The sequence below is a fragment of the Nicotiana sylvestris genome, chromosome 1, assembly GCF_000393655.2.
Source record: "Nicotiana sylvestris chromosome 1, ASM39365v2, whole genome shotgun sequence".
Lineage (NCBI taxonomy): Eukaryota > Viridiplantae > Streptophyta > Magnoliopsida > Solanales > Solanaceae > Nicotiana > Nicotiana sylvestris.
Genome location: NC_091057.1, coordinates 68,488,477 through 68,632,655, shown reverse-complemented (window position 1 = coordinate 68,632,655; position 144,179 = coordinate 68,488,477). Strand labels below are relative to the sequence as shown.

The following is a 144,179-nucleotide window of genomic DNA, read 5'->3' as shown; positions in this document are numbered from 1 at the left end:
CTCAATTATAACCATTTCTCAATCATAAGTATCTTCCATGAAAATAAACTTAAGTCTTTACACATTAGCAAGAATTTACTCACTATAGCATTCGTAGTATCATTTAAGAATACAACAAGTATCAATTTAGGACTCACGGTCATGTTTGACACCAACGTATAGATACTCGTCACCATGCCTATATGTCGTACTCAACAAGAAGCAATTAGCAGATAGGACTCAACACCTAATCCCTCAAGCTAAGGTTAGACCGAACACTTACCTCGATGCCTCGATCACAACTCAAGTTTCAATTATAGCTTTACCCCTTGATTCCTCCGCCAATTCGCTCGTATATAGCCACAAGTTACTTAATCACATCAATAAACACTAAATGAATCAATTTGAATGCACGAAAATGAGTTTTCCAAAGTTTTACCCAAAAAGTCAAAATTGCCCTCAAGCCCACGTGGTCAAAACCCAATGTTCGAACCAAATCTCGATTACCCATTCCCCCACGAACTCAAATATATAATTTGTTTTGAAATCGGACCTTAAATCGAGGTCCAAATCCCCAATTTTGAAAATCCTAGGTTCTACCCAAAACACCCAATTTCTCCCATGAAAATCATTGATTTGAAGTTGAAATCATGTTAAAATATGTTAATGATTGAAGAAAACTAGTTAAAAATGATTTAAAATTTATTTGGAGAAGAAATGTTGTTTGAAAAATCGCCTCTTATGTTTTTGAGGTTTTGAAAAATGAAAAATGACTGAAAATCCCATCTATTTATACCCCTCTCAGACCCCCTGTGTAGACCGCACAAAATGGATTGCGGCCGCATAAGCCTTCCAAAGGGTACTGGGCTCCAGTGCATTGTGCGGACCGCACGAAATGGACTGCGGCCGCACCAGCCTTCCCCTCGCACGGCACAAAGCTGATCGCGGACCTCACTGGCCCCCTTCCACGGTCGCACACATTTTTGTGTGGACCGCACTGGCGGGTTCAGTGACCTGCTACTTCTCTAAACCTACAAACCTGTGTTTTTAGGCCTAAGGCATCCTGGAACCTACTCGAAACTCACCCGAGCCCTCGGGGCCCCAAACTCAATATACACAAAATCCTCAAAACTATCCTACGGACTTATTCGTGTAATCAAATCGTCAAAATAACATCATGAACATCAAATTAAATCTCGAGATCAATGAAATTTTCTCAAAACTTCTTTAAACATCAACTTTGCGATTTAAGTCCGAATCACGTCGTATAATATTCGTTTTTCACCAAATTCCACAGAAACGTCTTAAATCATATATAAGACCTATACCGGGAACCGGAACCAAAATACGGGCCGGATACCATCATGTTCTAAGCAAATTTCATTTCAATTTTCCTTAAACAAATTTCAGAAAATAATTTCCTTTAAAAATTTATTTCTCGAGCTTGAGACCTCGGAATTCAATTCCGGGTATACGGCCAAGTCCCATATTTTCCTACGGACCCTCCGGGACCGTCAAATCAATGGTCCGGGTCTGTTTACCCAAAATGTTGACCGAAGTCAAATTTATTCATTTTACAGTCAAAACTTATCATTTTTTACAGATTTTTCACATTTAAGCTTTCCGGCTATGCGCTCGGACTGCATACGCAAATTGAGGTAACTCTAAATGAGGTTTTCAAGGCCTCCGAAATACAGAATTTAATTTAAAGCAAGTGATGACCTTTTGGGTTATCACAGTGAAATAGAAATTTCACCTACACTATGTCAGTATTATTGTTATAGCTAGGAAAAGTGACCATATTTTTGCGTAAAAGAATTAAAGGGTATTTGTTTTGGTTCAATAATAACATTAAAATAAGAATCAAAAAGTATATGAAACAGAATAAATACTAAATAAGCATTTTTATTGATTAATTGATAATTTCAACATATTCCAAATAATATTTGGAAAATACTTTTAGCATACCATGCTAATAACATGGTATGCATCACAAAACAATAAGAAAAAACACAAACTATTACTCTTTACTCTTCTGGTTAACAGACTTTGAAACCATGGAAGCGGCTTTAGTATCACTACTTATCACAATCACAGGAGTATTGGGTTCTTCATCTTGCTCGGCTAGAAGTTTCTCAAGCATGTCGTAGCAGGAAGTGAGCAGGTAAGAATCAAGTAGAAGACGTTTAACATAATCTACACCGATTTCCCTTGTCAGACGTAGCATCAACAGGTTTGTCTCCGTCTTCAAGTTCTTCAACTTGTTCCTAACATCCTAGTACAGGATGTTATGGTTGATGGACGAACCATGCAAAAGTTCATCGATAATTTTCTTAGAAGGGGTTCTTTCCATTGTTATTCAGAGAAATTTGAATTCTAAAAGATAATTTGGATGAATGAGATTAGTTATGTATAGAGTTGTATTTATAGTATAATATTTGAATATTAGGGTTAGGGTTTGTCTCTTAAAATTTGAATCACAATCTTCAATAAACCCTTTACAATCCTCAAAAAAGACTTTACATTCTTCAATGCATCCATTTAGTTTACCCAAAATTCATTTCATGAGCTCTTCATCCAACCATGAGAATAACCAGTTGGATAATGCTTTCCAGTACCTTTTTTTCCTCTAATTATTTTACTAAATTTCAATTAGAATATTTTTTCCAGTAAATATTTTTATTAATTTTCTCTTATAGAACTTATTAGCATTCAAAATTTGCTTTAAGATCCAACTAATATTTGAACTATGGTGGATTAAGGTACTACAAACAATAAAGGAAAATAAAATATTGGAGAGCAGGATTTAGATTTGTAGAAATTAAAAATTGCCAAATGATTCTTTTTTTCATTTGCTAAGTTTTTATAAATAAAATTATGTGATGACCCAAAAGTTCATCACTTGTGTTGCAAGTGCATTCAATTTTACGAGGCCTAAAAACCTCCCTTTTACCCCACCTTGATTTGGGTGCGTGGTCCGGACCTATATCCGAAAAGCCTTCTATGTGAAAATAAGAGAAATAGAAATTCTAGAGTTAAAATTTGGTATGGTTGACTTTGGTCAACATTTTGAGCAAACGGACCCGGATCCATGTTTCGACAATCCTGGGACGTCTGGAATAAAATATAGGACTTGAGCGTATTCCCGAAAATAAATTCCGAGGTCCCAAGCCTTAGAAATTAATTTTTGAAAGAAATTATTTTACTGAATTATCTAAGAAATAAAGAAAAGAATTAATGGTGGAAACTATTGTTATCGGGCCCGTATTTTAGTTCCAGAGCCCGGTACAAACTTGTTATAGTATTTGAAAGATAACTGTAAAATTTGGTGAAAACAGAGTTTATTTGACATGAGTTGGACTTCCGGTTGAAGAGTTATGAACTTTTGGAGTTCTTGATGAAAATGTTGAGTTTTGAGGTTTAATTCATGATTTTTCATGTTATTTTGATGATGTGATCGCACGAGTAGGTCCATATGATATTTTTGAGTTAGTATGCATACTTGGTTTGGAGTTCCGAGGGCTCGGGTGAGTTTCGGGTAGGTTCCGGGATGTCTTAGGCTTAAAAACATAGATCTTGCAGGTTCAGAGAAGTGGAAGACCTCTGAACAGACCAGTGCGGTCTGCACAAAAAGGAATGCTCCCGTGGAGGGGCTTTTGCGGTCGCACTGGATTTTGTGCGGACCGCGGTGAGGGATTTGCGGCGGCACTAGATTCTGTGCGGTCCGCGGTGAAGAACATTTCACTAGTCCGACTTCAGAAGCCTATATCTTTTTATCTACAAGGAATTTTGAGATGATTCAAAAATAAAAGTTGTAGCCCTTTGTGTCTAGTTTCTAGATGAGCAAAGAAATCACAATTTGGATTATCTGTAGAGAAAGTTATGGCCAAAATACTAGAACATGTCATTGCAATCAACCTGGTGAGCTGTGCGGCCGCACTCCATTTTGTGCGGTCTGCACAGGGGTCTAAGAGGGGTATATTAAAACGGGGTTTTCAGTTATTTTTTATTTTTTAAAACCCCAAAAACATAAGAAGCGATTTTTCAAACAACCTTTCTTCTCCAAAACATTGGTAAGTGATTTCTAACATGATAATTAAACATTCAACTCTATATAGACAGTAAAGTAGACATGGATGTAAAGGCTATAAGTGAACACATTGGGATGATACTGAAGCTAAAACTAGAGCATACCAGTCTCAATGAAACAAGTGAAAGAAAGCAGTAGTCTTGCAAAGCCAAAGTGCAGACAGGCAGTCAGAATGCTATGATCTTAGAAAAGAATCATCAGGTTGTAAGGGTGAAGTATGAAGTGTAAAAGTGTTTAGCTGAAGGTCTGTTAAAGTGCAGAAGGGTCGTGCTCTTTTATAGTGTATAAAGCAAGCAAAAATAGGTAAGAAAATAGTTTGAAAATCAATTACACAAGGTTTCCCCCTAATTAAGGGATTCTGATTTCAAACGGGCAAAACTAATTAAGGGAATGGATTCATCAAACACTTTTTCAAATCAGCAAAAAAAGGGTAAATGCATAAAGGTCTATTTAAGGATAGGGGCTTGACAGCACACTGTTTGTGCAAATAAGGAAACGAAATAAGTTAACAGCCAAGAAAATCAAAAATTGAAGATTTTGTATGAATGAACCAAGTCAAAAAGATGGGAAAGATTTCAACTTAAGGAAAATCAGTGCCAATCAATTAGACTTATTAAAAGGAATTCTGAATCAATCACAAGTTGGAAAACCATTCTGAAGAAAGATTCCTCATATATAAAAGCATACAGACACGTTAAACATGAAGAAATTTGTCATGCTATTCAGAAGAGTCTAGTGTAGGAGAATCAGAATTGTGTGCAAACAAAAGAAGTTCACACTTAGTTTATAGACCCAGAAATAAGTTTGAAAGAGCCAAGGGTCCTCAAACAGGGACCTAGTATGATCATATGACCAAACTCGGAGGGAACCCCCAAATTCTAGGGTTTCCGACTTGAGTCAAATACAGAGATGAGGAGGCAACAAGCTTAGAGATTTCCTTTCAGAATTTCATGAGAAGATAAGTAGATACAAATAATATTCGAAGTAGACAGAGCGTATGAGCATAATGAGAGAATAGTCACGACAGTAGAAGAAACATGTTTAAGAAAACCTTTTAGAAGGGACTTAAACAGAGTTCAGTAGAAGGCAAACAAAACTTAAGAACTCAGTAGGAAATACATACAGTAAAAGAACACAAAAATACCGGAAAAGCATAGTAAAAGATCATATAGGAAGATACAACAAGATAAACATGCGAGCATGTTACAAAACACAGTAGAAAAACAAAGCAACAGAAGAACATGCATGATGAAGGAAAACATAAGAACACAGTAGAAGAACATGCGTGGTAGAAAAGAAAACATCAGAACATAGCATAGACGAATACACACAAAGAAAAGAAGAAGAAAAGTCAGAGAAACATTTTAAGCTTTTCAAAAAAACCCTAAATCGGAAAGAAGTGATTTTTGAAAGAAAAATTAGGAAAACGTTTAAAAACTCAAGTAGAGCACAGATATAGAACAGATTTAAAAAAACAATTAAAGAAAATCTCGAATAGCTAAGGTTTCAGAGGAGCCCTAAAGCGAGAAAGGCTTGGAAAAGGTCCGATCTAAGTCGGATAAGTCAGAAATAAGCTCATAATGCTTGGATATGCCGGAGCAAGGATGGAGAGGCCATAGAACCTCGAATCGTAGAGGATCTGAACGGACATCACTGAGGTCAGACCTCGAAACTTCGAATACCAAGTGTTTAAGAGCAGAGGGAGATGAGTTTAAGCCATCCATGGCCTGAGAGGCCATGGATACTGGTGAGCTGAAGGTAGAAGAATGTTGGAGATGATTAGGGTTTCAAGAACCTTCGAGAGAGTTTGGGAGCTGAGAGGATTTAGAGGCGGCGGTTGGTGTTTGGGAATTAAAAAAGAAAAGGGAAATCCTGGTCGTTGATCGAAATGATCAACGGCATGGATCAAAAGGGAAACTGGGTGGGTTGGATAAACGAGTTAGGGGAGGGTCATTTTAGGAATTGGGATGGCCCATTTGAATTTGAAATTGGGGTTAATTGGGGCTGATTTTAGGCTATAATTGAAATGAAATAGGGCTAGTATTTAAATAACCACTTGTCCCTTTTATTTTTATAAAAATAGTAAAATAAATTTTGAAAACAAATTAAAAGTACTAAATTAATTAATAATGTACAAATATTTAACTAAAAATACTAGGATTAATTTTTTAATTATAAACGTAATTAAATCTTAAGATAGGCTAAAATTGCAATCATATGCAATTTAGCTTTAAAATACTAAATAAATTTTTAAAAATGCATAAATATTACCTTAGCTATATTTTGGTATAAATATAAGAATAAAATAAGTTATTCACCAGAATGATGATTTTGGGAATAACTATTAGTTTGTACTGCTAAAATGGGCAATAAATTGATTTAAAAAATCTTTTAAAAATTAGGAAAAATACTAAAACACTTGGGCATACTTATATATGCATATATATGCTATTTTGAAAGTATTTTGCATATATAAAATGCATAGGGAAAAATTGGGTATCAACACGTACTCGTATGTGTCATCTTATTTTGCACCATATCTGGTTATGCCTAGTGATTCTTTGAGTGATCATGTTTATGTGTCTACGCTGATGGGTGATTTTATTGTGGTAGATTGATTCCATCGTTTATGTATAGTTATGATTGGGGGTTTTGAGACTCGTGTAGATTTGTTGCTTCTAGACATGGTTGATTTCGATGTTATATTGGGAATGGACTGGTTATTACCTTACCACGCTATCTTGGAATGTCATGCCAAGACTGTGACCTTAGCTTTATCGGGTTTTCCTTATTTAAAGTGGAGAGGGACTCCTGGTCATTCTACCCGTAGTGTTATCTCTTTTGTGAAGGCTTGGCGCATGGTCGAGACAGGGCGTTTGGCCTATTTGGCATATATTTGTGATTCTAGTGCTGAGGTTCCTTCTATAGATTCTATGCCCGTTCTTCGTGAGTTTCCTGAGGTATTCCCTTCAGACCTGTTGGGTATGCTGCCCGACAGGGATATTGACTTTTACATTGATTTAGCTCCGGGCACACAGCCCATTTCTATCACGCCATATCGTATGGCCCCGCCTGAGATGAAAGAGTTGAAGGAGCAGTTGCAAGACTTGCTTGAGAAGGGTTTCATTAGGCCGAGTGTTTCGCCTTGGGGTGTGCCGGTGTTGTTTGTTAAGAAGAAGGACGGATCGATGAAAATGTGTATTGATTACCGGTAGTTGAACAAGGTTACAATCAAGAATAAGTATCCATTATCGAGGATTGATGATTTGTTTGATCAGCTTTAGGGTATCAATGTATTTTCGAAGATTGACTTGAGATATGGCTACCATCAGTTGAGGATTAGGGCATCTGATGTCCCTAAGACAGCTTTCCGCACTCAGTACGGGCATTATAAGTTCTTGGTTATGTCATTCGGGTTGACAAATGCCCCAGCAACTTTCATGGATTTGATGAACCGAGTGTTCAGGCCTTATTTGGATTCGTTGGTGATAGTCTTCATTGATGATATTTTGATATATTCCCGCAACCGGGAGGAGCACGAGCAGCATCTTAGAGTGGTTCTTCAGACCTTGAGGGATAGTCAGTTATATACTAAGTTCTCGAAGTGTGACTTCTGGTTAAATTCAGTTGCATTCCTAGGTCATGTTGTATCAACAGAGGGTATTCAGGTCGATCCGAAGAAGATTGACGCAGTCAAGAACTAGCGTAGACAAGCATCAGCTACAAAGATTCGGAGTTTCTTTTGATTGCCACGCTACTATCGCTGGTTCGTGGAGGGGTTTTTATCTATCACAGCCCCGATGACTAGGTTAACCCAGAAGGGTGCCCCGTTCAGGTGGTCGGATGAGTGTGAGGCGAGCTTTCAGAAGCTCAAGACAGCTCTAACTACAGCACCAGTGTTGGTTTTGCCCACAGGTTCAGGGCCTTATTTAGTTTATTATGATGCAACTCGTATTGGACATGGTGCAGTGTTGATGTAGGATGGCAAGGTTATTGCCTACACTTCCCAACAGTTGAAGATTTATCCGTTTCATGATTTGGAGTTGGCAGCCATTGTTCATGCGTTAAAGATTTGGAGGCACTATCTGTATGGCGTGGCATGTGAGGTGTTCACGGATCACAAGAGTCTTCAGTATTTGTTCAAACAAAAGGAGTTGAATTTGAGGTAGAGGAGGTGGTTGGAGTTGTTAAAAGATTATGATATCACCATCTTATATCATCCGGGAAAGGCCAATGTGGTGGCCGATGCTTTGAGTAGGAAGTCTGCCAGTATGGGCAGTCTTGCTTATATTCCGGTCGGTGAGAGACTGCTTGCTTTGGATGTTCAGTCTTTGGCCAATCAGTTCGTGAGGTTGGATGTTTCTGAGCCCATTCGTGTGTTAGATTACATGGTCGCTCATTCTTCTTTATTGGAGTGTATCCGTGTTCGGCAGTATGATGATACCCATTTGTGTGTCCTTAGAGACACGGTGCAGCACGGAGGTGCCAAGCAAGTTACCTTAGGTGATGATGGAGTTTTGAGATTGCAGGGTCGAGTTTGTGTGCCTAATGTGGATGGACTCCGAGAGTTGATTTTAGAGGAGGCCCATAGTTCCAGGTACTCTATTTATCCGGGCCCCACTAATATGTATCAGGATTTGCGGTAGCATTATTGGTGGCCAATAATGATGAAGGTTATCATCGCATATGTGGCTCGGTGTTTGAATTGTCAACAGGTTAAGTACGAGCATCAGAGGCATGGTGGTTTATTTCAGAGGATTGAGCTTCCAGAATAGAAGTGGGAGCGGATCACTATGGACTTTGTTGTTGGACTCCAGCAGACTCGGAGGAAGTTCGACGCAGTATGGGTCATTGTTGATAGGCTGACTAAGCCAGCACATTTCATTCTTGTGGCAGTCTCCTATTCTTCTGATAGGTTAGCTGAGATCTATATCCGGGAGATTGTTTGTCTTCATGGTGTGCTCGAGTCTATCATTTAGGACCGAGGTACGCAGTTTACCTCACGTTTCTGGAGAGCAGTTCAGTGAGAGTTGGGCACGTGGGTTCAGTTGAGCATAGTGTTTCATCCTTAGACGGAAGTACAGTCCGAGCAGACTATTCACATTTTGGAGGATATGCTTTGAGCTTGTGTCATTGACTTTGGAGGCTCGTGGGATCAGTTTTTTCCCTTAGTAGAGTTTGCATACAACAATAGCTACCAGTCGAGTATTCAGATGGCTCCGTATGAGGTTTTATATGGTAGGCGGTGTCAGTCTCCGGTTGGATGCTCTGAGCCAGGAGAGGCTCGGTTGTTGGGTGTGGATCTGGTTCAGGATGCCTTGGACAAGGTCAGGATTATTCAGGATAGGCTTCGTACAGCTCAGTCCAGGCAAAAGAGTTATGCCGATCGCAAGGTTCGAGATTTGGCATTCATGGTCGGTAAGCGGGTATTGCTTCGAGTGTCGCCTATGAAGGGCATGATGAGATTTGGGAAGAAGGGCAAGCTTAGACCTAGGTTCATTGGCCCGTTTGAGATTCTTGATCGAGTGGGAGAGGTGGCTTATAGACTTGTATTGCCGCCGAGCTTATCAGCCGTGCATCAAGTATTTCATGTGTCCATGCTTCGGAAGTATCACGGCGATCCATCCCACGTGTTAGATTTCAGCACTTTCCAGTTGGACAAGGACTTATCTTTTGAGGAGGAGCCGGTAGCTATTCTAGACTGGCAGGTTCGTCAATTGAGATCGAAGAGCTTTTCTTCTGTTCGTGTTCAGTAGAGAGGTCAGCCTGCTGAGGCATCGACCTGGGAGTCCGAGTCCGATATGCGGAGCCGTTATCCCCATCTTTTTCCCGACTACGGTACTTCCTTCTTATGTCCATTCGAGGACGAACAGTTGTTTTAGAGGTGGAGAATATGATGACCCAAAAGGTCATCACTTATGTTGCAAGTCCATTCAGTGTTCCGAGGCCTAAAAACATCCCTTTTACCCCACCTTGATTTGCGTGTGTGGCCCGGATCTATATCCGGAAAGTCTTTTATGTGAAAATAAGAGAAATAGAAATTCTAGAGTTAAATTTGATTATGGTTGACTTTAGTCAACATTTTGAGCAAACGGACCCGGATTCGTGTTCCGATGATCCCGGGAGGTCCGTAGTAAAATATGGGACTTGGGCGTATGCCCGGAAATGAATTCCGAGGTCCCAAGCCTTATAAATCAATTTTTGAAAGAAATTGTTCTACTAAATTATCTAAGAAATAAAGAAAAGAATTAATGTTTGAAACCATTGTTACCGGGCTCGTATTTTGGTTCTGGAGCCCGGTACAAACTTGTTATAGTATTTGAAAGATAATTGTGAAATTTGGTGAAAACGGAGTTTATTTGACGTGAGTTGGACTTCCGGTTGAAGAGTTATGAACCTTGAGAGTTCTTGATGAAAATGTTGAGTTTTGAGGTTTAATTCATGATTTACATGTTATTTTGATGATGTGCTCGCACGAGTAGGTCTATATGATGTTTTTGAGTTAGTATGCACACTTGGTTTGGAGTTCCGAGGGCTCGGGTGAGTTTCGGGTAGGTTCTGGATGTCTTAGGCTTAAAAACATAGTTGTTGTAGGTTCAGAGAAGTGGAAGACCTTTAAACAGACCAGTGTGGTCCGCACAAAAAGGAATGCTGCCGCAGAGGGGCTTGTGCGGCCGCACTGGATTTTGTGCGGACCGCGGTGAGGGCTTTGCGGCCGCACTAGATTCTGCGCGGTCTGCGGTGAAGAACATTTCACTGGTCAGAGTTCGGAAGCCTATATCTTTTGATCTACAAGGAATTCTGAGATGATTCAAAACTGAAAGTTGTAGCACTTCGTGTCTAGTTTCCAGAAAGGTAAATAAATCATAAGTGTGATATCTGTAGAGAAAGTTATGGACAAAATACTTGAACATGTCACTGCAATCAACCTGGTGAGCTATGCGGCCGCACTCCATTTTGTGTGGTCCGCACAGGGGGTCTAAGAGGGATTTATTAAAATGGGATTTTCAGTTATTTTTCATTTTTCAAAACCCCAAAAACATAAGAGGCGATTTTTCAAACAACCTTTCTTCTCCAAAACATTGGTAAGTGATTTCTAACTCGTTTTCTTCAATCATTAACATCTTTTAACATGATTTCAACTCAAAATCAATGATTTTCATAGGAGAAATTGGGTGTTTTGGGTAGAACCTTAGTTTTCACAAAATTGGGGATTTGGACCTCGATTTGAGGTCCAATTTCATAACAAATTATATATTTGGGTTCATGGGGGAATGGGTAATCGGGTTTTGGTTCGAACCTCAGGTTTTGACCATGTGGGCCCGGGGGCGATTGTTTTTGACTTTTTGGGTAAAACTTTGGGAAATTCATTTTCATGTATTCATTTGATTCTCTTAGCGTTTATTAATGTAATTAAGTAACTTATGACTAGATACGAGCGAGTTGGTGGTGGAATCAAGGGGTAAAGCTATAGTTGAATCATGAATTATGTTTGTGGCATCGAGGTAAGTGTTTGGTCTAAGCTTAGCTTGAGGGATTAGGAGTTGTGTCTTATTTTCTACATGTTAATTGTGGAGTACGACATATAGGCATGGTGACGAGTATCTATATGATGGTGTCAAGCATGCCCGTGAGTCTTGTATTGTAATTGTTATGACTCCGTTGTGGTTTATTGCGCTTCATATGTTATTATCACCATTTTTCCCTTGTTGAGATATTTGTTTGATAGTATTGTTCCCTTGCTGGGATGTTTGTTTTGATAGTATTGTTCCCTTGCCGGGATGTTGTTGAAATATCATTATTTCCTTGTCGGGAAGTTGTTATATTACTCTTGTTCCCTTGACGGGATTCCTTGTGATTATTGTTGGCTTGTAAATGGGAGCGGATGGTACGCCTACCATAAGATATAATAAAATGGGAGCGGGTGGTACGCATACCACAAGATAACTGAAAAGGAAGTGGATGGTACGCCTACCATGAGATAAATGATATGAGAGTTGGTGGCATGCCTTCCACGAGATAAATGAAATGGGAGCGGGTGGCACGCCTTCCACGAGATAAATGAAATGGGAGCGGGTGGCACGCCTGCCACGAGATACAGCAAATGGGATCAGGTTGCACGCCTGCAACAAGATGTTAAAAGAAAGTGAAATCTGCCTTTATTTTCCTTATTCTTGTTAGTGGTTGGATTTTGATTCCTTTATAGTTCTCTTGATATTCTGTTTTAGCTATTTTCCTCGAGCATGTTTCCCCTTCCCACCTTTTTTTGTTTATTCCTTCTTTACTTTCCGCTATATATTATATAACTGCACAGGTTATTTGGTAGTCTGGTCCTAGCATCGTCACTATTTCGCCGAGGTTAGGCTAGACATTTACCAGCCCATGAGGTCGGTTGTGTTGTTGCTACATTCTGCACTATGTGCAGATTCCGGAGCAGCTTTTGGACCGTCGTGTGGAAGCTACCTTCAGTCCACCCGGAGATCTAAGGTAGACCTGCAGGCATCCGCAAGCCCTGGCATCTCCCTCTATCCCTATTTCATGTTTCATCTTCCTTCTATTCAAAAATAGTGTACTGTTATTTCTTCAAACTTTGTATGTAGCAATCTTAGACAGTATGTGACACTGTGACACCAGGTTTTAGGTTGTTAAGGCTTAAGTAGTTGTAATAGATATAGATTTTATATATTTTATTGTTGTCTTCCGCTTAAATTTGAATTTTCGTTGTTATCACGTTATCACCTTATACTTGTTATAAAGAAATAATCGGTTAATGAAGTAATTAAATTAAAGGTTTGGCTTGCCTAGCTCACATTAGTAGGTGCCATCACGACTCCTGAGGGTGAAAAATTCGGGTCGTGGCAAATTATCCTATATTACATTAGGTGTGACATCCTAATATATATGTTTTTTGAATCCTTTTTTATGAATCCCTGGTTCTTTACCTTTTAATTTCCTTCATTTTATATGACAATGTTTGCTTATCTGATACAAATTTAAGAAAATATTTAATTTATAAATTATCTTGTAAAATATCCTGATGAAAAATTCCAGTAAAATCACAAAAAAAAATTATCTTCTCCATTCCAAAAAAATCTGATTGATAGGTTACCATTGAGCTTCTCATGCCTACTATTTAGCTTGTCAATGTGGCATTTATTAGTCTCAAATATTTAGCTTCTCAATGAAGCATTTATTATTCTCAACCGTTTTAGTAGTGTGTAGGTAGAATTAGGTTGAATTTTAAGTCCAAGATTTTATTCTCAACCGGTTGGAAATATGTTGTTACATTAGGTAGAATATTTCTAGGATTAGGGTTAGGGTTTATTCCCAACCGGTGGGAAATATGTTGTTACATTATACTATAAAAATAGTCTTTGAAGTTGATTTCAAACGTAAGAAATGAAAACTGTTATAGCAAATCTAAAGCACAAGTAGCATAACTAAATCAACAATAAAAGGTTAAAGATAATAAAGGGATTGAAAAATACAAAACACAACCTAAAAACTAATCAATTTCAACCGGATTACGATCATGAGTTTTTTCTCCCTTCACTTTGACATTGAAGTAAATATATAGTGATGAAACATCCACCAACGTAAATTTGACGACGAAACCTCGCTTAGCATAATTATCCAAAATAAAAAGTTTTCATTCTTCTTTGAACCTTCTTCGATCACCAACGCTCATAGATACAAACCACTCTTTGCCACGATAATGAAGAAGCGCGGTTTCAACTTTTGGAGGAAGATGCTTGTAGATTTTTTGTGGAATATACTGGAAAAAAATAATTTTAGTAATTTTTTGGAAAATATAAAGCTTAATATATATATATATACACACAACACTAATGCATAACCAGATAGTCATAGTTGATGTATGAATCAGTCATAACAACTTCAAAAGTTGGGGGATTCTCTTTTTCATCCTCACTAGTAGAAGAGTAAGTTAGGCATCGTTTGGTAGAGTAAGAGGCGTCCATAGTTAGTGTTTGTAGTATAGTGTGTTTTTAGGTCTTTAATGTTTGAGTATATGAGAGTATGAGACTATACATTAATAACACACCAACCCATTTAACTTCCCCATGGTACATTTAATGATAAATAATTAAAAAATTTAATTATTCTATTTTGAATGATAAATAATTAAAAAAAATACATCGTTTAATATGAAGATTGAAATTTTATAACATAACATTTCAACACAAAAAGTACAACAACCATAACTAAAGGTTTGAATTTAACACAAACACATCCTAGTACCAAATAAAAAAATGGATTAGTACAAACAGGATATCCGTCTCCCTTCACATCCACATTGAAGATAGCACGCAGTGGTGAAACATCGACCAACGAAAATTTGACAACAAAACCTCGCCTGATAAAATTCTCTAACACAAAAAGTCTCCAGCCTACCTTGAACCTTTTTTGATCACCAACGCTCATAATTACAATCTACTCTTTGCCACGATGGTGAAAATACGTGTGTTCTAATGTTGGAGGAAGATGCTTGCATATTTTTCTTGGAATATGCTGAAAAAAAAGGAGAAAAAACAATACTATTAAGCTTTTGGAAAATAGAAAGCTTAAACACACAAAAAAAATATGCAATATTGATGCATAACTAGATCGTCGTAGTCAATGCATGAATCAGTCATAATCACTTCAAAAGTTGGAGGAATCTCTTTTTCAGTATTATTGGTAGTAAAAGAGTAAAATATGTCATCACTGCTAGTAAAAGAGTAAACTAGGGCTTGTTTGGTTGAGGGAGAGGCATCCATAGTTTAGGGTTTGAGTATGTGAGTGTTTTAGGTCTTTAGGGTTTGCGTATGTGACCATATTTATAGGGGCCAAGCCAGTCCAAAAATATATATCAAACACCCTCCTGATCAAAAAGGGTGTATTGAATGCTAATTTTCCTGTTAGTGAAAAAAAACAACCTATTTTTGGCCAGTCTATCTGGTTTTGTTTGAAGGGTGTATTGAATGCTAATTTTCCTGTCAGTGGAAAAAATAACCTATTTTTGGACACACTATTTGGTTTTGTTTGAAGGGTGTATTGTTCCTGTCAGTGAAAAAAATAACCTATTATCTGGGTTTTTTTAATTGTCATAATTAATGGTGTTAGTTGAATTGCATTTATTATTTCAGGGAAATATGTGAATAGTCTTCTGGTGTTAGTTGAATTGCATTTATTATTTCGGTTACCAACCCTTTTTTGAACTAAAGACTATTCACATTCTAACCATATAGTTAGGGTAGTAGAATAATATATTGAATAAAGACTATATTCCAACCATATAGTTAAGGTTTGTAGTTAGGGTAGTAGAATGATACCAAAGAGATAACTGGAAAATACCAAAATAGAAATTTAATAACTGAAAAATAAAAGTACACATTACATAACTAGTCCGATAAAATTAAACAAAAGTTAAAAACAACACAAAATGGGAAGACAAACATAAATTTAAACGGATACTAGTTAATTTTAACTAGATCTTCGAGAGTTCCTTGGCCTTTCACGTGCACTTGGAAGACAACATATAATTGTGTAATTTCAAGCAACTCAAATCTAATTACACAACCCCGCTGATGTTATTATTCATCACAAAATATTTCCAACGTCTTTGAACCATCTCCGTTTACCCATATTAATTTCCATAAATCAAGGCTCGTCATCATATCGAAGAACCGCTGCGCTATGTGATTCAGTAATGTGGTCGTAAAAATGTTTTGGAATATGTTACAAACAAAAAGAAAACAAAATTGTTCAACCACGGGTGATTTGTAGACAGATACAACCAAGAAAATATATACTTGGTTAGTTGAGAGATTAGTAATATTTTTCTTTACACCAAAAAAAAAAGTGATACAACACACCCAGTCTATGGGAAATTTGAGAAATAAAAAAAAATTAAAAACTCTATTTGTTTGAAACTGAAAGATTAATAATATTTTTCTTTATACCAAAAAAAAAAGTAATACAATACTCCCAGTCTATGGAAAATTTCAGAAATAAAAAAAATTAAAAAATCTATTTGTTTGATGTTTTATTACAGCCAGATCTGTTTGTTTGAAGTTGAAATTTTTTTTGGTTGAAACCAGATCTACCCCTCTTCAAAAACCAAATCGAAACATCACCTATTTCGTTTCTGATTCTTTTGCAAAACCAAGTCAAAAAATACAAGAATTTAAAAAAATAGAACTTGAAAAAAAACAATCTCATTTACCATATAATCTTGCTTGATGTATGAATCCTTCATGAGCACTTCAAATGATGGATTGTTGTTCACGTCGTTTTCATCAGAGGAGTAGCCAGATGGGGATTGTTTGGTAGCACTGGGAAAGGGGTCCACGGTTGGGTTCTAGGGTTTGTGAAAGAGTTAGGGTATTAAACTTTGTGTGTGTGTGTGTGAATGGGTATAACTATATATATACACACATTTAAATATATAAATAAAATAATTTATTTAAGGTAAATAGCATTTCACCACCTCACTCAGACGAACTTCAGTAGATATTTTTTAAGGTAATATAAATCTTACCTTACACACATATATATATATATATATGTAAAGATATATATAATGAAATTAACCTTAAAAAATAGATTTTATATATATTTATTTATATATAATATTGAATGTCTCTCTCTCTCTCTCTCTATATATATATATATATTTAATTTAGTAGCCGATACGTATGATCATTCATTACGATCATACGTATCGGCCACTAATTCTTCGTAGCAACTATATAATTCAATTGTTTCAAGGTTAATTTCATTATATATATATATATATAATTATATTTAGTAGCCGATACGTATGATCATAACATTACGATCATACGTATCGGCCACTAATTCTTCATAGCAACTATATAATTCAATTGTTTCAAGGTTAATTTCATTATATATATATATATATATATATATATATATATATATATATATATATATATATATATATATATTTAATATAGTAGCCTATACGTATGATCATAACATTACGATCATACGTATCGGCCACTAATTCTTCGTAGCAACTATATAATTCAATTGTTTCAAGGTTAATTTCATTATATATATATATATAAACATAAACGACCCGAATTTTCCACCCTCGGGAGTTGTGATGGCGCCTACTCGTAGAAGCTAGGCAAGCCACTAAACATAGAACATTTTTAACTCTTTCATTTTTAACCCTTTTTAATAATCTGAATTAACAGGCATCCAACATTTAGATATTAACGATAAATGAAATCAAGCGGAAGAATTAATCTAATATAATAACCAAGAACAGTACGATAGTGACAATACACATCTCTACCCGGAATTCGGTGTCACAATATCACGGTCGGACTAAGATTACTATAACAAATGTCTCAAAGAAATACAATCTGTCTCAAAATCTAATGAAAACAGAGTACAAAATAAAGTAAAAGAGAACGCCGAGCATGCGGAAGCCTGCAGGACTACCTCGGGTTCTCTGACTGGACTGAAGGTAGGATCCCCAAGTGCTACTGTCCAAAAGCTGCTCCGGAATCTGCACATAGTGCAGAGTGTAGCATCAGCACAACCGACCCCATGTGCTGGTAAGTGCCTGGCCTAACCCCGGCGAGGTAGTGACGAGGCTAGGACCAGACTCCAGATAAACCTATGCAGTTATATAATATACAGTGGAAAATTAACAGGAATAAACAATTAAAATGGGAGAGGGTACATGCTACGCGGGAAATATCGAATCCAGCAGAAACTTAAGAGAAATATGAGAGAACAATTCAAGATTTACAACAAAACCATAATAACACTGTTGCGGCGTGCAACCCGATCCATTTATATCACTGTTGCGGCATGCAACCCGATCCAATATGACATTGTTGCGGCGTGCAATCCGATTCAACATAACATTATTGCGGCGTGCAACCCATTCCAACATAACATTGTTGCGGCGTGCAACCCGTTCCTTATATAGTATTTTTGTGGTCTGCAACCCGATCCAACATAACATTTATATACCTTTAGCAACAAGCATACCAAAAGTCCCGGCAAGGGACCAACAATAAGCTACACTATCCAGGCAAGGGATTCGACAGTAAAAGTAAATACATTCCAGCATGGGAGAAACAACAATCACCAATCTTAACCCAACTTCTACTCATCTCAACTAACACCAATACTCAATCATAAGTAATTTCCACGAAAACAAACTTAATCATTGCTCAATATCGAGAATCATCAATTAAAGCATCTGTAGTACTATTTAAGAACACAAAATAAATTGCAATTTAAGACTCACGGTCATGCTCGACACTAACGTATAGATACTCTTCACCACGCCTATGCGTCGTACTCAACAAGAAGCAAATAGCAAATAGGACACCACTCCTAATCCCTCAATCTAAGGTTAGACCGAACACTTACCTCGAACTTCCACGACCAACTCAAGCCTCAAACACCGCTTTTCCCTTTGAATTCGGCTCCAAATCAATTGTATCTAGACATAATCGACTTAATAACATCAATAAACACTAAACAATCCAATTTTAATTCTTAATTATAGCTTTCCAATCATTCTTTCCAAAAAGCCAAAAATTGACCCCGGGCCTGCTTGGTCAAAATACGAGGTTCGGACCAAAACCCGATCACCCATTCACCGACTAGCCCGAATATATAATTAGTTCCAAAATTCGACCCCAAAATGAGGTCTAAATCACAATTATACAAAAAACCGTAACTCTACCCAAATCCCTAATTTTCCACCCTTATGAACATGAATCCTAGAAATCTAATGGGTGTTAATGGAAATTGAAGAAAATGAATCTAAGATTACATACCTATAAATTGGTGGTAAAATCCTCTTTCAAAAATCGCCCAATTTGGAGTTTGGAAGAAGAAGTTATGAAATTTTGATTAAATCCCGATTTGGCTTCTGTTATAAAATCACTGGACAGGCCTTCATCACGTTCGCGATAGGCCTGTCACATTCGCGAAGAGTTGGGCCTAAGTGACCTTCGCGTTCACGACATTGGGCTCCCGTTCGTGGATCTTTGACTCCTCAAGCCTTTGCATTCGCGGTCCAGTGGCCGCATTCGCGTAGCACAAAATTCTCTTCCCCATCCCCAGGCCCAAAGGCCTTCGCGATCGCAATAGAAGATCCGTGTTCGCGAAGGGAAACACCCCCAAGGCTTCGCGTTCACGTTGTGTGTCTCGCGTTTGCGTAGAAGGAGATTTCCTTCAGCCTGACTAACCCTTCGTGTTCGCGAGAGTCCTTCCGCGAACGCGAAGAAGCACACACCAGCACACCAGAAAACTTAAAACCTGCAATCTTTTCCAAGTTCAAAACCTTCTGAAACCCATCCGAAACTCACCCGAGCCCTCGGAGCACCAAACCAATCATGCGTACTAACTCAAAAATATCATATGAACTTATCCATGCGATCAAATCGCCAAATTAACCCCTTAAACAACGAATTAAACCTCAAAATCAATGAAATATTTCAAAACTTTTAAAAACATCAAATGTTGCATTTAAGGTACGAATCACGTCAACCGGATTCCGTTTCTTACCAAACTTCACAGAATTGTCTTAAATCACATATAAGACCTGTACCGGGCATCGGAACCAAAATACGGGCCGAATACCAAGATGTTCTAATCAAAATTCATTTCCAAATCCTTTAAACAATTTCAAAAAATAATTTTCTTTAAAAATTCATTTCTCGGGCTTGGGACCTTAGAATTCGATTCTGGGCATATGCCCAAGTCCCATATTTTCCTACTAACCCTCCAGGACCATCAAATCACGGGTCCAGGTCCGTTTACCCAAAACATTGACCAAAGTCAAATTAATTCATTTTATAGTCAAAATTTATCATTTTTCACAAATTTTCACATATAAGCTTTCCGGCTACGTGCCCGGACTCGCACGCAAATTGAGGTGATGCTAAAAGAGATTTTTAAGGCCTCGGAACACATAATTCAATTTAAAAACAAGTGATGACCCAAAAGGTCATCTCACACATACACACACACACACACACACACACACACACACACACATATATATATATATATATATATATATATATAGTTATAGAATGTCTATATATGTAATGACCCGACCTGTCGTTTCTAGCATTTCCATTCCATTTGGCTATTTGAAGTCTTGAGTAGCGTTGTTTTGTGTATTATGACTTGTGAGAGTGGTCAAGTTTTATTTTCAGATGATTCAAAATTTAATTGAAATAATAATTCATGTTTTGGAAGCTTAAGTTGAATAAATGGACCGGATGGTAAAATATGTGTAAATTATCCTGAAATGGATTTTTGATGATTCCAATAGCTCCGTATGGTGATTTTGGACTTAGGAGCATGTCCAGAATTCTTTTTGGAAGTTTATATTTAAATTAGGCTTGAAATGGCGAAAATAGGAAATTTGAGTTTGGAAGTTTGACCGGGGAGTTAACGTTTTGATATCGGGATAGAAATATGATTCTGAAAATTGGAACAGCTCCATTATATCATTTATGACTTGTGTGCAAAATTTGAGGTCAAAGGGAATTGATTTGATAGGTTTCGGCATCGAATGTAGAAATTGGAATTTGTTACTTTTGAATAGGCTTGAATTGGGGTGTGATTCATGTTTTAGTTTTGTTCAATATAATTTGAGATATCGACTAAGTTTGTGTCATATTATGCGACTTGTTAGTATATTTGGTTGGGGTCCTATGGGGCTCGGATGAGTTTTTGAAGAGTTTTTGGAAGAAATTGGTATTTTGAGCATGAACATGTAATGATCCAAAGGTCCATTTTTAGTTCTAGAGATCCAAATTTGATTTCGAGACTTCCAAATTTTTTATAATGAATTATAGGAGCGATCTGTAAAGTTTGGTCTAATTTTGTCAAGACGCGATTGAGTTTTTAACGTGAAACATGAGTTAATTGTTTAATGAGCGAAATGGGTATCGCACTAAGAAAATGAACTCCAATTTCAGTTTTGATTGAAGGAATAGGTCCGTATTATTATTTGTGACTCGTAGGAACAAGAATCGTCGAATTTCGAGTTCGTATGATGGAGTTAGAGCATTTTTAGTGAAATTAAAGACTACTGGTGCAGTAGGATCTGGTGCGCACCTTTGGCGACCAGATTTGACACTTTTAGCAACGGGAATTGTGCCTTTGGTGACCAGAATCGTGTTTTGAATGTTGTTCTGGTTTTTATTAGCTCATTTTGACATTTTTGGGCAAAAAAACAAGGCCCGGGGCGATTTTTGAGCAAGAAATCATGGGAAATCTTGAGGTAAGTCACTTGTGATCATTTCTACTCCATAATATTGAATTATCATCGAATAATCCGTCTAGATTACATGTTTTTGAGGTGTAAATTGAGGATTTGGACCTAGGAATTTGAAAATAAGATTTGAAGATTTGGAGGCCGAGTTGTTGTCGGAATTTAGTAATTTTGATATGGTTGGACTCGTGGTTGAATGGGTTGTCGAATTTTGTGAGTTTCATCAGATTCTGAGATGTGGGCCCCATGGGCAATTTTTAGTTAAATTTCGGATTTTTGTGAAAAATTAATATTTTACATGAAATTAATTTATATAAATTGTATTGACTGAATCACTTTAATTGTGGATAGATTCAAGGCGTCCGGATGCCGATTTACGAGGCAAGGGCATAGCGGAGTATAGAACTTCACGGTTTGAGATAAGTAACTCTTTTAAACTTAGTGTTGAGGGTATACCCCGAATTATGTGTTAAGTGATTGATGTTAAGGTGACGCAGATGCTAGGTGACGGGCGTGTGGGCGTGCACCCTCTGAATGATGACTCTGTTGTTTCCAGGACACTGTGTAGTGGTCCTACTTTGTTGATATCAGTGTTTTCACCATGTGATAAGTAAATTGAGTTGTACATTATGCTAGGTATCATGTCTAGGCTTTATGCCAATAGTGTTGAGACCCATAGTGGTCATTTTTTGTTGTCATCTCACTGATTTTATTGATATTTCGTACTCAGTCATATTCATGTATTCATATAATATCTCAGTCTCAGTTATTATTATTGATACATTATATCATTATTTTTGAGCTGATTTTCATGACATTGTGAGCCCCTAAGCGAGACTAGAGAGATTGATGACTGAGTGAGGCCGAGGGCCAGATTGTGAGATATTAATACCATAGCACGTGAGTTATCCGTGAAGCACATGAGTTGTCTGTGCAGATACTGATATTGATACTATAACACGTGAGTTGTCCGTGCAGCACGTGAGTTGTTCGTGCAGATACTGATATTGATACTATAGCACATGAGTTGTCCGTGCAGATACTGATATTAATACTATAGCACGTGAGTTGTCCGTGCAGATTGTAGCGCTTGGGCTGTAGGAGCCCCTCCGGAGTCTGTACACCCTCAGTGAGCGCAGTCGACTATAAATAAATGAATCGGATTGCACGCCGCAATGAGCCTTATGGCTATATGTGTATGGATCGGGTTGCACGCCGCAACGAGTATAGTACAATGCTGAGTGATTGAGAGTGCTGAGTATTGAGCATGGTAAAAGATAATGCGAGGCAGTGAGATTGAGTACTCTGAGAGTGTGAGTAAATGGGTTCATTACTGAGAGGCATTGTATTTGGCATGTGTACTTGAGATATATGCATAGAGTTGCATTTCTTTCTGCTGCCTGGTTTTGGTGACATTCATGATTTTACATGTATCTTGACATGTAGGCATAGAGATGTACTTTCCTCATGCCATTTGAAAAATTAAATCTCCTATTTTGAAAGAAAGTTTATGGAAAAATCACAGTTTTCAGACTTGCTCATATTTTGGTGATTTCAGTGAAAAGAATTGAGTTTTATTGTTATACTTGAAAAGAAAATGCTTATTTTTCCTGATTTGTGAACGAGCTGAACATTTTATTATTAATTTATTCTTTGTGCTGCCTATGAATATTGTTGTGAAGTATTACTGGATGTGGCTATGGACCCTAACCTTGGTACAATCTCGTCACTGCTTTCAACCTGAGTTTAGGTTTGTTACTTATTGAGTACATGGGGTCGGTTGTACTCATACTACACTTCCTGCACATTGCGTGCAAATTTCAGATGTCGATGCCACCGTGTTCGATGAGAGTTGACTTGGAAGATGCTCTGGCGTCCCTGTTGTAGCTACCTCTTGTTCAGGATAGCCTTAGAATCATTAAACTCTATTTAAAATTAGTCATCATATCTTTACCCGACAACTCTTTCATCCTTCCCGGGTAAAGAGAGGCAGCTGTTGATACCAATTTTTCCATGTATTTTTTATATGCAAAACACCTTTCAAAATAGTATGTATATGCATATATAAGTATATTCCAAGGTTACATTTTTCTTAATATTTCAAAGATTTTCAAAACAATTTACTGCCTTATTTTATAAAGATAAACCCAGTAATTATCCCCAAATTATCATTTTGGTGATTTATTTATTGGATTCTCATGCTTATATTAAAATATAGCTAAGACATTTTTCACACATTTTTTTAAAAATTTATTTGGTTTTTTTAAGGATAAAATTGCATAATTGCAATATTAGCCATTTATATGTTTAAATCTGTCTCATGTTTATAAAATGGGATTCTGTATTTTTAAATTGATAATTATACATTATAAGTCATTTTAGTTCTTTTAATTTTTTTTCAAATTTTTTTTTATTATTTTGTTTTTATAAATTAAATGGGGAAAAAGGGGCTATTTAACTTATAGCCATATTTGGCCTTTTAATTTTGCCTGATTAAACCCAATACCCAACCCAAATTAAACCAACCCAAGACCCAATCCCAATCTTAAATCTTCCCGACCCAACCCGGACTAAAATCTGGCCGTTGATCATTTTTATCAACGGTCCAGATCCGCCCTTACCAAATTAAACCAAACAACCCCCAAGTCCCCTCTCATTCTTCACTCAACCTACTCTCTCTCTCTCTATCTCTCTATCTCTGGTTCTCTCTAGCACCTTCCCCCTTCCCCTCCTCTCCGATGAGTTCCATCCATCTTTCACGGCCACCTCCTGGCCTGAATCCATGGTGGTTTCACCACCCACCAGCCTTCTATGGCTCCTCACGCTTGGTTACTGAAGTTTCATGACTTGAACACGAAGAGCTGGGTCCAAACCCTTGTTGATTCAAGTTTCACGGCCATCTCCAGCCTTGCTCTGGCAAGTCATGCCTGTTTCGAGTCTGGCCTCGACTCCTCCTGCTTAGATCCAAGTCTTTCTCACCGTTTGGGTTTCTCTAAAACCCTAGCTTTTGAGGTTTTTCTGATCTCTGTAGATTTGTTCTAGATCCATGTTTTCCCTAAGCTTTTAAACGTTTTTCTGATATTTCATTCGATTATGCTTTCAAAGCCTTTATTTTCCGATCTAGGGTTTTTAGATGTTTCTCTGATTTTTCTTTTTCTTTTATGTGCTTCTTCTACTATGTTTCTTCTACTGTGTTCTTTGTGTTTCTTCGGCTACGTTTCTTCTACTGTGTTATCGTTAAGTTTCTGCTACCATGTTCTTATCAGTTTCCTCTACTGTGTTTTTAAGTTTCTACTACTGTGTTCGTAATCAGTTACTTCTACTATGTTTCTCATTAGCTTCTTCTATTATGTTTCTTTTACTGTGTCTCGCATGTTGTTCTTTTACTATGCTTCTCATAAGTTTCTACAACTGAAAGAGCATGCTAAGGGTCTCAGTTCCTTTCTGAGACCTCTGAACTTGTTTCGATTAATATCTTTTCCTTGATTGCTTGTCCTCTCACCTCTGCACTCGATTGATGGTAAACCCCTAGAATTTGGGGGTTCATCTGAGTTTTGAGACCATTAGCTATGTGATTTGCTTGTGCTTCATATCTGAACTTGCTTGATTTCAAAAACCCTAATCTTTTTGAGCTATTTGAGTTCCTGGAGTTGTTTCATCTACTGCTTCATTAAGTTTCAAAATCATTGTTTCAATTTTGTTTCTTCATATGATTCTGACTTTTGCTAAACACTATAAGACCTTTTACTTGACCCCTTTTCGCATGTTTGATACATGTGTGCTCTTTATATGTGCTGAACTTCCCTCTAAAAGTGCTTTTAATTTTTGATTAATTTCAGACTTCCTTTGTACAAGTTTGATTGATTTCTTTCCTTGTTTGTTGACTGCCCTGTCACTCGACTTAAGTTAAAAAACTTTTCTCAGCTTTTCTGGCTTTGTTAATTCATGGACCAGTGATTACAAAATCTCTGATCCTTGATTTACTGGCTACTAATTGATTTCTCTTACCTTATTTATGCAACCGTGTATTTCAAAGCTCTGCCACTAAAATAAACTTCTATGTATTTATCCCTAATTGCCTACTTTACACAAGATGTTTATTTGATTTCTTTCCTTAAATAGTTTTACCTTTTGAGTCTGAATTCCTTAATTAAAGGAAGTCTTGTGTTGATTGATTCTTAATTGACATCCAGTTCCTTAAATATTTTCTTACCTTATTTCTACATGTTTTTCACACTATAAATACACGATCTTTCATTAGCACACCCATCACTCATAGTCTTTCTGAACTTACACTTACGCAATAGTATTCTCTCTTATTGTCTGCACTATGGCCTGTTTACAAGACCTTCTGCTTTCTCTATTTGTTTCTTTGAAACTGGTATGTCCTGATTTAAACTTTAGCACCACAATTAAGTGTTTATTTACTACTTTCGTATCTATGTCTACTCACTGTTTCTGTATAGTTCAACACTTTCTTTAGCATGCTGATTTCTTTCTGCCTTTTCTATTATGAATCCCAAACCCCTGCCCCCTATGTTATTGAGCTATGGTTTAAGGCTTGGCAATATACAAATTATTGTCCATGAATTAAATTTGATCCTTTGGGATCCTAGCCTCTAAATAGTGTGTTCTAACAGGCTTATGGGTATGCTGACATTCTCCATTGCTGGGCATACCCACAGCCTGCCCTTGCCTCTTTCAATTTCCCTATTCCCCCTGAACCCCTTATGTGTACTTATCTATAGCCCTTTCCCTCTCCTTTCCCCTTTTTAGAATTCTATTTCTGCACTTACACACTCTCTTAGTCTTTAAGTTCTGCCCCTCTCTTGTGAGCCTTGCCTTTGGACCCTTTGAGCTCCCTTTGAACTTGGACACTTGAGGGTTGGACCTTCCACACTGCACTTGTCCTAATCTGATAATACATTTGGGTGTGAGCATTGCCCGGAGTCCTTTTTGAGGTTCTTAGGCAACTTTGACACACTCGAATGGGAAAAAGGCTTTGGTTCTTGATCTTATGGAGTTAGTTTACCTCATATTTCAGACATGAAGTCTGAATCAGGATCTCCTTTGGTTGTACTTTTATTTACATTTTTTGGATATATTTTACTTTATTCTGGGCTGTAATAATTGTAATAAACTCTTGGGGATGGCTAGTGAAAAGAGCGGGTAACTATGTATGCAAAGGGTAGATACCATGCCTATTGGTCATTCTAAATTCTGCAACACTCATATAGAAATTATGCCTATAAGTCATTCTGAAATCTGTATGCATATAGAAATCATGCTTATAGGAATATCCATAAGTATGGTAATCTGAATTCTGCATATGCATATAGAAAATATGCCTATAGGTTCTTTTGAATCTTGTATATCCATTTTCATCTAGAAATCATGTTCATGGGTCTTAAACAATCAACTGCATATAGATACCATGTTCATGTCTTAAAACAAATTTTGCCTATTAGATACCATGCTTAGAGGTTAAAACACATCTTCAACACCTAGATATCATGCCAATAAGGTTTCTGCACTTTTACCATGTCTATAAGGCTTCTGACCAACTACGCGTAAAAAATATGTCTATAGGAATTATTAATCGAATCTGAATCGATTCATTCACGTCTAGAGCTAAACTAGTAATAACAAGGATGATCATTTGCAGAACTCATGGCCTTCATAAAAAAACTTGCTTTCTTTAATAATCTGACAACCTTTTTAACCAGTACGTATTCAGTTTACTATTATTGCTTTCTGAATTCAGTAGATACCATGCCTATAGGATCTTTGTCCAACACTTAGGTAAGCCTTAGGGAGAAGTTATAAACTAAATCTGTGTTATTAACTATAACCAGTAGGCAGGCCTAATTCAGGATTCATATATGAATTATGTAATAAATCAGTCTGCCTCAACCGTTAAGTTCTTAATTAGACCATAAACAATATGTGAAAGTCATGCTAATTATGTGCTTTCTTTGTTCAAGGAGGTATATCTGAGCCTTTTACTTGTTATGTGCTTTCCCCCAACTTGTTATACATGTTTTTTGTATGTCGCCTTAGAATTTTGCCTTTGAAACTACAAATAAGCCTAATATCCCTCCCTCTTAGGATTAGTATTCCTAAATGCCTCCGGGACTGATAGGATTGGTACGGGTAATAGCATGCAATAAGTAAACGAGACCATTCCATGCTTTAATACCTTAATGGGGTAGGAAAGGGTAGATATGGATATGATGACCACGCGATAACGTCTCGTGTAGCCCCTCACTGAAGAGTGATTACCGGATGTTGTGTGGGATGATCCATATTAATAAACCTAGGACCCCCCTTTTTCCCTTTGTTTCTTTGTTTCTTCTAAAGATTTCAAACTATTTCTTTTAAGAAAATTAGCTTCCTTTTAATTCTTTCCAATTTTGTTTGTAACTATTATGTGAAAATCCCCTCTTATTTGAAGTTTTATTTGCCTACATGTTATTTGAACCTAAATTCACAACAATAGTCTGGCCGGAAACCACACTAGTGGATCCTGAGGGGTGCCTAACACCTTCCCCTTGGGATAATTTCAAGCTCTTACTCAATCTCTGGTTACTCAAATCAAACCTTCTTGGTGTACTAATGCACCTTAATCATTAGGTGGCAACTCTTCAATTCAAACCCAAATTCCCAAAAAGGGAACGAATTGTCCTCCCAAATGTCATAAACCCAATTTCACGAGAAAAAGGGGGCGTGACAGCGTGGCGACTCTGCTGCGGATCTTTTAGGCTTTTACCATTTCAGACTATTATTGTGGCTTGACATTTTCTTTATATGCTTTATTTGTTTAATACCTTTAAGCATTCAATTCCCCTTTTCAACTACAAAACTGATTTATCTTTTTGTTTCTTTCATTTATTTCTTTTACTGCTTTCCTTTATTACTGCTTTAAATTATGAAGAATTGTTGTATTTACTACTTTCTCAATGTGCAAATACGTGACAACCTGCTTTAGTTATTGCACAAATATGTTTTCAACATCATATTCCACTCATGCCAAACAAAATACCATAGCAACGCTTATAAAGAGTGGTTGCGCTCTTCCGATATTATCACCCCTCTAAATCCGGCAAAGGCATATTTGCGGTAAAACCAGTCGGTCAATGGTGTAGTCGACGGTTCCGCGCCTTTCCCTCTTGAGTTGTCCGCTCAAGGGTACCAGTATAATACCCTATAAAAACCTTACTTTGTTTAGTTGTGCATGCATCATGGTCAAACCTAGCCGAGTCAGTTATGTTGTCCGCATAATGACTCTTTAAGATAGCCTTGTCCAAAGTCCACTGGGTTTCCTTAAAACCCAAACGGACACTACCAAGTTTTGTGCATTTATTTGGAGAAATAAATGTTTTTATGCCAATTATTGATATTTAATAGTCGAGTTTGGTGGGGGTAATGGCCTAACCCTTTTTTCTTGCAGAAATATGAGGCATGACGTCCCCAGATTCGGCATAGTCACCAACATCCACCCAAAATTGCTAAGCTGGTGGGAGGATCTTCATTCCAGTGATCAGACTCTTCTCCGAAAATACCTAGGAAATCTACCTTCTCTCCTGGAAATCCAACCTAACAACAAGATCATAGAAGCTGCTATTTTGTTCTGGGATTGTGATAGGTCTGTGTTCCGCTTCAGAGACATTGAGATGACACCCCTGCTGGAGGAAATAGAAGGATTAGCTGGTATACCATAGGTAACTTTGGGTTTGTTAATGCCGAAAAACCACAAGGATAGAGGTTTCCTCAAAATGATGGGTCTAAAGAAGAATCCAGACTTGACATTCTTGAAAGATTCGTATATTCCCTTTGATTATTTTTACGAGAGGTACGGTCACAACAAACCTTACCGTACTTATCCTGATTAGTTTGCCCTCACATCATTAGGGCATATTCACTGAAGGGTCTTTGTCTTCATGTTTTGCTTCCTGGGGATGATAGTGTTTCCAATGAAGAAAACAAGGATCCACACCATGCTAGCTATGGTAATCAAAACTCTAATGGAGGGAATTGGTGGGAGACCATTCAGCATAGTGCCCATGATCATTGCAGAGATATACCGAGCCTTGGAGAAGTGTCAGCAAGGAGCCAAACATTTCGAGGGCTGCAATTTGCTACTCCACCTCTGGCTTATGGAGCATCTCCAAAGGGGTGAATATTAGCAAGAGATTCAGCAAAGGGATTGGGATGATCACATAGCCTTCCATCATCCAAGACGAATGAACTATATGCCCAACATGTTCGCCCAGCCAGAAGACCCCAAGGGATGGTTAGAGCTGTTTGAAAATCTAACTGAGGATCAAGTACAATGGATGTTCGAGTGGTTCCCTACTGAGGAATTCATCGCCCAATCCAGGGATGCACCGTTTCTGATACTAATCGGTTTGAGAGGAACCTACCCTTACGTCCCTCTTAGAGTTATGAGACAGGATGGTAGGAAGCAGGTTATACCAAGGGTCAACAAGATGAGTCACTTCCGGGTTGAATTTCAGGATGATGATAGCCCTTACAAGTGCCAAGCTCAGCATATGTGGCACTGCAAAATCGTCATGGGAAGGGATACCATCGAGCTAGACAGATACCATATTGGTTGTACTCCATACTATTCAGGCTGGTTGGAGGATAATCATAATGGTCTGGGTCAACCCGGGTTTGTTCGAGGTCACAGAATCATGGATGAAAAGGTCGAGGCACAGGTCAAATACAATCAACTGTGCAAGAGGATTCGGGAATGTGAAAGCGAGCACCGTGAGATACAAGAAGCCCACCAAAAGCTGATTGAAAAGTGGAAAGACATGGTTGTCAGTGCCAACAAGCGACTGGGATACTTGGAGCGGGGTTTAGTAGAGCTGAAAAGGAAATTTCTTAAAAGAATCAAGGATTGCTAGAATGCTGAAGGAAACAAGGGCGGACACCAAGCCAGAGCCTACCTGTTGCTGGGACTTCGTGAGTTGGTAAAGCTGTTCGATGGAGCCAAAGATGCCGAGTCTGGGGAAGGTCCTTCTAGGACCAAATAGATAGGAGCTTGTGTAATAAGGTCAATGGCCACTAGTGACATTTTATTTCCTATTATTTAGTGTCGTTTTGGGATTCGTCTACTTTTTATCAATATAATGAGGCATTAAGCACTCTAAGTTCTTTAAATCAATTTGTCGTTAGGCCTACCTCAGGCACAAAGAAGTTCCCTAAGTTAGGACACGATTTACATTCTTGCACTATGTGTTTAAATATCGCAACATTTTTCTTATAATCCTCACTAACTTGTTACCTTTTTTGTTTTTACTTTTGTTTTATCCCTCTCCCCAAAGGTTAGTTCTTGCACTCTGGCATCATCATCCTATTCCACGAGATCCAGGGTCCCTCCACCCACTCCTCCGCTTGGTCCTATTAGAAACAAGAACAAAGGGAAGATGGAAGATTCGAACAACACCAGAAAGGAAAACTCATCTGAACGGGTAGAGGTCACCCATGGTACTTAGGTTTCCAACGAAAGTGTGTCGCAACTCGAGCAAAAACTGTTGAAGTTTCAGGAGAAACTTGATCAAGTTCGGAATCTGGCTAATTTATCATTTTCCCTCACCACTCCAGACGTTAATTTCACAAACACTCAGAACCCCACACCTCTACAAAATATCCCAAAAACTCAAAACCATCTCGCTCCTCACCACCATGGTTCCCAAAGGTACACCATTGGGGAAATCAACCTGTGTTTGCAAATGAGGCCTACTTGGTTCGATGTTGATTTTCAAGTGATAGACGTGCCGACATCTTACAATTTGTTGTTAGGACGACTGTGGATTCATGCCACTGGGGCCGTGGCATCAACACAACATCAGGCGGTGAAATTTAAGTGGAACCACCAAGAGGTGATCATTCACGGCGACGGTAGCAATCCCATATACAGTCGCCAGAGCATCCAAGCAATCGGAGGCAGAAGAAAGATAGGCAGGGAGACTTATCACCACATCGAGCGAGTCAATGTTGTCGACAAAGACAAATGGTCGGACAATAAAATTGAAAGCATATTGAACTGGAGTGGATACGAACCTGGCAGGGGACTTGACAAGAACCTCCAAGGAATTGCTAAGCCTATCAAACTAAAGAAACATGGCACCACCTTCGGTCCGGGATATGAGTACACCTAGGAAGAATTCAACAACCGGTCGCCACTATGGCGCGGTCCTTACTATCAGCTGGAGTAGCCAATACCACATTTGGAGCAGTCTTTCCAGCCAGCCGATGTTATCTATGGGTCAGAAGAAGAGGAAGCACTAGTAGCAGTGAGGAATTTGTTCCTAGAAGACGATGATATGGATTGTTGTATTGTTTTCGAGGAGGAGGGGGAGGAAGCCCCTTCCATACAGGCAGTCAGTAGAGTAGCATGCCTCAATAACTGGACCATCAGAACCACCAGAACCCGAAAAGCCTCGAGGTAGCAAGGCTGAACAAGCATCATGCACTATCTTTTATTTTTACTAGTTGACTTTCCTTCCGCATTTTAAAATTTCGCAATAAGATCTTCAATGTTCAAAACACTTATGGAATTTATCAAAGCATTTCGATTTTCCCTATAAATCTTACTCTTATTATTTTCTCTCATTACTTTACTTATACAGCATTACTATTACTTATCTTGATGAACCAATGACTGTGACATACAACGAGACAACGCAACAAACGGATATAGATTCAGAGGAAGATGACATACCCGAAGAGATTGTTAAAGAAGTTGAGAATTTTGAGAACACACCTAAGTCCAACCTGGATGAGACTGAGATTGTTAGCCTTGGAGATGCAGAAAACGTCAAAGAAACACGAATCATCGTTCATTTGTCACCGTCAGAAAAGGAAGAGTACACAGAATTTCTAAGGGAATATGAGGACATATTCACCTAGTCATATGATGACATGACTGGTTTGAGTACATCTATTGTGGCACACAAATTTCTAACTGATCCGACATGTCCGCCGGTAAAGCAAAAACTCAGAAACTTCAAGCCTGATATGAGTTTGAAAATCAAAGAAGAAGTCACTAAGCAGGTCAAAGCCAAGGTTCTCAGGGTAGTAGAATATCCGACGTGTTTAGCCAACATTGTGCCGGTACCAAAGAAGGACGGGAAGGTCAGAGTTTGTGTCGACTATCGGGATCTCAACCGGTCCAGTCCAAAAGACGACTTCCCCTTGCCGAACATACGCATCCTGATCGACAATTGCGCCAAGCATGAGTTATAGTCATTTGTAGATTATTTTTTGGGTTATCATCAGATCTGGATGGATGAAGAAGATGCTGAGAAAACGGCTTTCATTACGCCGTGGGGGATGTACTGTTACAAGATGATGCTGTTAGGATTAAAGAATGTTGGGGACACCTACATGAGGGCCATGACCACCATTTTCCACGATATGATACACAAGGAGATTGAAGTATATGTAGACGATGTTATCATCACAATGAAGATTTGAGGAAGTTCTTCAATAGACTGAGAAGGTACAAACTAAAATTGAATCCCGCGAAGTGCGCATTTGGGGTTATTGCCAAAACCTACTTGGGTTCATTGTAAGTCATCGAGGAATAGAATTGGATCTATCAAAGGTCAAAGCTATTCAAGAGTTGCCACCGCCAAAGAACAAGAAGGACGTGATGAGTTTCTTGGGGAGACTTAACTATATCAGTCGGTTCATAGCACGATCTACAGTTATCTATGAACCAATCTTTAAGATGTTGAAGAAGGATGCCGCTACCAAATGGACCGATGACTGCCAAAAGGCCTTCGATAGAATCAAGGAGTACCTGTCAAAACCACCAGTTTTGGTCCTGCCCGAGCCAGGTAGACCTCTATTACTCTACCTCGCAGTATTGGATGGAGAATTCGGTTGTGTTCTGGGGCAACATGATGAAATGGGGAGGAAGGAGCAGACCATCTATTACCTCAGTAAGAAGTTCACCCCGTACAAGGCTAGGTATTCTCTGTTAAAGCGCACATGTTGTGCTTTAACTTGGGTAGCTCAGAAGTTGAGGCACTACTTTTGTTCCTACACTACATATCTCATATCAAGGATGGATCCTTTGAAGTATATCTTTCAGAAGCTCATGCCTACAGGCAAGCTAGCCAAGTGTCAAATCCTGTTGAGTGAATTTGACATTGTCTACGTAACTCAGAAAGCGATCAAAGGACAGGCACTAGCATATCACCTTGCCGAGAATCCCATGGACGGAGAATACGAACCCCTACAAACGTATTTCTTGACAAAGAGGTATCATTCATAGGAGAAGATATTGCAGAATCCAATGAAGGTTGGAGAATATTTTTCGATGGAGCAGCAAATTTCAAAGGAGTCGGCATAGGAGCAGTCCTAGTATCAGAAACCGGCCAGCATTATCCGGTGTCTGCCAAACTCAGGTTTTCTTGCACCAATAACATGGCCGAGTACGAAGCATGCATCTCAGGGCTCAAGATGGTCATTGACATAAACATTCAAGAGTTACTAGTAATTGGGGATTCAGACTTGCTTATACATCAGGTTTGAGAAGAATGGGCAACCAAGAATCCAAGATACTCTCTTATCTGCATCATGTACAGGAGTTGAGAAAGAGGTTCACAAAGACAGAGTTCCAGCATGTTGCCAGAGTCCAGAATGAGTTTGTCGATGCATTGGATACCCTATCATCCATGATACAGCATCCAGACAAGAACTTCATTGATCCAATTTCGGTAAAGATATATGATCAACCAGTTTACTGTGCTCATGTCGAAGAAGAAGCAGATGGAAAGCCTTGGTTTCATGATATCAAAGAATATTTGGCAAAAGGAGAATACCCAGAACTTGCGAACACTACTCAGAAGCGCACACTTCAAAGGTTGTCTAACAATTTCTTTCACAGTGGAGGAATCCTGTATAGGAGGACTCCGAATTTGGGATTACTAAGGTGTGTCGATGCGAAGGAAGCATCTAAACTACTAGAAGAAATCCATGCTGGGACCTGTGGTCCATATATGAACGATTTTGTTTTAGCCAAGAAAATACTCTGGGCTGGTTGCTTTTGGATGACTATGGAGACAGACTGCATCCAGTATGTCTGAAAATGCCACCGCTGCCAGATACATGCAGACATGATCAAGGTACCCCCAAATGAGCTTACTGCAACAAGCTCACTATGGTCGTTCGCTGCCTAGGGAATGGATGTTATTGGATCAATTGAGCCTGCTGCCTCCAACGGCCACAGGTTTATCCTAGTAGCAATCGACTATTTCACCAAATGGGTCGAGGCAGCATCGTACGGAGCAGTGACTAAGAAAGTCGTGGCAGACTTCTTCCATGACCGTATCGTTTGTCGGTTCGGGATTCCGGAGTCAATCATCACTGATAATGGTTCCAATCTCAACAGTGACCTGATGAAAGCCATGTGTGAAACCTTCAAGATCAAACACAAGAATTCTATAGCCTATAGACCTCAGATGAACGGAGCCGTAGAAGCTGCCAATAAGAATATCAAGAAGATACTAAGGAAAATGATAGAGAAGCATACGCAGTGGTAGGAGAAGCTATTACTTGCTTTATTGGTATATCGTACCACAGTCCGCACATCAACCGGGGCAACCCCCTATATGCTAGTTTACGGTACAGAGGTCGCCATTCCCGCTGAGGTAGAAATTCCCTCTCTAAGGATTATACAGTAAGTTGGGCTCGACAATGCAGAGTGGGTGAAGAGTCGTTACAAGCAGCTGACTCTTATTCATGGAAAGAGAATGAATTCAGTTTGCCATGGTCAACTTTATCAGAACAGAATGTCTAGAGCCTTCAACAAAAGAGTCAAGCCGAGACAGTTCACACCGGGGCAGCTAGTGTTAAAGAAAAATTTTTTGCATCAAGATGAAGCCAAGGGGAAATTCTCTCCCAACTGGCAGGGTCCATATATGGTTCACCAGGTTCTGACAAGAGGAGCCCTCATACTTGCAGAAATGGATGGAGATGTCTGCCGAAGCCGATCAATTCAGATGTAGTCAAGCGTTACTATGTGTAATCTTTATGCTTTCCTCATATGATGTAATTTGAACTTTGCCTGACCTGATTCCTATTTAAGAGGGGATACGTAGGCAGCCCTATGGTTTCGGTCACAATTCAATAAAAGTTTCCTTCCCCCTCCCCCCCCCCCCCCCGTAATTGGAAATTGGGGCAGAATTTTTAGGGTTAGTCATCGCAAGCAGTCGGCAGAAGCATCAACCCGGTAAACTGGGGCAGAATTTTGAGGAGGACCCTCAAAATTCTGTAACAAGAAAGGTCACAATGTCTTGAGCCACGTCGCAGTCGTCGGTTCATCTAAAGAAAACTATTCTCGATTATGTATTTATGTTATATTTTCTACTAAATCATGCTTGTTTGTTACCAAAATTGCTCTATTTAGAAATGCTACACCAATGATACGTACAATATCACCATATTAGAGTCGAGAAGGTCAAGCAAAGCCAACAGGGATACGAACTAACCTCCCCTATACAAAACTCACAATTTTTCTTTGGATGCAGACATTTGGATTGCGAAAGTATCCGACATTCTGTACATTCACGAGATAAACGGTGTTCAGGAATACAACTCTCAGAATTGTTCACGTTTACCAGCATTTGCTATCCACGCACGCCGACGATATTCCCTATATTGCAAAGTCCCCAACAGTCACAATATCGCAACCTGCTATCAGCTAAGAAACTCTATTACTATTTACCCTTTTATTTTTATTTCTGCATTGCATAATGCTACCATTATGCCTTCCGAGACTAAGCACTGTCTCCATCTGCATTTCCTACATTGCATAAGGCTACCATTCTGCCTTCCGAGACTAATCACTGTCTCTATCCACATTTACTGGATTGCATAAGGCTACCATTCTGCCTTCCGAGACTAAGCACTATCTCCATTTGAATTTCCTACATTTCATAAGGCTACCATTCTGCCTTCTAAGGTTAAGCTCTACCTTCATCTGCACTTGCATGGCTGAAATATCGCCGCTTTATTTTACACTTGCATGGCTGAAAGATCGCCGCTTTATTTTACACTTGCATGGTTGAAAGATCGCCGCTTTATTTTACACTGGCATGGCGGAAAGATCGCCGCTTTTTACATTACATGGGCTGAAAGATCACAAAATACTGCATCTCATGGGATAAAAGACTCGCCAAATTATCCAAAGGCGTCATTGTTTGCAGGCACCATTTTCATAGCCCGAGAACGCCATGTCATGGCCTGAGGATCTCCTTTAATCTTTTGCATATCATTATTCAAAGGTGTCATAGTTCGGAGGCATCATTCTCATAGCCCGAGAGCATCATTTAATGGCCTGCGAATCCTTTAATATATGCTTCATGGCCCATGACATCATGGTCTGAGGACGTCATCCTAACCGCCCAAAGGCAACATTCATGGTCCGACGGGAACTTGCATCATATTTAAATTTACGCACAATATATGCTTGTATTTCTTATTTGCAGGTAAACCGGCGAGCAATGTCTATCTCAGCAGGAGCAATGTCGCTCCAGTTCCCGCAGCCCTATTAGACCTTAACCATTCATCCCGACCTGAATATTACGCCCGTTCTTGAAAAGGTCTCCATCGGCATACTCCGCCGACGGATCCTGAACTACATGTGGCCTGATTCCTATAATACCAGAGATATGTAGGCAGCTCAGGATCCAGAGCACGGCCAAGCTCTTCAAATCATTTCGTTTGGTCAAAAATTGGCCATCATATCTTTACCTGACAACTCTTTCATCCTACTCGGGGAAAGAGGGGCAGCTGTTGATACCCAATTTTTTCCTGTATATTTTATATGCAAAACACCTTTCAAAATAGCATGTATATGCATATATAAGTATATCCCAAGGTTACATTATTTTTTCTTAATTTTTCAAAGATTTTCAAATCAATTTACTGCCTTATTTTATCAAGAAAAACCCAATAATTATCAACAAAATGATTATTGGATTCTCATGTTTATATTAAAATATAGCTAAGATATTTTTCACACATTTTTTTACAAATTTATTTGTTTTTTTAAGGATAATATTGCATAATTGCAATATTAGCCATTTTTATGTTTAAATCTGTCTCATGTTTATAAAATAGAATTCTGTATTTTTAAATTGATAATTATACGTTATAAGTCATTTTAGTGCTTTTAATTTGTTTTCAGAAATTTGTTTATTATTCTTTTTTATAAATTAAATGGGGGAAAAGGGGTTATTTAACTTATAGCCACATTTGGCCTGATTAAACCCAATACCCAACCCAAATTAAACCAACCCAAGACCCAAGCCCAATCATAAATCTACCCGACCCAACCTGGACTAAATCCTAACCGTTGATCATTTTTTATCAACGGTCCAGATCTGCCCTTACCAAATTAAACCAAACGACCCCCAAGACCCCTCTCATTCTTCACTCAACCGACTCTCTCTCTATCTATCTATCTCTGGTTCTCTCTAGAACCTTCCCCCTTCCCCTCCTCTCCGATGAGTTCCATCCATCTTTCACGGTCACCTCCTGGCCTGAATCAATGGTGATTTCACCACCCACTAGCCTTCTATGGCTCCTCACGCTTGGTTACTAAAGTTTCATGACTTGATCACGAAGAGCTGGGTCCAGACCCTTGTTGATTTAAGTTTTACGGCCATCTCCGGCCTTACTCTGGCAAGCCATGTCTATTTTGAGCCTGGCCTTGACTCCTCCTACTTAGATCCAAGACTTTCTCACCGTTTAGGTTTCTCTGAAACCCTAGCTTTTGAGGTTTTTCTGATCTATGTAGATCTATTCCAGATCCATGTTTTCCCTAAGCTTTTAAATGATTTTCTAATATTTCTTTCAAAAGCTATGCTTTCAAAGCCTTTATTTTCCGATCTAGGGTTTTTAGATGTTTCTCTGATTTTTCTTTTTCTTTTGTGTGCTTCTTCTACTGTGTTCCTTGTGTTTCTTCTACTATGTTTCTTCTACTGTGTTATCGTTAAGTTTCAGCTACCATGTTCTTATCAATTTCCTCTACTTTTTTTAAGTTTCTGCTACTGTGTTCTTAATCAGTTTCTTCTACTATGTTTGTCATTAGCTTCTTCTACTATGTTTCTTTTACTGTGTCTCGCATGTTGTTCTTTTACTATGCTTCTCATGAGTTTCTACTACTGAAAAATCATGCTAAGGGTCTCAGTTCCTTTCTGAGACCTCTGAACCTGTTTCGATTAGTATCTTTTCCTTGATTGTTTGTCCTCTCACCTCTAAACTCGATTGATGGTAAAAACCCTAGAATTTGGGGGTTCATCTGAGCTTTGAGACCATTAGCTATGTGATTTGTTTGTGCTTCATCTCTGAACTTGCCTGATTTCAAAAACCCTAATCTTTTGGACCTATTTGAGTTCCTGGAGTTGTTTCATCTACTGCTCCATTAAGTTTCAAAATCATTGTTTCAATTTTGTTTCTTCATATGATTCTGACTTTTGCTAAACTCTGTAAGACCTTTTACTTGACCCCTTTTCGCATGCTTGATAATTGTGTGCTCTTTATATGTGTTGAACTTCCCTTTAAAAGGGCTTTCAATTTTTGATTAATTTCAGACTTCCTTTGTACAAGTTTGATTGATTTCTTTCCTTGTTTGTTGACTGTCCTGTTACTCGACTTAAGTTAAAAAACTTTTCTCAGCTTTTCTGGCTTGGTTCATTCATGGACCATTGATTACAAAATCTCTGATCCTTGATTTATTGGTTACTAATTGATTTCTCTTACCTTATTTATGTAACTGTGTATTTCAAAACTCTTCCCCTAAAATAAACTTCTATGTATTTACCCCTAATTGCCTATTTTGCACAAGATGTTTATTTGATTTCTTTCCTTAAATACTTTTACCTTTTGAGTCCAAATTCCTTAATTAAAGGAAGTCTTGTGTTGATTGATTCTTAATTGACATCCAGTTCCTTAATTGTTTTCTTACCTTATTTATGCTTTTTTTTACACTATAAATACACGACTCTTTCATCAGCACACCCATCACCCATAGTCTTTCTGAACTTACACTTACACGCAATAGTATTCTCCCTTATTGTCTGCACTGTGCCTGTTTACAAGACCTACTGCTTTCTCTATTTTTTTCTTTGAAACTGGTATGTCCTGATTTAAGCTTTAGCACCACAACAAAGTGTTTATTTACTGCTTTTGTATCTATGTCTACTCACTATTTTTGTACAGTTCAACACTTACTTTAGCATGCTGATTTCTTTCTGCCTGTTCTATTCTGAATCCCAAACCTCTGCCCCCTATGTATTTCAGCTATGGTTTAAGGCATGGCAATATGCAAATTATTGTCCATGAATTAAATTTGATCCCTTGGGATTCGAGCCTCTAAATAGCGTGTTCTAACAGGCTTATGGGTATGCTGGCATTCTCCATTGCTGGGCATACCCATAGCCTGCCTTTGCCTCTTTCAATTTCCCTATCCCCCCTGAACCCCTTATGTGTACTTATCTATAGCCCTTTCCCTCTCCTTTCCCCTTTTTAGAATTATGTTTGTGCACTTGCACACTCTCTTAGTCTTTAAGTTTTGCCCCTCTCTTGTGAGCCTTGCCTTGGGACCCTTTGAGCTCCCTCTGAACTTGGACACTTGAGGGCTGGCCCTACCACACTGCACTTATCCTAATCTGATAATACATTTGGGTGTGAGCATTGCCTGGAGTCCTTTTTGAGGCTCTTAGGGAACTTTTACACACTTGAATGAGAGAAAGGCTTTAGATCTTGATCTTATGGAGTTGGTTTATCTCATATTTCTAACAAGAAGTCTGAATCGGGCTCTCCTTTGGTTGTACTTTTATTTGCATTTTTTTGATGTATTTTACTTTATTCTGGGATGTAATAATTTGTAATAAACTCTTGGGGATGGCAAGTGAAAAGGGTGGGTAACTATGTATGCAAAGGGTAGATACCATGCCTATAGGTCATTCTAAATTCTGCAACTCTCATATAGAAATCATGCTTATAAGTCATTCTGAAATCTGTATGCATATAGGAATCATTCTTATAGGAATCATGTCCATAAGTATGGAAATCTGAATTCTGCATATACATATAGAAAATATGCCTATAGGTTCTTCTGAATCTTGTATATCCATTTGCATCTAGAAATCATGTACATAGGTCTTAAACAATCAACTGCATATAGATATCATGTTCATGTCTTAAAACAAATTCTGCCAGTTAAATACCATGTTTAGAGGTTAAACCCGTCTTCAGCACCTAGATATATGCCTGTAAGGTTTCTGCACTTTTACCATGTCTATACGGCTTCTAACCAACTACGCGTAGAAAGCATGTCTATAGGAATTATTAATCAAATCTGAATCGCTTCATTCACGTCTAGAGCTAAACCAGTAATAACAAGGATCATCATTTGTAGAACTCATGACCTTCGTAAAAAAAACTTGCTTTCTTTAATAATCTGACAACCTTTTTAACCAGTACGTATTCAGTTTATTATTATTGCTTTCTGAATTCAGTAGATACCATGCATATAGGATCCTTGTGCAACACTTAGGGAAGCCTTATGGCGAAGTTATAAACTGAATCTATGCTATTAACTACAACCAGCAGGCAGGCCTGATTCGGGCTTCTTATCTGAATTAAGTAATAAATCAGTCTTCCTCAACTGTTAAGTTCTTAATCAGACCATAAACAGTATGTGAAAGTCATGCTAATTATGTGCTTTCTTTGTTCAAGGAGGTATATCTGAGCCTTTTACTTGTTATGTGCTTTTCCCCAACTTGCTATACATGTTTTTTGTATGTCGCCTTAGAATTTTGCCTTTGAAACTACAAATAAGACTAATATCCCTCCCCCTTAGGATTAGTAGTCCTAAATGCCTCCGAGACTGATAGGATTGGGATGGGTAATAGCATGCAATAATTAAACGAGACCATTCCGCGCTTTAATACCTTAAATGGGTGGGAAACGGTAGATATGGATATGATGACCATGCGATAACGTCTCGTGTAGCCCCTCATTGAGGAGTGATTACCGGATGTTGTGTGAGGTGATCCATATTATTAATAAACCTAGGACCCCCCCCTTTTTTCCTTTGTTTCTTTGTTTCTTCTAAAGATTTCAAACTATTTCTTTTAAGAAATTCAGCTTCCTTTTAATTCTTTCCAATTTTATTTGTAACCATTATGTGAAAATCCCCTCTTATTTGAAGTTTTATTTGCCTACATGTTATTTGCACCTAAATTCCCAATAATAGTCTGGTCGGGAACCACACTACTGGATCTTGAGGGGTGCCTAACACCTTCCCCTTGGGATAATTTCAAGCCCTTACCCAATCTCTGATTACTCAAATCAAACCTTCTTGGTGTCCTAATGCACCTTAATCATTAGGTGGCTACTCTTCAATTCAAACCCAAATTCCCAAAAAGGGAACGAGTTATCCTCCCAAATGTCATAAACCCGATTTTGCGAGAAAAAGGGGGCTCAACAAGGAGGTGTATAAGAGATCATTTATTTTTCCTCAGTATGTTATATTTTTATTGGACTTGATAAGTTGGCTTACCTAGTGGGATGGGTTAGGTGCCATCACGACTAGTTGGATTTCGGGTTGTGACAGATTGGTATCAAAGCTCTAGATTCATAGGTTCTACAAGTCATGAGCAAGTGTTTAGTAGCGTCTTGCGGATCGGTATGATGATGTCCATACCTATCTTCGAGAGGCTACAGGGCATATGTGTGTGTGTGCATGTGAGCGCTCGGTATTAGTTGTGCATTAAAGGCTTGTAATTCCATGAACAAGATTCGAGATATGTAATTTGTGTTTCAGTAATGGGCCAGTCTGGATGACTTGAGGCCAGGTGTAGACCGCAACTTACACTCGGTAGTTTTAGTTGTAACAGTATGTGTATTGATCTTATATGTCTGGTAGTGTCCTTATGAGTTGAAATATGTGGCTCGATGAGCGGTTGAATGGTGATATGATGAGTACGAAATGACTGCGGGATGTGTTCAGATGGTTTAAAAGTGAAAAAAAGGACTTTTGAGTATATGACTCATGTCTCAATTTTGACGTAGAGTCTCGAGTTATGAACAAGATTGAAGGATATTTCATGTTGTGAAACTGTGGGATAAATTAAATTTTCATGTCTTGTTGAAGAGTCCAAACTCAGAAAGATTAATTGATGGCCTAATAGTTGTGGATGTGAAAGGTCATAGAGAGATACCAGTTTGAAGCTAAACCTATGGGTTATCACCTGCGAGGTAAACTACTGATGTGTGATCCTTACAATATTGTGTGGAGAATTTTTTCATTACTACTGGTAGGGTAGTGGTATTGGGATTTGAATTTGAATTAGTCAAGAAAGTTGACCTAACTGTCACGAGAATGAAGGTGAGCTTTGGGGACGATTTGAGAAACCATATCGGTTGTGTTGCATGAGCTTGTGAAGAATTTAGTCAAATCTCACTAAGTGTTATGGCAGTAACTGGATATGTGTATTGTAAATTATTGAATGTTTTGATCTAAGGCTTTGAGCCAAGTGGGGGAGTCCGCTATCGGCAATTTGATTTCATAGTTATATGTTAAATTTAGGTTTTGGTTTGAAACATACTCGTGGGTTAGTTATGACCTGTAGAGGTTGAGATCGGGGAAGACTAGAATAATGAAATTCTTAAATACGGGTCATATTGCGCTTTATGAGTATATTAAAATCATGGGATGATTAAGTTATTAATTGTGAAGAATGTAATGCGCATGGAACATGAATGCGACTAGTGGTGTTAAGGCAGGGTTACTTCTTTGAGTGTTATTGTGTTAATGGGACATGCATCATTTGGCCTATTTGGGTGGTGCAATTTAGATTTAAGCAGAGTAGATGACTCTTGATAGAGTTCTAATGGATTCAAAAATGTATATGTAGCAATTGAAAACTTTTCGGATTCGTATACCACTGGAATTAATTATTTGCATTGGATGGTATTGAAACTTGCGGTAATTCTGTGTGACTCCAAGTTCTATATTCCAGTGTAAGGGAGGTAAGAGAATGATTTTAAATTCACATAAGGTACTTTCAAAGTGGGCGTTTCAGTTGCGATACTTACGGGGGTGTTTAAGAAGAATACAATGGCTTATGGGCATTAGGTCCGTGTGGTTTTATGCTGGGAACTCTAGTAGTGAGCCTTGGGTAATGTTCATGGTGTACGTCAAGTAAGAGTGTCAACTTGAGGGTAATTCGGAAAGGAATCAAAAAAATAGAAGCTTCGTAGTAAGTTGGATCAACACGATAATGAATATGATCAGTTCTTTTCTATAATAATGATGTGGTGATGCTTTACAGATGTTTTGGTGGCAATATTCTTGGGTTTGGTAACCTCTGTTGCTTGGTCGAGTTAGAGGAATTCATTTTTGATATCTTGATTATGTGCAAACAGATTTCAAAATGTTTGAGCCGGATATTTTCTACCAGTGTGAGGAACACATGGTGTATTGTGATTTTCTTCTGGAAGGGAGCAGATGAATATTTCTAACTAATCAGGTAGGTATTCTACTAGTGACTCAGAGTTGATATGAAATGCTCGTACTTTTCGTACGATTGTCTAATAGAGGTGGTGTGTCTTGTGGGATTGAGAATTTCATGTATAAGGTGCCAGTTTAGTTTTGAAGAAAACACACAAATTTTGGACAGCATGGCCAATTTAAGATATTTAGATCAATGTTATTACAACCTGGTATTTCCCGAGAAAAGGTGTACACATTGTGTTTTGACTTACAAAAGTCTCATTGGTATTGTAGTACTCACTTGGTTGATAGACTATTGATATACAAATTATTGCTATGTGGCACGGGAGAGTTTTGAAAATATTTATCATGGGATGATCGTGCTTGATGGATGTGTTAGTCATTTCAGTGTTGATGTTGTGATTAGTTACGGTGATTTATGTGATTTATGAATTTGGAGACTAGGAGTTCTCAAAAAGTATACTATATCGGGATTGTGGCATGTTTCAGGTGAGTATTTCATTTAAACTCAGTGGAGGCACTAGTTGCACTAATTGATTGTGATAACTATGCACTATGAGTGCGCATATATGCGAGGCTTGAACCTATGAGCGAAGACCAGGGCAATTATTCATGCTCGAGAATGTGCTTAGGCTATGGTATGCCTAGAGTTGACTTTTAAGCGTGAATTTATAATGGTTCTCATAATTTGTCCCTTTGTTGAGAATTATCTGGGCTATACTTGGGGTTACAATGAGGCTAATTTATTGAATAAACTTGGTAATTACTAATTTTGCATTAACTTGCCGATTTTGAGCTATGATAATGCAATTGGCTTACGCCTACAGTGCAGCATGTTATTTATGCTAGTTTAGGAGCATGAGAATCTTATTTAATTTGACATATACGTGTGTACTTGTTGGATTACTCATGTATGATATGCTTGGATTGGAGGCCTGTGACTATGCTAGGTGGATTGTGTTATTGGCAACTGGGTTACTCGTACGGTTGATGTTAATATGAGCTCTAGGAGAGTTGGTTATCGTTATTAGATTCGTGTGTCTTGGTTCTATTATTAATGATAAGCTCATAGCGTTTCGGTTGTGGTGGTGTTTGTTGAACTTGTAAAAGAGTTCCCTTCTTCGAGATATTTTCCCTTTTTAAGGTACCCGGATGGTGCAATATTGAGTTCTATTGGGGTGGCATGTATGTGGAATAGTCGTGTTTGATAATATAAGGTCATCAGACCTAGAATGTGTACGATCGGATTTGATTATGGTATATTTGGGAGGATAATATCAAATGTCGGCCTAGAAGGTGATTATGGTTTTGATCGAAATGAAAAAGCTCCATGAATTGTTGATCTGATTTAGGTAATTCCGTACATTTCTTTCATTTTTGGCGGTGTATGAAGGTTTTAGAATGAGGTCTTGTTTGATATAAGGTTTATCATCAGCATCGGATTAATTTGAGCAACTACTATAATCAGAAAGCATTGCTACGAGCATTGAGATATGTGGTATTTGAGTTGGAGTATTTGAGTTATAGTTACGACTTGGTACAACTTGTTCAGAATCATACAGTGTATAGATGTGAGGTTCAGATCTTATAGGAATGTTTGGAGGTTGGGAATTTGGATTCTAAGGCTTATATGGTTGGTTGAAATAAGAAATTTCAGTTATGTGGAGTTATCAGACCTAGATAGGATAGGGTGACGTGGGATCACCCCCGAGTATGTACAATGTAAGGCTACACGTCGGTTTGATGGCATTGGGAACAACTCTTGGCACGTTCGAGGACGAACGTGTGTTTAAGTGGGGGAGGATGTAATTACCCGACCTGTCATTTTTAGTATTTCCATCCCGTTTAGCTATTTGAAGTCTTGAGTAGCGTTGTTTTGTGTATTATGACTTGCGAGAGTGGTCAAGTTTTATTTTCAGATGATTCAAAATTTAATTGAAAGAATAATTCATGTTTTGGAAGCTTAAGTTGAATAAATGGATCGGATGGTAAAATATGAGTAAATGATCCCAAAATGGATTTTTGATGATTCCAATAGCTCTGTATGGTGATTTTGGACTTAGGAGCATTTCCGGAATTCTTTTTGGAAGTCTATAGTTAAATTAGGCTTGAAATGGCGAAAATAGGAAATTTGAGTTTGGAAGTTTGACCTGGGAGTTGACTTTTCGATATAGGGATAGAAATACGATTCTAAAAATTAGAAAATCTCCATTATATCATTTCTGACTTGTGTGCAAAATTTGAGGTCAATCGAAATTGATTTGATAGGTTTCGGCATCGAATGTAGAAATTGGAATTTGTTAGTTTTGAATAGGCTTGAATTGTGGTGTGATTCATGTTTTATTATTGGTCAATGTAATTTGAGATATCGACTAAGTTTGTGTCATATTATGTTACTTGTTAGTATATTTGGTTGGGGTCCTATGGGGATCGGATGAGTTTTGGAAGAGTTTTTGGAAGAAATTGGTATTTTGAGCATAAACATGTAATGATCCAAAAGTCCATTTTTAGTTCTAGAGATCGAAATTTGATTTCGAGACTTCCAGAATTTTTATAATGAATTATAGGAACGATTTGGAAAGTTTGGTCTAATTTCGGCAAGTCACGATTGGGTTTTAAACGTGAAACATGAGTTAATTGTTTAACGAGCGAAATGGGCATCGCACTAAGCAAATGAACTCCAAATTGAGTTTCGATTGAAGGACTAGGTCCGTATTATTATTTGGGACTCATAGGAACAAGAATCGTCGAATTCCGAGTTCGTATGATGGAGTTAGAGCATTTTTAGTAAAATTAAAGACTACTGGTGCAGCAGGATCTGGTGTGTACCTTTAGCGACCACATTTGACACTTTTAGCAACAGGAATTGGGCCTTTAGCGACCAGAATCGTGTTTTTAATGATGTTCTAGTTTTTTAGCCCATTTTGACATTTTGGGCGAAAGAACACGGCCTGAGGCAATTTTTGAGCAAGAAATCATGGGAAATCTTGAGGTAAGTCACTTGTGATCATTTCTACTCCATAATATTGAATTATCATCGTATAATCCGACTAGATTACATGTTTTTGAGGTGTAAATTGAGTGTTTGGACCTAGGTATTTGAAAATAAGATTTGAAGATTTGGAGTCCGAGTTGTTATCGGAATTTTGTAATTTTGGTATGGTTGGACTCATGGTTGAATGGGTTGTCGGATTTTATGAGTTTCGTTGGATTCCGAGATGTGGGCACCACGGGCGATTTTTAGTTAAATTTTAGATTTTTGTGAAAAATTAATATTTTTACATGGAATTAATTTATATAAATCGTATTGACTGAATCACTTTAATTGTGGATAGATTCAAGGCGTTTGGATGCCGATTTACGAGGAAAGGGCATAGTGGAGTAAAGAACTTCACGGTTTGAGATACGTAACTCTTTTAAACTTAGTGCTGAGGGTATAGATGTGACAACCCGGCCAGTCGTCTCATGAGTTACCGCTCCGTTTGCCCCATTTCTACTTCTTTATGCTTCGTAATCCATATTTTGTGGTATCGGGTTGGTCGGATCGAGTCCGGAATGATTTTGGTATGGTTTGAGACACTTAGTCTCTTTTAAGGAAGTTTAAGTTGGAAAAGTCAACCAGATGTTGACAAGTGTTAGAGGGCTTGGATGTGAGTTCTGATGGATTGGTTAGCTTCGAGAGGTGATTTGAGACTTAGGAGCGTAATCGGAATGTGTTTTGGAGGTCCGGAAAAGATTTAGCTTGAATTGGCGAAGTTTATATTTTGGCGATTTCCGGTTGGTAGGCGAGATTTTGATATAGGGGTCGGAATGGGTTTCCGAGAGTTGAAATAGTTCCGTTGTGTCATTTGGGATGTGTATGCAAAATTTCAAGTCATTCGGACGTGGTTTGGTTGGGTTTTTGATCAAAAGCGGAATTTGGAAGATTTTAGAAACTTAGGCTTGAATCCGATGTGTTTTGGGCGATTTGATGTTGTTTAAGGTGTTTTGATGATTGGAACAAGTTTGAATAAGGTTTTAGGATATGTTGGTGCCTTTTGTTGAGGTCCCGGGGGCCTCGAGTGAGTTTCGGGTAGTCAACCGGATCATTTTGACGTTTGAAAAATTGCAGATTTTGAGTTCCAGCAGTTGCAGACATTTTGGTCTTCGCATTCGCGAGAGGACCCTCGCATTCGCGAAGAGTTTGCTGAGGGAGGTGGAAGTTTAGCCTTCACATTTGCGAGGCAGTAACGCATTCGCGGAGGGCTGCAAGGTTGTGCATCGCGTTCGTGGGCATGTAGTCGCGTTCGCATAAAAGGAATTGAAAGGCCAAACTTCAGTGTAAATTAACCCATCGCATTCGCGATGGAAGGACCGCGTTCGCGAAGGTTCATCTAAGAAAAGCATCGCGTTCACGTGGGTTGTATCCCTTTCGCGTAAGAGGATTATGGTCAACGTTACTTTTGTGCTTCGCGAACGCGAGGCTTTGACCGCGTTCGCGAAGAAGGAAATTAAGGCCTTGGCAGAATGTTTTTAACTCGTCTTGTCCGCGATTTTGGGGCTCATTTCCTCCATAGTTGGTCGTTTTTGGAGATTTTTGAAAGAGATTGAAGAGGGGTTCGAGGGGAATCACTTGGAGGTAAGATTTTTGGACTAAAAACTTGATTATTATGTGAATTTCACCTAGGAAATCATGGAATCTAAGCCTAAAATTGAAGAACTAGGGCTTGAAATTGGAGACCAAACATTTAGGATTTGAAGGGTAATTTGGGGATGGATTTTGATGTTCTTGGTATGTATGAACTCGTGGGAAGATAAGGAATCTATTGGTCTAAAAAATTTTGAATTTCGAGAAGTGCGGCCCGGGGGTCGGGTTTTGGTAATTTTGGGATTTTTGTCCTTTATTGATTGTTTCCGCTTGGGCTTCGTTCACTTAGCATATTTTGACGTCCTCGTTCTGATTTTGGATAGATTCTACGTGAGTGGAGGCCGATTCGAGGGGCAAAGATGTCGCGAGCTAGAGATTTAGCCAGCTAGAGGTGAGTAATGATTGTAAATGATGTTCTGAGGGTTTGAAACCCCGGATTGCACATCATAATGCTATATTGAGGTGAGGCACATGCTTGATGACGAGCGTGGGGTCGTGCACTATTGGGGATTGTGACTTGGTCCTTCCCGATTGATGATTTTACCGCGTATTTGATTGAAAACTATTTGCTATCATCATTATTTGGGCGGAATGCCATATTTGGGCCTAGTGCCAACTATTTGAACCCTTCAGGTATTTTTATTGATATTTCCTCACTGTTTTGACTTTATACTTGAACTTAGTCATGTTATTTTCCCACTGTTTTACTACTCAGCCATGTTTACTCAGTTTTCATCCTTAAAAGACATTTTAAATGATGTTTGGGCTGAGAGACACTATTTTACTATCGCCTGAGGGGCTTGTGAGGATTTTTGACTGAGTAAGGTCGAGGGCCTATGTTGTGAGGAAACACTGATACTGATTTGAGGCCGAAGGCCTGAGATATGTATGCCACGAGGTGGCTTGATTGATATGAGGCCGGGGGCCTAGTTTTATGCCACGAGATGGTTTGTTATTGCACTTGGGCTGTAAGGGGCCGCTCTAGGAGTCTGCAGACCCCCAGTGAGCGTGGGTACCTATTGTGATATGAAATTGAGCCCGAGGGGCTAGTATTGTTCTGAGAAGTTTCCAGAGGGGCGGATTTGTTGATACTGTGCCCGAAGGGCAAACGTCTAATTGTTTACTTTGCCTTAACTGCCTGTCAATTACCTGTTTACTTGTTGAAAAAGGATTGTTACTTACTTTTCACTGGTTTATTGCTTTTAAATTGTTTTACTGCTTCATTATAGAATGTCTTGTGCCTTACGTGTTTTCGTACTTTTAGTCGTTATTTACATTTGTTACTCATTGAGTTGGAGTACTCACTTTACTCCCTGCACCCTGTGTGCAGATTCAGGCGTAGCTGGTTCCGCTCCTGAGTATTGATTCCTCCAGCTTCAGGCGGGCTTTCGGAGATTACGAGGTAGTTGTTGATGTTCGCAGCCCCGTGTCTCTACTCCTTTATCGCTTTTATTTCCTTACAGACAGTTGTACTATTTATGGATTTAGCATAATTATATTATGACTTATAGATTCTCATGACTAGTGACACCCTGGTTAGGGCTGTGTATGAGTGTTCTTTCGTGTACTTATGTTATTATTGTCATTTTGGAGTTATTTTATCATGTTTAGATTGTTCTTAAATGCTTAACTGCTAATAAATGGAAAATAGGAAGTGTCGGCTGGCCTTGTCTTCGCGAGAGGCGCCATCACGACCGGGTTCGGGTTTTGGGTTGTGACAAGTTGGTATTAGAGCCTAGGTTACATAGGTCTCACGAGTCATAAGCAGGTTTATTAGAGTCTCGGGGATCGGTACGGAGACGTTTGTATTTATCCTCGAGAGGCTACAGAACCTTTAGGAAAAATTTCACATTCTTGAATTCTTATCGTGCGTCCTTGATTCAGCTTGAAAAGTAACTCTTTGAATCCCTTCCATGCGTTAGTATGCACGCATAAGCGTCGGTATCGGATATGCATCGATGGCTTATGATTCCCTGATCGAGGGGCAAGATGTGATCTCTTTGCGTTGATGTTGCACAAGTCTAGAGGACTTGAGGTTGGATTTTTGCCTATAGTTTGAGCCCTGAGCTATTGATTTTGTGAGCGCGTGTTTCTAGATCCATATGTTCTGTTGTGTCCCTATTAAGGGAGGTGATGACTGGATAGTTACGTGATGAGTGTGATGTGATTGCGAGATGTATTCATGTGATTTGGAAGTGACGAGAAGGGTCTGCTGGAGGATAGGAGGACTATTAGGTACTCGATTTTTCATCTTGATTTGAGGTATAGCCCCGAGTTATGGGTGTGTGAAGAATCTTCCCATGTTTCCTAATTGGAAGTGGAGTAAATTTCATGTTGCGGTCTGAGTTCAGACTCAGGAAGTTTAAGTGACTGTGTAATGTTATGACAGCGGAAGGTATACAGAAATGTTAGTTTGAGGCAAAGCATGTGGGGTTATCTCCTGCGGATTGTTCTGAAGGTTGCGTAATCCCTTGTGTCATTTATTAGAAGATCTCTATTACTAGGGAAAAATATGTTTTACAAATTGAATTTGGGTTGCTCAAGAGAGTAGGCTTGACTACTACGAGAGTGAATGCGAGATTTGCAGAAGATATAAAGTACCAGATGGTCTGTGTTTCATGAGCTTATGATGGATTGAGTTTAATCTAACTTTGGTATTGTGGAAGCAATAAAGTATATGTGTTATGAGTTACGGTGTATGTTTTGGTCTATGGCTTCGAGCCAAGTGGGGGAGTCCACTATTAATTAGCTGATTGTACGATTATGTGCTATGTTGGTTCCAGTTTGAGGCATGCGGGTGAATCAGTCATCGGCTCCAGCGTTAGTTAATTCACCACCACCCGCCCAGTCGGCTAGGGGTCACCCCAAAGGGGGAGGTCGATCAGGTGGCGGTCAGGCCCATTTCTATGCACTCCCAGGCAGACTCGATGCTATTGCTTCAGACGCTGTTATTACAGGTATTGTTTCAATCTGCCACAGAGATGCCTCTGTATTATTTGATCATGGTTCCACCTTTTCTTATGTGTCATCATACTTTGTTGGTTATTTGGGTACGCCCCGTGAGTTCCTTGCTTCACTTGTTTACGTATCTACCCTGGTGGACGATACTGTTGTTGTAGACCATGTGTACCGGTCATGTGTGGTGACTATTGGGGGTCTGGAGACCCGTGTGGATCTTTTATTATTGTGTATGGTGGATTTCGATGTCATTTTTGGCATGGATTGGCTATCTCCTCATGCTATTCTGGACTGTCATGCTAAGATAATCACATTGGCTATACCAGGTGTGCCACGTATTGAGTGGTGAGGTGTGACTGATTATATTCCCAGTAGAGTGATTTCATTCTTAAAAGACTAGTGTATGGTTGGGAAGGGTTGTCTTTTGTATCTAGCTTTTGTGAGGGACGTCGGAGTTGAGACTCCCAGTATTGATTCTGTCCCAGTTGTGAGGGAATTTCTTGATGTGTTTCCTGCAGTCCTGTCGGGTATGCCACCGGATAGGGATATTGATTTTGCTATTGACCTGGTGTCGGGCGCTCAGCCCATTTCTATTATGTCGTATCGTATGGAACTAACAGAGTTGAAGGAATTAGAAGAACAACTTTAGGAACTCCTTGATAAAGGGTTCATTCGGCCTAGTATGTCACCTTAGGGTGCATCGGTTCTGTTTGTGAATAAGAAGGATGGCACAATGAGAATGCGCATTGATTATAGGCAATTGAACAAGGTAACAATTAAGAACAAGTATCATTTGCCTCGCATTGATGATTTATTCGACCAGTTTCAGGGAGCGAGGGTGTTCTCCAAGATTGATCTCTGTTCAGGTTATCACCAGTTGAAGATCAAGGACTCGAATATTCTTAAGAGGGCTTTCAGGACCCGATATGGTCATTATGAGTTCTTGGTGATGTCTTTTGGGCTGATCAATGCCCCAGCAGCGTTCATGCATTTGATGAATAGCGTGTTCTGACCTTATCTCGATTCGATTGTCAAGTCTTCATTGACGATATTCTGGTGTATTCGTGTAGTCAGGAGGAGCACGCAGAGCATTTGAGAGTTGTGTTACAGAGTTTGAGAGAGGAGAAGCTTTATGCAATGTTCTCCAAGTGTGAGTTTTGGCTAAGTTCAGTGGCTTTCTTAGGGAACTTGGTGTCCAGCAAGGGTATTTAGGTTGATCCGAAGAAGATAGAGGCAGTTCAGAGTTGGCCCAGACCTTCCTCAGCCACAGAGATTCGCAGCTTTCTTGGTTTGGTGGTTATTATCGTCGGTTTGTTCAAGGATTCTCATCTATCGCATTGCCCTTGACCAAGTTGACTCAGAAGGGTTCTTCATTTGTATGGTCGGACGAGTATGGGGAGAGCTTTCAGAAGCTCAAGACAGCCTTGACCACAGCTCCAGTGTTGGTTTTACCATCAGCTTCAGGTTCACATATCGTGTATTGTGATGCTTCGAGAGTTGGGATTGGTTGTGTATTGATGTAGGAGGGTAGATTTATTGCTTATGCTTCTCATCAGTTGAAGCCCCTTGAGAAGAACTACCCTGTTCATGATCTGGAGTTGGCTGCCATAGTTCACGCATTGAAAATTTGGAGGCATTACTTGTATGGCGTGTCTTGTGAGGTGTTCACTAATCATCGCAGTCTTCAGCATTTGTTCAAGCAAAAGGATCTTAATTTGAGGCAGCAGAGATGGTTGGAGTTGCTTAAGAATTATGATATCATTATATTGTACCATCCGGGAAAGGCCAATGTGGTGGCCGATGCTTTGAGCCGGAAGGCAGTGAGTATGGGGAGTTTGGCATATATCCCAGTTAGGGAGAGACCTCTTACAGTTGATGTTCAGGCCTTAGCCAATCGTTTCGTGAGGTTAGATATTTCGGAGCCCAATCAGGTATTGGCTTGTGTGGTTTCTCGGTCTTTCTTATATGATCGCATCAAGGAGCACCAGTATGATGATCTGCATTTTCTAGTCCTTAGGGACAGAGTTCAGCATGATAATGCTAGATATGTGACCATTGGTGATGATGCGGTGTTGAGGATGCAGGGCCGGATTTGTGTGCCTAATATGAATGGGCTTCAAGAGTTGATTCTGGGGGAGGCCCATAGCTCACGGTATTCCATTTATCCGGGTGCCGCGAAGATGTATCAGGATTTTAGGCAGCATTATTGGTGGAGAAGAATGAAGAAAGACATTGTGGGATTTGTAGCTCGGTGTCTCAATTGTCAGCAGGTGAAATATGAGCATCAGAGACCGGGTGGCTTGCTTCAGCGGGTGGATATTCCTGAGTGGAAGTGGGAGAAGATCACTATGGACTTTGTTGTTGGACTTCCACGAACTTTGAGAAAGTTTGATGCTATTTGGGTGATTGTGGATCGGCTGACCAAGTCCATGCACTTCATTCTTGTGTGTACTACTTATTCTTCAGAGCGGTTGGCAGAGATCTATATCCGGGAGATTTTTCGTTTGCATGGTGTCCCAGTTTACATCATTTTAGATAGCGGCACTCAATTTACATTGTAGTTTTGGAGGTCTGTGCAACGAGAGTTAGGTGCTCAGGTTGAGTTGAGCATAGCTTTCCACCCTCAAATGGACGGGCAGTCCGAGCGCACTATTCAGATATTGGAGGACATGTTGCGTTCTTGTGTCATTGATTTCGGAGGGTCATGGGATCGGTTTTTATCGCTTGCAGAGTTTGCTTATAACAACAGCTACCAGTCGAGTATTCAAATGGCTCCATATGAGGCTTTGTATGGGAGGTGGTGTAGATCTCCAGTTGGTTGGTTTGATCCCGGTGAGGCTAGGCTATTGGGGGTAGACTTGGTGTAGGATGCCTTAGAAAAGGTGAAGGTGATTCAAGAGAGGCTTCGTACAGCGCAGTCGAGGCAAAAGAGTTATGCTGACAGAAAGGTTCGAGATGTGTCCTACATAGTTGGTCAAAAGGTTCTATTGAATATTTCACCCATAAAAGGTGTTATGAGATTAGGAAAGAAAGGGAAATTGAGTCCGCAGTGCATTGGGCCTTTTGAGGTACTTCGGAGGATTGGGGAAGTGGCTTATGAGCTTGCTTTGCCACCCAGCTTGTCGAGTGTGCATCCGGTATTTCATGTTTCTATGCTTCGGAAGTATATTGTGAACCCGTCTCATGTTCTGAATTTCAGCACGGTTCAGTTGGATGATGATTTGACCTATGATGTGGAGCCAGTAGCTATTTTGGGTCATCAGGTTTGAAAGTTGAGGTCAAATGATATAGCTTAAGTGAAAGTGCAGTGGAGAGGTTGGCCCATTGAGGAGGCTACCTAGGAGACCGAGCGGGAGATGCGGAGCAGATATCCTCACCTATTTGAGGCTTCAGGTATGTTTCTTGATTCGTTCGCAGACGAACGTTTGTTTAAGTTAGGGACGATGTGACGACCCGGCCAGTCGTCTTATGAGTTAACGCTTCGATTTCCCCCATTTCTGCTTATTTATGCTTCGTAATCCGTGTTTTGTGGTATCGGGTTGGTCGGATCATGTCCGAAATGATTTTGGTAAGGTTTGAGACACTTAGTCTCTTTTAAGGAAGTTTAAGTTGGAAAAGTCAATAGGATGTTGACTTCTGTGTTATAGGGCTCAGATATGAGTTCCGCTGGTTCGGTTAGCTTCGGGAGGTGATTTGGGACATAGGAGTGTGATTGGAATGAGTTTTGGAGGTCCGGAGAAGATTTAGGCTTGAATTGGCGAAGTTGATATTTTGGCGATTTCCGGTTGGTAGGCGAGATTTTGATATAGGGATCTGAATGGAATTCCAAGAGTTGCAGTAGTTCCATTGTGTAATTTGGGATGTGTGTACAAAATTTTAGGTCATTCGAACATGGTTTGGTTGGATTTTTGATCAAAAGCGAAATTTGGAAGATTTTAGAAACTTAGGTTTGAATCCGATGTGTTTTGGGTGATTTGATGTTGTTTGAGGTGTTTTGATGATTGGATCAAGTTTGAATAAGCTTTTAGGATATGTTGGTGCCTTTGGTTGAGGTCCCGGGGGCCTCGGGTGAGTTTGGGTGGCCAACTGGATCATTTTGAAGTTTGAAAAATTGCAGATTTTGAGTTCCAGCAGTTGCAGACATTTTGGTCTTCGCGTTCGCGAGAGGACCCTCGCATTCGCGAAGAGTCTGCTGAGGGAGGTGGAAAAGCCTATGCATTCGCGAGGCAGGTGACGCATTCGCTAAGGGCTGCGAGGTTGTGCATCGCGTTCGCGGGCGTGTAGTCGCGTTCGCATAGAAGGAATTGAAAGATCAAGCTTCGGTGGAAATTAACCCATCGCATTCACGATGGAAGGACCGCATTCGCGAAGGTTCATCTGGGAAAAGCATCATGTTCGCGTGGGTTGTATCGCGTTCGCGTAAGAGGATTATGGTCAACGTTATTTTTGTGCTTCACGAACGCGAGGCTTTGACCACGTTCGCGAAGAAGGAAATTAAGGCTTGGGCAGAATGTTTTTAACTCGTCCTGTCCGTGATTTTGGGGCTCATTTCCTCCATAGTTGGTCATTTTTGGAGATTTCTGAAGGAGATTGAAGAGGGGTTCAAGGGGAATCACTTCGAGGTAAGATTCTTGGACTAAAAACTCGATTATTATGTGAATTTCACCTAGAAAATTATGGAATCTCAGCCTAAAGTTGAAGAACTAGGGCTTGAAATTGGAGACCAAACATTTGGGATTTGAAGGGTCATGTGTGGATGGATTTTGATGTTCTTGGTATGTATGAACTCGTGGGAAGATAAGTAATCTATTGGTGTAAACAATTTTGAATTTCGAGACGTGGCCCCGGGGGTCGGGTTTTGTTAATTTCGGGATTTGCGCCCTTTATTGTTTGTTTTCGCTTGGGCTTCATACCCTTAGCATATTTTGACATCCTCGTTCTGATTTTGGATAGATTAGACGCGAGTGGAGGCCGATTCGAGGAGAAAAGGCGTCGCAAGCTAGAGATTTAGCCGGTTCGAGGTGAGTAATGATTGTAAATGATGTTCTGAGGGTTTCAAACCCTGGATTGCACATCGTAGTGCTATATTAAGGTGAGACACATGCTTGATGACGAGCGTGGGGTCGTGCACTATTCGGGATTGTGACTTGGTCCGTCGCGATTGATGATTTTACCACGTATTTGATTGAAAATTATTTGCTATCATCATTATTTGGGATGAATTTCATATTTGGGCCTAGTGCCAACCATTTGAACCCTTCGGGGATTTGTATTGATATTTCCTCACTGTTTGACTATATACTTGAACTCAGTCATGTTATTTTTCCACTGTTTTACAACTCAGCCATTTTTACTCAGTTTTCATCCTTAAATGACATTTTAAATGATGTTTGGGCTGAGAGACACTGTTTTACTATTGCCTGAGGGGCTTGTGAGGATTTTTGACTGAGTAAGGACGAGGGCCTATGTTGTGAGGAAACACTGATACTGATTTGAGGCCAAGGCCCTGAGATATGTACGCCACGAGTTGGCTTGATTGATATGAGGCCGAGGGCCTAGTTTGATGCCACGAGATGGCTTGTTATTGTGCTTGGGTCGTAAGGGGCCCCTCCAGGAGTCTGCACACCCCCAGTGAGCGCAGGTACCCATTGTGATGTGAGATTGAGCTCGAGGGGCTGGTATTGTTCTGCGATTTGCCCGAGGGGCGAACTTCTAATTGTTTACTTTGCCTTAACTGCCTGTCAATTACTTGTTTACTTGTTGAAAAAGGATTGTTACTTACTTTTCACTGGTTTACTGCTTTTAAATGGTTTTACTGCCTCATTATAGAATTCCATGTGCCTTACATGTTTTCTTACTTTCAGTCATTATTTACATTTGTTACTCACTGAGTTGGAGTACTCACTTTACTCCCTGCACCCTGTGTGCAAATTCAGGCGTAGCTGGTTCCGCTCTCGAGTGTTGATTCCTCCAGCTTCAAGCGGGCTTTCGGAGATTATGAGGTAGCTGTTGACATCCGCAGCCCCGTGTCTCTACTCTTTTATCGCTTCTATTTCCTTTCAGACAGTTGTACTATTTATGGATTTAGCAGAATTGTATTATGACTTATAGATGCTCATGACTAGTGACACCCCGGTTAGGGTTGTGTATGGGTGTTCTTCATCGTACTTATGTTATTATTGTCATTTCGGAGTTATTTTATCATGTTTAGACTGTTCTTAAATGCCTAACTGCTAATAAATGGAAAATAGGAAGTGTCAGTTGGCCTTGTCTTCACGAGAGGCGCCATCATGACTGGATCCGGGTTTTGGGTCATGACAATAAACCCTGAATTATGTGATATGTGATTGATGTTGAGGTGACGCACATGCTAGGTGACGGGCATGTGGGCGTGCACCATGTGAATGATGACTCTGTTGTTTCCAGGACACTATGTAGCGGTCCTACTTTGTTGATATCTGTGTTTTCACCATGTGATAAGTAAATTAAGTTGTACATTATGCTAGATATCATGTCTAGGCTTTATGCCAATATTGTTGAGACCCATAGTGGTCATTTCTTGCTGTCATCTCACTGATTTTATTGATATTTCGTACTCAGTCATATTCATGTATTCATATAATATCTCAGTCTCAGTTGTTATTATTGATACATTATATCATTATTTTTGGGCTGATTTTCATGACATTGTGAGCCCGTGAGCGAGACTGGAGAGATTGATGACTGAGTGAGGCCGAGGGCCAGATTGTGAGATATTGATATTATAGCACGTGAGTTGTCCATGCAGCATGTGAGTTGTCCGTGCAGCACATGAGTTGTCCGTGCAGATACTGATATTGATACTATAGCACGTGAGTTGTCCGTGCAGCACGTGAGTTATCCGTGTAGATACTGATATGGATACTATAGCACATGAGTTGTTCGTACAGATACTGATATTGATACTATAGCACGTGAGCTGTCCGTGCAGATTTTAGCGCTTGGGCTGTAGGAGCCCCTCCGGAGTCTGCATACCCTAGTGAGCGCAGTCGACTATAAATAAATGGATCGGGTTGCATGTCGCAATGAGCCTTATGGCTATATGTATATGGATCGGGTTACACGCCGCAACGAGCCTTCGGCCTATATATATATAGATCGGGTTGCACGCCGCAACGAGTATAGTACAGTGTTGAGTGATTGAGAGTGCTGAGTATTGAGCATGGTAAAAGATAATGCGAGGCAGTGAGATTGAGTACTCTGAGAGTGTGAGTACACGGGTTCATTACTGAGAGGTATTACATTTGGTATGTGTACTTAAGATATATGCATAGAGCTGGATTTCTTTCTGCTGCCTGGTTTTGGTGACATTCATGATTTTACCTATATCTGATATGTAGGCATAGAGATGTACTTTCCTCATGCCATTTGAAAAATGAAATCTCCTATTTTGAAATAAAGTTTTATGGAAAAATCACAGTTTTCATACTTACTCATATTTTGGTGATTTTAGTGGAAAGAATTGAGTTTTTCTGTTATACTTGAAAAGAAAATGCTTATTTTTTCTGAACTGTGAACGAGCTGAGCATTTTATTATTAATTTATTCTTTGTGCTGCTTATGAATATTGTTGTGAAATATTACTGGATGTGGGTATGGACCCTAACCTTGGTACAAGCTCGTCACTGCTTTCAACCTGAGTTTAGGTTTGTTACTTATTGAGTATATGGGGTCGGTTGTACTCAAACTACACTTCCTGCACATTGCATGCAGACTTCGGATGTCGATACCGCCGTGTTCGATGAGAGCTGACTTGGAAGATGTTCCGGCATCCTTGTTGTAGTTGCCTCTTGTTCATGGTAGCCTTAGAATCATTAAACTATGTTTATGTACTTTTCAAACAGAAGATGTATTTGTTTCATATCAGTTTTGTAAATTCTACTCATAGAAGCTCATGATTTGTACTACCAGTCCTTGGGAGGTATATAAGAGATCATTTATTTTTCCTCAGTATGTTATATTTTTATTGGACTTGATGAGTTGGCTTACCTAGCGGGATGGGTTAGGTGTCATCACGACTAGTTCGATTTCGGGTCGTGATAATATATATATATATATATATATAATATTTAGTAGCCGATACGTATGATCATAACATTACGATCATATTCTTGGAATGGTGTGGCTAATTAGTTAGAGAGTCTAATTTCATTATATATATCTTTATGGTTATATTGAAATTGAACGTCTATATATATATATATATATATATATATATATATATATATATATATATATGCCGATACGTAATTTCATAACATTACGATCATACGTATCGGCCACTAATTCTTCGTAGCAACTATATAATTCAATTGTTTCAAGGTTAATTTCATTATATATATATATATATATATATATATATATATATATATAATTTAGTAGCCGATACGTATGATCATTCATTACGATCATACGTATCGGCCACTAATTCTTCATAGCAACTATATAATTCACTTGCTTTAAGGTTAATTTCATTATATATATCTTTATAGTTATATTGAACGTATATATATATATATATATAATTTAATAGCCGATACATAATTTCATAACATTACTGTCAACTATATAGCTATATTGAACGTCTATATATATTGTAGTTATATGACCTGTGATAATTATATCGTTGCGATTCACAGTTATATAATAGCCGTTATGTTAATTTCATTCATGAAGTTCATACGTATCGGCCAATGGCAACCATAAACGTCCAATGTCTAGTATTAAGCTAATTTTATCGAATGCAGTAAATAGTCTAGTAACAAACACACAGCAAATGATGAATGATTCACAGCACGAAACATAAGAAAATTAAAACACGGCATGCTACAGAATTATCAAAACACTGCATAACAGGATTGTCAAAACACGACATGTTACAAAATTGTCAAAACATGGCATGTACCAGAATTGTCAAAAAAATACGGCATATACTAGTAGTTTAATATAACTTTTGTGTCAGGTGATGCACACCTAAATTCTGAACGCTCAATTATTGATTTGAGAATTTCATAATCTTCATACGTCAATGCCTCTATTATGATTCTCATAAGAGCCGGAGACTTTTCCAAAAGAAGCTTCAACTACTGCATGTGAGGATTTGTCCCTCGAATGCTCTTAATCACAATTATACTGAGGTTGTTCAATGTTGTATCTCCAAAACTTCCTTTCAAATCAATATTATCCAGTGCCATAGGTACACCACTATCATCCACCTAAGAAAGAATTAAAAAAACACCAAATTTAAATGACGATCGGAGGTATAAAGAAGCCACTACGTAATGAGATCTTAAGAAGATAACCAAATGATTAAGTAAGAACCTTAATTTCTATATATTTTAAATATGGGAAGCTTCTGATCAAACACAAAGCACAGGAGACGGAATACAATTCACTCAGATAAAGATCAAAGAGGTAAAGATTTTTCACACAGTCAACACGAAAGGGAAGACTAGTTGGTACTTCTCCTGCACCTGCAGCCAATAACTAGAAAGAACATCCCAAATTAAAAGGATGGCTCATATCCCACAATATATTCAATCTATGAAAATGCACTACAGTGAAGTTTTGAAGCACATTTACCTTGACACTATGGTTATCCAAATGGAGATGTTCCAGTGCACAAAAAGACTCAAATAACCTAGTATAGTGAGATTTTGCGTCCAGGATATAGCCTCCCCTAAGAGCAAGTGATAATTGTGCCAGAAGAGGAACAATTTTTAAACTAATAAACCATACACTACCTTTGTAGTCAAGGGACTTCAATCTGGGGGCATTAATTTCAATGACACCGCTGTAAGTATCTGGGAGATGAAGCACATATTGCTCTAGAAATGAGCAATGAGAGATTAGTCTTCCAAGCAATGTGTACAAGATTGTAACATTGTATAGCTTCAGGCTAATTAGCCTTTCAAAACCTCTGATCAAGGCTGGTGGATGAGATATTAAACATTCTTCAAGAGATAGATGCCTCAAATGCACACAATTGAAAATTGAAGCAGGCAATTTGTATGGTTTCCTCCTTATCGGAAATTTAAGAATAAGATGTTCAATACCATTTTCAGAACCCTATCAACTGTCTAATATAAGTAAAGTCTTCCAAATATGGAATTAAGAGGATAAACTATTTAACTGGTCCTCCATGATGGGTCAAAATGTGGCGGATAATATTTTCAAAGTAAGAATTTTGGTGTATTTTCCAAAGGGGTCGATCAACAGTAAGTTGTGGAATTCTACACCATTTATTTCTCTATTTCCTTGATAAGATGCTTGTTCTAATAGCATCTGGTAAAGGCATACGTATAAGAATATCTCAAGAACATCATCAGGAAGGTTGCTTAGCATATCAAAAGGTAAAGTTCCAATGCAATTTTTTTTTCGACAGGAGGCATCATATTAGGCTTAGGATTATAGGCAAAATGACGAAGATTGGGATAAATGAAAGTTAAGATTAAGATTATGGAAAAAGAAGAAGAGGAAGAAGCAAGAAACCTATTGAAATTTTGAAGATGGAGCGTCAAGGGACCATGGGCGGATCAACTGCAAAACCGAAATTTGGGGTATCGATTAACTTCCCAAGAAAGATATGTATACTTATACAACCCTAATTTAGGATTCCTATGTATATAAATGAAAGTACCAAAGGCATAAAAGTTCTAATCGGTGCATTGGTTGAGTAAGGGAATTTATTGCATTTATTGAGTGAGGCGTCTGGAGATCGAATGTCACCTTTAACAGGGTGGATTTTAATTTTTTCCTATCAACCCAAACAGTTTTTTTTTTAAAAGAAAAATTTAAACCAATAATTCCCTGTAACAATAGCCGTTTATAACCTATGCTAATTATATCGTTGTGATTCATAGTAATATCGACCGTTTATATAATAACCGTTTATATTAAGGTCATACGTATCGGCTCATAGCAAAAATATAAGTCTATTCACTAATATGGTTGTAGTCATACAACCTAAGCTAATTATATCTTTGTGATTCATAGTAATATCGACCGTTTATATAATAGCCGTCTATAATAAGGTCATACGTATCGGCTCATAGCAAACATATAAGTACATTCACTAATATGGTTATAGTCATACAACCTAAACTAATTATATCATTGTGATTCATAGTAATATCGACCGTTTATATAATAGCCGTCTATATTAAGGTCATACGTATTGGCTCATAGCAAACATATAAGTCCATTCACTAATATGGTTATAGTCATATAACCTAACTAATTATATCGTTGTGATTCATAGTAATATCGACCGTTTATATAATAGCCGTTTATATTAAGGTCATACGTATCGGCTCATAGCAAACATATAAGTCCATTAACTAATATGGTTGTAGTCATATAACCTAAGCTAATTATATCGTTGTGATTCATAGTAACATCGACCATTTATATAATAGTCATTTATATTAAGGTCATACGTATTGGCTCATAGGAAACATATAAGTCCATTCACTAATATGGTTGTAGTCATATAACCTAAGCTAATTATATCGTTGTGATTCATAGTTATATTGAACATCTATATATATGTATATATATATATACATATATATATATATATATATATATATATATATATATATATATATATATAGTAGCCGATACGTATGATCATAACATTACGATCATACGTATCGGCCACTAATTCTTCGTAGCAACTATATAATTCAATTGTTTCAAGGTTAATTTCATTATATATATATATATAAACATTTAATTTAGTAGCTGATACGTATGATCATTCGTTAAGATCATACGTATCGGCCACTAATTCCTCATAGCAACTATATAATTTAATTGTTTCAAGGTTAATTACATTATATATATATATATATATATATATATAAAAAAATTTAGTAGCCGATACGTAATTTCATTTATTACGTCATATGTATTGGCCACTAATTCTTCATAGCAACTACATTTTCACGACACGGATTTCCCACCCTCGGGAGTCGTGATGGCGCCTACTCGTAGAAGCTAGGCAAGCCACTAAACATAGAAAATTTCTAACTCTTTCATTTTTAACCCTTTTTAACAATCTGAATTAACAGGTATCCAACATTTAGATATTAACGATAAATGAAATCAAGCGGAAGACTTAATCTGATATAATAATCAAGACCAGTACGATAATAACAACACACATCTCTACCCGAAATCCGGTATCACAATATCATGGACGGACTAAGATTTCTACAACAAATGTCTGAAAGAAATACAATCTGTCTCGAAATCCAATGAAAACAGAGTACATAATAAAGTAGAAAAAAACATCGGGCCTGCGGACGCCTGCAGGACTACCTTGGGATCTCTGGCTAGATTGAAGGCAGGCTCCTCAAGTGCTACTGTCCATAAGCTGCTCCGGAATGTGCACATAGTGCAGAGTGTAGCATTAGCACAACCGACCCCATGTGCTGGTGAGCCTAGCCTAACCCCGGCGAGGTAGTGACGAGGCTAGCACCAGACTACAGATAAACCTGTACAGTTATATAATATACAGCGGAAAATAAATAGGAATAAACAATTAACTATGATGACCCAAAATGTCATCTTTAATTTAAATAATTATCTCGGTAATTTAAGACCTTGAAAAGCGCTATCAATAATTCATCGACTTGCGTGCGCAGACCGTATAATTGTTTGGAAGGTTTTTAAGTAAAAATGGATTAAATTGTGAACTAGATCTTTAAAAATTCAACTGAGTTGACTTCGGTCAACATTTTGAGCAAACAAACCCGGATAAAAGTTTTGACCATTCTAGTAGTTCCGTATCGTGATTTGGTACTTGGTCATATGTCCGAAATCGAATTTGGAGGTCCCTAGATCAAATTATCATCATTTAAGGGAATCTAGAAATCTAAGGCTAAAGATTTCTTGAGTTTGACCGAAGATTTGACTTTTGAGAAAAAGACCCCGGAATGGAATTTTGATGATTCTAATAGTTTCGTATGGTGATTTTGGACTTAGGAGCATTTTCGGATTTGGATTTGGAAGTCCATAGGACAATTCAGCGCATTTGGAGAAAGTTGGAAAATAGAAGATTTTTGGAAAAGTTTGACCGAGAGTTCACTTTTTGATATCGGGGTCAGAATACAGTTCTAAAAATTTTCATAGCTTCGTTATGTCATTTATGACTTGTGTGTAAAATATCAAGTCAATCAGACTTGATTTGATAGGTTTTTGCATCGAATATAGAAGTTGGACGTTCTTAGTTTCATTAGGCTTGAATTGGGGTGTGATTCACGGTTTTAGCATTATTTGATGCGATTTGAGGTTTCGACTAAGTCCGTATCATGTTTTAGGACTTGTTGGTGTATTTTGTTGAAGTCCCGAGGGCCTCGGGTGGATTTTGGAAGGTTAACGAATATAAAAAGGCTGCTGAATTTTCTCTTTGGACAGCTACTGATTTTTTTTACAGTACCCGTGAACAGTCCGTGAACAGTACCCAAAATATTTTGGACAGAATGTTAAGTTCTAAAATTGGGACTTCGTCCCATTTTCCATTTTTACCAAATTGGAGCTCGGGGAGAGGCGATTTTCGGGATATTTTCAGAGAAAATAATGGGGTAAGTGTTCTTAACTTAATTTTGGTTAGATTACCCGAATATATTACTAGTTTTGGCATTAAATTTGTGAATTTAGTTGGAAGAGTTTGGAAACCCTCTCGGATAGATTTGAGATTGAGGGTCGAAATATTATCGAAATTTAGTAATTTTGGTATGGTTAGACTCAGGGTTGGATGAGGTTTCATATTTCGCAACTTTCGTCGAATTCCGAGATGTGGGCCCCACGGGCTAATTTTTAGTGCAATTTTGGATTTTTAATGAAAAATGTAGAATTTCATATGGAATTAATTCCTATAATTTTTATTGACTGAATCAAATTGTTTATGACTAGATTTGAGAATTTTGGGCACGAATTCGCGAGGCAAAGGCTTGTTGGAATTTTGAATTGGTTGCAAAGCGAGGTAAGTGTTTGGTCTAACCTTAGCTTGAGGGATTAGGAGTCGAGTCCTATTTGCTATATGATATTTGTGGAGTACAACGTATAGGCATGGTGACGAGTATCTATATGTTGGTGTCAAGCATGACCATGAGTCTTAAAGTGAAATTGTTGTGTTCTAAATAAAAGCTACGAATGCCTAAGTTGTTGATTCGTTGTGTTGAGCAAGGATTATGATAATTCTCATGGAGATTACTTATGATTGAGTGTTGGTACTAGTTGAGGTAGTTAGATGTTGGAACAAGTTTGGTTATGGTTGATTTTCCGTTGCCGGGACGTATTTACTTTTACTATCGATTCCCTTGCCGGGATAGTGTTGTTCCTTTATAGAAATATTATTGTTCCCTTGTTGGGATGTTGTTATATTACTCTTGTTCCCTTGCCGGCATTCTTTGTGATTGTTGTTGATTTGTAACTGGGAGCGGGTGGCACGCCTGCCACAAGATAAATGAAATGGGAGCAGGTGGCACGCCTGCCACGAGATACATGAAATGGGAACGGGTGGCACACCTGCCACAAGATAAATGAAATGGGAGCGGGTGGCACGCCTGCCACGAGATACATGAAATGGACACCTACCACAAGATAAATGAAATGGGAGCAGGTGGCACGTTTGCCACGAGATACATAAAATAGGAACGGGTGGCACGCCTGCCACAAGATAAATGAAATGGGAGCGGGTGGCACGCTTGCCACGAGATACATGAAATAGGAACGGGTGGCACGCCTGCCACAAGATAAATGAAATGGGAGCGGGTGGCACGCCTGCCACAAGATACATAAAATGGGAGCGGGTTGCACGCCTGCAACAAGATGTGAAATGAAAGTGAATTCTGCCTTTGTTTTCCTTATATTTGTACATTGTTGGATTTTGGTTCATTTGTAATCCTCTTGATATTCTGTTGTTACCTGTTATTCCCGAAGCATGTTTCCCCCTCCCATCTTTACTTGTATATTTATGTTTTACTTTCCGTTGTATATTATATAACTGCACAAGTTTATTTGTTAGTCTGGTGGTAGCCTCGTCACTGCTTTGTCGAGGTTAGTCTAGGCACTTACCAGCACATGGGGTCGGTTGTGCTGATACTACACTCTACACTGTGTGCAGATACTGATACCGGAGTGCTTGGACTGCAGTGAGGGTGATGTCTTTAGCCAACACAGGCGACACGAGGTAGTCCTACAGACGTCTGCAGGCCTTGGCGTCACCTCCTATCTTTTACTTTACTCATTTGAGAAACAGTGTATATTATATCTTTCAGACTTTGTATGTAGTATTTTTAGACCGTCTGTGAAGCTGTGACACCAAATTCTAGGTAGAGTTGTATTTAGACTTCCGCAGTTTTGTATTAAGATAAATTGTCAGATTTTGTCTTCTGCTTAATTATTTTCGTTATTTGCATGATATCTACTCATCACTGATAATGGTTTAAAATTGGAAAAAGTTAAGTAATTAGAATAATTTGGCTTGCCTAGCTTTCACCAGTAGGCGCCATCACGGCTCTCGAGGGTAGAAAATCCGGGTCGTGAAATTAACGTGGGAGGGGTACATGCTACGGGGGAAATATCGAATCTAGCAAAAACTTAAGAGAAATATGAGAGAACAATTCAAGATTTACAACGAAACCATAATAACACTGTTGCGGCGCGCAACCCGATCCCTATCATTTAACACTATTGCGGCGTGCAACCCGATCCATTTATATCATTGTTGCGGCGTGCAACCCGATCCAATATAACATTGTTGCGGCATGCAACCTGATCCAACATAACATTGTTGCGACGTGCAACCCGTTCCATATATAGTATTGTTGCGGCGTGCAACTCGATCCAACATAACGTCGTTGCGGCGTGCAACCCGTTCCATATATAGTATTGTTGCGGCGTGCAACCCGATCTAACATAATATTTATATACCTTTAGCAACAACCATACCAAGAGTCCCGGTAAGGGATCAACAATAAGCTACACTTCCCGGCAAGGGATTCGACAGTAAAAGTAAATACGTCCCAGCAAGGGAGAAATAGCTATAACCAATCTTAACCCAACTTTTACTCATCTCAGCTAACACCAATACTCAGTCATAAGTAATTTCTACGAAAACAAACTTAATCCTTGCTCAATATCGAGAATCATGCTTGACACCAACGTATAGATACTCGTCACCATGCCTATACATTTACTCAACAAGAAGCAAGGAGCAAATAGGACACAACTCCTAATCCCTCAAGCTAAGGTTAGATCGAACACTTTGTCACGACCCGGATTTCCCACCCTCGGGAGTCATGATGGCGCCTACTAATGTGAGATAGGAAAGCCAAACCTTTAATCTAATTACTTCATTAACCAATTATTTCTTTTTAACAAATATAAGACGATAACGTGGTAACAGCGGAAGACAACAATAAGATTTATGAAAAATGCATCTATTACAAATACTTAAGCCTTAACCACCCAAAACCTGGTGTCACAGTATCTGAATAAAAGGAAAATGAAACAGAAAATAGGGATAGAGGGAGATGCCAGGGCCTACGGACGCCTACAGGTCTACCTCGGATCTCCGTGTGGACTGAAGGTAGCCTCCACACTACGGTCCAAAAGCTGCTCCGAATCTGCATATAGTGCAGAGTGTAGTATCAGCACAACCGACCCTATGTGCTGGTAAGTGTCTAGCCTATCCCCGGCAAGGTACTGACGAGGCTAGGACCAGACTACCAAGTAAACATGTGCAGTTCAAATATATATACAACGGAAAAGAAATACATAAATAAACAAATAAAGATAGGAGGGAGAAACATGCTTCGGGGAATAACAGGTAAAACAGAATATCAAGAGAATTATAAAGGAATAAAAATCATCCACTAACAAGAATAAGGAAAAAAAATCATCCACCTACTCCCATTTCTTTATATCTTGTGGTAGGCGTACCACCCGCTCCCATTTCATTATATCTTGTGGTAGGCGTACCACTCGCTCCCATTTTATTATATCTTGTGGTAGGTGTACCACCCGCTACCATTTCATTATATCTTGTGGTAGGCGTACCACCCGCTCCCATTTCATTATATCTTGTGGTAGGCGTACCACCCGCTCCCATTTTATTATATCTTGTGGTAGGCGTACCACCCGCTCTCATTTCATTATATCTTGTGGTAGGCATACCACCCGCTCCCATTTCATCATATCTTGTGGTAGGCGTATCACCCGCTCCCATTTACAAGCCAACAATAATCACAAGGAATCCCCGCAAGGGAACAAGAGTAATATAACAACGTCCCGGCAAGGGAACAATGATATTTCAATAACATTCCGGCAAGGGAACAATACTATTAAAACAAATATCCCGGGAAGGGATCATTAATATAAAACAAACATCCCGGCAAGGGAATAATGGTGATAATAACATGTGAAGCGCAATAAACAACAACGGAGTCATAATAATTATAATACAAGACTCACAGGCATGCTTGACACCAACGTATAGATACTTGTCACCATGTCTATACGTCGTACTCCACAATTAACATGTAGCAAATAAGACACAACTCCTAATCCCTCAAGCTAAGGTTAGACCAAACACTTACCTCGATGCCACGAACACAATTCACGATTCAACTATAGCTTTACCCCTTCATTCCACCACCAATTCGCTCGTATCTAGTCACAAGTTACTTAATTACATCAATAAACGTTAAATGAATCAATTTGAATGCATGAAAATAAATTTTCCAAAGTTTTACACAAAAAGACAAAAACCGCCCTGGGGCCCACATGGTCAAAACCCGAGGTTCGAACCAAAACCCGTTTACCCATTCCCCCACAAACTCAAATGTATAATTTGTTTTGAAATCGGACCTCAAATCAAGGTCCAAATCCCCAATTTTTGAAAAACCTAGGTTCTACACAAAACACTCAATTTCCCCCATGAAAATCATTGACTTTGAGTTGAAATCATGTTAAAAGATGTTAAGGAGTGAAGAAAATGAGTTAGAAATCACTTACTAATGTTTTGGAGAAGAAAGGTTGTTTGAAAAATCGCCTCTTATGTTTTTGGGGTTTTGAAAAATGAAAAATAACTGAAAATCTTGTCTAAATATACCCCTCTCAGACCCCCTGTGCGAACCACACAAATTGACTGCGGGTGCACAGCCCTTCCTATGGACTGCAGTGACATGCTTTAGTATTTTGGCCATAACTTTCCCGTGCGATCACATCATCATCAAAATAACATGTACAATCATGAATTAAACCTCAAAACTCAACATTTTCATCAAGAACTCTCAAAGTTCATAACTCTTCAACCGGAAGTCCAACTCACATCAAATAAACTCTGTTTTTCACCAAATTTCACATTTATCTTTTAAATACTATAACAAGTTTGTACCGGGATCCGGAACTAAAATACGGGCCCGATAACAATGGTTTCAAACATTAATTCTTTTCTTTATTTCTTAGATAATTCAGTAAAACAATTTCTTTCAAAAATTGATTTCTAAGGCTTGGGACCTCGGAATTCATTTCCGGGCATACGCCCAAGTCCCATATTTTAGTGCGGACCTCCCGGGATCGTCGGAACACGGATCCGGGTCCATTTGATCAAAATGTTACCAAAGTAAACCATAATAAAAATTTTAACTCTAGAAATTTCTATTTCTCATATTTTCACATAGAAGGCTTTCCGGATATAGGTCTAGACCACGCACGTAAATCAAGGTGAGGTAAAAGAGAGGTTTTTAGTCCTTAGAACACTGAATTCACTTGCAACTCAAGTGATGACCTCTTGGGTCATCACACACTTACCTCGAACTTCCACGACCAACTCAAGCCTCTAATACCGCCTTTCCTTTTGAATTTGACTCCAAATCAATTGTATCTAGACATAATCGACTTAGTAACATCAATAAACGCTAAACAATCTAATTCCAATGCTTAATTATAGTTTTTCCATCATTCTTCCCAAAAAGTCAAAAATTGACCCCGGGCCCGCTTGGTCAAAACACGAGGTTCGGGCCAAAATCTAATCACCCATTCACCCTCGAGCCCGAATACATATATTTTGTTTTGAAATCCGACCCCAAAACGAGGTCAAATTCCCAAATAATCAAAAAGCCCTAACTCTACCCAAATCCCTAATTTTCTACCCTTAATCACATGTTTTAGGCCTAGAAATCTAGTGCGTGTTGATAAAAATGGAAGAAAACGAGCTTAGGATTACATACCTATGAAGCTATGGTGAAGTTCCTCTTCAAATATCGCTCAAGATGTGTGGAGAAGATGAAGTTTATTAAAAATGGTGGAATTCCCGTAATAAATTCTATTTTTGGAACTTAAAATAACTAGGTGAATTTGCTCTATGCGTTCGCGACAGGCTCATCGCATTCACGATAAGTTAGGCCTGAGAGACCTTCGCGTTCACGGAAATGAGCTCGCGTTCGCGGAGAACTAACTCCTCGAGCCTTCGCGTTCGCGTCTAGGTGGTCGCGTACTAGTAGGTATAATACCCCCCCCCCCCAAGCTCATAAGCCATCGTGTTCGCGTATGCTGGGTCGCATTTGCGAAGTGTATCCCCCTTAGCCTCGCTTCGCAAAGAAGAAATTTGGCATCTGGGAGATTTGCCTTACGCGTTTGCGAGTGTGCCCACGCGAACACGAAGAGAAAAATCCCTGGGCACTGAACATCAAAAACCTGCAACATTTATGAGTTCAAAAAACCTTCTGAAACACATCCGAGCCCTCGGGGCTCCAACCCAAACATACGTACTAACTCAAAAACATCATATGAACTTATCCGTACGATCAAATCTCCAAATTAACCCCTTAAACAACGAATTAAACCTCAAAATCAATGAAATACTTCAAAACTTCTTAAAACATCAAATTTTGTATTTAAGGTCCGAATCACGTCAAACGGATTCCGTTTCTTACCAAACTTCACAGAATTATCTTAAATCACATATAAGACTTATACCGGGCGTCGGAACCAAAATACGGGCCCGAAATCAACATGTTCTAATCAAAATTCATTTCCAAATCCTTTAAACAATTTCAGAAAATAATTTTCTTTAAAAATTCATTTCTCGGGCTTGGGATCTCGGAATTCGATTCCGGGTATACGCCCAAGTCCCATATTTTCTTACGGACCCTCCGGGACCGTCAAATCATGGGTCTGGGTCCGTTTACCCAAAACATTGACCGAAGTCAAATTAATTCATTTTATAATCAAAATTTATCATTTTTCACAGATTTTTACATATAAGCTTTCCAGCTACGCGCCCGAATTGCGCATGCAAATCGAGGTGATGCTAAAAGAGGTTTTTAAGGCCTCAGAATGCAGAATTCAATTTAAAAACAAGATCACATTCTCCACCTCTAAAACAACCATTCGTCCCCAAACGGATAGAAGAAGGAAGTACCTGAGTCGGGGAAAAGATGGGGATAATGGCTCCACATATCGGACTCGGACTCCTAGGTTGATGCCTCAGCAGGCTGACCTCTCCATTAAACACGAACAGAAGGAAAACTCTTCGATCTCAACTAATGAACCTGCCAGTCTAGAATAGTTGTCGGCTCCTCCTCATATGACAAGTCCTTGTCCAACTGGACAGTGCTAAAATCTAACACGTGGGATGGATCGCCGTGATATTTCAGAAGCATGAACACATGAAACACTGGATGCACGGTTGATAAGCTTGGCGGCAATGCAAGTCTATAAGCCACCTCTCCCACTCGATCAAGGATCTCAAACGGGCCAATGAACCTAGGGCTAAGCTTGCCCTTCTTCCCAAATCTCATCACACCCTTCATAGGCGACACTCAAAGCAAAACTCGCTCACCGACCATAAATGCTAAATCATGAACCTTGAGGTCGGCATAACTCTTTTGCCTGGACTGAGCTGTACAAGCCTATCCTGAATGATCCTGACCTTGTACAGGGCATCCTGAACTAGATCCGCACCAAACAACCGAGCCTCTCCCAGCTCAAACCATCCAACCGGAGACCGACATCGCCTACCATATAAAGCCTCATAAGGAGCCGTCTGGATACTCGACTAGTAGCTGTTGTTGTAGGAAAACTCTGCTAAAGGCAAAAACTGATCTCACGAACCTCCAAAGTTAATGACACAATCTCGGAGCATATCCTCCAAAATCTGAATAGTCCGCTCGGACTACCCGTCCGTCTGAAGATGAAATGTTGTGCTCAACTCAACCCGCATGCCTAACTCTAGCTGAACTACTCTCCAGAAACATGAGGTAAACTACGTACCTCGGTCCGAAATGATAGACACGGGCACACCATGAAGGCGAACAATCTCCCAGATATAGATATCAGCCAACCTCTCAGAAGAATAGGAGACTGCCAAAGGAATGAAATGCGTAGACTAGGTCAGCCTATATACAATGACCCACACTACGTCAAACTTCCTCCGAGTCTGCGGGAGTCCAACAATGAAATCCATAGTGATCCGCTCCCACTTCCACTCAAGAAGCTCAATCCTCTAAAATGAACCATCGGGCCTCTGATGCTCGTACTTAACCTGCTAACAATTCAATCACCGAGTCACATATGCAATGATATCCTTCTTTATTCTCTGCCATCAATAATGCTGCCGCAAATCCTGATACATTTTTGCGACGCCTGGATGAATAGAGTATCGGGAGCGATGGGCCTCCTCTAAAATCAACTCCCGGACTCCATTCATATTAGGCACACAAACTCGACCCTACAATCTCAAAACTCCATCACCACCTAAGGTAACCTACTTGGCACATCCGTGCTGCACCGTATCTCTAAGGACACACAAATGGGGATCATCATACTTCCGATCACGGATACACTACAATAATGAAAAATGAGCGACTATGCAAGCTAATACACGGCTGGGCTCAGAAACATCCAACCTCACGAAATGATTGGCAAAAGTCTGAATATCCAAAGCAAGCGGTCTCTCACTGACCGAAATATAAGCAAGACTGCCCATACTGGCTGACTTCCTACTCAAAGTATCGGCCACCATATTGGCCTTTCCCGGATGATATAAGATGGTGATATCATAGTCTTCCAAAAACTCCAACCACCTCCTCTGCCTCAAATTCAACTCCTTTTGCTTGAACAAATACTGAAGGCTCTTGTGATCCGTGAACACCTCACATGCCACGCCAAACAGATAATGCCTCCAAATCTTCAATGCATGAACAATGGCTGCCAACTCCAAGTCATGAACTGGATAGTTCTTCTCATGAATCTTCAAATACCGCGAAGCATAGGCAGTGACCTTGCCATCCTGCATCAATAACGCACCAAGCCCAATACGAGATGCATCACAATAAACTGTATATGGCCATGAACCTATGGGCAAAACCAACATCGGTGTCGTAGTCAAAGCTGTCTTGAGCTTCTGAAAGCTTGCCTCACACTCATCCGACCATCTAAACTAGGCACCCTTCTGGGTCAACCTAGTCATCGGGGCTGCGATGGATGAAAACCCCTCCACAAACCAACGATAGTAGCCTGCCACTCTTAAGAAACTCCGAATCTCTGTAGCTGATGCTGGTGTAGGCCAGTTCTTGACCGCCTCAATCTTCTTCGGATCAACTTGAATACCCTCCGCTGATACAACATGACCTAGGAATGCAACTGAACTCAACTAGAACTCACACTTCGAGAACTTAGCATATAACTGACTATCCCTCAAGGTCTGAAGAACCACTCTAAGATGTTGATCATGCTCCTCCCGGCTGCGGGAATATATCAAAATATCATCAATGAAGACTATCATGAACGAATCCAAATAAGGCCTGAACACTCAGTTTATCAAATCCATAAAAGCTGCTGGGGCATTTGTCAACCCGAATGACATAACCAAGAACTCATAATGCCCGTACCGAGTGCAGAAAGCAGACTTATGGACATCGGATGCCCTAATCATCAACTGATGGTAGCTAGATCTCAAGTCAATCTTCGAAAATACCTTGGCACCCTGAAGCTGATCAAACAAATCGTCAATCCTCGGCAATGGATACTTAATCTTGATTGTAACCTTGTTCAATTGCTGGTAATCAATACACATTCTCATCGATTCATCCTTCTTCTTAACAACAACACTGGTGCACCCCAAGGCGAGACACTCGGCCTAATGAAACCCTTCTCAAGCAAGTCTTTCAACTGCTCCTTCAACTCTTTCAACTTAGGCGGGCCATACGATACAGCGGGATAGAAATGGGCTGAGTGCCCGGAGCCAAATCAATGCAAAAATCAATATCCCTGTCGGGCGGCATACCCGGCAGGTCTTAAGGGAATACCTTAGGAAACTCATGAACAACGAGCATAGAATCAATAGAAGGAACCTCAGCACTAGAATCACGAACATATGCCAAATAGTCCAAACACCCCTTCTCAACCGTACGCCAAGCCTTCACATACGAGATAACACTGCAGGTGGAATGACCAGGAGTCCCTCTCTACTCTAAACGAGGCAAACCTGGTGAAGCTAAGGTCACAGTCTTGGCATGACAGTCCAAGATAGCATGGTAAGGTGCTAACCAGTCCATCCCTATATGACATCAAAATCGACCATGTCCAAAAGAAGAAAATCTACACGAGTCTCAAGAACTTCAATCACAACTATACCTGCACGATGGACTCGATCTACCATAATAGAATCACCCACCGGTGTAGATACATATATAGGACCACTCAAAGAATCACTAGGCATGACCAGATACGGTGCAAAATAAGAGGACACATACGAGTACGTAGACTTTGGATCAAATAACACTGAAGCATCTCTATCACAAACTAGAACTGTACCTGTAATAACTGCATCAGAAGCCTCAACCTCTAGCCTGGCTAGAAGAGCATAACATTGGGGTTGGGCCCCACCCCCCTAAACTACATTTCTAGAACGGCCTACTGCTGGATGGCCTCCACCTCTAGCCATCTGAGCCCCACCTCTAGCGCCTCTACCTCCACCTCTACCACCTCTAGCTGGCTAGGCGGGCTGTGGAACACCTGGTGCCTGTACCATGGCACGAGAACCCTGATGCTGAGAGCTACTCGAGACTCGAGGGCAAAACCTAGCAATGTGGCCCATATCACCATAAGTGTAGCAAGCCCTCGGCTGTTGAGACTGCTGGCCCTGACGACCTGAATGACCACCCCGAAAACTCTGGAGTGGCGGTGCACTAATAAGAGCTGGTGGTGCATTATAGGACTGCTGATCAGAATACTGCATCTGAGGACCACGGGTACTTGAAGCACCGCGAGAAACCTGAAGTGCTGACTGAAAAGGCCTAGGAGGATGGCCTCTACCATATGAATCCCTACCTCCAGACGAGGTACCATTGAATCGGCCTGAATGATGGGGCCTCTTGTCTGACTTATGACCACCTCCCTGTGACAGAACCATCTCCACTTTATGGGCCACATTGGACACCTCCTGAAAAGTAATCTCACTCCCAGCCTCCCTAGCCAGCTGAAGATGAATCGACTAAATAAAATCGTCAATAAACCTCCTCACCCTCTCTCTCTCGGTCGGAAGTATGATAAGAGGATGATCCAAGTCGATGAATCTAGTCTCATACTGGGTAACAGTCATAGAACCCTGCTGGAGACGCTCAAACTGCCTCCGATAGGCCTCTCTCTGAATGATGGGGAGAAACTTCTCCAGAAACAGCTGAGTAAATTGCTCCCAAGTCAAAGCTGGCGATCCGGCTGGTCTAGCCAAACAGATATCCCTCTACCAAGTCTTGGCGGATCAGACAAGCAGAAAGTAGCAAAATCGACCCTATTGGTCTCAACTATCCCCATTTTTTTGAGAACCTCATGACAACTGTCTAGATAATCCTAGGGATCATCAGTAGATGCACTGCTGAAAGTAGTAGTGAAGAGCTTGGTGAACCTATCCAACCTCCACAAAGCATCAGCAAACATAGCCGCTCCATCACCAGTCTGAGCTACCACACCCGGCTGAACTACTTCAACTAGCTGAACCGCTGGAGTCTGAATTTGGGGAGCTACCTACTCCGTAGTGCGAGTAGAAGGAGTCTGGGCTCCTCCTCTAACCTAAGAGATGGCTGGTGCTACAGGAAGCAAACCTGCCCAGGTGACACTCTTCATAAGGCCCACTAGTCGGTCCAGAGCATTCTGAAGAATTGGGGTAGCAATAAACCCCTTTGGGACCTGAGCTGAGCCTACCGGAACTACTGGGGCCGGTACCTCATCATCAAAATCAACCTGAGGCTCCGCCGCTGGTGTTGCTGCTTGGGGCTGAGCTCTACCCCTACCTCGGCCTTTAGCATGGCCTCGGCCTCGGCCTCTGCCCCTTGTGGAAGCTGCTGCTGGGGGCTCGAGCTGTTGGTCAGTGGATGAGGAAGTGCGTGTTCTCACCATCTGCGAAAAAATAGAGTTGAAATTCACTTAGCATTGAGGAACCAAACCGTACAATAGGAAAGAATAAATGTGAAGTTCTTCCTAACTCTGTAGCCTCTAGGGGATAAATACAGATGTCTCCATACCGATCCCTCAGACTCTACTAAGCTTTTCTGTGAACTATGAGACCCATGTAACCTAGAGCTTTGATACCAACTTGTCACGACCCGGATTTCCCACCCTCGGGAGTCATGATGGCGCCTACTAATGTGAGCTAGGCAAGCCAAACCTTTAATCTAATTACTTCATTAAACAATTATTTCTTTTTAACAAATATAAGACGATAACGTGGTAATAGCGGAAATTCAAATTTAAGCGAAAGACAACAATAAGATTTATGAAAAATGCATCTATTACAAATACTTAAGCCTTAACCACCCAAAACGTGGTGTCACAGTGTCACAGACTGTCTAAGAGATTACTACATACAAAGTTCGAAGATAATGACAATACACTGTTTCTGAATAAAAGGAAAATGAAACAGGAAATAGGGAAAGAGGGAGATGCCAGGGACTGCGGACGCCTGCAGGTCTACCTTGGATCTCCGCATGGACTGAAGGTAGCCTCCACACTACGGTCCAAAAGCTGCTCCGGGATCTGCACATAGTGCAGAGTGTAGTATCAGCACAACCAACCCCATGTGCTGATAAGTGTCTAGCCTATCCCTAGCGAGGTAGTGACGAGGCTAGGACTAGACTACCAAGTAAACCTGTGCAGTTCAAATATATATACAGCGGAAACGAAATACAGAAATAAACAAATAAATATAGGAGGGAGAAACATGCTTCGGGGAATAACAGGTAAAACAGAATATCAAAAGAATTATAAAGGAATAAAAATCATCCACTAACAAGAATAAGGAAAACAAATCATCCACCCGCTCCCATTTCATTATATCTTGTGGTAGGCGTACCACCCGCTCCCATTTCATTATATCTTGTGGTAGGCGTACCACTCGCTCCCATTTCATTATATCTTGTGGTAGGTGTACCACCTGCTCCTATTTCATTATATCCTATGGTAGGCGTACCACCCGCTCCCATTTCATTATATCTTGTGGTAGGCATACCATCCGCTCCCATTTTATTATATCTTGTGGTAGGCATACCACCCGCTCTTATTTCATTATATCTTTTGGTAGCCATACCACCCGCTCCCATTTCATCATATCTTGTGGTAGGCGTACCACCCGCTCCCATTTACAAGCCAACAATAATCACAAGGAAACCCGGCAAGGGAACAAGAGTAATATAACAACTTTCCGGCAAGGGAACAATGATATTTCAACAACATTCCGACAAGGGAACAATACTATTAAAACAAATATCCCGGGAAGGGATCATTAATATAAAACAAACATCCCGGCAAGGGAACGATGGTGATAATTACATGTGAAGCGCAATAAACCACAACGGAGTCATAATAATTATAATACAAGACTCACAGGCATGCTTGACACCAATGTATAGATACTTTTCACCATGTCTATACGTCGTACTCCACAATTAACATGTAGCAAATAAGACACAACTCCTAATCCCTCAAGCTAAGGTTAGACCAAACACTTACCTCGATGCCACGAACACAATTCATGATTCAACTATAGCTTTACCCCTTCATTCCACCACCAATTCGCTCGTATCTAGTCACAAGTTACTTAATTACATCAATAAATGTTAAATGAATCAATTTGATTGCATGAAAATAAATTTTCCAAAGTTTTACACAAAAAGACAAAAACCGCCCTGGGGCCCACATGGTCAAAACCCGAGGTTCGAACCAAAACCCGTTTACCCATTCCTCCACAAACTCAAATGTATAATTTGTTTTGAAATCGGACCCCAAATCGAGGTCCAAATCCACAATTTTTGAAAAACCTAGGTTCTACACAAAACACCCAATTTTCCCCATGAAAATCTTTGATTTTGAGTTGAAATCATGTTAAAAGATGTTAAGGAGTGAAGAAAATGAGTTAGAAATCACTTACCAATGTTTTGGAGAAGAAAGGTTGTTTGAAAAATCGCCTCTTATGTTTTTAGGGTTTTGAAAAATGAAAAATAACTGAAAATCCCGTCTAAATATACCCCTCTCAGACCCTCTGTGTGAACCACACAAATTGACTGCGGGCGCACAGCCCTTCCTATGGACTGCAGTGACATGCTTTAGTATTTTGGCCATAACTTTCTCGTGCGATCACATCATCATCAAAATAACATGTACAATCATGAATTAAACCTCAAAACTCAACATTTTCATCAAGAACTCTCAAAGTTCATAACTCTTCAACCGGAAGTCCAACTCACATCAAATAAACTCCGTTTTTCGCCAAATTTCACAGTTATCTTTTTAATACTATAACAAATTTGTACCGGGCTCCGGAACTAAAATACGCGCCCGATAACAATGGTTTCAAATATTAATTCTTTTCTTTATTTCTTAGATAATTCAGTAAAACAATTTCTTTCAAAAATTGATTTCTAAGGCTTGGGACTTTGGAATTCATTTCCGGGCATACGCCCAAGTCCCATATTTTAGTGCGGACCTCCCGGGATCGTCGAAACACGGATCCGGGTCCGTTTGCTCAAAATGTTACCAAAGTCAACCATAATCAAATTTTTAACTCTAGAAATTTCTATTTCTCATATTTTCACATAGAAGGCTTTCCGGATATAGGTCCAGACCACGCACATAAATCAAGGTGAGGTAAAAGGGAGGTTTTTAGTCCTCGGAACACTGAATTCACTTGCAACTCAAGTGATGACTTCTTGGGTCATCACACACTTACCTCGAACTTCCACGGCCAACTCAAGCCTCAAATACCGCCTTTCCTTTTGAATTTGACTCTAAATCAATTGTATCTAGACATAATCGACTTAGTAACATCAATAAATGCTAAACAATCTAATTCCAATGCTTTATTATAGTTTTTCCATCATTCTTCCCAAAAAGTCAAAAATTGACCCCGAGCCCGCTTGGTCAAAACACGAGGTTTTGGGCCAAAATCTGATCACCCATTCAACCTCGAGCCCGAATATATATATATTTTTTTTTTTTGAAATCCGACCCCAAAATGAGGTCAAATTCCCAAATAATCAAAAAGCCCTAACTCTACCCAAATCCCTAATTTTCTACCCTTAATCACATGTTTTAGGTTTAGAAATCTAGTGTGTGTTGATAAAAATGGAAGAAAACGAGCTTAGGATTACATACCTATGAAGCTATGGTGAATTTCCTCTATCGCTCAAGAGGTGTGGAGAAGATGAAGTTTATTAAAAATGGTGGAATTCCCGTAATAAATTCTGTTTTTGGAACTTAAAATAACTAGGTGAATTTGTTCTATGCGTTTGCGACAGGCTCATTGCATTCGCGATAAGCTAGGCCTGAGAGACCTTCGCGTTCGCGGAAATGGGCTCGCGTTTGCGGAGAACTAACTCCTCGAGCTTTCGCGTTCGCGTCCAGGTGGTCGCGTTCTAGTAGGTATAATATCCCCCCCCCCGCCCAAGCTCATAAGCCATCGCGTTCACGTATGTTGGGTCGCGTTCGCGAAGGGTATACCCCTTAGCCTCACTTCGCAAAGAAGAAATTTGGCACCTGGGAGATTTGCCTTACATGTTCGCGAGTGTTCCCACGCGAACACGAAGAGAAAAATCCCTGGGCACTGAACATCAAAAACCTGCAACTTTTATGAGTTCAAAAAACCTTCCGAAACACATCCGAGCCCTCGGGGCTCCAAACCAAACATACTTACTAACTCAAAAACAATATATGAACTTATATGTACGATAAAATCGCCAAATTAACCCCTTAAACAACGAATTAAACCTCAAAATCAATGAAATATTTCAAAACTTCTTAAAACATCAAATTTTGCTTTTAAGGTCCGAATCACGTCAAACGGATTCTGTTTCGTACCAAACTTCACAGAATTATCTTAAATCACATATAAGACCTATACCGGGCGTCGGAACCAAAATATAGGCCCGATACCAACATGTTCTAATCAAAATTCATTTCCAAATCCTTTAAACAATTTCAGAAAATAATTTTCTTTAAAAATTCATTTCTCGGGCTTGGGATCTCGGAATTCGATTACGGGCATACGCCCAAGTCCCATATTTTCTTACGGACCCTCTAGGACCGTCAAATCACGGGTCTGGGTTCGTTTACCCAAAACGTTGACCGAAGTCAAATTAATTCATTTTATAGTCAAAATTTATCATTTTTCATAGATTTTCACATATAAGTTTTCCATCTACATGCCCGAATTGTGCACGCAAATCGAGGTGATGCTAAAAGAGGTTTTTAAGGCCTCAGAATGCAGAATTCAGTTTAAAAACATGATCACATTCTCCACCTCTAAAACAACCGTTCGTCCCCAAACGGACAGAAGAAGGAAGTACCTGAGTCGGGGAAAATATGGGGATAATGGCTCCGCATATCGGACTCGGACTCCCAGGTTGATGCCTCAGCAGGCTGACCTCTCCATTAAACACGAACAGAAGGAAAAATCTTCGATCTCAACTAACGAACCTGTCAGTCTAGAATAGCTGTCGGCTCCTCCTCATATGACAAGTCCTTGTCCAACTGGAAAGTGCTAAAATCTAACACGTGGGATGGATTGCCGTGATATTTCGGAAGCATGGACACATGAAACACTGCATGCACGGCTGATAAGCTCGGTGGCAATGCAAGTCTATAAGTCACCTCTCTCACTCGATCAAGGATCTCAAACGGGCCAATGAACCTAGGGCTAAGCTTGCCCTTCTTCCCAAATATCATCACACCCTTCATAGGCGACACTCAAAGCAAAACTCGCTCACCGACCATAAATGCTAAATCATGAACCTTGCGGTCGGCATAACTCTTTTGCCTGGACTGAGCTGTACAAGCCTATCCTGAATGATCCGGACCTTGTCCAAGGCATCCTGAACTAGATCCTCACCTAACAACCGAGCATCTCCCAGCTCAAACCATCCAACCGGAGACCGACATCGCCTACCATATAAAGCCTTATAAGGAGCCGTCTGGATACTCGACTGGTAGCTGTTGTTGTAGGCAAACTCTGCTAAAGGCAAAAACTGATCCCACAAGCCTCCAAAGTTAATGACACAAGCTCGGAGCATATCCTCCAAAATCTGAATAGTCCGCTCGGACTACCCGTCCGTCTGAGGATGAAACTTTGTGCTCAACTCAACCCGCGTGCCCAACTCTCGCTGAACTGCTCTCTAGAAGCGTGAGGTAAACTGCGTACCTCGGTCTAAAATGATAGACACGGGCACACCATGAAGGCGAACAATCTCCCGGATACCGATCTCAGCCAACCTCTTAGAAGAATAGGAGACTGCCATAGGAATGAAATGCGCAGACCCACACTACGTCGAACTTCCTCCGAGTCTGCGGGAGTCCAACAATGAAATCCATAGTGATCCGCTCCCACTTCCACTCGAGAAGCTCAATCCTCTAAAATGAACCATCGGGCCTCTGATGCTCGTACTTAACCTGCTAACAATTCAATCACCGAGTCACATATGCAATGATATCCTTCTTTATTCTCTGCCACCAATAATGCTGCCACAAATTCTGATACATCTTCGTGGCGCCCGGATGAATAGAGTATCGGGAGCGATGGGCCTCCTCTAAAATCAACTCCCGGAGTCCATTCATATTAGGCACAGAAACTCGACCCTACAATCTCAAAACTCCATCATCACCTAAGGTAACCTGCTTGGCACCTCCGTGCTACACCGTATCTCTAAGGACACACAAATGGGGATCATCATACTTCCAATCACAGATACACTACAATAATGAAAAACGAGCGACTGTGCAAGCTAATACACGGCTGGGCTTAGAAACATCCAACCTCACGAACTGATTGGCAAAAGTCTGAATATCCAAAGCAAGCGATCTCTCACTGACTGAAATATAAGCAAGACTGCCCATACTGGTTGACTTCCTACTCAAAGCATCGGCCACCACATTGGCCTTTTCCGGATGATATAAGATGGTGATATCATAGTCTTCAAAAACTCCAACCACCTCCTCTGCCTCAAATTCAACTCCTTTTGCTTGAACAAATACTGAAGACTCTTGTGATCCGTGAGCACCTCACATGCCATGCCATACAGATAATGCCTCCAAATCTTTAATGCGTGAACAATGGCTGCCAACTCCAAATCATGAATCGGGTAGTTCTTCTCATGAATCTTCAACTGCCGCGAAGCATAGGCAATGACCTTGCCATCCTGCATCAACACTACATCAAGTCCAATACAAGATGCATCACAATAAACTGTATAAGGCCCTGAACCTATGGGCAAAACCAACACTGGTGCCGTAGTCAGAGCTGTCTTGAGCTTCTGAAAGCTCGCCTCACACTCGTTCGACCATCTGAACTGGGCACCCTTCTAGGTCAACCTGGTCATCGGGGCTGCGATAGATGAGAACCCTTCCACGTACCAATGATAGTAGCCTGCCAATCCCAAGAAACTCTGAATCTCTGTAGCTGATGCTGGTCTAGGCCAGTTCTTGACTGACTCAATCTTCTTTGGATCAAGCTGAATACCCTCTACTGATACAACATGACCCGGGAATGCAATTGAACTCAACCAGAACTCACACTTCGAGAACTTAGCATATAACTAACTATCCCTTAAGGTCTGAAGAACCACTCTAAGATGCTGCTCGTGATCCTCCCGGCTGCGAGAATATATCAAAATATCATCAATGAAGACTATCACAAACGAATCTAAGTAAGTCATCAACACTCGGTTCATCAAATCCATAAATGTTGCTAGGGCATTCGTCAACCCTAATGACATCACCAAGAACTCATAGTGCCCGTACCGAGTGCGAAAAGCTATCTTAGGGACATCAGATGCCCTAATCCTCAACTGATGGCAGCCAAATCTCAAGTCAATCTTCGAAAATACCTTGTCACCCTGAAGTTGATCAAACAAATCATCAATCCTCGTCAATGGATACTTATTCTTGATCGTAACCTTCTTCAACTGCTGGTAATCAATACACATTCTCATTGATCTATCCTTCTTCTTAATAAACAACACTGGCGCACCCCAAGGCGAAACGCTCGGCCTAATGAAACCCTTCTTAAGCAAGTCTTGCAACTGCTCCTTCAACTCTTTCAACTTAGGCGGGGCCATACGATACGACTAGATAGAAATGGGCAGAGTGCCCAGAGCCAAATCAATGCAAAATTCAATATCCCTATGGGTGGCATACCCGGCAAGTCCGAAGGTAAAACCTCAGGAAACCAAAATACAGGCCCGATACCAACATGTTCTAATCAAAATTCATTTCCAAATCCTTTAAATAATTTCAGAAAACAATTTTTTAAAAAAATTCAATTCTCGGGCTTGGGACCTCGGAATTCGATTCCGGGCATACGCCCAAGTCCCATATTTTCCTACGGACCCTCCGGGACCGTCAAATCATAGTTCTGGGTCCGTTTACCCAAAACATTGACCGAAGTCAAATTAATTCATTTTATAGTCAAAATTTATCTTTTCACAGATTTTCACATATAAGCTTTCCGGCTACGTGCCCGAACTGTGCACGCAAATCGAGGTGATGCTAAAAAAGATTTTTAATGCCTCGAAACATAGAATTCAATTTAAAAACAAGTGATGACCATTTGGGTCATCATATATATAATTCACTTGCTTTAAGGTTAATTTCATTATATATATATATAATGAAATTAACCTTAAAGCAAGTGAATTATATATATAACTATTACATGTATATATATGAATTATATATATATATATATATAATTTAGTAGTCGATACATAATTTTTTAACATTACGGTCAACTATATAGTTATATTGAACGTCTATATATACGTAGTAGCAGAGTTATAATTTCATTTTTTGCTCTTAATTATTGGTTCATCATATTATACTAAAATCATATGGGTTTACAAATCATATTACATGACATTTTTTACACCTCATGTAAACAATGTTCTCCTTATGTTTTTTGAACCAATTCCATGTACATGAATTGATTTAATGGGAATTCAACCACTGAATTAATGCGGTAAGTAAGGAGAATTTAAGGAGTTGCATAACAATTCAATGCAAGTACTCGATCAGTCCTCTCATTCATCTTTACAATCCTACTTCGTTTAATCTTCTATGTTCATTAAAGGCCAAAATTTCAAGAGCCAGAAATGGAAGGGTCCATATGAAACTAATCGTTTGAACTGGTCCATATGAAACTAATCGTTTGAAATTTAGTTTGTGAGTGACTAAAATTTTCTATAAAATATTTGAAGGGAAACAAAGGGACTCTTAAAGTAACGATTGGAGGGAGGGGAAACGTTTTTTGTCTCTCTCTCTCTCTCTCTCTCTCTCTCTCTCTATATATATATATATATATATATATATATATATATATATATATATATATATATATATATATATATATATATATCTATATTTGCTATGGAAGAAACGTTTCATATGAATGCTAACGGGTGAATTGAAGAAGAAGAATTCTATCTATGGTTTAGGATGAAATTGCCCAGATCGTACATCAAGCGCGATTATATGGTAAATTTATTTTTTTATTTTTTTAGTTAACATTATATGATTTTTACCCTATTTTTCCATTACGTTTGTGCAGTACCTTTCAAAGAAAATCTGTCAATATATTCCTCCTAGTATGGCTAAGACATTACTACGATGTAACGGGAAGGAGTGGAATGTGATTCTATCAGGTGTTGTTCGAAGAATACTCGTTAACGTGTGGAAACAATTTGTTGTAGACAATAAGTTAAAGAAATGGAGTGTTCTTTTTTTTGAACTTATAGAGGCTACATCAAGTGCAGTGATATTCGTTGTTGAAGTGCAAGAATAGGAACATCTAATGCTTAGGTTTTTCATGTACGCCTGTGTTCAACCCTTGTCATTAAAATATTTATGGATTAATATGATTTTCTTATACTTTTATCTGTTTTTTTTCCTTGTATTATTGTTATACTTATTAAAGGATAGTGGAATTATCGTCTGTGATTTTTGCTTGTTATAGTTTTTTCATGTTTATGAAAATTATTTTATATATTTTCCTAAACGACTAAAATTTAAATGACTAAAACCTCCTCAAAATACGACTAAAACCTAAACTACTGGGAAGAGGACTGGAAATTACACCTCCTCATCTTCTTTCAGATGTAATAGAACCCAGAAAAAAATTTAAAAAAAACTCTTGACAATCTTAATACAATTTGGTCATAGAGAATTGGAAAAGTCATCACGAATAACGAAAAATTGTATTAATTAATGAATCAAAGTATTGGAGACCAAAATATTAAATACAATTCAACCACCTCTAGACTCTTCGGATTAAAACAAAAGGGAAAGAACAATATTAAAGCGAGGATTCAAACCTGCGTGTGCGAGTATGAACGGGAAAGAAATTGGAGATTTGATCAACCAGCGGGTCTATGGGCATTTCTGGTTGGATTCAATATTAGCTATGAAGATAGCTACGCTTTGTCCTTATTGTATTCTCTAGTCATCTATATGAAGACAATTATATTAAGCTAAATTATCCACAACTCCAGTATTAGCATTTAATATTACAAATACCTGTCTTTGTTAGAATACAACGTAACTAATCCAAAATCGTGTAGTAGCTAATATGCCATTACAAACACTATAAGAAAAAAATTGATATGTTTAAGTTTCATAAATAATTAAACACCAAAGTTTATATAAAACAAGCAAAATTTCTTCAAAATCAAAAAGTTCTACACCAAAACAAAAACTACAATGCAATTAGGCCAATTGAGAACTCCATGTATCAGCAATATTCTTTATTATATTTCCATGTCTGGTTCGGCATTGAGATCAAACAAGCTTGATTGTGATTGTGTAGCGTCAATTTGCTGCAATTAAAATCAAACAAATACTATAAGAAAACATGATATGTTTAAGTAATAAATCAAATGTAGTCGCAAAATTATACCTCATTCACGCCTAGGGAACCATCATAATCAACGTTTGTACCTCTGCCTTGCCCATTACCCCTACCTCTACGTCCACCACCTCTACCACCATGATAGACACCAACCCTGCCACCACCCCTACCACCCCCTCCACCCCCTCTAACACCAATTCTTGCACCATTACTAGCTCCAAATACACCACGCGGCTGTGAACTTGTAAAGTAGTATTCAATTCTTCCTCTATATTGATTCAAACGCGGTCTGCCACGTGAATTAGTGTACTGGGGATCTCGTAGAGTTGTGCCTTCAGTTTCATCTGAGTCATCCTGGTCTTGGTTTGGCACGATCATTTCGTCGTCCCAGTTTTGAAGATCATGCACCATCTTTTTCAAATTATGCTTAACATATTGAATCTTCACGCTAGTGCCCAGTGTTATATCACAAGCCATGTCAAAATACTTCAACATGCTCCTGTATGTTTTATACTCAGGCGTCATGGTTGGGTAACCAACTTGATGGATCCGATTCAAGTGTGGCTTAATAACATCGCTTCTCCACCTTGTCAGTATATACCTTTCATCAATTTTATCAATCTTCTTGTGCGACAAGATCTTGAGTATATGGCAACAAAGTATCCCTCTAGACTCGAACCATTTGCAGCTGCAACTAAAATATTTGCCGATAGGTATATATTCAACAGTGTACTCAACTGGATTTCCATCATTTTTTGTTATAACTGAATAATCACTAACAATGAATTTCTCAATATCGGGGACAACTTGATGATCGTCGGGGCTACTGACTTCACAATGATACAATTTCCTTAGCTGTGTCTTGAAAAATTCATACATTGTACGCGTATAACACTGAATTGCTTGTTGGTCCCACTTGAACATTGACTCGCACACAATTTGAAAGCCATTTGACCTGTATTATGCTTCCAACTCTTTCTCATGCTTAGCGCTTATAGCTAACTCATACTGGTGAACAAACATCCAAAAGTGCTTTGATGGGTAATATATCCATCAAAGAACGCATGCATCCCCTCACTTCTTTGCGTAGATAGCATACCACCCCAAAAATACACATCAAGGTACACAGGAACCTATTTTTCCTTCTCAAAGTAAAGCTTGATGAACCAATTCCTTGTATGCAAATTATACCTTGCAATATATTCTGTGCATTTTCTCTCAAAAACTTCAACAGTAATGTTGTCAAGGACCATGGATTTAAATTCTACATCTGCAATTTTAGAAGGACGAACACCACTTAAGTAAACAGGAAACTTTGAGAATATATGCCAAATACGATACCTATGTATTGTATTTGGCATCACTTCAGCAATGGCTACCTTAATGCTCTGACACTGATTAGGTATGATCGCATCTGGATGAACATTTCCCATGGCATCAAGACAAGTTCTAAAAACTAATTTGTAACTATCAAAATCTTCATGAGACATGAGAGCATATACTAGTAAGATGGACTGTCTATGGTGATTGATGCCAACAAATGAAGCATATGGCATATTATATCGATTCACAAGGTACGTTGTATCAAAGCATATCGCATCATGGAATTGCTTATACGATGCCTTACAGTGTGAATGCACCCATACCACATTTCACAGCCTACCAATATTATCAACGTCGATTGAATAGAAAAACTCTCTATCCTTTACCTGGATTTCATGAAAAAAGTGAGCAGCGACTGTGCATCCCCTTCTTGCATTTCAAAATTCCTACTCTTCAAAATATAATTTCTACAATCCTTTGGAGTGCAACCCAAATTTTGCGGTCCACCGCGTTGAACCTTAGCAAATCTAATATTCTTGGAGGGTCTAATGCCAGATCGATCGTGAGCTACAAGATCCCTCTTCAAAGAATCACAAATAGGCCTATGTCCAGCCATCAGGCGCGATACGGATGGGAGCAAATCATGATTGTGATCGTGAACGACCTTAGAGACGCGCCAACAACCAGAATCATCCAAAATAGCAGCTAGTCTAGCTTTACAATTGTTACTCTTAGTGGTAAACTTGATTTTGCGAATCCTAGTCCTATCACAACAGTAGGTTATATACCCGACAGTGTCACCACGCTTCTTGTTGGAATTTCTTTTGATGACGGAGAATCCTCTCAGTCGTGCATGTTCTTTGTAGAATGCAAACAAAGTATCTTTATCTCTAAATCGCATTCTAGAGATTGGACCTAACCACATCCTCTTTAGTGAATTCATTCTCCATTTCCCGATCAACATCACATAACTCTAACTCATTTCTTAAAACCTGCTCCTTATCATCGTTAGCTTCTCTGTGATATTCTCCATTGGCTTAATTATCATCATCTAAGTGCACAGCAGCATCGGCTTCATCATCATCATCATCTAAGTGCACAACATTGTTGAAACTGCCGTGAGAATCAACATCGACCCATTCGTATTCATTCAACAAACTATCGTCCGATGTCATCCCTAAAGATCTGTACAACTCGTCCCTAACTCGATCAAACCTATTATCTTGGTTGATATTCATGGTTGTTGTATTTGTGTTATGTTTATTTGGATTCATATTTTGTTGCACCACCAAATTTTCTTGGTTTGAATCCATTTTTAGAGAAGGAGAAAGTCTCCGCTGGTTTATGGATAGGCAAGGAGGAAAGTGTCAGCTGGTTTAGGGTTTGGTAAGGAGGAAGTATACAAAATCGTATACCGTATTTGATTTTAAGAAAATACAATAATTTGTTAAAAATTAAAAAATGTATAATTTGTATAAAATATACATAAATACAAAGAAAATACACAAGACTCTTCATCTCCCAACATTTAATTTTTGCATACTTCAAGACTTAAAATTTAATTTTGGGTCTTGGAGAAAAAAATGTAGGCTAATTAGTTAGAGGATCATTTATGTATTTTCACTAATGTGGCCAAAGTTGGACACGCCAGTGTGGTCGTTTATATATATGGAACGTTTTTAAATTTTTCACACAGAAAGAAACCTTGGGAAAGCATTCAACTTTTGGTGCTAATTAATCCCATTGGTCCCTATATTCGTCGGTCTCTTCCTCATTTATTCATTACTTCTTTCTATTCTACTTCTTTGGCATCAGACACTTAAAGTGTGTCTTTCACATGAGCGGGGCCAAAATTTAAAATTTATGGGTTTATAATTTTTGACCGTTTAAATTAGTGGGTTCTATATTAGTTATTTATACATATTCAATAAATTTCTTAAGACAAATATAGAGTTTAAATAAAAATTACTGGGTTCGGTCAAACTCGTAGCTCGTGCTCTAGCTCCGCCCCTGATCTTTCATGATGTCTTATTGTTCATAGCAGATCTGAAACAAATTATATTTTAAAAAAATGTACCTTGTAGATTGTTTGGAACAGAAATCCAAAACAAAAGCAAACAAAAAGTCAAAAAACACATCTGGTAGAATATAATTGCAGAAGCAACAAGTTTGCTAGAGAAGTGTCAAATCTACAAGCCCTTTGAATACCCAGAAGAAGAAAAAGAAAAAGAAAAAAAAGGAGAAGAGGCGTAGGAGGAGCAGCTTTGTCTAGAGTGAACACATATTGGGTATCATTTAAACTTTTAATAAAAACTGAGTATAAATTAAATGGGGGTGACCAATTAGGATAACTAGTAAAAATTTTACCTTTTTTGAGGGAAGAAGTGAGGATCTTTCCCTAAAGTAAGTAAATCAATTGCTTTGGGTCCCACATTTATGGGTGCCCATTTTTTGTTATACCTAATAGGCAATATATAAGTTAAAAAGAAAAATTATGTGAAGTGAAAATATTTGATTTCATTCTTTAACAAATATAGAGAAGAAAGATTTGCAATAGCTATGATTTTTGTCAAGAAAATTGCATTTAAATGAATATCGAACCTGAATTTTCTAAGAAACATGTGATATATAGGAAGAAACAATTTGATGAGAATGTTGATAATGAATTCTCAAAATCTCTCGAAGAGTCTTTTAGAGTTAATTAATTTTTATACATAGTAGACAAGACGATTTTTTCTCTTCAAAATAGATTTGAACAATTCGAGGCATATGAAATATTTTTTATTTTCTATTTAGCGGTAAAAAACTAAGATCGCTAGATAATGAAAATTCGAAAAAATAGTGCCTTAATCTTCAATGCTCCTTAAAGCATAATAATCAATCTGATATTGATGGTTTCGATTTATTTTCTGAATTAAAAGTATTAAGAAAAATAGTACAATTAGAAGATAATAATTTAATTGCTATACTTAATTAAATGAAAAGATTTGATTCTTTTCCAGATGCCTATAGTGCTTATAAAATAATGTTAATAACTCTTGCTACCGTTGCTTCAATATAAAGAAGTATTTTAAAATCAAGATTGATAAAATCTTACCTAAGATAAAAAATATCTCAAGAGAGATTAAATGGATTAGCTAATTTGTCAATTAAAAAAGACTTATTAAAATAAATTGATTATAAGAAAATTATTAATAACTTTGCATTTCAAAAAAATTAAAATAGGTGTGGGAGGAAGGCTTGAGGTAGAGAGAAATATATCTGAATGGTTGGTAAGAATATAATCTTGAATCGTTGTGTTAGATTGTGTTGTCTTTATTTCTTCAGTCTTTGACATAATTTATGTTCCTTTACACCTTGAAAACAAAGTTAAAGTGGTAATAAATGTGGACTACTAACTAGCCAACAAGCTGGATAGCTCAATGACAGTGATGGAAGCAATTCCACATGAAGTGTATTCTGACTGTGTCCTCTCCTTATCATCCACCCAACCCCACCCCTCTCACTCTCTTAAGAAAAGGGTGGAGACCTGAATTATACACATGTAAGTCTACTATAATTCTATTCTTTTTTTTCAATTTATAATAATGGTATTCGAAGCAATTTGCATGGTATTCGATTATTTATATAAATACTTGTTATTTATCACCAACAATTAAATGTAAGTTTACTAAATGGTTTTCGGATTATTTTGCTCGCATCTTTATCATTTCATCAAGTGCATACCATTTGTGTAACCATGTAAGTATAGGTAGTTCCATATTTGTATCTTGTACTTGGACCAAACTTGAAGGCTTACTCTTCATCTCGACATCACTACCCTATAAGCAAATCTGTATATCACACCAAACAAAACAAATTAAATCTGACCTCTAAACTAAAAGCAACATATACTTTAATTTGTGTGAAAGAGATCTTGTGTGGTATGACTCAAACTACCCACCAATACCCAAACATCCTTTCCTTTCAAGTCTTCCAACCATAGTGTTCTAAATTCAGTCAATCACTTTCTTTTGATATTTCTGCCAAATGCCAACTATACTAAATTTTTAGGGTATTCCATAATTTAACAATTTTAAGTATCCTTTTGATTTAAAAAATAAAAATAAAAAATCTTAGGGTATCAACTTTGCTTTCAAGAAATATTCTAAAATTACTAGGATTCTTAACAAGGCATGAGGAGTGCCTCCTAGTGGTGGCGCTTTAATTAAAGAAGTCCATCATTATCAGAAGCAGCAGAAATGTATTTCTCAAAAATTCCATTTGGTTTTTCCTAAAGATATACTATATAACTGCTAAAGCAGAATGAGACTCTTCAGTTGTCTTCTCTTGTGAAACTCAAAAGCAGACCAAAAAACAGCCTCCTCTAAAAACCAAATCCCAGCATATATCCATGGCTTTTGTTCTTTACAATAGACCAAAAATGGCTTTGCTTTTCTTGATTTTAGGTTCTTTTGTGCAGCTCTCCTTTGGGTTTACTTATAAGGTTGGAGATTCCGCTGGTTGGACAACTATTGGTAATGTTGATTACAAGCTATGGGCTGCTAATAAAACCTTTCAAGTTGGTGATACAATTGGTATGCCCTTTCCTCTTCCCTTTTTTCTTTGACGTTCATATTCATACATAAAAAGATCTCTTTGATTTCATAATTCCTGGTATTATCAAACTCTTGCTTAATTTTTCCAAAAATTTGTGATCCTTTGTAAAATCTTACATTCTTGGAGGTTCTAAAAGACTCCATTTCAAGTTCCAATGTTTTCACATGGGCTTCATGTGTATAATATTTTTTGCAAAATAATGGAGGATGATTCATAAAGCTCCATTTTCTAGGTTTATTTTCTTGTTTTACTTCAACAGAAAGGAGATGTAAAATTCTTGGAAGAAAATTGAAACAGTTGTTTGTTCTAACTTTAGGGAACTCCAATAACTGGTATCAGTCCCCTCTGTTTGCCACTATCCACATTAAATTATATAAAAATATGTATTCTTTGGGCACACTTGCACTGCACAAGAATAGCCTTTTACTCTGTTTTAGCCTGAAAGTTTTTAACTTTTAGACAAACATGCACTGCACAAAAATAGCCCTTTTCTTTATAGTTGCAGGAAAATATTTAGTTTATTGTTCACACTATGTCCTTGACCACCCCCACCCCCCAATAAACTTATATCTACCTATTTTTCTGGTGTGTTCATTTTTCAATCCTGAATTTTCCTTCAATTAGTTAGTCTAAATTTGTAAATAATTCAACTTTAAACTCTTTCATTTTACTCATTCAAGCTTTTATAGTCACACAAATGTCATGACCCCCCCAAATTTTTTACACAAACTTTTAAGACCACAAATTTCAAAAATCTTTTTCTTTTTTCTTAAACTCCGTACCAAATCAAATTACTTCATATAAAATGAAAGGGAGGGAGTATTTACAGATTAGTTTTGTCAGACAAATAGTCAATTTAGCTTTGAATAAGAGTAAATTGAAGGTCCACACCTATACGTCCTCTATCTTTCTCCTGGCCAAGCCTTTCAAGAAGATGGACTTGTGGTACCAAATTTGGTGAAATTGCTGGTGCAATACTATTTTCTTCAACTATTTAAATTTCCTGTCTGCCCATAATTTAGAGTACTAGTACTATATCAAGTGTCCAAGGACTAAAATTACTAGTGGCCACGTTTAATAACTTTTCTACTTAATTTGGGTTGATATTGAATTGATTTGAGTGATCCAGTGCCATGCTTTCATTATTGAAATTTGAGTGCCCCCACTAACTGACCAAGTCCCAACCACTAACTTCTAACATGTATCATCAAGCTACTTAAAAACTAATTTAAGGCAAAACTATCTATTTATAGCATGAAAAAGAAAAGGTAACCGGGTACAATAGACCTTTATGGTCCGGGGAAGCTGCATACAATAGACCTTTGTGGTCTGGCCCTTCCGGACCTTATGCCTAGTAGAAACTTAGTGTACCGGGCTGGTCTTTAATACATATATTCTAACATCTTGATCTGTTGGAGTAACTTAAGTTGGAAATTGTGGAAGTCTAACACCTATAAAATGAACTCATATAACTTGAATAGACTAGTCATTAATTAACATAGACAAATTCAGAGCTGTGATTGGTTTTGAGATTCTGCGTACTGCTCTCTGGCAATATATATATATATATATATATATATATAAAAAGTTAAATCCTTTTATTTTTCCTGTATATAATTACTCCTCCTAACAAGGAAGAGTTTGTGACAGTATTCAAGTACAACCCACAATTCCACAATGTGATGCAAGTGACACATGCTGAGTACCAGTCCTGCAATGCATCTTCACCTATTGCAACACACACAACAGGGAATGACTCCATTGCCATTACAACTCATGGCCACCATTTTTTCCTCTGTGGTGTACCTGGTCATTGTCAAGCAGGCCAAAAAGTCGACATCAACGTTCTTCGGGCCTCATCATCGGCGTCTCCAAATCCATCTCCTACTTCCAGTCCCATCCCTGCTGTAACATCAGTGCCTGCTCCTTCTCCTAGCCATGCTTCTTATTGGCTTCCTAGTAAAATTGGTATTTTTATGTCTGTTTCCTTAGTTCTTCTTTTTAATTTTGCTTAAGGAAGAGGATAAGTCTTTGAATTTTGTAAGTCTTTTTAGGTGTCTACATGCATGGTTATGGCATTTGTCAATGACCCAAGTTGAAAACATTAGTATCTCTTGTTTCCAGAAATGTAATAATTGTGACACAGTTTATGCCAGTTTTGTCATGTGGTGATATAAAGTTTGTACAAGATTGTACTTTTCGTTTCATGTTATATCATAAATTTTTACATAATAGCTTGCTTGCTTGGATGGTTGTTATCTATTTGTATCGTATTGGTACTTTAAATACAATTTTTATTTTGATGTTACTTATATTTTATTGTATCGTTAAATTTGTCATAACGTAACAACAAAAAATGTTATTTTATGTAACGACAAATTTGCTTTTTTCTCCCATCTTGCCCTTCTTTATTATCAAATAAGTATATTTTATCCTTATATTTTATATATAATAATTCTATTCTGTATCCTATTTTTTCTTAATAATGTTACACGTTTATTTTTCATATTGTTGGCATCATGAAATAACGACAAATATTTATTCAAACATTGTATTCAACAACCAATACGATTCAATGCAATACAATATAATACGATATATCATGCATTATGAAACAACACGTAATAATCATCCGAACAAGCCGTAAAGCTTGTTGGTTCTTTTGCTTGTTAAGGGGAAAATGTGAGTTATTAGGTGAATATTTTATGCTCAAATCAAATATTCAAACATAAAATATTCTAAGTATTTAAAAAAATGTATTTAACCATCTCCTGACTATTGATGTAAAATGAACGTATTTGCGACTTCTGCACCAATATGTAAATTGTTGGGATTGTTGGGAGCTTGTTTCTGGTTTTCAAGTGTTTCCTGGGAGCTAGAAATCGGAACAGATTTTTGGGGCTTGTGATTGTTGGTTTGCCTCTGAGTTTTCACCTTCTGATTGCAGATTTTACTTTGATTTATCTAGCTGATTTTTCCTCCCATTTAGTGGTGCATCTGTTTCAATTGAAAAAGAGCAATCGCTTTGCTCTGCTTCTTTGCTTACCAGTGGTAGCGGCGATAGCTCCTTCTGGTTTTTTGGGTCGTGGTATTTTCTGTGTTTTCAGGAATTCTCGGAGTATTGGAGACAAGTTGGGCGCACGAGCACTGACAAAGGAGAGCAACCTGGGCGAGTGTCAGCAAGGGTGGTAGGAAGTGGGCGGGAGCATACAACTACATCGAGCACAGCAAATCAGCCACAGGTTTTGTTATCGGGAGTTGGTACCTCCTGTTTTACTGTTTCCCTTTTGGTGTTAGCTAAATTACTGTTACTTTACTTCGCAATAGTTAAACCTTTAAACTAGGATACTAGTTACCACGTGTTTCCTTCTAGTTTGATTTGTGTACATTGTGCACTAGCGAGTCTTCTCTAGATTGTTGTAGGTGTAGTGGCTACAGTCTGGGATGATAGAATAAGGGCATGTCCTCGGGTGGGGCAGAGTGTGGGGTGGGGTTCAGGGGGTGGGTCGGGTAGCAGGGGAGGTAGAGGGGGCAAGGGAGCCTATAGGTTGAGAATCGGGTCATGGAACATAGGTTCACTAACGAGTAAATCCATAGAGTTGGCGAAAATCCTGCAGAAGAGGAAGATTAATATAGCGTGTGTCCAGGAGACTAGGTGGGTCGGATCGAGGGCGAAAAACGTGGATGGGTATAAGTTGTGGTACTCTGGTGTCCTGAGGGGTAAGAATGGAGTGGGTATCCTGGTAGATAGCCATCTTAGAGAGTCCGTGGTAGAGGTCAGGCGGGTGAATGATAGGCTAATGACTATTAAGTTAGTGGTGGGTGAGGGTACTTTGAATGTCGTTAGCGCGTACGCACCACAAGCAGGCTTGGATGAGGATATTAAAAGGCAATTTTGGGAGGGGTTGGATGAGATTGTTCGTAGTATACCGCCTTCTGAGAGGTTATTCATAGGAGGAGATTTCAATGGTCATATTGGGTTATCTGCAGGTGGGTACACTGAGGTGCATGGCGGATTTGGTTTCGGAGAGCGGAACGGAGGGGGCATTGCGCTGTTGGACTTTGCCAAGGCTTTCGATCTAGTCATTGCAAACTCGAGTTTTACGAAGCGGGATGAACATTTGGTTACTTACCAAAGTTCGGTGGCGAAGACTCAGATTGACTATCTCCTCCTCAGGAGATGCGACAGAAGGTTGTGCGAGGACTGCAAGGTTATCCCAGGTGAGACCCTCTCAACGCAGCATAGGCTTTTGGTGATGGACATTTGTATTAGGATAAGGAGGAAGAAGAGGTCAGTACAAGGACGCCCCAGGATTAGGTGGGGCGCCTTAACTAAGGATAAAGCTAAAGAGTTGGAAGGAAGGTTATCGGCAATGGGAGCTTGGAGAAGTAGTGGGGACGCAAACACAATGTGGTCGACGACTGCGGACTGTATAAGAAAGGCGGCGAGAGAGGTGTTAGGGATATCTACGGGACACTATGGTGGACACAAAGGAGATTGGTGGTGGAATGCAGTTGTCCAAGGTAAAGTGGAAGCAAAGAAGGCGGCTTACCTAAGGTTAGTAGGGAGCACTGACGAGGAGGAGAAGAGAGAGAACAGTCAAAGGTATAAGGTAGCTAGGAAGGAGGCGAAGATGGCAGTGACGGAGGCTAAGACGACAGCTTTTGCTCGTCTGTATGAGGAACTAAGGAACAAAGGTGGGGAGAAGAAGTTATTCTGACTCGCTAAGGCGAGAGAGAGGACAACTCGGGACCTGGACCAAGTGAGGTGCATAAAAGATGATGACGGCAAAGTTTTGATGGGAGATGACCAGATTAAGAGGGGGTGGCAGACCTACTTTCATAAACTTCTAAGTGGAGAAGGGGATCAGGATACTATACTTGGGGAATCGAGGAATACTGACAGTCACCATGAAGTAAGTAATTGTAGGGACATTGAGATCGATGAAGTCTTGGAGGCAATGCGTAAGATGAGAAGGGGCAGAGCTACCGGGCCAGACGAGATTCCGGTTGAACTGTGGAGGTGTGTGGGTCAAGCAGGCTTGGAATGGCTTACTGCATTGTTTAGTGTTATATTCAAGACTAATAGAATGCCTGAAGAGTGGAGGTGGAGTACAATGGTCCCGTTGTATAAGAACAAAGGTGATGTCCAGAGCTGTAACAACTATAGGGGCATCAAATTACTAAGTCATACCATGAAAGTTTGGGAGAGAGTGGTAGAAATGAGAGTGCGAAGGACGGTGTCTATTTCAGACAACCAGTTCGGGTTCATGCCGGGACGATCTACCACAGAAGCTATCCACCTTATTAGGAGGATGGTGGAACAGTACAGAGATAAGAAGAAGGATCTCCACATGGTGTTTATTGATCTGGAGAAAGCGTACGATAAGGTTCCTAGGAAGGTCTTATGGAGCTGCTTAGAGGATAAAGGGGTCCCGAGTAACTATATTAGGGTGATTAAAGACATGTATGATGGAGCTAAGACTCGGGTTAGGACAGTAGGAGGCGACTCTGAACACTTTCCAGTTATTACGGGGTTGCACCAAGGGTCTGCGCTCAGCCCATTCCTATTTGCCCTGGTGATGGATGCACTGACTCATCATATTCAAGGGGAGGTTCCATGGTGCATGCTATTTGCTGATGACATTATTCTAATTGACGAGACAAGAGGCGGCGTCAACGAGAGGCTAGAGATTTGGAGACATGCTCTTGAGTCTAAAGGTTTCAAGTTGAGTAGGACGAAGACGGAATACCTCGAGTGCAAATTTGGAGTTGAGCCGACGGAAGCGGGAGTTGAAGTGAGGCTTGACTCTCAAGTCATTCCCAAGAGAGGTAGTTTCAAGTACCTTGGATCGGTTATTCAGGGGATCGGGGAGATTGACGAGGATGTCACACACCGTATAGGGGTGGGGTGGATGAAGTGGAGGTTAGCGTCGGGAGTCTTGTGTGACAAGAAAGTGCCACCGTTACTAAAAGGTAAGTTTTATAGAGCAGTGGTTAGGCCTGCCATGTTGTATGGAACTGAATGTTGGCCGGTAAAGAACTCACACATCCAGAAGATGAAAGTAGCAGAGATGAGGATGTTGAGGTGGATGTGCGGGCATACAAGGATGGATAAGATTAGGAATGAAGATATTCGAGAGAAGGTGGGTGTGGCCCCCATGGAGGACAAGATGCGGGAAGTAAGACTCAGATGGTTCGGGCACATTCAGAGGAGGAGCACTGATGCACCGGTGAGGAGGTGTGAGCGACTGGCTGTAGTGGGCACGCGGAGAGGTAGAGGAAGACCTAAGAAGTATTGGGGAGAGGTGATCAGACAGGACATGGCGCGACTTAGGATTACTGAGGACATGGCCCTTGATAGGGAATTATGGAGGTCGAGCATTAAGGTTGTAGGTTAGGGGAGAGTGTGAATATTTCTACAGCACAATAGAGGGAGACTATCCAGTTAGGAGTTAGACTAGGAATGTTATTGGTCGTCTATCGATGCGGGGCTTTACCTTCTAGTTGTACTATACAAGCCATCTATTTCGTAGTTCGTATTTCGTATCCTGTATTTCATATTTCATATCTCTTATATATTGTTGTTATTTTTATTGCGCATTTTTATGGTACTAATATATCATCTCCTATTGCTTTTTGAGCCGAGGGTCTCCTGGAAACAGCCTCTCTACCCTTCGGGGTAGGGGTAAGGTCTGCGTACATATTACCCTCCCCAGACCCCACTTGTGGGATTATACTGGGTCGTCGTTGTTGTTGCACCAATATGTAAATTACACACAACACACACATATACATGCAATCGTGTAAGAGTTAAAAGCATAACCCTTTACCAATATTCTAAGCATATAGAATAAAGATTATTAAAAATTTAAATAAGTATCCTACGTAGTCAAAGTATAACTCTTTACCACTGCTACCATAACTTTTACTCGAGAAAGAAATCAATTTTAATCCCTTTAAATTTCTTTATCTTTTGACTAAAGATACAAAAAGAACTAAGAGGATAATCCAGTATCAGAAATAAATAAAAGCCATCCAAATGCACAAGTGCAAGAAATGCTAGAGACCCACTGGAATCCAAGAATATGTGAAACAGTATCAGTTTACTTTGAACTATTGCTCTATGAAAGGGAGCACAACTTTTCGATTAATTGCAAGAAGTACAAAAAATTGATCTGTTGCTATAACCCCATGACTCAAGGGGAAATGAATACACTATACATTTCCTAGAAGAATCTAATACAAACAGATTTAAGATAGAATCAGATCTATCTACTGCAACCAAAATCTTGAGAGTGGAAGCTGGAAGCTCCACTCTACTGCAGAGATAGCAGCATAATCATTGGGAGCCATTCCATTTTAAAGAAGACCATCAAGAAGCGATTGTCCAGCATCTCCACTCCTCTTGATCCTTCTATTGTTAGTTTGCGTACATCTGATAACCAAAAAGAAGTCAATGTAAGTTGCTTCAGTTTAGAGGAGTAACACTCGAAACTACCATTAATCCATTGATTGAACAATAACTCTATCCAAAAAATTCTGGCGGATTTAGATTTTGCATAGGTTGATTGATACCTTATTCCCATTTGTTCCGTAATGATTTTTGAATAAAAGAGATCACGATAATATATTTTGTTAGATGCATTAAGGTTTAAGAATTGAGCACAAAAATTCACGGGCTATGCAACAGGCATGGTCTGTGCGGAGCAACTACGACAACTTCTTACAAGTATGAGATACGAGGCTTTACCACTTCAAATAACTTAACCTAGTCACTTTACCTCTAAACTATAGACCCATAATCTAGAGATAGACTAAGGGGTCATTTGGTAGGATGCATTAGATAATGCATGCATTAGCTTTGTGTATTAATAATACATTGTTTGGTAGACATTTTGAACCTATGCATTAGTTATGTAAGCATTAGTTATACATCCTATTTGGTATTATCCTATGCATAACTAATGCATAGAAAACAATGGTATTAGCCGTTTTAATGCATGCATTAGCTTAGTTAAAGACAAAATTGTCCTTCAACATGTATGCTTGATTAAAATATGCTAGTTATTATATTGATGGAAGTTTAAAATAATTCAAATAGTGAGAAATAAAATTATCGCCCTAGTAAATAAATAAATACTTAGCATATTTCCTTTTTTATAAATAGATATTTAGTTCTATTTACAATATAGGTAGACAAATTAAATAATTTTTATAAAACTTTTTGCGTCAAAAATATTTCTCAACATATGTTTCATTTAGAAAGTTAAAGTGATGGGCTGGTTTTGAGGGCATTTTTGTAAACAAACAATTCTTTTAGAAATTGGACAATGCTTTAATGCATCAAATCAAACAATGAATAAGAAATATGTCAGCATAACTAATACCAGCATAACTAATGCAAGTATAACTAATACCAGTATTACTAATACACCATATTCAACATTATTCTTATGCACCCTACCAAACGATCCTCACTCTTCACTTATGGAGATACGAGGCTTTACCGCTTCAAATAAATATATCTGTTGGTTAAATGGGACTCCTCCCTCTACTGGTGAACACACGAAACTTGTTTTGATTTTGGTTTCCTAACTCTCTTGGGAGAGTAAAATTTAAGTTCAGGTATTCTACACTATCAGGAATCTGTATACTCTCACACATCATATATATTTTGTGTTGTGTTATGAACCACCAGCGATGCTTTACTGTATGGAAGACCTATTTGCATCCACTAGTATGTTTAGACATTTTAGGTACTTGTGTTGTAGCTGTCACAGGATAACTGACAAAAAATCAGGCGCACATCCATAATAATCAAAACAGAATAGATGTCCATCAGTATGAGTAAAGAAAGAGACCTTACACTAGTGGATTGGAGCTCTAAGGCCGCCAGATCATCATTATTCTGCAATATAAAGTCTGGACTATTAACATCAATTGAAAATACGGTAACCACTTTTTTTTCTTTTAAATTAACCGAGAAATCCCCAGTGAGCTGGTCCAACCCATGTTGGCCCACAGGTTTGAAGCTCGGGGTAGTATGGATCTGCCCCTCTATCCTCTCCCAGTTAATACCCCGCTTCGTTCAGATGAATGGTTTGAACCAAAAAATAACCACTTTAAGTATATATGAAGATAGGTCTAGCTAAAGTACCTCAAGTATCAGATCTTTTCGAGTGATCACGCCAATAACACGAGCAGGACGTGGAACAACAAGTAAGTGCCTCAGTCCTAGTTGACGAAAAAGATTATAAACCTGTACCATTAACAGAATGTCAAACATTTTGATCATTTGAAGTTCACCATGGCTAAACTTAGTCCCAGTCATGAGTGAAATAAACTCGTCTTGCACCTTTAGACTCAAAATAACTAAACCTAAGTCTCCAATTTCATGCGACCGTTAGCAAACTAATGCCTTGAAAATTAATAAAGAAAAAGCATTAGAAGAAGCAAAAATTAGAATAAGTGACTACATTACCTTGGTTAATGACATGTCTTCTGGGACCACGTAGGGAGACGGGTTTAAAAATGGGGCTAGATCAATGTACATCTCCAGATCATCTAGGGTGAAATGAATATCATGGAGAGATATCCCTTTACTAGAAACGGGTTTCACAAATTCACTAAGGTTGTGCCTGTGAAATACAGAATCTGTAAAATTTACATGTAGTGGACAAAGAAGCACCAATAAGCAATCCTTGGTAATAGTTCAACTGAGTTACCTGATTGGCAAGAGATCACCTCTTGAATCACAGGGTAAAGGGCTATGCTGAAAATCAACTTTTGATTGTAGAAGCACCAATAAATGACTGCAGTATCAATAAGATAGAATAAATATATTGCTCAAGTCTACTGATTATGATCTTCGCACAGAAATTTTTGTCACTTCAAATAATGCATTAATAATAGAAAAGATCATCGCTATCTCTCACCTTCTTAGTATAAGTCCAATAACAAGTGTCTCCCCACTTCTTGCGTGGTCAACAACCTAAAAATCAACGAGTAAGAAGAATGATTAAACAAGAAGATAGCTTCCATTAAACACTGCAGAGGGACAAAGCTTAACTTACAGGGAAACCATTGTGGTTATTGCTCCTCAATATAGAAACTACATCTGCCACCTTCACTACCCGCGGGAAGTATACAACCTAAAAGATGCAGGAATTAGGGGCGATTAGTGAGCCACAATTTGAACAGCCACTGCACAGGTGGGGGCCAGAAGAGTATTATGCATTCAGATTATTAGTCATGGTTAAATCAGATGGCCTTCCCAGCAGCATGAACGTAGAGGTCATTATTGAAGTATCATGGATACAGAGCTGCTTCTACACTTGCATTTAGCAGAAATAAAATAACAAGAAAGGAAGTAAGATTTCAGCCATCCAAATCAAACAAGAGTGCTAGCTCAATAACTTCAACTAGAAAAGGGTGAAGAAACCAACAACCGTTTTTGGTTCAATTCCGCAAAAAGTTGACCTTCCACACAAACAAGGAAACAAGCATCTGCTAGTTGGACCGGACCATGACAAGGGCACTGAAGAAACTCTTACCTTTTGATTCCCACATGCCTCCTTTGCCGTCACATAACGCATTTGATACTTTGGTTTAGATTCAAGTAATGGGATTGCCCTTAATCTAGCCTGCTCTTCATATAATCCTTCATTAAAAGCATCACCAACAGCCTAAACATGGGTGACCCTTAGTCCTATGTCAATGAAAAGACAGCCGGAGAGTATTGTAAGCTGTCCAGCATCAAAACTCACCTTTGAGATAAGAAGAACCAGCATTATCAGAGGTAAAAGCTTTAAGTTATTTGTAATCTCGACCATAATGACACAGAGAGATACAGTCATGCGCATAGAACCTCCAAGAAAAGATGCAGCACCCAGAAGAGCATACCTAAAGTTTCAACAAAAAATGTTTAGGAGACTTTAGAGATGATTGAGAAGAAAAGAGATAGTCCAGTGAAAGATTATCATGTGAAAATATCTGATATCAAACCTAAAACCTCAAAGTAAAGAGTGGAATAGCTCAAAATTTTTAAACACCCTAGGCTTTTTTTAAAACTTTTTTTGATAAGATAAGATTATAGCTTTCAAACACCTTTATGTGTTCCTCCCTATTTTGGGGAAAAGGTAATAATTTATTTCAATCCATAATATTGTTTTAAAACAATTATGATAAAATGCAATCAATCATTTCAAGACTTGCAGATCCAGCGACATCAAGTTGGTGGAAAGATCAAACCACTTTCATTAGCCTAATTGCCATCAATTACACGAGCCAGTCTAAACTGACAATGTTGAAGAATCAGCATAACCATTGATTTGCTTATTGATTAGAGATCCCCCAAATTTTAGAAATCGTTGACTCTCTTTCTCTCTCAAGCAAGCAAGCAAAAAGGTACAGTAGGATATCACCCTATATTTGCTTATTGATTAGAGATTGCATGACAATGCAAAAGTAAATGGACAACACCAGACAAAACAGTATCTCAAGCATTAGTTGTGACAAAGAGAGTACAATACCCCACCATTGTAAGTAAAAAGATATTATCTTGACAGTGATAACCCACACGATTAGTCAAGTCAAGTTGATGCAGTGCATAAGCACTTCCATTTTTGTTAACAGCATTGAGACACGTAGTGGCGTTAACACTAGACTAGTGATTAGGAAACAAACCCTAGAGTCTAAAGGTTTCAAGTTGAACATGATTGAAACAAATTACTTGGAGTGCAAATTCAGTGACACACTGCATGAGGCAGATGTGGAAGTGAGGATTGATACACAAGTCATCTTCAAGAGAGGAAGCTTCAAGTATCTTGGGTCAATAATCCAAGAAAATGGGGAGCTTGATGAGGATATCACACATCGTATTGGAACGGGATGGATGAAATAGAAGCTTGCATCCGGTGTCCTATGTGATAAGAAGGTGCCACCTAGACTTAGAAAGTTCTACAGAGTCGTTGTTAAGACAACTATATTGTATGGGACAGAATGTTGGCTAGCCAAGAACTTACATGTTCAGAAGATGAAAGTAACGGAAATGAGAATGCTTAGATGCATGTGCGGGTATACTAGGAGGGATAAGATTAGGAATGAAAATATACGGGCAAGGTACGAGTGGCCTCCGTGGTAGACAAGATGAAGGAAGCGAGGGCATGTGAAGAGGAAAACAAATACCCCAGTGAGGAGGTGCAAGAGGTTGGCAGTGATAGGTCTAAAGAGAGGTAGAGGTAGATCGAAAAAGAATTGTGGAGAGAGTGATTAGAGAGGACATGGCAAATCTTCAGCTGACCGAAGACTTGACCCTAGATAGGAGAGCATGGAGGTCAAAGCTTAGAGTAGAAGGTTATTAGATAGTCGAGCGATTTCTCTCTCTACTCAGGGACGCCATGGTTCTAGTTTAGAGCATATTATCTGCTCCCTCTTCTCCTTATTAGTATTACTATTATTATTCTTTTATTATCTTATTCTCTAATTCTATTACTACTATTGTTTCCTTTAATTTGGTTATCTTACTATTTTTGCTACCAATACTTTTCTTTTCTGCAGTATTTTCATCATAGCGTCTTTACTCTTGTATTTTTCAAACCTACTTTGAAAATGTTTTTCTTTAGCTGAGGGTCTATTGGAAATAGCCTCTCTACCTCACACAAGGTAGAGGTAAGGTCTGCATACACTCCACCCTCCCCAGACCCAACTTGTGGGATCGTATTGGGTATGTCGTTGTTGTTGTTAGAGAGGAAGGTAAAATTGCAATGGAATTTCTCATAACGATTTCTAAAACTAGGTCTAATTTTGTTAAACTAGAGGGGAGGCCTAGTAGTTGCCTCCCTTCTCTCGCATCTCCACCCACCCCACACCCACCCCACCCCACCCCAAACCCACGCAAAAGACAAAGCAAAATGATTATAGGGTTTTCCTCTCGATTAAATTTTCTCTATTAAAGAATCATGAAGCACACTTGCTCCGTTCCTTGAACACCAGGGTATCTGCTTCCGTCAACTGTGATAGCTAACCCCATTAAAGAAGTGAAAAAGGAGATTCAATATAGTTTCTAGTGACCATGCACTTAAATACTTTGGAGGAAATCAGAAGTAGGCAGATGTTACTTTTTCAACCAAAGAAAGGGGAAAGAAGAAGAAGAAGAATTGTGTTCCAGTATAGCCTATGTCGAAGTTTTCACCTGAGGATAAATCGATAATGTATCATACTATATTATAAGTGTGAAGCACTAAAGTAAAAGGTGAAAGACCAAAATAGCCATCAAAAGTTTGAACGACTATTTTGCCCTTTGAACAAGCATTATTTCAAGAAGCTTTTTGTATAAAAATGTAAATAGACATTCCAAGTTATCTTTTTTTATATTTTTTTAAATCTCCTCTCATATTTTCAATTAATGCTCTTTTAATTTGAAGGGGACGTTGAGAAGACAAAAGTTGCTATAGACCGTCTGAAGAATTTGAAGAGTTGTCGAGAATAATTAGTAGCCTGATACATTTGACAAACTCTCAATAAAGGATAAGAGTAATCTACTAATTAAATGTCTATACATTATGAAAAATCTGGATATAAATGACTTATTCAAGCTCTGGAATTCTGAGAGCTTTTATCTATAGTTAACTGTTTGGAGTGCTCATTCATCTGCATATTTTATTATCATATGTTTTACTATATTCTTATTACCCTTTCTTTCATTTAATTCCCTTTAAGTTCTTGCATAAAGTTTAAGTTACAATTCTACAACTTAATTGTCTTTCTACATATTTACTTAAAATTTTATAGAAACTTTCAGTAACAAAAGAGTGGTTTTGATGATTGCCTTGGGAAGAGATGTTGAGACGTCATGGCATTTGTCTCCCATTGAAATATTGCTTTTAACTTTTTTCTCCACTCTTAGAAAAGATGGCATATGCAGCAACGAAGCCAACCAACAAGCTTGGGATTAAGAAGCCACAGGCGCATAGGCACATAAACACAACAGTAAAATCACTCTTTCCTCCTAAAATGTTAAGATGATGGTATTGAAGTTGAGGTTAATGCCTGTCATTAGATTCATTTTCCTTACATAAATTAATTACTGAAATGCAGGCATGCTATATATATTGACTTTTTGGAGTACTCTTTCAAATTTGTAGCTAAAAAAGTGTTCTCTATTTATTGTTTAGTGTCTTTATATGTATAATAATAATGTTTAGGCTTTTGGGTTTTAAGTGTTCAAAGCTATTTTTGCAGTAATATTGATTTTGAAAACTTCGGTACAACTCATATTTTATCATCTAAATCTATGTATAAATGAATAAGAACTTAAGATTTTTCAAATTACAATATTACGTACAATTTTGTATGTAATACTAACTACCATTCTAACTTCATTTTCCTTATTTTAGGAGAAAAACTTAAGATTTTGTTTGAATGATTGTAAGTCCCCAGACCCTACATGTGGGATTATACTGGGTATGTTGTTGTTGTTTGAATGATTGTAAGACTTCGACTTCTTCGTCATATTTGTATTTTTAAGTGAGAAAGAAATACAAAATTGTTTAGGAGAAAACCACAAAGGGCTGAAAATTGTGCCTTGTAAGGGCTTCAAAGTGTTAAAGTGCTACAAAAGGTGAGAAATTCCAAATTTTCTTTAGGAGCATTTCCATGGGCTTAAATATAGTTTAGATAGCAATTTCATCATTGTAATATGTAAGTTGAACTCTTGCTTAAATCACCTTCATTTAACCCTCCCGTAGAACACTATAAATTCAACTTCTATGATTGTGTAGAGTATCCACGGAATATGAAACAGTCTAATCGTTATTTTACCATTTGCACACAATGTGTCAAATATTTGTAGATTCATTTTTGTTTTGAACATATTTGTAGATCCATCTTCATTTTAAACTAGCTCTAAATAATATATTTGTTTTACTGTAGTCATGGGAATTTTTACTATCTTAGTTGTTTATAATAATTAAAAAACAAAATATTACAATGCAATTATGATGCTGAAGTTTCTATACTACATGATATGTACATTAAAATAGAAGGGGAAAAAAAAGATGACACATGCATATTTAGGAAAGAGCAAATAACCTTATCAATGCTAACTTTTTGCACATCTCTTAGATTTTACTTTATATTTCAATCAAATGTTTTTAAAATATATATAGGTAAATTTGAACTATTTTTCAACATATATTATATAAAATTGATGGAATACACGTGCAAAGCACGTGTCAAAAAACTAGTATGGCTAAAATGAAGGAGTAAACAAGAAAGAAATACTTACGTCCCCTCTTCAATATTCAGCTTCCTGTAAAAGCTAACCACAAACATGCCAACAAGACGTCCATAAGTTGATCCTATCATGATACCTGGCACAAACTGACCTGCTGGAACTGCAGTTCCAAAGGTCACCACTGCCAAGGTGTAAAACATAACCTGACAGACCAATAAACCAACCATTAGTTTCCTGCATAATTGTAACCCACCAAGACATAAGAGGTTTTGCTATAACTTTCTTCCCTAAACTGTATAATTGACACCAGGAAAAGAGTGCTCTTAAGCACAAGAACTCAAGCTGTGTTGGCAGAGAAGCATAAAATTTGAAGATTTAAGAAGAAAATTTTCAGAAATGCACGCTAAACAAAGTGATTCCTGCCTCAATCAAGTATCACTCAACACACAACCTGAGCACAAGAATAGCAAAGTTCCAGTGCAGATAGAGAATCATATCCCACCCCACAAGAAACTCACATCCCGATACTTTGAATTAAACTCAAGACACCATTACAAAATTCTTTTACAATGTTAACTTTCAGAAACAGCAGTTCTATAGGGATTTCAATACAGCTATCATGTTTTGCTAAATTTCAAGCACATGATTTTTCCTAAAAATTATCAGTAACACTTCACCGAAATGGAAATGTTAGGATGACACCAAAAATTCATGAAGCTATCATCTTGCACAATCACGAACGGGAAGGGACTAGGGAGAGAGAACAATTATTCAATACCAAAAATGTCAGTAGGCTTTGAGCACTGAATTCGTGAGCTGTCTTTGCACTGAATAAATTTCTTATGGCGTCATCCTGCAGACATGTATGATACAAAAGCTCCATCAGCGAAAAGGAAACTTGACAGCATTAACAAAAATGAACGCAGGTTCAAAAATTGTTTAAAGACCTGAGTGTTGAAGAATATGGTTGCGAGGTCATTGTACTCTTTGTTGTTCTGACAGTAAAACTGCAAATTCACACAATTAAAGCATCAACAACAAAAGAAGAAAAGCCAAATTGGATATCAAGAAAAACAAAGAAGCAAATATCAACACAACCCAATGACACAAAGATAAATGAAACATTTCTAGATATTTCAGCAACGCCTGGAGTTGGACTAGAAATGTCAGCACATAATTAATCAAACCACAGTCGTAAATCAACTGCTAGTCCTGGATCGAGTATGCATAACAGATTTGTATGCACATTCAATTGCTTCGAGCAAATATTTTCCAGATACACTTTTTCAACTTCAACGTCAAATACTCTTATTTTTTAAATTTCAAACCAAATGATGTCCAAACACTAAACAGATTCAAGAACAGTTCTCTTGGAGGTAGGAATAAATGCTTCGCCAATCTAACAGAACATAGATTTGAAACAAAGAGGACAACAGAATTCTGGAACCATGCGGCAAAGACAACACAATTTTACTCTCTACGTTTTACAAGTAATTTGTGTATACGAGCACCAAAGCAAGACCCGGCCTGTGTTGACAAAGAATAGAAGCATCAATAATGATCCAGAACAAGAAGAGATCAGTTAAGAAGTAAGATGGTCAGGTATCCACAAGCACTACAAACAAGCCCTTTAAGTCCATAAAATGCTAAGCCTGAAATTTTTCATGCAAGAAACTAAGGTGCCTGCAATGCCAAACACAAACGGAACTGTTGACTGTACTTCTCCACATCTCACAGCTTCCTACCCATTAAGAGCCAATTGACATGCTTGATATGCATCAAAGAGTATGTGCATAGGATTTAGAAAGGACACCACATGCAGCATAGACAGTAACAAGCTTAGAAAAATGATAAAAACAAAATCTATGAGAACCTAAGCAAAAGGGACTAAATGCTTTAATAACGATAAAATAAAAGAGAAGTTATAGTAAGTCATAGAGGATCTTACATTAACATAATTGCCAAACATTCCCGGTGCTTGCGGACATTCAATGCCAGAGTTAGCATCGGCTTCAGGGCACGGAGTACATTTTCTAAAAAGTGGCAATCCAAATGAAATGGCTGAGGTTATCACAGAGATGATACAAGCTTCAATAATCTGAAAGTGGGAAACCACAAAATTAGTTCATCGAGCTTAGTAAATTAACGTACACTCATCTTTAAGGATGAGAATACACAACTGCAAGAAATTCCTGATCTTAATAAGTAAACTTACTTTAACACGATTTCCTTTCTTGTGCAAATAATTTCTACGCCAGTGTGTCATATAGAGAGTAAGCTGATTGAACAATGCTCCTGCAAAGGTCAATGCATGACAAATTGATTTACCAAACATTTTTCTCCGGTATCTCAACATCTTAATGTCGGTCTAACATACCAAGAAGACCTCCTATAACTCCAATAACTGCCATGGGCAACAACTCCTCAAAAGAATAGTCCTCTTGACCACTGAGAGAATTGCAAGATGTCAAAAAAATAACGACGATATTGTGCAGAAGAGCTAAATGAAGTTAGTACAGAAGACCTAAATGAGTTCAGAAGCTAACCCTGAGATGTCCCATATAATGAAGCCTCCAGCGCCAAAATGACCACAGTTTCCATCTTTACACCATCCCATTGCTGTACGGACAACAACAGCTACAATAGCAGAGGTAAAGAAGACCCGCCACATCAGTTGACTCCTCCACCTTTGGTCAATGATGAAACAACAATGATCAGACAGCATTTAATTTTTCACAATGCGGAACATGCTAACTACTAGTCAAGTGGAAGTAAAAACATTCTGCTGCTATGATTGATTGGAAAAAATAATTCAAACAAATTCTAGCTCCTAGTACAGTGCAGCACATTCAAAAGTGTACAAAGGGAAAAGCCAACAGCACTTATTCAAAAACCAGTCCACCAGCTTATATGACAATTAATCACAAAAGCAAAGGGCTTAACATTAATGGTTTAGATACTGTTCGTTAGCAGTGTCAGAAATACAGTATGCACAAGTAAAAATTGTTCATTAAGGAAAATATTAATCGATTGCACTAAATGTACATGAAAGAAACTCAGTGTAGATATGAGAATTACCAAGAAGTGACCTCTTCAAGAGCAAATAATACCCCACCTACTGGAGCTCTAAAAGCAGCAGCAACTCCGGCTGCACATCCACAAGTCACCTGAGTCACAGATAAAGGAGGAAGCACTTCTTAGGACAGAGAAAACCCCCTTTCATTATAATTGTAAGGACCAGATCTTAGCTTTCATCTCCAAATTATTTTAGCATTTCCTAAGATTCATAAAGAAGCTGACATCTTATGTAGAAAAATAAGGAAATAAAAGATTTAGATTGTTCAGATTGATTATTGCATCAAGCTTGGAGGGTCTAGATAGTGTTTAAACAGGGTCTGACGTAGAAGTGGAGAAATTGATATCATTTTTACTGACTTACATATCCTTATCTTTTTTTTCTTTTTTCTTTTTTCTTTTTTTGATACCTGTGGCGTCCGGGCCAGATTGCGCGCACCTCAAAAAACACCAACACATGCAAGGAACCTAGAATCAAGCCTGAGACCTCAGTCTGAAAGATTAGGCGCTCACTCTCACAGATCCTTATCACAATTATATGGTTTGATTTATATTTACAAGTTCAGAGACCGTAGCAAGATTCTTATAGATTCTTACCAACTTCAAATAATTAAAGAAGAGCATGCCATGTACAAGAGGGAACCACTAAATAACATTGGTTTAGTTTTTTACACTATCGATTGATTTCAGTCGTGTACGTTGAAACCTGCGAAAGACGGTAAGTAACCTGATACAACAAGTTAAACCACAATGATGTGTAAAATTATTTACATTGACAATTCATATAATCAGGACCCAAAATTAAATTGCATGATTATTATTGCAACAACCAAGAAAAATGGAAAAAGAGCTGTTACTCACAATAAAGATGTGTCCTTACTTTTAATAAATATATAAATCTGGATGCTTAAAACAAAGGATAATTGTGCAACATCCCAACTTTATTTACACATAAGAAGGTGATAATCCACTTCTGAATTGTTTTAGCAGCAAAATATTGTATCTAGGTTATTTTTTAACTCTAATACTCCACTACATGATTTTTCTGACTGTCTTCCAATTATTACTACACTGCATACTATTTTGCTTCTAGAACCAAGAGTCCCACAACTTAAGAAGTACCACTATTGCACATGTACTACCTTAGTGACTCCCTTTACTCAGGTTGAATAACCAATGGACCATAATAAACATGATTTAGAAAAACCCTATTTGCACCTAGTGTAGCTTAATGCATGACATGTGTAATCCTTTTACGTTCATTTTTCCATGGTTAACTAACCGAATATCTAAGGAAGTTTCAAATATCAAGGAAAACTCATAAAGAAAAATGAGATGAATGTTAACCACAACGAATTAAAAGGAATGTTAAATTATAACCCGAAATATAACTTTTTAAAATTAGTTAATACCATAGAAAACTAACTTTTTAAACTGTTTAATTTGGCTCCAAGAGTTAAATTAATAAAACTTTCTCATACACCGGATGCAGAAAAGTATTTATGAGCAAGAAACCGCTCTCCACACTCTTCTTAAAAGTTAGAATGATTGTAAAGGCATCATTTTTTAGGATTCTTTTTAAATGATAAAAAAGTAGCATAAAAAAGGGAGATGCTGCGCTAGGAAAAAGCTATTAACCAGCGGGTATTTCAAATCTCTCGGTTCCACTTATTCAACTGTCAAGACAAGCAATACAGCTCCAATGCCTCAACATTTAAATGAAAGAAAAATGACCAACCAGGGAAGTGTAAAAACAGTGCTCGAAGTAGTTTATTAAAAGCTGCCGTTTCCAATTAAAGTGATGAAGCGATGCGAAGTGAGGGTTTGCTTCATTTATGAAGCCATGCGCTTCAATCAATGACACGCATCACAATCACAATAGGACGCAGTCGGTTCTTCAAATCTCAACTTTGAGAAGTTGGATTAGTATTGGCACTAATGTATATCAGATATTGAAATTAGTAATTAAACCATATATGTTTGGTATTTTTTAAATGTTGTGAATTGTGCGCTTCACTTCAAAGAAGCGTGAGTCTCAGTTCTCGCTTTTTGCTTCAATCCCCGGGACCTTGTTGCTTTTTTGCGCTTTTCGCTTTTAAGAACACCGGGCCTCAAACAGTCAAACTACAAAAATTGAGCAAGTATTGGAGACCCTCAATTGGCACTTCTTAGACAAACAGATCAAGCGAACTAAAACAGTATAGGACCTAAAAAGCTGGAATCCAAAGAGCTCCTTGGGGAAAACAGGTAGAGAATTTGAGATGGTAACTGGTAGACAATATTCCTCCAGGTAGAAATGGGAAGAGGTATTCTATCTCAATTAACATAAAGGACATCAGTCACTCACCAAATCACGACGATCCCGTTCACTGCTAAAAACTTGGAGCCACCTTGACCGCAGGTGATATTTTGTGGATCCGCCCTGTAATTACAGAAAAATACATGAGCATTCAGCAAGCATAACATTTGGAGTTACACACTGGACATATTTCAGATGATCGCCAATACAGAGCAAGTATCACATCTTTAATTCAAATGACAGGTAAAAAGAAACAGAACATTGAGTCAGCAATAGATATTGTGTTTCAAAAACTAAAAAGAATATAAGATAAAATTTGAATTCTTGAAAAATTAAAAAGTGAAATGCAGTCAGAGAAAAAAAAACACGAGTAGATTTAGACACTGTATACTCACTTGTCCAAGCAAAGAAGCAATACAAGCACCAATATGTACAAGCGGCCCTTCTTTGCCAAGGGCAAGACCACCTCCCACTGAACCTATGCTTCCAAAAATCTAAAAGACCGAATAAGAATAAAAACAAATTATCTAATTTAGAGTGACAGGATCCACAACAAAGCTTAGATGTGCAACCATACCTTTCCAATCAAAGTTCTGAAAAGAAGGATACCATGTGTGTCAATTCCTACACATACAGACCAAAATGAGCAACCCAGAAGAAGATATTATCCCCACCAGAGATTCAACAACCAATATCAGAAAGTACAAGCATACCGTTTAGATAACCCTTTATTTCAGGAATCCCTGATCCTGACGCTGCTGGTGCGAAGTGTGTGATAATATATACAGAAGATAATACTAGCACCAAGTTGATCAAAATATACACCAGACATCCAGCAAAATATGACTTCTGAATAATTTGAAATGTCAATGAGAACTTCCATCCCGCAAAATTTTCAACAGAAAGATTAATGAAAACAGCAGCAAGTCCTGTGCCTGAGAAAATGAATAGGATTCAGTTCATAAGAAAGCAACCATTAGGCCTAATGCTAGTTGAAACACATAAATTAAAGAGAATAAGATTGCTAGAGTGAAATGGAAATAATGTTTTGCCCTCTGCGTTGTGTTATTAGTTCTCTCAACTCCACCATTTCACTGTTTAAACATATAAACCAGAACACAACAAGAAGGTATTGTATGATAAAATGAGCAAACAAATTTAGCAAATTAATTTCGATGACACAAGGAGGAGGGCGGAATATGAACAATTCACATCCAATTCCTACTGATTTCCGTTGAATATATTTGCAACCCTCTAAAATACAAGTCACTAGATTTTCTCATGATTATGACTTAAACTCATGGTTCACCACACATATATCCCAACAACAAGATTGGTCCTAACATCATACGTTGAAGGACAAAATAAAGATGATCAATTAAGCTACTCCGGAACTTCCAGCCCATGAAAAGAAAATCATTCCTTCTGGTGAAGAACTTTTCCTACTCAGAGAGAGAGCGAGAGAGATAACCATTACTTCTGAGGTACTAAACAGTGATAAAGCTCCAAGTTAAGCCAGAATATATATAATTTGGCAAAATGGGGACTGACAAATTCATTTTTTAAAACTCTTATAAGCTCAAAAATGATTCTCATATAGTTTCAGAGTCATACGACAAAATTCCTAAGACGAGGATAATGCACACTACATTTGGACTTTCAAAATTTTCTGAGAAAAAGTTTAACAAATTTTTCTGGTCAAAAGTACCTGTTCAATAGGTAAGAAAATGATATATAAGTCAAGAACAAAATTATGAAGCACTATTCACCAAATGGAACCGCCTAAATGGGCTTTAGCAATTTAATCTCATTCGCTTAAATCAAGTTATTACCTTAATGTCTTGTGTAGGATCATATTTTCTGAGATTCTTCGGACTATAACAATAACTATCCACGCTATTTACAAGTAGTTGCAAACCTCAGAAAAATTCAGTGTCCGTCTTTAAACATGAGACCTCTATTAATAAAGAATAAGCTAGCCCCGGTACAGTAATTAAATGATTATTAAGATATTCCTTTACAATAACATGAAAGACTGATTTTTGGGATTCATTTATGACCGAGTAGAGGCAAATCAGAGCAAAAGAAGAAACTTTAATTTCTCAGTTTCTGAGTGTTAAAAGATCTTATCTATATAATGATACCTTATTCTAGAATGAAAGAGCTAGTTGAGGCTCCCAAAACAGAAACAGAAAACAAGAGAAAAAAAATTCCTAGCTTCAATTTATATCTAATAACGTCAACCAGGCAACGAGTAACTCCACAATCCAAATTAATGTGATTCATCTATATGAATCCTCCTTCTCCATTTATATGTTCCATTCTATTCAGGGCATGCAAAGATTGATTCAAGATGCATTTTCAAGATTTCCAGTTCTCTATTGCTGAGGATATAAGCAGGTATAAGAAAGAACATCTTCTTCCTCCTGTAATGTTTCAGCTAAGTAGGTCATCAGTTATATGTCAACCTATTTACATGCAACGTATAGGAGTCAACAACAAATCAAAATAGTTCAAATGACACATGTGATTCTGGAAATTTATTTGTTCTTCTCGACTCTAATCCCCATCCCTTAAATTTTATAATATCGCGTTACTATTGACCATGTTACTCCATTTAAACTCATCTCATGTCAATATTATGATCCTCCGTATCTCTTATCCCGTGGCTGAAAAAATGAGGTTTTTTCTGGAAATGGGCATAAGATATTGATGTTCTCTTTCCAAATAGAGGGAAAAAACAGCAAAAAGGTGCTCTCGCCAATACAATCCTATTAGAACTGCTCACAGCGTGGAGAACTGTTATCACAAATATCCATCCTTCCAGCATTTTCATGTGAAGCAAAAACATTAACCTAACTCCAAAATTATCACTTTGAGGCAAACGGGGTACCAGGGACAAGAACATACAATAGAAAATCTATTCCTATAGGGTATAAAGAGAAATAACCATAGATTAAGTTGACACCAAATCTCACCAATTCCAATTAGTAACGCCAAGAACCATTTCACCACAACAGCATATCCCATATAAAGCTTTCCTCTTTTAGCCTGTCCATATAGCACACATCAAACACAACTTCAGATATCTTATTTTCCTAATATAAAAGCAACTAACCATTTCATTTCTCTTTTTCTATATACAATTCTAATATAAAGCATGCATATTTAGAACAAGAACTGAGTTTTTATGTAATTATCTATTCAAATAGTATCATATTTTCCTAATATAGAGCTAATACTTTTTTATGAGTTTAAGTTCTATGCACTGACGTAATTTAGAAGGTAATAAAAAGGTAAATCTCTAAGATAAGCATTACTGGTAACTTGGTAACTCTAAAAGTTGTAACTAACCTCCTATAACAAGTTAAAAAATACTGATAGCTAAAAAAGACTTTATACTTACAGTGCATATAACTTGAATCCTTTTTAATAAGTAATATAAAGCTATTATCTTTAAACAAAAAGGACTAAGAATTGAGCTTTGCAAAAAGGATCTAGCACCTGTTCTTCCCTGTAAGCATAATTTTCAACAACTTCATAATCGAGACTTTCCACAGTGCTCCCATTGCCCTTTGTTGATGACGGACCCACCTCGCCGCCGTCTTCCTCCTCCTCCTCCTCCGCCATCGCCGGAATCCGTGACCACATCAGCTTCGCCGTGTCCACCCCATTTTGAAAATGATCTGATAACATATCTATATCTATATCTATATATGTATTAATATATAAGTTTAATGAACCCCAAAACGTCAAAAATTCGAACCCCTTTTGATGAATAAGCCCAAAATTATAGCTTAAAACGCCAAAATTAGAGGTGAATTTTGAGAAAAGTGGGATCAAGATTGGGTTTTTTCTGGTTTCTGCTGACTAAGAATTTTAAGTGTCAATGTCAGGGTAGGGTGATGAGAATTTCTTTTCTTCCAGAATAAGCGAGAGATGGGCATGTATATATGAGTTAACATTCGTGAATTGATGTGTATTTCTCTGTTGAGTCTACTAGTCCGGTGAGTCCACCACAAGTTTACTTTACTTCTTGTGGTAAAAAATGTTTTAGGGAAAGGGGAGTTGTTTGAAGAAAACTAAAATAATGCAAAAAGGATATTAGAAATAGTTGAAGTCATGTTCTCACTGCATACAATTTGAATATTCTATTCTATTTTTCAAATTTTACAGTACATTACAATGGTAATGACTTTAATGTTTTGGTTAATTCCTTTTTTTTTAAAACTTTCATCAAATTTAACCGATAGAGTTTTTGGGGATAATTGCATAAAAGTACAGTCAGCATAAGTGTTTTTCATCCAGGTAGCCATCATTTTAAGTTTTCATTCGTGTAGCCCATAAAAGTTTTACAATATGACATCATCGTCTGGATATAACTTTATAAATCTATATGTGATTTTTTATTCTTTGCACACAACCAACTTAAATCGATCATATACATTCCTATTGCAATTACAACAATGCAAACCAACTATAATACAACTTGAAAAAAATTTAAATTTTCTTCTGTTCTGAGTTCTAAATAGTAGAAACAAAAGAAATAAAAAATAAAATTGAAAAAAATGGGTACAAATTCGCAATTTGGCAGAGAAATCAACAAAAAAATTGACTTTATACATCGATTGTTCGAGAAAAAGTAAGAAAAAATTTAATTTCAGTTTTAAGTCCACATATGTTGTACATGTATAAAAATGTATAACTTAGTATAAACTCGTATATGGAATGTATAATAATGTATTCTAGTATTTCACCAACATAGAAAAGCAAAATTAGCTTTAACGCACATGTGAAATAGGAACTTACTCCAAAGAGAAAGACCATTGCACCAAAGTCGAACAGAAATCGCGAATAGAAAGAGTAATGTTGTATAACACTACTTACACACCTAATATACAACATTGACGACAACGACAACGACAACGACCCAGTATAATCCCACAAGTGGGGTCTGGGGAGGGTAATATGTACGCAGACCTTACCCCTACCCCGAAGGGTAGAGAGGCTGTTTCCAGGAGACCCTCGGCTCAAAAAAGCAATAGGAGATGATATATTAGTACCATAGAAATGCGTAATAAAAATAACAACAATAACAACAACAATATATAAGAGATACGAAATATGGAAATGCGTAATAAAAATAACAACAATAACAACCTAATATACAACATTATACAATATTATACACTTATTATAATTTTGTTTAATGCTGTATAATATTGTATAATGATGTATAATGTTGTATATGAAAACTAAATTTCACCTTCAATTTCCTTTTTCAACTGGTATGATTCTCAAAACCAATATTAATCATGCTCAATCAATCCAGTACTCTAGATTCTAGTTACTACAAGCTTTTTTAATATGTTTAGCTTCACCAAAATAATTTCACCGATATTAATCAATACCCATTTGATTTTTTCACCAAAATACATCTTCCCCATGTCTATTAAAAACTCATAAATTAGAATAGGCTTAAAATCTCTGTCTAGAACTTCAATCTTGAAGAAATTTCAACAAAAATAAGAACCCAGTTCGGTCTTTTCAATCCAGAATTTCAATCTTGAAGAAATTTCAATAAAAATCAAGAACCCAGTTCTTTTCCAAATTTTACCTCACCAAATTCGCTCTCAAAGAGTTGCAAAGTAGTCCAACTGAACCAAATCTCTAGGTTGAAGCTTCTTGGACTATTATCAATTAATTTCAATAGCACCCACTCGAATTTGAGCACGATTCTTTCATAAATTTTCAGATCTGAAAAGCTTCTAACTCCCTCAACCTAATTTTGGTTTGGATATCAAAATCTTGACTTCACAACAAACTTAGAAGAGGTGGCCACTGGAGTGGAGAGAAGAAGAGGAGAAAATCTAGAAGAGATAAGTGAAGATTGTTTGGGTTAAACATTGAAACTTTTATTTCAAGATATATACAATATGAGCCTCAGCGTGTAAAATCCCAAAATATGGGCTCTTTATGGTTATAGAACTGGGTCGGGTGATATACAGTGTAATTGTTCCTTTATTAAATACTCACTCTGTTTCAATTTACGTGAACATATTTCCTTTTTAATGCATGTCAAAAATAATAACCCCCCTTTATATTTAGAAATAATTTACTTTTATGCAATAATTTATAGCCACGCAAAATATATATGTTTCATTTTACACCACAAATTCAACAGTCTTTACTTTTTTTATAAACTTCATGCCCAATTAAATAGGTTCACAAAAATTGAAACGGAGGGAGTATTTAATTAAGCAAAAGAATTTATTCTTGACAAACTTAAAAGACCAAAAGTCGAAGACGTATAGATTTGAAGGTATCAAATGCCACATTGTCTTAACATATACCTCACACGTAGAGGCGGATACAGGACATAGAGGCTCCGGATGCCACAAATTTTGAACATAGCCATGTTACAATTTACATTATTTAAATAGAGTATAAATTTAATAAATTTGATTTATTTGGATTTCGGTTCGGGTTCTTTGTCTTTAAGGTTAATATAGATAAATCGATCGAGCAAAAAAAAAATGTAATAATTATAATAACTTGAAAAAAAAGCTTAAGATTTGTACAAGAAAAAAAAGGCTCGTTATCGATATATATATTTGGATACTCAAAGAAAACACTTATACTAATAAGTCTAAATATTAAAACAGGAGTAAGTTTACAGCCATTATTCAATTTATTATTTTTTTATAAAAATTAAGCTCACTCGATATTATATATAATTGTCCTACTTTAGAGTATTTTAATAAAATAAGCTTTTATCCTTGATTAGAACCGTAACTTATTCAAGAATTTCTATTTATATTGTTTGATTTCTACAAATCAATTTATCGGAGTTGTGCTCCTGGAGAAAAAAATTAATTTTTTTACCATCTATTCATAAATTATGGATGAGTTGGGAATGCGCAATAGTAGGAAATTTTCTTTTTACGAGGAAAAAATAGATTTGTGAAAGAATTTTTTTATATATGTTATATTTAATGTTTAAAGGGAAAAAAAGGAGAAAAGAAATTTTAAAACGAACTAATAAAACCAAAGAAGAAACAAAGGAATTTGTAGCAGTTAAATGCACCAAACAAAGGCTTCTTAAAAATTTGTGCCAAGTTGGACTCAATCTCCTGTCGGAAAGGTGGAAATGACAGTGCCTTTCCAGTGGCACCTTGAATCATTTTGTCATTGGGTTGCCACTTAAATTATTTGTATACATAGATATGCATCTATATATACTATTGCATATTCTCGGCCAAAGCTTGCGAATAGCATACGAACCCATTATTTACATATAGATCTGCCCCTTCTCACACTAACCACGTAGCATGAGTAAGTTAATGTTATCTATTCAATTTGGTCCTTTTTAAAATTAATTTTAATTAATTTAACAAAAGATATATTCATATATTAAAAAATTATGCCCCATTAACATTTTTTAACGTCACATCTCATTAACATTTTAGCAAAAAATTAATGACATTTAGCATACCCAATATTGCTCTTTTTTTGTTTAAAATTATCCATATAGAGGAGCTAGGCATAACTCCAGCTTGTGCATTCTAAAAATGATAATTATACATATGAGGATATTATAAGCTCTTTGTAATAACTCTATTACAAAGCAACACTCTTTGACTAACTCTAGTCAACACAACCAATATAATAATGGTTGAATATTGTCCTACAAAATACTTCTCTAAAGCCGTGTAGGTTTATAAGTAATGAATAAAAAGATAAAGAATCAACAAACTTAGAACTTACAACATCTTCAGTGTTGGGATTTGGTCCTTGTGTTTGTAGCAACTTTATTCTTAATGGCAGTTACGAAAACAGTGGTGGCTGGCACATGAGATGATATATTTTTCAGATTGTCAAGTGTTAGATCAAGCCTTGTATCATGTTCTCTCTCTCTCTCTCTCTCTCTATATATATATATATATATATATATATATATATATATAGAGAGAGAGAGAGAGAGAGAGCATGTGAGAGTATATAAAGACAATATATCTTTTGGTTTGGCCTCTAGCAGCAGCAGTTGTGCCGCTACACTGCTGTCAGTTAGTACAGTGAGATAGCTTTTACACCTGTAGGATTGACTATATGACGGCTAGGGAACTGATCATATCTAGTACCTTATGTGGTTCCTAAAGAACGGTTGTCCAAACATCAAAACATATCGCAATAAGCACAAAGGAACTGATCACATCTAGTTCTTATATGGTTCCTCAATGGAGTTTGACAAATCATCAAAAGCAAAAAGTAGCATAACTTATCAATTTTCCCCTTTTTTATGATGACAAACTCACATGTTCCCTTTATGGATCAGGCATAGATTCGACATTGTTAACATCAACTGCCCAAAATTGATTTCTATTGTTAATCCCCCTCCCTCCTCCCCAATTATTTTTCCCCCCTTTTGGCATTATTGAAACAAAGTTAAAAGAAGTTCAGCAACATTAACTCATTCCAATTGTGTACACACAACATGATCAAAAATAAAAATGCAAGAGAGTAATATTGCACAATATAGATAGTAATTGCTCATTGAAGATAAATATAAAATAGAGGTGCAGTAGTGCCAACAATACCAATATTACAAATTTAAACAACTAAAGTTCCAAAGTCAATAACCAACAATCATCAAAAGAGGATAAATTTTAGATGGTAGTGAAAAGGGGTCAAGATATGGAGCACAGGGGTAGGAGAAAAGGATTAAAGAATAAAGGCCTTGATGAACTTGTCCATTCTTTTATTGCAGTCCTTTGATCAGTGATCATCTGCTCCTTCGGTTCTCGACTTGTTTTCTCAACTTTTCATTTTCAGCCTTCAACCAAAAATTTTCCTCTGTTAGGGGACCATTGGAACCAGGTTCCATCCTTTCTAAGTGAGTTGGGACCTCAAGATAGCATTCTCAGCCTGAAGTCGTCACTTAATCTCTGTCGTTGTTGTCTATTGAGCCTCAATCAGATTGGAGATGGTCGAATTGCTTCCCGCTCCTCCTTTCTTCAACATGAATTCACATTCTTTTCAATGTGTTCATGGTAAACATTTGCTTCTTGGTCCCCAGAGTATTTTTTCCAACGGCATATCGAAATTCTCAAAGACTCTTGTAAGGAGAAACCCATACGAAAGACCGTGCTTGCCATCCTTAATATTTGCCACTTTTAACATATGCTTAATCATGAGTCCTCGAAGGCTGATTGATGTGTAGGAATCCAGTGCCTCAAGAAGAACGAGGTCTGCTATGGAGGCAATAGATATCCTCTTAGATTGAGGCAACAACACCTTGTTCACCATCTCGAATATAAGCTGATATTCTGGCTTAAGTTCCTTCTTATACACCATTTCTCCTGACAAAGTGTCCTTCCTTTTCACAATCAACTTCTTAAAAGTAAAGGATGTAGTTCCCTCAATTGTTACCAGCTCATCAGTGGGCACTTCAAGAATTCCCCAAGTGTGTCTTCATCTAGAACAAACTCCTTCCAATTGAAATTCAAGCACAATGTGGCCTCATCCATAATAAATAAACCAGCATAAGATCTCCTCACTTCATCCTCACATACCTTTGGACTGGGGAGTGTAAATATGTGACTCTAATTTTGAAATTCTACAATTTCAACAATTTCTTTCATCCTTGTCTGCTCAGCAATCGTAGGGTCAAAGACTTGACCTAACAACACCTTTTGAAGTTTGAGAGTTGCCTTTCTTTCCAACTCTGACAACTCCATATTTGCCTTTTTGGAGGAACCAGGTTCCTCGCTTGAACTTTTCCTCTTTTTAAAAGGTCTTTTCTCCTCTTTTTCTTTCTCCACCTCCTCATCAACTTTCACTAGGAACTGCTTTCTTAAACAACTTTCCCTCTCCTTTACCAGTAGAACTTTTCTTGGAATTCTTTCTAACAAGAGGTAACGCTTCCTTCACAACCTCCTCATCATCAATGTCCACCACATCTGTTGGTGTCACTTCTTCCTCATCCACCAACCTACTCTTAATGTCACAACCCTAAACCCGGACCCAGTCGTGATGGCGCCTCTTGTGAAGACAAGGCTAGCTGACACTTCCCATTTCAGTAACAGTTAAATAGTAAGAAACAATCTAAAGCATGATAACATAATCCAAGGTTTAAGAAAATGATAGTATAATATGCGAAATACAACCCAACACAACCCGATACCGGGTGTCACTAGTCATGAGCATCTAATCAAATCCGGAATACTCAGAGAAAACTGCAGAGTTTAATATAGAAACTAAGAATGTGAAGAAATAAGATAGGGAAGAGCTCCGGGCTGCAAACACCGACAGCTACCTAGAGACTCCTCAGATTCGCCTGAGCTGGAAATGATCAGCACTCGGGAGCGAGACCAGATACGCCTGAATCTGCACATAAGGTGCAGGGAGTAAAGTGAGTACTCCAACTCAGTGAGTAATAATCATAAATAAAGACTGAAAGCAGAAAATCACGTAAGGCACAAAAAATGCTATAATGAAGCAGTAAAACCAGTAAAAGTAATAATTCAGTGAAAGATAGGTAAAATCCTTTAACTCAAATTAAACTTCATGAAAGAGCCTTTTCAACAATTAAGTAGGTAATTGATAGGCAATTAAGGAAAATAAACACATAAAGGTTCGCCCCTCGGGCAGAGTATTAACAAATCCGCCCCTCGGGCAATATCTCAGAACAATACCAGCCCCTCGGGCTATATCTCACATCACAATGGGTACCCGCGCTCACTGAGGGTGTGCAGACTCTTGGAGGAGCCCCTTACAACCCAAGCGCAATATCAAGCCATCTCGTGGCGTCATCACTAGGCTCTCGGCCTCATATCAATCAAGCCACCTCGTGACATACATATCTCAGTCTCTCGGCCTCATAATCAATATCAAATGTTTCCTCACAACATAGGCACTCGGCCTTACTTAGTCAAAATCCCCACAAGCTACTCGGGCAATAGTAAAACATGATTCTCAGCCCAAAATATCATTTAAGTGTTAAAATAGAGTAAACATGGTTGAGTACGAAAATAGTAAAATATAACATGACTGAGTTCAAGTATAAAGTCAAAGCAGTGAGGAAATATCAATAAAAGTTCCCTAAGGGTTCAAATAGTTGGCACGAAGCCCAAGTATGGCATTCAACCCAAATAATGATGATAGCAAACTGATTTCAGTCAAATACGCGACAAAATAGTCATTCGGGAAGGACTAAGTCACAATCCCCAACAATGCACGACTCCACGCTCGTCATCTAGCGTGTGCGTCACTTCAATATAGCACAATGATGTGCAAATCCGAGGTTTCATACCCTCAGAACATCATTTACAATCATTACTCACCTCAAACCGGTAAAATCTCTAGCTCGCAACGCCTTAATTCCTCGAATCGGCCTCCACTCATATCGAATCTATCCAAAATCAGAATCACGGCATCAAAATATGCTAAGGGAACGAAGCCCAAGCGAAAATAATCAATATATGACACAAATCCTGAAATTACCGAAACCTGACCTCCGGGCCCACATCTCGAAATTCGATAAAATTCACATCAATAGGTTTCTTATCCTCCCACGAGTTCATTCATATCAAAAGTACCAAAATTCGACCATAATAGGTCCCTCAAACCCCCAAGTTTAGGTCTCTAATACCAAGCCCTAGTTTCCCCAATTTTAACCCTTAACTTCCATTAATTATAGCTCTAATCCGTGAAATAATACCATAGGAACAAGTTTTAGGTCCAAAATCCTTACCTCAATGAAGTTCCCTTGAAATCCCCCTTCAAAATCGTCCAAAGAGCTCTAAAGCCGACTCAAAAATGGTGAAATAGCTCAAAGATCGTGGAGGACACAATTTATAACTTCTGGACCATGCATTTTTGCATCTGCGGCCAATTTACCGCTTCTATGGTACCGCATTTGCGGTCAACCAACCGCTTCTATGGAAATCACTTAAACTACCCAAACCACATCTATGATGAAATATCCGCACCTACGCCATCGCAGGTGCAACCCCTAGACCGCTTCTGCGGTTCCTGCCAACTACCTAGCTTCTGCGACCCTTCTCCCGCATATGCGGCGTCGCACCTGCGGTCCCCAATCCGCAAGTGCAGAAATACCACAAGCAGCAAAAATCTGCAAATCTCACAAAATCTCAAACTCCTCCGTCAACCATCCAAAATCACCCAGAGTTTATTTCTGCTATTTTGATTTGCCGGGATATTCGGTTTTGAGTTTTGGGACACTTAGTCCATAAATGAGAGCTTAAGTGTTGGAAAGTTGACCGTAGTCGGAGCAGTGTGAAGACGGACTATAAATGGAAATCCGATGGTTCTGTTAGCTCCATTGGGTGATTTCGGGCTTAGGGGCGTTCAGATTGTTTTTTGGAGATCTGTAGCTAATTTAGGCTTGAAATGCCGAAAGGCCGATTTTGAAATTTTCGGTTCGATAGTGAAATTTTGATCCGAGGATCGGAATGGAATTTTGGAAGTTGGAGTACCTCCATAGTGTTGAATGTGACGTGTGTGGAAAGTTTCAGGTCATTCGGACGAGGTTTGATAGACTTTTTGATCGAAAGCATATTTTTAGAGTTTTTGGAATTCTTAGGCTTGAATACAATGAAAAATAGGTGTTTTGATGTTGTTTTGAGCGTTCCGAAGTTTGGAACAAGTTTGAATGAAGTTATAGGATATGTTGGTAGGTTTGGTTGAGGTTCTGGGGGCCTCGGGTGTGTTTCAGATGCTCAACGGGTCATTTTGGAACTTGTTGGAATTGATGAACTGTTGGTATCTGGTTTCCTTATATGCGATTGCAATAGTGGGGTTGCGATCGCATAAGGTTGTTGGTGAGTGTAAGCACGTGATTTTTGCTTTACGGACATTCGCTCCAAAAGAAAATAAAAATAGTGACAAATGGCTTCGTTGTACAATTGTTCGAGTTTTCATGTGTTGTTAGTCACTTGTGGATCTGTCCATTCTTTTTTTTGCATTTAATCATTAACAAACAAAATACAAAATATATGTATTAGGATGGTTAAACCATAATTCGGTCAGTAAAAGAAAATTCAAAAAATATATATGTGCACCGTTCGCCCTAGGCTCTTAGCTAACCTACGTAAATATTTTTGTGATAATTGTGTTAAAATGTTGCATTGTTGTTTAATTCCGTTACCTTATTATTTGTTATTTTTATTTTGTTTAAAAGAAAAGAAAAAATAATAAGAAAGAAAACAAAAGCAAAAGAGTAGGGAAAATCGGTTTGGGCCAAGAAATGAAACAAAATAGGCCCAAGACCAGGACACAGATCCAGTCCAAACACAGGCTGCCCGGACACGTCCCAAACGACGTCGTATCAGCGCCTCAATCTGAGCCGTTGATTCATGGCAATCAAACGGTCCAATACAGCCCCTGCTAAGTCGAAACGACGTCGTTTCAGGCAAGTTAATCTGGGCCGTTCATTCCCATTGATCCAACGGATCCAGGCCTTCCTCTAAACCCGTCAACATGACCCGATCCAATCCCCTACCCGGTCATAACCCACTATCATCTCCCGAACGACGTCGTCCCTCCTCAATGGTTAGATCCTGGCCCTTGATCTCAATTGATCCAATGGCCAGGATCTAAACCCTCAATACATATATAAACCTAACCCCCTTACCCCACGCCCCAAGCCACACCCCCCCCTCGGCCACTATTCACCATCTTCCCCAGGCTCCCTTTCCTCTCAAACCCTAGCAGCCTAGGTTTCCCACCATAAGCCTGGCAACCACAGTTCCGATGACCACCAAAATAACACCCCCGATGCACCCGACCATCCTGAACACGAATCCACTAACCACAAGCCTCGAATCACTTCCGTTCGTCTCGAATCTTCGTTTGAAGATTTGAGTCGAACCTGGACCTATGCCAAACCACCCCATCTTCATGCTAGACACTCTCCTGACCTTCCTCGTGACCAAACCAAGCTTGGTTTGGTCCGAATCCACCCACAACTCCCAAAAATCCAGATCTGGAAATCCAGACTTCTGAAGCACATGCACCTGGGGAACCCGGCCAGTTTTGACATAGGTTTGAGGTCTAATAGACCTTAACCAAGGTGTTCTCATGTGAGAACACCCTGATTAAGGTTTGTTCGGCCTCAAAGGTTCGAAGTCGAGTTTGATTTGGGTCTGTTTGGTTTAAACATTTTGGTAAGTTTTCCGTTCTTTTGTTTTATTTCCAAATAAGTTGTCAGCATATCTCTTTGTGTTTGTTTGTTATTTTGTTACTTCTTCCAGATTTCTTTCATCTCTGTTAAAGACCCTTTATTTGGTCGATTGTCTTCTGTTTGTTCTGAATACACTCTGTGATAAACATGATCGTCAGTTAGATTAATCGTCAAAGGAACTAATTCATATAGGCCCAGTAATTTAATAAAAGTTGTCTGATACCCTTTAGGTCCCCGAACGTGTTGTTTATATGAGCGACTGATTATTACCTGCTATAATTAGTATAGTCGACTCGATAAATGTCGTCGATTAGTTTTCTATAACTAATGGATCGAAGGAGCTAGGAGTTTCACATAACTAATTAAACTCGGACACTGGCTGGATGACCTAGTAATGTTTGAAATGGTCTGTTGGCATTATAAAAATGACTAAAAGGGTTCAGTCTAGGCAGTCCTGAGTTCGAGTTTTCATCAGTGCAAAAATGCCCTAATGCTGCAATAGGCAGGGGCAGTAATAATCAAGGTTAACGGGGGTATTCTGGGGTGTTTAAAAAGAACAGAAGTAATTAGTTTAAGTGAGCTGACAAAAAGGGTACTAACTTAGGATTAAACTAATACCAATGGGGGAACAAGACACAAGGGTATGGGGGCTCAAAATGAATAAACAAATGAGCCCATAATTCTGGATTAAACAAAACCAGGCGTGGGGAATAAAGGGAGCTGACACCAAGCATGCTGAGCATGGGCTTAAAAGAGTATGGGCATTCTGCCAATTGGCAGGCAGGGCAGCTCAGCTGTAATGGTGCATTTGGCCTATAAATAGGCCATTTGATAACTAAAACAGGGGCTGAAGTTTAAGGGTCTTAGGCTGGACATTTTTGAGTCTGGAGAGAAAGAAAAAAAAAACAAAAAGAAAATTTCAGAATATTGTAACAAAACACTGTCTGAAAACTGCTTAGGAGTTCAAGTTAGCCAAGCTGTCTTTGCTAATTGTTGTTGGTTATTTGCCGAGCTGTTTGTGATTGTTGAACTGCTGGTGCTGTTATATTGAATACTCTGGTTTTCTGTTGGTTCATCATTCTGTTTCTGGGACTGCTTGTTTGTTGCTCGACCACTTGTGAGCTTCATCATTGTGGCTGGTTGTTGTTGCTGTGTTGTTGGTGTTATCTGCTGTTGCTGTATTCACTGCATATTGCTTAGCTGATCATTCCTTTCTTCTTTGTCCTCCTTACCAGGTACACAATCGATACCACTAATGTAACTGAGAGTTTGAACATAAATGCAAAAGAGAGGACCTGCAGATTGTTTATATACACGTGGACTGTTGTGTTAAATGTCATGTAGTATATAGTAGTTACATTTTTGTTTGGATAATAGAAGTAGCCTACATGCTTAGTGTATCAATGCAGGTTAATGCATGCTAGTCATGTATGTGTGCTGTTAGGTGAAAAAAACATTCCCAGTGTAATAAGTTGTACCTTTAGACTTAGTCTGAGGGTGTAATATATTCTCTAATGTAAGCCAAATAGGAAAACTATCCACTTTAGTTAAAATTCTTTCTCCTTTTGCCAGATTGTCCCATATAAATTGATAAACTCATTTCACAGAACAAAGAATCAGTCCTAGGCCTCAATCTCATGAAGGCCGAGCCCAAATCGAAACAAATCAGTTAGGCCCATATCGAAAAAGGGGGCCTAAGTCTGGCCATCTCGCATGAGCTAGGTTTGGGCCCATAATTTTCGGCTAGTTATCCATAATCGCAGTCACATTTTATTATTCTGTAAAAGCATTTTAAATCCTGTTATAAGTAAACTCGCAATCATGTAATTAATTAGGACTGTCTACCGTTTTCAATTGATAGAGACGAACACGACAAGAAACGTAGTTGCTATAGGATATCCTTTTAAAATAAGAACGAGATGAGCCTCGATGAAAATAAACAAAACACGCAGATGCGGGGCCCTTGTTAAATGTAAATCATTGAAGCATTTAGTTTCCCGGACGGGTTGTTTAGCAAATCTCACAACCTTCCTAAAATGACAACACGTTAGTCTCTTTAGGATACGCTTTAATAAACTTTACCTTCTTAAACTCGGGTGCACATTTATGTGACCCAAATCCAAATCTCGACGGATTCGAAATGCCTCTCTAATCACGGGTACATTGACTGTGACGTGGTTCGAGATGCATGTCCATGACGTTGCAAATTCATTAGAAATAAAGAACGAGGTGAGCCTCGCCAAATAAAAATACAAATTGCGGGGCCCTCAATAAATATTGCTTTAAAAATTGTTTAGGCTTCGGGATGGACCGTTTAGTAAAATTCCACGGTCCTACCCAAAATAAATACGCTAGTCGCTTTAGGCGCGCCTTTAATAATTTAATTTCCTTAAACTCGGGTGCACATTGATGTGACCCAAATCCAAATCTCAACGGAGTCAAAGTGTGTCGACGACCACGGGTACATTGATTGTAACGCGGTTCGAGATACATTTTCACAACGTTGCAATTCTTGATAAAAACAGTAAATGATAAAAGCGGTTAAAAGTTAAATTTTGCACATAAGTTCACACTTGTATAAAATCAGATAATCAAGCCGAATATAACAGTTGAGCGACCGTGCTAGAACCACGGAACTCGGGAATGCCTAACACCTTCTCCCGGGTTAACAGAATTCCTTATCCGGATTTCTGGTACGCAGACCATAATATAGAGTCATTCTTTTCCTCGATTCGGGATTAAAATTGGTGACTTGGGACACCCTAAATCTCCCAAGTGGCGACTCTGAATAATTAAACCAATCCCGTTTCGATTGTCCTTTAATTGGAAAAAACTCCCCTGCGCCCCCGCGGGCGCGTAAAAAGGAGGTGTGACAGCTCTGGCGACTCTGCTGGGGATATGTAACCCAGAACCACTGGTTCAGGGTTAAGAATTCGAGCTTAAAATAATTGTTATTATTTGGCTTTATTTATTATCTGGTTTTTTACGTGTTTGAGCCTAATGTGCTAAATGCTGCTTTTACTGCTTTGATATTATTTGGACTGTATATATAAACTGTGCCGAAACCCTTCTCTTCTTACCTCCGGGGAGAAGCTCGCTGGTCGAGACTCCCTATTCTGTTAGTGTCAATACCCGAAATAAGAAAGAGGACGGATAAGTTACGAAGCCGGACGGCCTTTTGGTTCCCGGTAAGTTGCCCCTCCTCGGCCCGAGTTGTCTGCTCGGGTACACTGTCTAGAACACTGACCCAGGTTTTGAACATAGAATAACGTGACTTCATGCCGGATCCCTAGTAGGAGCGCTTATTTGCATCATGTTGCATATGACTTAGGGGACTCAACACAGGGGTTGGGTCCGTCTAGGACTAGCAACCTGGTATGAAAGGACCATCCTAATGCATCCCATTTGTTTTCCGTGCATCTATTTGTCTCAAGCCCGCATGCTGACCAGTGTTTGAATAATGGAAATCGAAAAAAAGGGGAAGGAATAGCGGTTAAGGAGTTAATTGTTTATTTTTGAAAAAAAAAAAAAAAAAGCCAATGCCAAAATACAGTCAAAACTCTGCTGAAATTTTGAGAAAATGAAAGGAAAATGTCTTATTAGTTTTATTTTAATTAATTGCAAAGGAAAAATAGAAAAGAAGAAAAAAGGGGTCGTCGTTCTACTTTTATATACTTTTAAATATATATATATATGGTTTGTCCTGTCGCAAAAATGAAGATGGAAAAGAGTCTTATTTTTGATATATATATATATCTCTACATATATATATACAAATATAAAAATACGCCTTTATTTGTGGCAAAATTACTGGTTTTGCCAAAAGTCATGAAAGTAATAAATGTGCAGGGTTTTTCATAAAGTTTTATAAAAGTAGACGTCTAAATAAAGTTTTATTATTATTTTTTATTATTCACTTAGGCATAATCACCCCAATAAATGTGCAGGATGAGCACGGTACAAAACGAACCCTTTTCAATAATGACCAGGATCCCGTTTGAGTTGCGGTTATGGTGGAACGACTTAGGCAAAGAAGGGCAAGACAAAGTAAGGAAATATCTGAAAGGTCTCCCGGACCTACTAAACATTCAGCCTCGGGGTGATATCATCAGATCATTGGTCACTTGTTGGGATTCCGCACACAACGTGTTCCATTTTTCGGACTTCGAGCTCACCCCGACGTTGGAAGAAATAGCAGGGTACATCGGGATTGATGAAGCCCCTTTTAGATTCAAATACTTAATTGCACCTAGAGCTGTCACGGTACACAGGTTTCTGGATTTCCTAAAAATACCTCGGACATTCCACCATCCAGATCTTGCCAAAGGATTCTGCAGTCTCCACCTCATATATGCTAGATACGGTCACATGGGCGGGTTCAATAAGCCGGATTTCAAGCTATGCAGTAGAGGCAACCGACAAAAGTGGGACGAACACAGGCTAGTGGCTTTTATGACAGCCTTTCTGGGACTTATAGTGTTCCCTAGGAAAGATGGAAACATTGATCTAAGGATAGCCGGGGTTGTCAATACTTTGCTTACCCAAGATAAAAGTACTCTGGCGCCTATGATTATGGCTGACATTTTCCGGGCTCTCACTGCTTGTCGAGCCAGGGGCGACTTTTTCGAAGGATGTAACCTACTGTTGCAAATGTGGATGACCGATCATTTATGCCATCGCTCCTCACTTTTGGGTTATGGTTCGCCAGAAAAAACTTGTATTGGAGAATTCTACACGAGAATCAAAGGGCTCAATTTACCTAAGGGAGTCACATCATGGACCGCATTTCTCCGAACTCTCACTGCCAGCCAAGTCCAGTGGACGCTCGGATGGTCACCTATCGAGGAAATCATATACATGCCGGCAACCCGGCCTCACTTTCTGTTAATGGGACTGAAAAGTATCCAACCCTATGCACCATATCGGGTTTTGAGGCAACTTGGGAGGTACCAAGTGGTACCGAAAGATGAAGATTTGAGTACCCAAGTGATTGAAATCAGTCCGAACGGTCATTTCCCTGAAGAAGAAGTCCGCCAAATATGGAGTGAATGCCAACATCTGACAGCAAACACTTGTGTGATTAATACGGCACAAGGGGAAGTCGCCCCAGAATATCACGCTTGGTTTAGAGGTAGCCTGTCCTACGAAAGACCGGCTAAGAGGCCGCATCTCAAAGATTTCGTAGAATCATCCCAAGGGCAATGGAACTGGTTAGCAAAAGAGAAGGGTTATCGGGCAGAGATTGGCGATTTGAAGCTACAAATGGATAGTCTGAAATTCGATAATAGCGTACAAGTCGCGGCGGATCGAAGCGAAAAGAATAGATTGATCCAAGAGAACGAAGAGCTTAAGGCCCAAATCCAAAAATTGAGATTGTCTCTCGACGAGCAGCCCAGAAGTCGATCAGACCAGCGGTTGATAAAGGGTTTGAAAAGGGAGATCGCGGAATGGCGAGACAGGTTAGAAGAATCCGAAAAGGTCATGACAGAGTTCAAGGCACGGTGGGGAACAAGAGTAGATAAGCATCGCCGGTGTTTGAACCAATTGAAACGTGACCACGAGAAGACTGTGGCCAAAATAAAGAGGGAGATGGCTACACTCGAGTTTAAAGCAGTTAAGCAGGCCGGGGATTTCCAATCGGAGAGTAGATACTGTTACGACTTGTTGGCCCAAATGAAGGAAGAAGTGCGACAGCTGAGGGATCAGCATATACAGGACTCACAGGTATTCAAGACGTGCAGTGATCAGATAAGACACCTACTCATAGAGAAGAAAAAAACCAGAGACAAGATCAGGGCCATTGCCCATGCCATCATCAGAAGGTGTCGACGGTGTGAAAACATGACCTGTGTTACCGTTCTCCCAGTAGTGATGGGTTATGTCAAACAGACCATGCACGAGTTGGAGCAGCTCGAAAGGGATCTCGCACCTAGAACCGCGAAAAGGCCGAACGATGCCTCGCGAGTCCCTAAGTTGGAAAATTAACCTCTGGCCGAGTCTTGTTTTAGTTAAGCTTTGATGTTTTCCCATATGTTGTTTTCCATTTTTTCTTCAATCAAATAGGGTCAAAGAACCATGGAGTCTGTACTGTTGCTATGTTGTTTGAAGCAATGTGTAATAGCAAATTTTGATAATGAAATTAAGTGACTCCGGAAGAATTTCTATGTGTCTTTACTTTAAGGCAGAACTACGCCTGGTCTGATTCACGCGGGGACGTGATACGTAGGCAATCCCCATAAGATTCGACCGCTTTTTAAATAAAGAAAAGAAAATGTAAATAAAATAAAAACGCGGGGTTTCGCATAATACTCTAAAAAAGAGACGAATGAACAAACCGGGATGACGCATGTGGTTTGAAGCAAAGCATGTAGAAACGGTCAACTGCCTAGGTGCATTGCATCCTCTATGTGTTATGATCAAATCTGTTAAGCTCTAACACTAACAAAGTTTGTTGTTGTCTGATACCAGACAGTTAGTTGTTAAAGAATTCTGGCAACACATTCATACCAAACCAGATCCAAAGGACCGGTAGCAACAAGCATGACCACTTCTGAGAATAGTAATGAGGAAGAAAGGCCGATGAGCCAGTTGCTAAAAGAGGCAATGGAAAAGATTGAGAGGATGGGACTGGAGATGCATGCCATGCAGCTAGCCCTGGCCAAAACGCAAAAGAGCCCTGAGACACTGGGACACGTACCGGAGTACCCTCACTCTGGCCCTTCCACAAGCCGCCCAAACCCCCTCTATCATCAAGAGAGAAGCCCTCATGATTCCCAAGCTCCACCACCCCACCAACCTCTCCCAACATCCAATATTCCCATTTTTGTGGGACCTGCATCAGCCCCTTTGCAGCGAACGACCAGTGAGCCATTGTTTCAGGCTCACGATACACAGTACTATCCCCCTGAGCCTACATTCCACGCACCGGAACCACAGGTTTACAATCCCCATTTGGAAGTACCGGCAGAGGTTGAGAAGCCTGTTAAGGCCCCAGAACAGGATGAAGTGTTAAGAAAGTTCAAAAGCCTGGAGCAATCCTTCAGAAACTTGCACGGGCTGGGCAATCAAGTCAGCGTGGCATACAAAGATCTGTGCCCTTTCCCAGATGTCCAACTCCCGGCTGGGTTCAAGATGCCCAAGTTTGATTTATATGAAGGGCACGGTGATCCCATGGCACATTTGCGGGGGTTCTGTAGCAAAATGAGAGGGGCAGGAGGCAAGGATGAGCTTTTGATAGCTTACTTCGGCCAAAGTCTGAGCGGATCTGCGCTGGAATGGTATACCAGGCAGGATTTCAGCAGGTGGTACACGTGGGATGATCTGGCACAGGCTTTTGCAGGTCATTTCCAGTACAATCTAGAGATAGTCCCTGACCGTCTCACGTTATTGAGGACTGGGAAGAAACCCGGGGAAAGTTTTCGCGAGTTCGGGTTCCGTTGGAGAGAACAAGCAGCTAGGGTCGATCCTCCCATGAGAGAGGGAGAAATGGTAGACTACTTTTTGCAGACATTGGATCCAACCTACTTTGGTCACTTGGTGACAACGGTTGGAAAATCTTTCAACGAGGTAGTCAAAATAGGGGTCATGATAGAAGAAGGTTTGAGGTCGGACAAGATCTTAAACTATTCGGCACTTAAGGCCACGACCCAGGCTATTCAAAGCGGCACGGGAGGTGCGCTAAGAAGAAAGAAAGAAGAGGTTGCCACGATCGAGGCAGGCAGTTGGTCCAGGGCTGGCAGGCCACACTACAACCAACCCAGGCCTCACAGGTCAAACTATCCATACAACCCACCACAAAATTTCTATCCACCTCGAGAACCACATTGTTCCGTACACCAAGCCCAGGTATACACTCAGCCTCCGGTTCGCCCACAATGGCGCGCACCGGCTCCCCAGAACATATATGCACCACCACAAAACACTTACCCTCCACCAAGGGCATATAGAAATCCTTCAGGGGCAGGTTTCCGGGGAAATCCAGATGCCAGAAATGACAGGTTGCGGAAGCAAAGAACCTTCACCGAACTGGGAGAAACCTACACCGCTGTGTTCCACAAGCTGCGGCAATTGGGTTTGGTTAGTCCCGTCCATACTCGGGAACCAAATCCCCCGCCTCAGAATTTGGATCGTTCAATCAGTTGTGAATACTGTTCAGGGATGCTCGGGCACGATACCGAGAAGTGTTGGAAGTTAAGGCATGCCATACAGGATCTTATTGACACCAATAAGATCGAGGTCCAGACACCGGAGACTCCTAACATCAACCAAAATCCACTGCCAGCGCACCACGAAGCTCACATGATTGAGTTGGTATGTGAGGGAGGTGAATTAAGAAAACCCTCACAAACAGTGATGATGATCCAAGCTGCCCCAAAAGAAGTCTTAACCAGGGGAGGAACAAATGCACAGTCGCAGGGAGAAGGTGTCAAGCCGGTAGTATTATGGGGGAAGAACCCGTCCGTCATAGCAAGCAAACCCGAGCCAAGCAAGTTGGTAATACCAGGGATCCTGCCCACACCGGCGGTCGTGTTGATAGGGGTATGTAGAGAACGGGTAACCATAAAGCCGGTGGTCCAACTGCCAATGCTTGACAGCAGGGCTGTCCCCTGGAAATATGAAAAAGCAGTGGTAACGTACCAAGGAAAACAGGTGGAAGAAGTCAGTTGTGAAGCGCAAGGGCTGACTCGATCAGGTCGATGTTTTGCTCCGATGGAGTTAAGGAAAACCAACCCAGTGGCAACCAAGAAGCCAGTGTCAGAAGAAGAGGCCGAAGACTTCCTGAGGAAGATGAAAGTGCAAGACTATTCTGTGGTTGAGCAGCTGAGAAAAACACCTGCCCAGATCTCACTATTGTCATTACTCCTCCATTCCGAGGAACATCGCCGAGCCCTGTTAAAAATATTGAACGAGGCCCATGTACCCAGTGAGATTTCTGTAAACCACCTGGAAACCATTGCCAGCAAGATTTTCGAGGTGAACAGAGTGACATTCTCAGATGATGACCTGCCGGTGGAAGGTACAGAGCACAACAAAGCTCTATACCTAGCTGTCAAATGTGAAGACTCGGTGGTAACCCGAGTATTAGTGGATAACGGCTCAAGCGCCAATATTTGTCCATTATCCACCCTGGACCAGTTAAAGATTGACCATGGAAGAATCCGGGAGAATAGCATCTGTGTCCGAGGGTTTGACGGAAACGGAACAGCCACTGTGGGGGATGTTGTACTTGAACTAACCATTGGCCCGGTCCTGTTTACCATGGAATTCCAGGTATTGGACGCCACGGTATCTTACAATTTGCTGTTAGGACGACCTTGGATTCATGCAGCTAAAGCGGTGCCTTCCACCCTACATCAGGCAGTGAAGTTCGAGTGGGAAAGACAAGAGGTCGTGTTGCACGGTGAGGATACAACATGCACCATGGGCGGAACCATTGTGCCTTTCATAGAGACCACTGATGACAAGGGTCCTTGGGTCTACCAGATTCTCGATACAGGGTCGGCCAACAAAATCTCTGAAGGAGAAATCATCCCGCACCCTAGGGTAGCTGCCGCGACAGTCATGATGGTATCGGAGATGCTGGGTAATGGGTTTGTGCCGGGAAAAGGCCTGGGAGTTGAACTTCAAGGGATAGTCCAACCTGTCTCCCTTCCTAAGAATCTGGAAACTTTCGGGTTGGGGTTCAAACCAACCCCAGCAGACAGGAAGCAAGCGCGAAAAATGAAGAAGAGGGTCTGGTTTCTGCCTAAACCAGTACCACGACTCTCGAGGTCTTTTGTTAAAGCTAGTGCCAAGGGGTCAGCGATCCCAAAGATTCAAGGACCTTTGATCGGCATAAATGAAGACCTGAATCAGAGTTTTGAGAGACTATTCGCGGATGTCAGTGTGGTGGAAGCTGGAGAGGGTTCCAGCAGGGCAGAGATACAATTTGTGGGGCCTGAGGCCAAGACCAACAATTGGACGGTTACTCCTCTTCCTGTCCGAGGGGAGTCTTGGTAGTAGGCTTTGATTAATGTTTTGTTTGTTTGTTTGTTTGATCGGATTATTCAAGGGTGTAATCCCAATTTTACTTTCGTTTTGTAAAAGTGTGAACCCTTTTTATCCTGCAAATTTAATAAAGTTCTTTTCTTTTGTCCCATTTTAATTTCTGGTTTTGTTCTTTTTCTTTCTGAACAGTTCTCTTTTTACTGGTCCTAATGACATGGCATGCACAGCGGATCTTCGACCTAGTCTAATAAATCAATCTGAATCTGACTCAACAATGCAAGAGGTCGTTTGTGATAATGAATCCGAATGTGACGAAGGAGAAGCCTTCGAAGAAATAAATCGAGAACTGTGCCAATTTGAAGAGAAACCCAAGCCTAACCTAAATGACACTGAGGCTGTGAACCTAGGAGACGCTGATATCATCCAAGAGACCAAAATTAGCATCCACATTGAGCCAAATGTCAAAGCAGAATTGATCGAAACTCTCAGGGAATTCAAAGATGTTTTTGCATGGTCATATGATGATATGCCTGGATTGAGCACCAATTTAGTGGTTCACAAATTGCCCACTGACCCGGCATGCCCTCCGGTCAAGCAAAAACTAAGGAAATTTAAAACAGAAATGAGTGTAAAGATCAAAGAAGAAGTGATCAAGCAATTACAATCGAAGGTCATTCGGGTCACTCGGTATCCCGAATGGTTGGCCAATGTGGTACCAGTCCCAAAGAAGGATGGAAAAATCAGGGTGTGCGTCGACTACCGCAACCTCAACAAAGCAAGTCCCAAGGACAATTTCCCGTTACCCAACATTCATATCCTGATCGATAATTGCGCTGGGCGCGAGATCGGATCCTTTGTGGATTGCTATGCGGGTTATCATCAGATCCTAATGGATGAGGAGGATGCTGAGAAGACAGCATTTATTACGCCATGGGGAACCTACTGCTATCGGGTAATGCCGTTCGGTTTAAAGAACGCTGGGGCAACGTACATGCGAGCAATGACTGCTGTGTTTCATGACATGATACACAAAGAAATAGAGGTGTACGTCGATGATGTGATCATCAAATCTTGGCGTCAGGAGGACCATGTGGCAGACCTAAGGAGATTTTTCCAAAGACTCCGGAGGTATGATATCAAGCTTAACCCGGCCAAATGCGCATTCGGGGTTCCATCAGGAAAGTTGCTAGGATTCATCGTCAGTCGACGGGGGATTGAGTTAGACCCATCCAAAATTGAATCCATCCGAGATTTGCCACCGCCAAGGAACAAAACAGAGGTAATGAGTTTGCTGGGTAGACTCAATTACATCAGCAGGTTCATCGCTCAACTCACAGCAACTTGTGAGCCCATATTTCGGCTACTGAGAAAGGATGCTGCAGAAGGTTGGACGACAGAGTGTCAAGAGGCTTTCGACCAAATCAAAGGGTATCTGTCTAATCCACCCGTGTTGGTCCCGCCTAAGCCCGGGAAACCCCTAATCCTTTACCTGACAGTCTTGGAAAATTCATTTGGTTGTGTACTGGGGCAACATGATGACACAGGAAGGAAGGAGCAGGCCATCTACTATCTTAGCAAGAAATTCACAGTGCATGAGGTCAAGTACACTCAACTCGAGAAAACATGCTGCGCCCTGACTTGGGTAGCTCAGAAGTTGAAGCACTACCTGTCCTCATATACTACTTATCTCATATCCCGCTTGGACCCATTGAAGTATATCTTTCAGAAACCTATGCCCACGGGAAGGTTGGCAAAGTGGCAAATTCTGCTCACAGAGTTTGATATCATCTACGTAACAAGGACGGCCATGAAAGCCCAGGCACTAGCAGACCATTTGGCAGAGAATCCCGTTGACGAAAAATACGAGCCTTTAAGAACGTATTTTCCTGACGAAGAGGTGATGCATACAAATGAGTTGGAATTACCCGAGGAACCGGGTTGGAAGCTTTTCTTTGATGGAGCGGCAAATGCAAAAGGGGTGGGAATAGGGGCAGTACTCATCTCTGAAACAGGACGGCATTATCCTGTTACGGCCCAACTGCGCTTCTATTGCACTAACAATATGGCCGAATATGAGGCTTGCATTCTGGGTCTGCGCTTGGCTGCTGACATGGATGTCCAAGACGTCTTGGTCTTGGGAGACTCGGACCTCTTGGTACATCAAATTCAGGGTGAATGGGAAACACGAGATCTGAAGCTCATACCATACCGACAATGCTTGCATGATCTGAGCAAGCAATTTCGATCGGTGAAGTTCAAACACATCCCGAGAGTTCACAATGAGGTTGCAGATGCTTTAGCCACCTTAGCATCAATGCTGCACCACCCTGACAAAATGTATGTTGATCCTCTGCATATCCAAGTCCGTGATCAGCACGCCTACTGCAATACCATAGAAGAAGAAGCAGATGGCGAACCCTGGTTTCATGATATCAAGGAATATCTCAAAATGGGGATATATCCAGAACATGCCTCTGGAGACCAAAAAAGAGCCCTTCGGCGTTTGTCGAATGGTTTCTTCCTCAGTGGAGGAGTATTGTACAAAAGAACCCCGGATTTGGGGTTGTTGAGATGCATAGATGCCGGGCAGGCAACGACGGTTATGGCGGAAGTACATGCCGGAGTTTGTGGGCCACACATGAGCGGATATGTATTGGCAAGAAAGATCCTTCGAACAGGGTGTTATTGGCTAACCATGGAACACGACTGTATCACTTTCGTAAGGAAATGCCATAAGTGCCAGATACATGGAGATTTGATTCATTCTCCGCCAACAGAGTTACATACGATGTCAGCACCCTGGCCGTTTGTAGCATGGGGCATGGATGTCATTGGGCCCATCGAGCCAGCAGCGTCCAACGGTCATAGGTTCATTCTAGTGACCATTGATTACTTCACCAAATGGGTGGAGGCTAAAACCTTCAAATCGGTAACCAAGAAGGCGGTGGTGGACTTTGTTCACTCCCATATCATCTGCAGATTTGGGATCCCAAAAGTGATCATTACGGATAACGGCGCGAATCTTAATAGCAGCCTGATGAGAGAGGTGTGCCAACAATTCAAGATTACACACCGCAATTCCACCCCATATCGTCCCAAGGCGAATGGAGCAGTCGAAGCAGCCAATAAGAATATCAAGAAGATACTACGAAAAATGGTGGAAGGGTCCAGACAATGGCACGAGAAATTACCCTTTGCTTTGTTGGGGTACCGCACTACCGTCCGGACCTCCATAGGCACAACTCCTTATTTGTTGGTGTATGGAACTGAGGCCGTGATACCAACGGAGGTCGAAATTCCATCCCTCCGAATTGTCGCTGAAGCCGGGATTGATGATGATGAATGGGTAAAAGCTCGATTGGAACAGTTGAGCCTGATAGATGAGAAAAGATTGGCAGCAGTGTGCCATGGTCAACTGTATCAGAAGAGAATGGCAAGAGCATATAACAAGAAGGTGCGCCCCAGGAAGTTTGAGGTAGGGCAGCAGGTGTTAAAGAAGATCCTCCCACATCAGGTCGAAGCAAAAGGCAAATTCGCCCCAAATTGGCAAGGGCCTTATATCGTGACCAGAGTATTGTCCAACGGCGCTCTGTGTTTGACAGATATCGAAGGTAGATGTGTCGACATGGCTATCAATTCAGATGCAGTCAAGAGATATTATGCGTAATTTCTTTAATTATGGCAATTTTTGGTTTATTTGTTTGTATTTGGCATTTGATGGATAATGAGATGACGGAGGCAATTCTTTCTTCTATCCAAACACTGTTTAACCCTTGCTTCCCCCTTTGAGCCTTAAGTAATCCTTTCATACCCCTCTTTTGGAATCACTAATGGAAAGGACATGAAAAAAAAAAAAAAAAAAAAAGAAAAAGAAGAAGAAAAAGAAGATGAAATCATAAAGAAATACAAAACCGTGGGAACTACGTTTGACCTGATTCCTCAAAGAGGATACGTAGGCGCCTCACGGCTCGGTCATAGTATGCATCATAATAAATATAGGATGCATAATGTACATAGTATGCATAATAGACACAGCGTGCGTAATGCACGTAGCACAACATAAAAGTAAAAAATAAATAAATTCCCCAAGCAAGAAAACTGGGGCAGAAGTTATGTTTTAAGTTCCAACAAAGGTTTGATTCCAAAAGTTGTAGCACATCACCCTCCAAGTTGTTTTCATTTTTTTTTTTTTTTTTTTTTTTTTTTTAGCCTTCCTTCAATCCCACACCAAAACCAACATCGACATCCAAAAGACCTCCCGATCAATGTTCGAGAGATGCCAAATCCGGCAAATAAGGCCGAGAATGATACACCGATCCCCAGCAAAGAAAAGGATCGTAAGACTGGGAATGAGTTGATAGTCAAAAGAATCTCCAGAAGAGAGGATCATATCTACAACACCCCGATTCCTCGAAAAGAAATAAAATGAGAGAGTCTCATCGGTGAAAACCTTCACAGGCACCGAGAGGCGATGTAAGATGAGGGAAATGAAATGAGAGAGTCTTATTGGTGAAAACCTTCACAGGCACCATAAGGCGCCGGGAGATGAGAGAAAAGAGAGAGTCTCATTAGTGAAAACCCCTCGAAGGGCACTATGAGGCGACAAGATAGAGCAGCGAAACCTACCACATTCGCAACAAGATGAACATCCATTTATCATCCCCAGCAAGTCAGCCCGTCGGACAAATCAATTGATACAAATAGACTGGGTCGGGAATCTATGGTGCATGTCATGATCACGGGGACCAGTTGTGTCATCCAGATAAGTTCTTTTGATTGTCTCCTCCCACAAAAGATTGGTTCAGAAAGATTTTCTCTTTTCCATATCTTTATTTTCTTTTCCTAAAAAAGTGTTCTTTAAAGGATTTTTCAAAGCTTACTACCAGAAACCGAAGGGAAATTCACCCAATGCAGGGTAATACAAACAGTCTTAAAAGGCCGGCCCCAGGCGATGCAGGGACTGTGCTCGGAAATGTTGGAAGAAGTAAGCTCCAAAGGGAGTGGTTTCGGGAGTTAGAAGCAGACTCCCACATCATGTGTTTTAAAAGAAAGCAGAAAAGGGGATAAATTGAAAACCATATCCCCAGCAGGCTAGAGATCCCCAACAGGCAACTTTGCCTGCCAACCAATTATGGGGACAAAGAGCAAGAAAAGGGGAGAGAGAAAAATGGCTCGCCAGAAAGGCACCCTCTACCCCCACGATTAAAACTGACTAAAACCTTTTGTCTTTTGCAGGAGAGCAAAGAATTGATGACGGCAACAAGATGCAATGCCATGGAAGTTACCAAAAACCGGGGCAGAAAATTTTCTGCCGATTGTCGAAAATTTTCTCGGAAGAACGGGGAAACAATTGGAATACTTTTAAGTTCTAGGTCGCCCACCAGTATAATGCGGGAATACTTTTAAGTTCTAGGTCGCCCACCAGTATAATGCGGGAATACTTTTAAGTTCTAGGTCGCCCACCAGTATAATGCGGGAATACATTTAAGTTCTAGGTCGCCCACCAGTATAATGCGGGAATACTTTTAAGTTCTAGGTCGCCCACCAGTATAATGCGGGAATACATTTAAGTTCTAGGTCGCCCACCAGTATAATGCGGGAATACATTTAAGTTCTAGGTCGCCCACCAGTATAATGCGGGAATACTTTTAAGTTCTAGGTCGCCCACCAGTATAATGCGGGAATACATTTAAGTTCTAGGTCGCCCACCAGTATAATGCGGGAATACTTTTAAGTTCTAGGTCGCCCACCAGTATAATGCGGGAATACTTTTAAGTTCTAGGTCGCCCACCAGTATAATGCGGGAATACATTTAAGTTCTAGGTCGCCCACCAGTATAATGCGGGAATACTTTTAAGTTCTAGGTCGCCCACCAGTATAATGCGGGAATACATTTAAGTTCTAGGTCGCCCACCAGTATAATGCGGGAATACATTTAAGTTCTAGGTCGCCCACCAGTATAATGCGGGAATACTTTTAAGTTCTAGGTCGCCCACCAGTATAATGCGGGAATACATTTAAGTTCTAGGTCGCCCACCAGTATAATGCGGGAATACTTTTAAGTTCTAGGTCGCCCACCAGTATAATGCGGGAATACATTTAAGTTCTAGGTCGCCCACCAGTATAATGCGGGAATACTTTTAAGTTCTAGGTCGCCCACCAGTATAATGCGGGAATACATTTAAGTTCTAGGTCGCCCACCAGTATAATGCGGGAATACTTTTAAGTTCTAGGTCGCCCACCAGTATAATGCGGGAATACTTTTAAGTTCTAGGTCGCCCACCAGTATAATGCGGGAATACATTTAAGTTCTAGGTCGCCCACCAGTATAATGCGGGAATACTTTTAAGTTCTAGGTCGCCCACCAGTATAATGCGGGAATACTTTTAAGTTCTAGGTCGCCCACCAGTATAATGCGGGAATACATTTAAGTTCTAGGTCGCCCACCAGTATAATGCGGGAATACTTTTAAGTTCTAGGTCGCCCACCAGTATAATGCGGGAATACATTTAAGTTCTAGGTCGCC

General features: G+C 39.2%; 6 protein-coding genes across 8 annotated transcripts; 2 read left to right on the top strand and 4 right to left on the bottom strand.

Moving 5' to 3' along the window:
- The first annotated feature begins 33,803 nt into the window (after positions 1 to 33,803).
- Positions 33,804 to 34,518, top strand: LOC138871017 (uncharacterized). The gene is made up of 3 exons (XM_070148867.1): positions 33,804 to 33,905; positions 33,965 to 34,161; positions 34,398 to 34,518. The coding sequence occupies exons 1-3, from the start codon at positions 33,804 to 33,806 to the stop codon at positions 34,516 to 34,518; spliced, it is 420 nt and encodes a 139-aa protein (XP_070004968.1).
- A 26,096-nt stretch (positions 34,519 to 60,614) lies between these two features.
- LOC138871012 (uncharacterized) lies at positions 60,615 to 75,787 on the bottom strand. Its single transcript, XM_070148862.1, has 4 exons — positions 75,565 to 75,787; positions 61,114 to 61,358; positions 60,853 to 61,017; positions 60,615 to 60,746 (listed from the first exon to the last, which is right to left on the bottom strand). The coding sequence occupies exons 1-4, from the start codon at positions 75,785 to 75,787 to the stop codon at positions 60,615 to 60,617; spliced, it is 765 nt and encodes a 254-aa protein (XP_070004963.1).
- A 12,275-nt stretch (positions 75,788 to 88,062) lies between these two features.
- Positions 88,063 to 88,485, bottom strand: LOC138871008 (protein FAR-RED IMPAIRED RESPONSE 1-like). Its single transcript, XM_070148856.1, has one exon. The coding sequence runs from the start codon at positions 88,483 to 88,485 to the stop codon at positions 88,063 to 88,065; it is 423 nt and encodes a 140-aa protein (XP_070004957.1).
- Positions 88,486 to 88,634: 149 nt separating this feature from the next.
- Positions 88,635 to 89,153, bottom strand: LOC138871003 (protein FAR1-RELATED SEQUENCE 5-like). The gene has a single exon (XM_070148851.1). The coding sequence runs from the start codon at positions 89,151 to 89,153 to the stop codon at positions 88,635 to 88,637; it is 519 nt and encodes a 172-aa protein (XP_070004952.1).
- A 3,080-nt stretch (positions 89,154 to 92,233) lies between these two features.
- On the top strand, positions 92,234 to 95,083 carry LOC104217175 (mavicyanin). The gene is made up of 2 exons (XM_009767339.2): positions 92,234 to 92,829; positions 94,502 to 95,083. The coding sequence occupies exons 1-2, from the start codon at positions 92,646 to 92,648 to the stop codon at positions 94,864 to 94,866; spliced, it is 549 nt and encodes a 182-aa protein (XP_009765641.1). The 5' UTR covers positions 92,234 to 92,645; the 3' UTR covers positions 94,867 to 95,083.
- A 4,855-nt stretch (positions 95,084 to 99,938) lies between these two features.
- LOC104217176 (chloride channel protein CLC-d) lies at positions 99,939 to 117,493 on the bottom strand. 3 transcript variants are annotated; one of them, XM_070158882.1, is made up of 23 exons: positions 116,968 to 117,493; positions 116,442 to 116,514; positions 114,177 to 114,398; positions 114,041 to 114,087; positions 113,859 to 113,957; positions 113,512 to 113,586; positions 111,168 to 111,256; positions 110,636 to 110,776; positions 110,467 to 110,537; positions 110,305 to 110,384; positions 110,038 to 110,187; positions 109,037 to 109,096; positions 108,868 to 108,942; positions 108,141 to 108,292; positions 103,621 to 103,756; positions 103,408 to 103,497; positions 102,928 to 103,005; positions 102,790 to 102,845; positions 102,580 to 102,666; positions 102,336 to 102,492; positions 102,012 to 102,113; positions 101,716 to 101,762; positions 99,939 to 100,289 (listed from the first exon to the last, which is right to left on the bottom strand). In XM_070158882.1, exons 1-23 carry the CDS (start codon positions 117,157 to 117,159, stop codon positions 100,214 to 100,216), a joined length of 2,355 nt encoding a protein of 784 aa, XP_070014983.1. In that variant the 5' UTR covers positions 117,160 to 117,493; the 3' UTR covers positions 99,939 to 100,213. The 3 variants fall into 3 exon arrangements, with proteins under 3 accessions (XP_070014983.1, XP_009765642.1, XP_009765643.1); XM_009767340.2 differs by having other exon boundaries at positions 103,408 to 103,539; positions 116,968 to 117,492; XM_009767341.2 differs by having other exon boundaries at positions 101,721 to 101,762; positions 103,408 to 103,539; positions 116,968 to 117,492.
- Positions 117,494 to 144,179: the final 26,686 nt, after the last annotated feature.

Excerpts from the sequence above, each read along its gene's own strand:
- LOC138871017 (XM_070148867.1), top strand. The coding sequence starts at position 33,804 with ATGGCCGAGTACGAAGCATGCATCTCAGGGCTCAAGATGGTCATTGAC. Across the intron at positions 33,906-33,964 it reads CAGACTTGCTTATACATCAG|GAGTTGAGAAAGAGGTTCAC; the intron begins GTTTGAGAAGAA and ends CATCATGTACAG. Across the intron at positions 34,162-34,397 it reads GAAGCAGATGGAAAGCCTTG|CCAAGAAAATACTCTGGGCT; the intron begins GTTTCATGATAT and ends ATTTTGTTTTAG.
- LOC138871012 (XM_070148862.1), bottom strand. The coding sequence starts at position 75,787 with ATGCAGTATTCTGATCAGCAGTCCTATAATGCACCACCAGCTCTTATT. Across the intron at positions 61,359-75,564 it reads TGCCATGGTACAGGCACCAG|AGCAATATGTGCTTCATCTC; the intron begins GTGTTCCACAGC and ends GCTCATTTCTAG. Across the intron at positions 61,018-61,113 it reads TGGATAACCATAGTGTCAAG|TTATTGGCTGCAGGTGCAGG; the intron begins GTAAATGTGCTT and ends TGTTCTTTCTAG.
- LOC138871008 (XM_070148856.1), bottom strand. The coding sequence starts at position 88,485 with ATGCCATATGCTTCATTTGTTGGCATCAATCACCATAGACAGTCCATC.
- LOC138871003 (XM_070148851.1), bottom strand. The coding sequence starts at position 89,153 with ATGCGATTTAGAGATAAAGATACTTTGTTTGCATTCTACAAAGAACAT.
- LOC104217175 (XM_009767339.2), top strand. The coding sequence starts at position 92,646 with ATGGCTTTTGTTCTTTACAATAGACCAAAAATGGCTTTGCTTTTCTTG. Across the intron at positions 92,830-94,501 it reads TCAAGTTGGTGATACAATTG|TATTCAAGTACAACCCACAA; the intron begins GTATGCCCTTTC and ends AGTTTGTGACAG.
- LOC104217176 (XM_009767340.2), bottom strand. The coding sequence starts at position 117,159 with ATGTTATCAGATCATTTTCAAAATGGGGTGGACACGGCGAAGCTGATG. Across the intron at positions 114,088-114,176 it reads AATAAAGGGTTATCTAAACG|GAATTGACACACATGGTATC; the intron begins GTATGCTTGTAC and ends CTGTATGTGTAG. Across the intron at positions 101,763-102,011 it reads GAAAAGATCTGATACTTGAG|AATAATGATGATCTGGCGGC; the intron begins GTACTTTAGCTA and ends TTTATATTGCAG.